Source organism: Sander lucioperca, chromosome 5 (genome assembly GCF_008315115.2).
Source record: "Sander lucioperca isolate FBNREF2018 chromosome 5, SLUC_FBN_1.2, whole genome shotgun sequence".
NCBI classification, from domain to species: Eukaryota; Metazoa; Chordata; class Actinopteri; order Perciformes; family Percidae; genus Sander; species Sander lucioperca.
In genome coordinates this window covers 27034459-27152887 of record NC_050177.1, presented here as the reverse complement: position 1 = coordinate 27152887, position 118429 = coordinate 27034459, and the positions used below count along the sequence as shown (strand labels likewise).

The following is a 118429-nucleotide window of genomic DNA, read 5'->3' as shown; positions in this document are numbered from 1 at the left end:
AAACACTCCCGGTCCTCCTCGGTGGTGAAGCCGACTTAATTACATGCTACAGCCCATACTGTCTTTGGTTTTTGTTTTACTTGTTAGAATACGGATATTAAGAGATTAAATCGTAAAGTATTTTACTTTAATACTTACGGTATATTTAGAATAGGCTACTTTTTACTTTTACTTGGGTAGAGTTGTCATTGTGGTGCTTTTATTTTTACTTTTACTACAGTAACTATGTCTCTAGTATTTGTAGGCTTACTTTTACCTAAGTACTGAGATTCGGTGCTTCCTCCGCACTGACTACCAATCATCTGTCCCATCCTGGCCCGCGTCGTAATCCTGGCTCCCAGCTAATGTGGGGATGCCCACCCCAAGTCGGCGTGTCCGAGAGAACCCGCTTCACGAAAGTAGAGCAAGGAAATGAAAGATAAGTCCCGTCGTTGTCCTTAGGCTGGGACTGGCGTTGAGAAGACATCAAACAGCGGTTTGTGGCAGAAGCAGCCCAATCAAGCTTGGAATCCCTCCTTTCAGCCAAACCATTCTAGATTAAATGATTCACTCCAATCTTCTGTGCGGCCTGCTGTGCCGTTGCCTAATTTAAAAAAAAAAAAATGTATGACTTAGCTTGGTCTTATTTCAGCACCTTTCAAGCTACTTATTTGTAGCTGCTCTGCCTGTTAGTATATCTTGTATAGGTGCTTTTATAGTCTGCTGCTTTGTGACTAAAATAATGCAGCCTTCTTCCATCAAAGTAACCTAGCCTACGGTCGCTGGTATCCACTTCTATCTGCGCTGATAAACGTCTCCCTTTCACATTGCCTTTAATTAAACGACTTATATCACAATTGAGGGAAGGGTGTTTTGGGCCTTACACAGATCAAATGTTGGAGTCATTCTCACAGCTTTCTTTGGTTTTCTAAGGGGTGGCAAACAACTTCTTTACTCACATGTTCCTTTGACCCAAAACACGATCTCACCGTTTCTGATGTTTCAATAAATGATCAACATTTCACCTTGTATCTCAAACCCTCCAAACCAGATAGACTAATGAATGCATAGTTGTTTGTATCTCGGAGTCTAGTATTGTCTTTTGTCCTCTATCTCCCATGATGAACTACTTGGGGAGCCGTCTTCGTGCTGGTCCGCAGGAGCGCTGTTTGTCACGCTGGCGGGGAAACCAATGTTCAGTGCTGGTTTGCATCTCGCCTACGCCTCTACAATTCTGCGGATTGCCTCCGGACCGCTATACAGCTCCCTGCATACAAGGGCCGCAACTACTGCACCGACATCCACTCCTGTTTCAACCCTAACAACTATGGGGCGATGGATTTCTGCTGTATATGAACGTTACTTTCGACCTGCGCTCTATTCTTGATGCTCAGAAGGCTATGTGCTCTGCTCCCAGATTGGTTCAATCCATTAATCAAATCAGCAAATTGTGCCTCTTCTGCTTAATTTTAATTGGGCCTTATCTGCTTAATTTTATTATGTGAATCACTCTAAATAATGACATGCATTGGCTCTAGATATCCTCTTGTTTTAGTTTTATCACAAGAGGATTGCCTGGTGTGGTCTGTTTGGGGGGAATAATTTAGCTCTCCCAGTCTTAAACCGTGTGAGCGTCCCCTAATGCTGCTGCTGCTGTCCCCCGACTCTCTGCTATTTCACGGTGCTCATGAAAGGTCAGGGGACTCCTCTGAACAGAGCCATACCGCCAAATTTAATTCGTAATTTATTCAATAAAATTTCCTAAAGCATTTTATTGTCTGTGTGTTCTTGACTTTAATGGACCTAACAGAAATTGAGCATCAGCATCAGTTCTGGCAGGCCAAGTAGTCAAGACGCCGCTAAACGCTATTGGCCAACAACACGGTCTCATCAGCTGATCTGCTTCAGCTGATCTGCATCAGCGCATCAGCAAGTCAACTCCCCTCGCTGCTAATAGGCTACGCTCAAACAGGGCGCCTTACTTAAAGCTGCTTTTAGTTTGCTCCTAACTGATTGCTATTTTAGTTGCTCCTAACCGCTTGCAGCATTAGTTTGCTTCTAATTGCTCGCTGTTTTAGTGCTCTAAATGCTTGCTGCTTTAGTTTGCTCTAACTGCTTGCGGCTTTAGATTGCCCTACCTGCTTGCTGCTTTAGTTTGCTCCATCTGCTTGCTGCTAGCATCGTGCTACCCTCCTCCTCCCCTGCTCCACCTTGTCGTTAGAGGTGTTGAAATTAATCAAATAATCAATGCATCGAATCGTGGACATGGCGATGTTGCATTGATTATCGACCGGGCCATAATCGATTATTTCTGTTTTCAATTTAGTGTAGGCTTAACAACATTTCTGTTTACATTTTCTGTTATGTTTTGCTCATTCAGGTGGTGCCATGTGCTCAGTGCTATTGTTTTATGCGTCCAATTTCTGTAGTATTAGAGCATTGCGGACTGTTTTGTTTTTGAAGCTTGTACAGCTATGCATTACGTATCCTATATGGCTTCAGTAGAAAAAATGTATTGTCGCATCGAGATATTGAATCAAATCGCTGACATGATAATCGTAATCGAATCGGAAGATCGGTGAAGATTTGCACCTCTACTTGTCGTGTATAACATGGCATTTACTTCTATGTCATCATTGCCACTCTGTTCATACGGGGGAATCATTTAGCTCTCCCAGTCTTAAAGTGCCCATATTATGAAAAAATCACTTTTTCTGGGATTTGGGATGTTCTGTTGTGTCTCTGGTGCTTCCACACACATACAAACTTTGAAAAAAATCCATCCATGCTGTTTAGAGTGAGATACAGTTTCTGAATGTGTCCTGCCTTCAGTCTCTGGGTGAGCTGGTCAAAATCGGCACGGCTTGTGACGTCACAAGCCGAAACAAGCAGGCTAACCGCAACCATTAGCTCGTAGCCTAACATGCTAACGCTAGCATGCTACCTCGTTCTCAGTAGCAAAGCACTGCTACAACACACACAAGTTCACCATAATCTACAAAAGAACTACTTCCATGTGCGCCCTCATTTAGAAGTCTCCCAGCTAATCCTGCCTTGTAACTGACCGAAGTTGTAGAAACAGCCTTTCTTTTACTGTCTATGGAGCTAGCTAGCTGACATGATCTACATCTGAGCTACTGGGCATGTGCAGTGCAATCAAAGATAGTACAGAAGAAGAAGAAGAAAAGAGGTCTCACTCTGTAGCTAAAACAGAGACCAGGTGAAAAGAGGATCTGCAGCAGTGAGAGAGAGCACTGCAGTACAACAAAAATATGGTGTTTTTAGAAAATTAAACCATGTAAACCTATTCTGGTACAACCTTAAAATACAATTATGAACCTGAAAATGAGCATAATATGGCTGCTTTAAACTGTGTGAGCGTCCCCTAATGCTGCTGCTGCTGTCCCCCGACTCTCTGCTATTTCATGGTGCTCATGAAAGGTCAGGGGACTCCTCTGAACAGAGCCATTTAATTCGTAATTTATTCAAAAAAGTAATTTAAAAAAATTTCCTAAAAATCCTAATAATTTCCTAAAGCATTTTATTGTCTGTGTGTTCTTGACTTTAATGGACCTGACAGAAGTTCTTTTATGCTGAATGAAAGGCTTCATCTGACCAAGTAGGCTTCATCTGACTAAGTAGGTCATCCAATCAAATTGAAGCATTGACTTCTTCTAGTCCGTAGAAATAGCAAATTCAGTAGCCTTTCCTCATTAGGGCCACCTCTGTTCAGGAGAAGACTGCAACTAGTGTTGCGACCACCACGTGCGAGTATAAACAGTTATGGCGATCCCATGATGTCACATTTGCGCACGCCAGGTTGGGAACGGCCACTGTACTGAACGTTTCAGAGACAGTGAGAATCCCAGGGGGGCAGTCCTTTATGCCTTCTGTAAGCCACGCCCAGATGGCAAGGTGCAGATGACCCTCCCAGCTCCACCTATCTGCCCACTCCCAGTACCTGCAAACAAAGGAGCAGAACATGACAGGCGTCACAATACACAGACAAATACATCAACAGATAACATAAAGCCACAGAGAAATAATCACATTTACAGCGACACTGAGTCAACAGACCGGGTTTGCACTACCAATCCGCAGGGAGAAATGCACCATTTTCAGCAGGGTACCATAGACTCAGACTTGGAGGTGCTGACCCTCACAGTCGGTCTCAAAATGTGGCATGCAGATCAGTCTGAAGAAGCCTGCAAAACCATTAAACTCAGAAGCAATCCTGAGGCAATAATACCAGACACTTCCTGATGAGAATGCTAACACAGCTCCTACTTTATGAAAGACCCAGCCATCGATTTGCACTGCACGTCACACGCGTAGAAAAGGTTTAACACATTTCAACTCTTGCAGCGGGCTGGCATGTGCGTGAGACCAGCACAGCCGCAACAGTTTCCCGGGTTTGCACCCACTTGTCGCTCTGCCTGTCAGATTGCCCACAATCCCTACCTGCCCGCTCGCCTCTCATTGAAATATGAATTACTAGTAGGTGCGTCAATCACCCCATCTGAAAATACCTTAAATAGGCTGGGAGTGTGTCTCAAACGGCGCACTAACAGGCAGTAAACTTTGTACACTACGTACTGACTTGCATAGTGTGTAAATTTCGATAGGGTAGTGTTGTCTCAAATCGCGCATAGCCATTGTACACTTACCGGAAATGACAATCACAACATTTCACCCCTTCTTCTTCTTTAGTAGAAATGTGAATTTCACCTGGGGAGAGCATTCCAGCCACCTATTGTTTTCCGCGAAAAATACATTCCTGCTTCGTTTTTGAAATTTTTTATGAAAATAAATGTGATTTTATTGATTGTTGCTTGCATTTTCTCCGTGTCACACGAGGATAAGACGATTGTGACAACGCCGTTGTGTCATCCACCTCTTATTAGCTGTAAAATGTAACAGTACCTTCTTTTTTGTTATTGCTCTCTATTCAATGTTTTCTATTAATTAATTATTTATTCTTTATTGAGCCCTCTTTTTTATGTACATTTTATGTATCTGCTTCAAAATGAGTAACGTTAATGTATTACTGTTCATTTGAGTAGTAATTGTAATGCTCAACTGTTTTATGAGAAAATCCTTGTGGCCCATAGATAAGACTGTTGTTGTGAAGCATTACCCTTACAACTTACCTAATAGACAAACCATCATTAAAACTTATAAGTTTATGTTTCTAGCTAGACTGAGCATTTTATAAAGGCTCACATCATATGTACATGTGTTAGAATACATTTACGCACCACTGTGTGATAGTAAGGTGGATATCATATTTATTGTATAGGCTATTATTTTAAGTCATAATTTTTCGTGTTCCAAATGGTCTTCATACAGTGACAATACAAGAGTGAAAACAGAGGCAACAGAATTAACATTTAAATAGACCCCATTCTTCTATTCTTTTATGCACTAACGTTATATGCTGCAGTCATGCAAAGTGCAATGCAAAAGATAACACAACATTAAATACATTTAAAAGAATTTTATTTAAAAGACAGTCCTGTGCTTATAGCTCTACAGGCTCCAAACCCTTAGGCTGTAACGTTACTGCCAGCTGAACGATACAGTCCCAGTGCTGGCACTGTACTTTAGTTTGATGGGGATCGTGACATGAGGGTGGACTTCAGACTCTCCAGGGGATCCTTCTACGGTCTAATGGCCATCATTGCCCCTAAATGAAGAACCTCTAGTCCTCGTTTGTCCCTAAAGAGATGGATTATGTACATCAGATCAAGGCAGAAACAGCTGATACAACGTTATAACATTAAGTTTCCGTTAACGTTACTGGCTGGCAATCATCAGCTGATTGCTGCGATGCCAGGCTAACGCTCACAGCTGAATATGTACAACTTGTTATATAAGGAATAAGGAGATAAGGAAACTTCCTTTTAGGGAGAAACCTGGGACAGACCCAGGCTCTTGGTAGGCGGTGTCTGACGGTGCCGGTTGGGGGTGTGATGAATAGTGGCAATAATAGTCACAATACAAATAATGGAACTATGACCGGAAATAGTAGTTGTAGTAGTTCATGGCGTAGCAGGGCACTGCAGGGCGTATCAAGGCACTGCAGGGCATAGCAGGGTGTAGCAGGGCATAGCAGGGCACTGCTGGGCGTAGCAGGACATAGCAGGGTGTGGCAGGGCACTGCAGGGCATAGCAGGGCGTGGAACAGGACCACGGCGACAGGGTTGGTAGATGAATCTGACGACTATGAAGAGAAGCAGAGAAGAAAAGGGTGCCAAGTCTGTAGCTATATACCTTCCTCCGCCGTTCTAGGCTAACGCTGCAACTCCTCACTCCCTAACTATAAGCTTTATCAAGGAGGAGAGTATGCTGTATCGCTTTTCTTCCCCACCCATACTTGAAATGTTCTATATGCATTTAGAAAGTTTACTTTTTTGCTGACATTGATCAAACATAATCTCTAACAATGTCAATTATCAAACGGCCGATACATCAGGGGGAAACTACTTTAAAGTTTCTTTTCCGATACTGATATCGGTACTGGAACAACTCTAATAGAAACCATATTTTGTCTTTATGTTTCTGTTGTTCTAAATGCCTTCTACAAAGTTTACTTTTTGTTGACAGTGACCAAACAGAATCTTTCAATGGGACCTTTTCATAATGAGGTCATTCTGCTGCTGTGGGTGTCCTCTGTATCGAAAAGGATAAAAGAAGTTGCGATGAAGTTTCAGCTCAGTTAGGGTGGATTCATTCTGACTACAGTGGGTGTAAGCTCAAATTTACACAATGTCACAAATGTTTTATTAATAATTCGTAACCTGAACATTATGTTGAACTAAATGGTACATTTGGGGGTGTTTGTTGAAACTGTTTCCATGATAATGAATCTGTTTAGATTTACTACTATGACTTATGTTCATGTGTGCTATGTGTTTATGTTGCACATTGTGCCAACCTAGTCCACATTTAAACTAGTTACAGGCAGTATAGTTTTACAAATGTAGAACAAAAGTTAACGTCATTATTTGTTGGTGTGCACAGTCTTATTGTTATAAACCAAGGTGAGGATCATGATAAACTCTACTCAGGTTTCATATTTCATACTTGCTGCCTACTTTGACACCGGGGGTTTTAAATACTTATTTTTCTTGCTTATTTTGTCTTTATATGTTTTCATAGTTTGCGCTAATGTTTTGCTGATTGTGGTTATCTGTATGAACAGAAGCTTACATGAACCTATGTACCTTTTTCTGTGCAGCCTGTTTGTAAATGAACTGTATGGTAGTACAGGGTTGTTTCCATTCCTTCTGGTTCAGATCCTCTCTGACATTCACACTGTTTCTGCTCCATTCTGTTTCCTGCAGATTTTTTGTGCACACTCTTATGGAGCTGTTGAATATTTAAACTTAGCCATCATGTCTTATGACAGATATCTTGCCATCTGTTATCCTCTACAATATCACACTCGTATGACATCTAAAAAGATAGCTGTGCTTATTGCCGTAACATGGTTATATCCTTGTTTTGCAATGGTTGTTTTGCTGTCTTTGCGTTCTCCTTTACAGCTCTGTGGGAACGTCATTAACAAAGTTTACTGTGATACACACTCTGTTGTGAAGCTGGCCTGCTCTGACACAAATGCAATTAACATTTATGGACTCATTGCCACTTTTAGCACAATCTCTGTTTCCTTACTGTTAATCCTTTACACTTACATGAGGATACTTAAAGTTTGTTATTCTGGTTCTAAACAGACCAGACAGAAAGCTCTCAGTACCTGCACACCTCACCTTGCTTCCCTCTTGAATTTTTCTTTTGGAGCTTGCTTTGAAGTATTACAGAGCAGGTTTAATATGAGCAGTTTACCCAATATGTTGCGCATTTTTCTGTCATTGTATTTTCTTACATGCCCGCCACTTTTCAACCCTGTACTGTACGGCCTGCAAATGTCTAAAATCCGTGTCATATGTAAAAGTCTTATATCAAAAGCAGTCTATTAATATAAAGTAGTCAAACAGGTTTTCTTATTTGAAAAATGTAATGGGACTGTTTATTTCATTGTAGAACTGTACACTGTATATAATGTGACAAATAAAGTTAACTAAACTTTTCAACCTGTCAATACAGGAACAAAACATCAACAATACTCTTAATCTTACGTTTATATAAATTGTAGTGTGCACCATGTCATGTCAGAATAAGCTTTTCTAAGGTATTTACTATCAGACATGAAATCAAATTTACAATTACACCTAACTGTTAATATTTTTTTATTTTATTATATATCTCTACTTACCTATCTTAGACAGTTAACAATTCAGTCAAGAAGGCCTTTGGATTTGCACGACTACTCATTTTTCAGCACATAAACGTACATTTGTACTAATGTTTGCACAAATCACAAGCATGTGACCTAAGCTATTATAATATATAGTGCTGCAAAGCTTTATCGATTAGTTGTCAACTATTAAATTAATCTCCAACTTTTTTGAGAATCTATTAATCAGTTTGAGCCATTTTTTGTGGAAAAAAGTACAAATTATCTGTCAGCTTGTTAAATGTTAATATTTTCTAGTTTCTTCTCTCCTCTGTGACAGTAAACTGAATATCTTTGAGTTATGGACAAAACAAGACATTTGAGGACGTCATCTTGGGCTTTGGGAAAATGAATAATAATCCACAGCAAATACTTGAATAGATGCAAATTCACTTTTTTTTAATGGAATATTTAATCCTCCCAAGTGTCGTAAACTGTAAAAGTCTTCCCAAAAGTCCTTCCCAAGTGTCCTAAATTATTTCTTAAGTATGCCCTTTTGTCCAATGGATACAGAGGAAGAATTTTGACATTTCCCGTGCACATGTATTAAAAGTTGGAAATAGTTGGCCCCAAAATGCAAAGTTCCCTCCCAACCGGAGGGGGTCACTCCTAATGGTGTTAGTGATTTTTTTATTTATGTTTTTGACCATTATTCACAATTGTCAGCATTTTCTGCCTTTTTGTCATTCGAGCATCAGCCAGGACAATCTGTTATAATTTTGACAAAAGGGGATACATGCACATGCGAAATGTCAAAAAAATCTTCCCATCTACGTATTCAATTTTATTTATAGTATCAAATCATAACAAGAGTTCTCTCAAGACACTTTACAGATAGAGTAGGTCTAGACCACACTCTATAATTTACAAAGACCCAACAATTCCAGTAATTCCCCCAAGAGCAAGCATTTAGTGTGACAGTGTCAAGGAAAAACTTCCTATTAGGCAGAAACCTTGAGTGGTGAGGAAACCTTCCTTTTAGGGAGAAACCTCGGACAGACCCAGGCTCTTGGTAGGGGGTGTCTGACGGTGCCAGTTGGGGGTGTGATAAACAGTGGCAATTATAGTCACAATAAAGATAATGGAACTATGACTAGAAAGAGTAGTTGTAATAGATCATGGCGTAGCAGGGCACTGTAGGGCGGTACAGGGTGTAGCAGGGTATAGCAGGACGTAGCAGGGCACTGTAGGGCATAGCAGGGCACGGAGCAGGATCATGGTGACAGCTGAAACCATGATTTAGGTGCCACCCTATAGTCCAAGGAAAACTGCGGGGCAAAAAAACATAAGGACTCTGGGGAATAAGCTCCCCAGAGACTAAGTTAGTATCAAGCATTTCTGGGACATGAATGCACACATATGGAACGAGAGGGGAGAGAGGAGCTCAGTGTGTCAAAGGAAGTCCCCCGGCAGTCTAAAACTATAACAGCATAATTAAGAGCTGGTGCAAGGCAAACCTGAAGAGAAGGGGTGCCGTGTCTGCAAAAATACACCCTCTTCCGCCGGTCTAGGCGAACGCTGCGAACTCCTTACTCCCTAACTATAAGCTTTATCAAAGAGGAGAGTTTTAAGTTTACTCTTAAATGTAGCGACGGTATCTGCCTCCCGGACCCAGACTGGGAGCTGGTTCCACAGGAGAGGAGCCTGATACCTGAAGGCTCTGGCTCCCATTCTACTTTTGGAGACTCTAGGAACCACAAGTAACTCTGCACTGGGAACGCAGTGCTCTAGTCGGACAATAAGGTACTAAGAGTTCTTCAAGATATGATGGTGCTTGACCATTTAGAGCTTTGTAGGTCAGGAGAAGGATTTTAAATTCAATCCTGGATTGAAGGTTTAGCAACTTTTGGAAGCTCCACCCCTTTCCGCTACGTAGCGAAGATGGCAACCGTTGAGGGTGGAAAGTGTCCATCGTTCCACACTTAACATTTTGACCATTATGAGTGCACCATCCGGGAATTCGTAGTGCACTGTATTTGATCACACTTCGACAATGTGATGCACTATGTACTCAAAATAGCTAGTATAAGTGCAGAAGTGCTTGTTTTGAGACACACCATGGGTCTGCGGCCTCCGACGGACCTTCATGGTGCATTCAGGTGCACTTTGTCAAACTAATGATGCTTTTGATTGCACTTCGTAACCCCCAGAGAAACTCAGTGTTGTTGTAAAATACCCTTCTGTCATCTAGTGGTTCTTATTGTGGCATTGCTTTCACTGTTGAAAAGAAAATGTTTGAATCAAAAATGTAATCGAACCATAACCTTAAAATCGAAAGTCAAATAGAATTTTGGATTTTTACTATCATGACACCCCTAATCCAGAGTGTACCCAGCTTCTCGGCCAATGTGTGCTGTGATAGGTGACCTGAACAGCACACATGAAAAAGCCCAAGGAAATATTGGGTATTGATGGAAATTATTATTTTTTTTTATCTTCAAGTTAATTCTTCTTGAAATTTCTTGAAAATTAGGGATGGGCCCCACGATACATTCACGAGATGATACTACAATAAAAGTATTGCGATATTCTGCGATAAATTGCAATTAATGACCTTTTTTATTTTATTTAAACGAGGACTGTGCTTTACTTATTTCTTTCAATGATGTCGCTATCATTTTTTTCCAACTTCCTTGTGAACGCTGACCTCACCGGTAAAAAAAAACTCGATTGCACCATCTAGCAGACTGAGAAAGCAATTGATTTTATTATTCTAGTACCCAAAAAGTTAAATTCTCATGTGCAATTTATATAATAAAAGATTGATACTTGCCCTTTGTGTATGGATACAGTATTACCATGGAAAATAATGCGATACTATGCTGTATCGTTTTTCTTCCCCACCCATACTTGAAATGTTCTATATGCGTTTAGAAAGTTTACTTTTTTGCTGACATTGAACAAACATAATCTCTAACAATATCAATTATCAAACGGCCGATACATCAGGGGGACACTACTTTAAAGTTTATTTTCCGATACTGATATCGGTATTGGAACAACTCTAATAGAAACCATATTTTGTCTTTATGTTTCTGTTGTTCTAAATGCCTTCTACAAAGTTTACTTTTTGTTGACAGTGACCAAACAGAATCTTTCAATGGGACCTTTTCATAATGAGGTCATTCTGCTGCTGTGGGTGTCCTCTGTATCGAAAAGGATAAAAGAAGTTGCGATGAAGTTTCAGCTCAGTTAGGACGGATTCATTCTGACTACAGTGGATGTAAGCTCAAATTTATACAATGTCACAGATGTTTTATTAATAATTCGTAACCTGAACATCATGTTGAACTAAATGGTACATTTGGGGGTGTTTATTAAAACTCTTTCCATGATAATGAATCTGTTTAGATTTACTACACTGACTTATGTTCATGTGTGCTATGTGTTTATGTTGCACATTGTGCCAACCTAGTCCAAATTTAAACTAGTTACATATAGTTTTACAAATGTAGAACAAAAGTTAACATAATTATTTGTTGGTGTGCATAGTCTATTGTAATAAACCAAGGTGAGGATCATGATCAACTCTACTCAGGTTTCATATTTCATACTTGCTGCCTATTTGGACACCGGGGGTTTTAAATACTTATTGTTCTTGCTTATTTTGTCTTTATATGTTTTCATAGTTTGTGCTAATGTTTTGCTGATTGTGGTTATCTGTAAGAACAGAAGCTTACATGAACCTATGTACCTTTTTCTGTGCAGCCTGTTTGTAAATGAACTGTATGGTAGTACAGGGTTGTTTCCATTCCTTCTGGTTCAGATCCTCTCTGACATTCACACTGTTTCTGCTCCCTTCTGTTTCATACAGATTTTCTGTTTGTACTCTTATGGAGCTAGTGAATTTTCGACCTTAACCGTCATGTCTTATGACAGATATCTTGCTATCTGTTATCCTCTACAATATCACACTCGTATGACATCTAAAAAGATAGCCATGCTTATTGCTCTAACATGGTTGTATTCCTTTCTTAGATATATTTTGATAGTGTCTGGTATGACAGCTCCTTTACAGCTGTGTGGAAACATTATTAACAAAGTCTACTGTGACAACTATTCTGTTGTCAAACTGGCCTGCTCTGACACCAGAGCCAATAACATTTTTGGACTTGTTCACATGTTTACAGTAATCTTTGCTCTTATAATCTTAATTATTTTCTCTTACATGAGAATTCTTAAAGTGTGTTTATCTGGTTCCAAACAGACCAGACAGAAAGCTCTCAGTACCTGCACACCTCACCTTTTTTCCCTGCTGAATTTTTCTTTTGGGGGTTTCTTTGAATTAGTACAGAGCAGGTTTAATATGAACTATTTACCCAATATGTTGCGCATTTTTCTGTCATTGTACTGGCTTACATTCCAACCACTCATTAACCCTTTACTGTACGGACTGAAAATGTCTAAAATACGCATTGTATGTAGACGTCTGCTCTTTGGGGGGGGGGAATGTAACTACAAATGTTATCTGACAACTAAGAGCTTTGCTCGTCGTAAATAACAAGCAATACATTTATTAAATGAGTTACCTTTGTCAGTACTTTTTTCATCTAACTAGATAATGTGACAACCTGTAACTGTGTGTTGTAATAAAACACAGATGACAAGGATGAGTTGAATCATTAAGCGAAAGGTTTTCTTTAAATCACCAACAGTAGATTCATGCAGTGTTCTTCTTTAGTTAAAGTTACCATGTGCCTCATGTCTTCTGTTTTAAAACCACCAGAACTTGAACCTGAACCTGACTCTAACCCCATACCTTATAGAAAATGCTTATGAATGCGAAATGTCGATGGTTTTAAGAAGCTGTTAAAAACTCATCTGTTTTGTATGCACGTTGTCTTTTAATGTGTGCTGTGCGTCTGATATAGTTACTACTGTTTGAGTGTTTAACCCCTGTTTGCCTTTAACTTTATTGTTTTTATTATTTTCATTGTTTTAGTTTGCTTCTTATATTGCTGTGTTGTATTTTATCTGTGTACTTATCTTATTTGATGCACTGAATAACACCTTGTAAGCATAGTTTTGAAAGGTGCTTTATAAATAAAGTTTACTTACTACAAATGTTATCTGACAACAATAGGCTTTGCTCATCATCAATAAAAAAAATACATTTATTGTGACAAACTGTAACTGCGTGTTTTCCATCCAGCCACAACATGGCCTCAGACTTTCCTTCCGCTGTTTCTGCTGACTTGATATCCTCGGGCAGATCGTTCCAGAGACTGAAAGCGCTCTGTACCGGTTAATTTTCAGCCATGCCTCTGGAACAGACAACAGACCTCTGCCTGAGGATTTTAAAGTACATACTAGCGTGTACAGTAGGCGGTCAGAGATATGCAAGGGTGCGAGGCCAATAAGGGGCCTCAAAAGTGATCAGTAAGATCTTAAAATGTATTCTAAAGGCCCAAACACACTGAAAGCGATGGTTGATGCGCCTCAGTTGATGCTGCAGGCATCAGATTTGAAGCCCCAACACCACAGAACCAGCAGTATTTTAGAAAAGGTCGCTATTTAGACAGAGGTTTTGTATGTTACAGATCCCCCTATCAGTGAGGACAGAAGACTTTCTCCTTTGATGGACAGGGTTGTATACCTCCGTAAGAACAGCTGATTTCTTGAGTGGTAAACCGCTTCAGTTGGCGGTTTTTGTGGGTACTATGAAATAGAATCCTACCGGCGCCATTGCACCTGAATATACTTTGATTAATATAAATTGTGATTCGAATCACATCATTATATAGCACATTACAGTAACTTTCTCCAAACATGTAGTGCGGCTGCAGAAAAAAAACAGCTTTGGTCACGCTGCATCCTCAATTTGACTCTCCATAATTGATGCGCGTCAGACGCTTTCAGTGCGTTTGGGCCTTAAAACATACTGGCAGTGATATGCCTTTATTTTTTTTTAAGATAATTTTTTCCCTTTTTTAGACAGTGACAGTGGATAGACAGGAAAGGTGGGAGAGAGATGGGGGATGACACGCAGCAAAGGGCCGCAGGTCGGACTCGAACCTGGGCCGCTGCAAAGGACTCAGTCTACATGGGCAAAGCTCTTACTGGGTGAGCTAGGGGTCACCCCAAATGAAGGTGTGGAAGCGAGTCTCACCCCGTTTCCAGTATAAATATTATGAGTGATGGTGGAATTGGTTGCAATACAAGGGGCAACAGCTGAAATCTTGCCTAGGGCATCAAATTGGTTAGGGTCGGGTACTGTGGTGGGAATTTGTCCGAAATAATGTGCTAAGGACAGAGAAATCTGACTCCAATTACCTAATTCCCACGCCTTCTTTCTATCGGACTTATGTTTACCAAAACACAAGGATCAATCTGAGATGAAGAGTTAAGTTAAGCAAAGTTTACTGAGTCCAGCATAAGAGTTACAACACAGCTGTGGGTTCACAAACAGAGACTAAGTTTCCCTAACTACAGACATGAAGTCAGGGCTCAGTCCACCAAGTTGTCTTCTGAAGTGACTCCCTGATTTATTCTCTCCCTTAAGCTTTTATCCTCCCTTCACAGGGGGGTGTCTTCTTGTTTCTAGGCAGACACGATTATCTTCACACACACGCCAGGGTTGGGGCCTCTGTGTGGTGCAACTTCCTCTTCTGTTCTCGTAACTTTTAACTGTCTTTCCTGTTTTTCTGCTTATCTGTCTGGTACACACTGCACTTTTATGCTATATGAGGCTTAACCTTCTGTGCATCCGAGTTCACCCGGAGTACAGCCACTTCCTCAATGACTGCACACAGCCCTTTTGCAATGAGTACAATCTTTAACTGTCAGCAACTTTTAACTGCCAATATTTCTACACTAACCATACACTTTCCTCATCGGCCCTCCAGATATTTAAATCAGCTCTTTTCCATTCACCCTAACCCTATAATTGACGTAAAAAAGTCCTTATTTTACCCCAAATCACAGTGTTTTTCCTAAACTTGACAACCTACTTTTGTTACCTAAAGTTAAGTTTTATTTGAATTCACAAAACGGCGACCCTAGTGAAGCATCATAGTTTTGCACGTAACGTCAAGGGGTCCTAAAAGTGTCCATGTGACGAGTAGTGAATGACAATGGGGCGTAAAATAACACGTGGAAAGCTTAAAATGTGTTAAATGACATACGAAACACCCCGAAAAAGACTGTAAAGAGAAGTACTGCCAAGCTGTACAATTTACAGCAGAAGTTCTCTAAGAATATCTTTTATATCCGAGATAACCTGGTATAGAGACAGAGCGCATCACATACTCAGAAAGCCATGCCCACCAGAGAGGAAAACAACTAACGTTATGTACGCTGTTCCGTTTGGAGCAAGCATTTTCTAAAGTCAAATATCCAAATGTTAGTTTTAGGCTAAATATATGTCTGTAAGTTAAGATAACACATGTAATGTCGGACATAACGTTAGTTTAGTGTCTCCTCATTCTCTCTGCTGATTCCTCGCATCTGTTTCCAATTTTGTCTTCATCAAAGCTCAGTCTTCTGGGTCGGCAGCTTATAAAAATTTAAATATGGGTTCTTTACATTTACAAGTCAATGCAGAGCGGAGAGTTATTTTCCCCTCCGGTGGGGGCGGGACTTAAATGTGCTCTGTCTCTATTGTAACTGAAATTTCCCTAACCTGATTGTTATCTAATTCAAAATGTATTCAAATGGGAATGTTGTGAATTGGAACCAAATTGGGAAATCACTTGTGATACTATAGTGGGAATGTGTCCAAATGAGGCCTTGAGGCCTGTCAAATCTGACTCCAATTTATTAATTCCCGAGCCTTCTTTTTTTTTTTTTTTTTTAAAAGATGATTTTTGGGCTTGTCCACCTTTATTTTGATAGGACAGCTAGGTGAGAAAGGGGAGAAAGAGGGGGAAGACACGCAGGAAATCGTCACAGGTCGGATTCGAACCCTGGACCTCTGCGTCGAGGTATAAACCTCTCAGTATATGTGTGCCTGCTCTACCCACCAAGCCAACCCGGCCACATTCCCACGCCTTCTTTGATTGGACTGAAGTTTACCCAGAACACAAGGATCAGTATGAGATGAAGAGTTCAGCATACAAGTTAATACACAATTGTGGGTTCACGAACAGAGTCTGGGTTTCTGTAACGACAGACAAAGTCAGAGCTGGTCCACCAAGATCTCCTCCGAAAATGAACGCTCCTCTATTCTCTCCCTCAAGCTTTTATACTATCCTCACAAGGGGGTGTCCTCTAGTTTCTAGACAGAAACTGTTGTTATCTTCACAAACCCACACGCCAAGGTCGGGGCCTTCTGTGTGGTGCAATTTCCTCTTCATTCTTGCAACCTTCAAACAATGCACCATTGTGCCATACTATCCTCACAAGGGGGTGTCCCCTAACCTGACTCCGCCAGATGGATTGCTTCGCATTTGCTCAGCATATCCATCTGGGAACTTTCCGTTGGAGAACTTTTGGGAAGGGGCGAAAATACTGGTTAGCTGATTGGATAAACCATCTGTCTATCACCAGCTATGTTGGTGATAGACAGGCCAAATCAACCAATCAGATGAACGAAGTGTATAACGTACCTTTCCCATTTTCTTCACGACTAGCGGAGCCAGTTGATATATTAAACTCTTGCCGAAACCAGTCGGGAGAAGAGCAAAAAACATCTTTTCCTCCGAGAAAAGCCTCCAGTGCCGTTTTTTGCTCTTCTTTCAATGAAGGAATACTTTCTAATTCGGATAAAACTTGTGCGATAGCTACGCTCATCTCATCCTTGGAAGCCGCCATGTTAATGGCCATTACACACTAACCAGTCGCTTCTCGTTGCGTCACACCTAAACCCGCCTCAAAACCAATGCTGATTGGTTGTTCGTTTGGCGAACGGCTCCAAATTTTCTCTATCTCAAGATGCCAGACTGATCTGCGAGTGGAAAACTGTTGGTATCTTCACAAACCCACACGCCAAGGTCGGGGCCTTCTGTGTGGTGCAATTTCCTCTTCGTTCTCGCAACCTTCAAACAATGCACCATTGTTTCATAAAAGCCTAAACTATTTTTATGAATGGAGTAACCACTTCCTCAATGACTAACACAGCTCTTTTGCAATGAGCACATACACACATTTTGTTAATAAAATATTTCTACTTTCTAAAACTCATCCCTACTCTATATAACACCTTTAAGATGGATACTATATACAATTGCCACAGTTTGCTTCTAGCTCGGGGTGTTCATTAATTTGGTGTTTTCACATCTTTTTTAAGAAATTTTCCTATCCATTTATATACATACATGTACGCAAAGGAAGTTTGCTATTTGACCTGACAATAGGAATCATCGACAACCAGTAGGTCTTTTGTTGAGGACGTCAGTCTGCTGCTGGGAGAATCAATTGACTTGGAAAGCTTTCAGCTCAGTTGGGAGGGACTCAGTTGAGTAGAGCAGAGCAGTAGATGAATGTGAGGATTAAGACAATGTCATGAACTGTGCCTCCTAAGGTTTAATCTTTGTATTATATAGATGTAGTTGAGAGTAATGCTAAGTTTGTTTTGTGGCTTATTTCCTTTCATAATAAAGAATGAATCTGTTTACTGTTGCTTCACATGAGTTTAAAGTGTAAACTACTGTACATATTTACATATCTGTAACTAAAAACACACAATAGTTATGTTTAGTTTATCCTCTGCATAATGTTTTGATTTCTTAATGACCCAAATGAGGGATCATGATAAACTCTACTCAGGTTTTATATTTTGCACTTGTTGCCTATTTTGACACCGGGGCTTTTGTAATTTACTGTGATAACTACTCTATTGTCAAACTGGCCTGCTCTGACACCAGAGTCAATAACCTTTATGGACTCATTTCCACTTGTCTTTTCGTCTTTGGTCCTCTCAGTTTAATCCTTTACACGTACATCAAGATCCTTAAAGTGTGTTTTTCTGGTTCTAAACAGACCAGACAGAAAGCTGTCAGTACCTGCACACCTCACCTCGCTTCTCTACTCAACTTTTCTTTTGGTTCTTTCTTTCAAATATTACAGAGCAGGTTTGATATGAGCAATGATGTTGCGCATTTTTTTGTCATTATACTTCCTGACCTGCCAACCGTTCTTCAACCCTTTAATTTATGGACTGCAAATTACTAAAATGTAAAAGTAAAAGTATGTAAAAGTCTTGTCTTTGGTAAAATGTAAACTAATGTTAAAGAGCGTTTGTTGGTTGGTGACCCCCATAAATCAATTTGTAGGAAAATGATGTAGAACTAAAACTAACAATCTTCTGCAAAACATTTAGTTGTGAGAACCAGTGGAGAACTGGGCAGGTGTTTTGGCGAGTGACCTCATACTTCTGGAACTCCCTACCCATACACATCTGTAACTGAACTGACCTGGACACATGCTAATCACGTATCAAAGCCTTTAGATAAGCCTTATCCCTGTATTAATATTAAATTTCACCTGCTGTTATTTGCTGGTTTTACTGTTTTACTTGCTTTTAATGTGCTTTATTGTAAAGTGTCTTTGAGTAACTTGGAAAGCGCTATATAAATAAAATGTATTATTATTATTATAATTATAAATATTATTATTAATGCTAGGGGTGGGGGGGCAGAGATCAATGCAGCATAGTATCCCGATATTTTTTGTGGCAATCCTATATTGATGCACTGAAGCCAAGTATCGTTTTGTTTTTTTTGTTTGTTTTTTTTATACTAATTGCACATATTATTTAAACTTTTGGGTATATATATATATATAGATTTTTATTGATCCCAAAATGGGAAATGACTGTGTTGCAGCAGCAAAATATCAGACACACAGCACACATACAGAATATACATTAAATAATAGGATACAATGTACATGAAATAATAATAGGATAGAATACAAGAACAAATATTTAAAATATATACAAGTTGGGAATAAAAACTGTTTAACTAGTATTGATAAAGCTGTAGATAAACTTATTGTGCAAGGTGCACTTAGTGCAGCTGTGATGTATATGAGTCTTATCTAACACTCAGTGATGAAGTGTTAAAATGTTTTATTGCCTGTGGGAGGAATGATTTCTTGTAGCGGTCCGTGCGACATCGAAGCTGTTGGAGCCTCTTAGAGAAGGTGCTCCTCTGTTGGACCAGTGTGGGGTGGAGAGGGTGGTCGGGGTTATCCATGATAGATAACAGTTTGTTCAGTGACCTCCTCTCCGCCACAGCTGGCTCCGATGCTGCTGCCCCAGCAGATGGCGGAGGAGAACACAGCGCTGGCCACAACAGACTGGTAGAACATCTCCAGCATCTTGCTGCACACATTGAAGCATCTCAGCTTCCTCAGGAAATAGAGTCTGCTCATCCCCTTCTTGTAAACAGCAGTGCTGTTGATTTTCCTGTTCAGCCTGTTGTCGATGTTGACACCCAGGTATCTGTACTCCTCAACCATGTCCACATCTCCACCCAGAATGCAAAGGGGCTGCGGAGCCGTTCCCTTCCTCCTGAAGTCAATCACCATCTCTCTGGTCTTATCCACATTCAGCAGCAGGTGATTCTTACCAGTCCACTCCACAAAGTTGTCCACCAGCTCTCTGGACTCTCCCTCCTGTCCATCCCTTATACACCCAACAACTGCAGAGTCATCAGACAACTTCTGTAGGTGACATGACTCTGAGTTGTACTGGAAGTCTGTGGTGTATAAGGTGAACAGAAAAGGAGACAGTACCGTCCCGTGAGGAGCCCCTGTACCACTCACCACCACATCAGACAGAACACGGTCCAGACGGACAAACTGTGGTCTGTCTGTCAGGTAGTCAGTGATCCAGGAGACTGTGGACGCACCGACACCCTTCATCTGCAGCTTCTCATCTAGTAGCAGTGGCTGGATGGTGTTGAATGCACTGGAGAAATCAAAAAATGTGATTCTTACAGTGCCGCCACCACCATCCAGGTGCAAATGAGCTTGCTGCAGAAGATAGATGACAGCATCGTCCACTCCCAGACAAGGCTGGTAGGCAAACTGTAGAGGGTCCAGAGAAGATAGGATACTATAATAATAAAACATGTGGGGGACATGGTGGCTGTCATATAATGTGCATGCCAACTACATTGTTCCGTCTAGCTCAGCAGATTTGTGTCAATTACTACAATTTCATGACATTTTTGATAAAATTTTGAGGGAAGCAGCAGCAACAATTTTGATAGGGTGGGCCGCTGCTGCAAAACTTAAATATGTGTCGTAATTACTGCTTGTACAAATTATCTATGGGTATGTTTTTCCAGAGGACAGTCTCAGTTTTAGGGTTCTATTTCCTCTGTCTTTTTATGTTAATATTTGTCATATTCAGGATTTTTCTTGGCTCAGAATGGGCCTGTGGGGGGGGGGATCACACATTAAGCAGGGGGTCTGGTGGTCCTACCCAAAGAAATTTGAAATAGCTTACACTTTCACTATGTGAACTAGGAGAAGTTGAGAACAAATCACATTTTCTTCTGTATTGTCCGTATTATGATGAGTTAAGAACACCAATCTTACGTGAAATGTCTGTCCAAAATCCTGAAATGTTCTTGTGCACGGATGAGGACCAATTGGAGTGGTTGTTTAAATTTAATATTTAACTTTTGTTTCTAAAGCTTGGCAAAAAAGACTAGAAGGTTTTACTCTATATAGAGAGTATGTGGTTACTTTGGCATCTGGTCCTTCGTCCTCAGTAATGGTGAGTAAGCCTGTGTGGGCTGGGCATATTTTGTTGTATGCATGACACAATAAGAAAAACAAAATCAGTCATTCATATTCATTCATTCATTCATTCATTCATATAACAATGATTACCTGGCCTATGATGGCATTTTAACCCTCTCTTAGCTCAACTGCATGTGTTTACAGCAGCGTGGCTAACATCAACAACGGAAGCTACAGTTACCCACAATCCATCAGGTTTATCTCAACTACAGATCAGATTGTAGCCCAAAAATATTCTTATTCTTTATTTTATAAAGGACAACACACATTAATTAACATTTCTGTAAATGTGCCAGTGTTAACCAGCCGGCTAATTTTCAACTTTAATCCTTTGGTCAGATGATTTTAGACCAGAACAACAGGAAATAGCAAGACATTAGTACAGGTTAAAATATACTGACAGAAGTCAACAAGACACTATACAGACAGCTAGAGCAACAAATAAGCTTTCTCAGTAAGCCATGCAGAGCTACAGGTAGCAGCAAGACATTAGCACAGTTACACATCAACAGTATCCCCATTCAGTATAAGAAGCCATGCAAGCATCAAAACACAGCCAAGCAACACAGACCCGAGCCATCTTCTTGCATCGTTCAACTGTTCAAAATACACAACATACCTTGATATTGGGCTCTTTAAATACTTATTTCTCATGTCTTATGACCGATACCTTGCTATCTGTTATCCTCTGCAATATAACACGTATGACATCTAACAAGGTTGCCATGTGTAGTGCTCTGACATGGTTATACCCATATATTGCTATATACATTTTGATATCTTTGAGTCTTCCTTTACAGCTGTGTGGCAATGTCATTAACAAAGTGTACTGTGACAATTACTCCATCGTTAAACTGGCATGCTCCAACACCATAGTAAATAACAAATTATTCTTATACTTTTAATATTTACACTTACATACTACCTGTGTAGAGTTTATCATGATCCTTCTTTTGTTTTCCAACACAATTTAAATTAAAACAGATGAAACAGTTGTAATAATTATATTTTGATTCAACTCCTTGAAGCCCACTGTCATGGTTGTGTATCTTCTGTTTCCTGTTTTATTTTGAAGTCTGTCTTTTCTCCCTGGTCATATCTGGTTTTAGTTCCTGCCTTTTTCGATTGTTCTGCCCAGCCCTGATGTGTTTCACCTGTTCCCCAGCCCTGTTCCTTGTTACCTCATTACCCTGTGTATTTAGTCTCTGTGTTCCCCTTGTCTGTTGTCAGATCACTGTATTCTATTCTGTACTGTTTTGTGTTCATGTGTGGAGTCTACCCCGTTGTCTCTGTGTTCCAGTTTTTGGTATTCCTGTCTTTTGTTGTCCTCCATATTCTGGAGGGATTTTGCCTGCTGCCTTGTGGACTCCTTTTGTTGGTATGGACTTTTGTATATCTTTGATTTATTTATTAAATCCTCAAGCAACACTACTCTTGCCTGCTGTCTCTGCATTTGGGTCCGCAATTCTCTGTACCGCATGATACCCACAGATGCACCTGTTGTAAAGACAAAATTAACATTTGTTTTGCTGACAAATGTTGATCAGAGAAGACCCGTCCTACTCTGCCTCTGATTGGTTAGTATCCGTTGCCTTCTTCACAGAATGCGGCGCAAAGAGAAAAAAATAACACTGCCTGAGCCTGAGGTTTGGTAGATGATGGCAGGCTTAATGCTGATTAACAAGAACATTAAAATTCCACTTCATAAAAAGGTTGCCAACCCCACCCTATTTTCAAAATAAACATCCTGCCGAAGGGCCCGAAGGGCTGCAGCCTCTGCCGTGAAAGAGGCAAAGCAGCGGGTGTGGGAGAAGTTCGGAGAAGACATGGAGAAGGACTTTCGGTCGGCACCAAGGTGCTTCTGGAAAACCGTTCGCCACCTCAGGAGGGGAAGCGGGGAACCATCCAAGCTGTGTACAGTAAGGATGGGACGCTGCTGACCTCAACTGAGGAGGTAATAGGGCGGTGGAAGGAGCACTTTGAGGAACTCCTAAATCCGACTAATACGCCCTCTATGGTAGAGGCAGAGCTGGAGGATGATGGGGGATTGTCGTCAATTTCCCTGGTGGAAGTTGCTGAGGTAGTTAAACAACTCCACAGTGGCCAAGCCCCAGGGATTGATGAGATCCGTCCAGAAATGCTTAAAGCTCTGGGTGTGGAGGGGTTGTCTTGGTTGACACGCCTCTTCAACATTGCGTGGAAGTCGGGGACGGTGCCTAAGGAGTGGCAGACCGGGGTGGTGGTTCCCCTTTTCAAAAAGGGGGACCAGAGGGTGTGTGCCAATTACAGGGGTATCACACTTCTCAGCCTCCCTGGTAAAGTCTACTCCAAGGTGCTGGAAAGGAGGGTTCGGTCGATAGTCGAACCTCAGGTTGAAGAGGAACAATGCGGATTCCGTCCTGGTCGTGGAACAATGGACCAGATCTTTACTCTCGCAAGGATCCTGGAGGGAGCCTGGGAGTATGCCCAACCGGTCTACATGTGCTTTGTGGATCTGGAGAAGGCGTATGACCGGGTCCCCCGGGAGACACTGTGGGAGGTGCTGCGGGAGTACGGGGTGAGGGGGTCCCTTCTCAGGGCCATCCAATCTCTGTACGACCAAAGCGAGAGCTGTGTCCGGGTTCTCGGCAGTATGTCGGACTCGTTTCAGGTGAGAGTTGGCCTCCGCCAGGGCTGCGCTTTGTCACCAATCCTGTTTGTAGTATTTATGGACAGGATATCGAGGCGTAGTCGGGGTGGAGAGGGATTGCAGTTTGGTGAGCTGGGGATCTCATCGCTGCTTTTTGCAGATGATGTGGTCCTGATGGCATCGTCGGCCTGTGACCTTCAGCACTCACTGGATCGGTTCGCAGCCGAGTGTGAAGCGGCTGGGATGAGGATCAGCACCTCTAAATCTGAGGCCATGGTTCTCAGCAGGAAAACGATGGAGTGCCTTCTCCAGGTAGGGAATGAGTCTTTACCCCAAGTGAAGGAGTTCAAGTACCTTGGAGTCTTGTTCGCGAGTGAGGGAACAATGGAGCGGGAGATTGGTCGGAGAATCGGCGCAGCGGGTGCGGTATTACACTCAATTTATCGCACCGTTGTGACGAAAAGAGAGCTGAGCCAGAAGGCAAAGCTCTCAATCTACCGGTCAGTTTTCGTTCCTACCCTCACCTATGGTCATGAAGGCTGGGTCATGACCGAAAGAACGAGATCCAGGGTACAAGCGGCCGAAATGGGTTTCCTCAGGAGGGTGGCTGGCGTCTCCCTTAGAGATAGGGTGAGAAGCTCAGTCATCCGTGAGGAGCTCGGAGTAGAGCCGCTGCTCCTTCGCGTCGAAAGGAGCCAGTTGAGGTGGTTCGGGCATCTGGTAAGGATGCCCCCTGGGCGCCTCCCTAGGGAGGTTTTCCAGGCACGTCCAGCTGGGAGGAGGCCTCGGGGAAGACCCAGGACTAGGTGGAGGGATTATATCTCCAACCTGGCCTGGGAACGCCTCGGGATCCCCCAGTCGGAGCTGGTTAATGTGGCTCGGGAAAGGGAAGTTTGGGGTCCCCTGCTGGAGCTGCTACCCCCGCGACCCGTTACCGGATAAGCGGAAGAAGATGGATGGATGGAACATCCTGTGAAGACTCCTGATCGTATATATTACATCACTACACTATTTTGACAACTAAAACACAGCTGTTCTGTCCTCTGGCTGGAATCATGTGAAATCATGCCACCTATTGGACTTTCCTATGCAGGTGTGTTGTACACGTGAAGCAGGAAACAGGCAGTAGGAAATAGGTCATTTTTAAAAGCCTCCCATCCTCATGCTTCTCTGTTTGCAAGCAATATGCCAGCACCAGAAGCAATCACTTTCAATCCTTGGTTGTAATGCTTAGTAAATCACTGGCTGCTTTTTTCCAATGTGTAGCAGCCTGAATTGAAGGGTATTTGTGGCAGGTGATGCTTAACACCATTGTATTTGTTAATGTTTTGTTGAGCACATGTAGTTGAGCATGTGAGTGTTGCTGTGTAGATAACATACAGTGAATATGATTTGAAGTAACACTAGATGAGACTAAGCATGTTGTTTGTATATCATGTATTTTATGTTTCAATGTATCAGATAATTTGTTTATTGCTCTGCATTTATTTGTTCGTAGCATCTATTGTAACGCTAGCAGTTTAGCTCTTTACATGATTCTGTAAAATGCAGTCATTTGTGTAAGATAGATATTTATCGTTCCATGAAGGAGAATTTTCAGTCTGCTTCATGCACATGGTGATATACACAAACAAATACATCAACAGATAACATAAAGACAGAGAAACAACAGCATTTATAGAGACACCGAGTCACCGGGCCGGGTTTGCACTAGAAATACACCATTTTCAGCAGGGTACCATAGACTCAGACTTGGAGGTGCTGACCCTCACAGTCGGTCTCAAAGTGTTGGCATGGAGATCACCGTCTGAAGAAGCCTGTAAAACCATTAAACTCAGAGAAGCAATCCTGAGGCAATGCTAAAACAGCTGTTACTTTATGAAAGACCCAGCCATCGATTTGCACTGCGTGTCACTCGCGTAGAAAAGGTTGAACACATTTCAACTCTTGCAGCGGGCTGGCATGTGCGTGAGACCAGCACAGCTGCGACAGTTTCACGGGTTTGCACCCACTTTTCGCTCCGCCTGTCAGATTGCCCACAATCCCTACCTGCCCGCTCGCCTCTCATTGAAATATGGATTACTAGTAGGTGCGTCTGAAAAGACCTTAAATAGGCTGTCAGTGTGTCTCAAACTGCACACTTCCATTAGTGCACTAACAGGCAGTAAACTTTGTACACTTGCATAGTGCGTAAATTTCAACAGGGGAGTGTTTTCTCAAATCGCGCACAGCCAGTGTTCACTTACCGGAACAGACGATCACAACATTTCACTCCTTCTTCTTCTTCAGTAAAATTGTGAATTTCACCCGGGGAGAGCATTCCAGCCACCTATTGTTTTCCGTGAAAAATACATTCCTGCTTTGTTTTTGTGCATTTTATAAAGGCTCTAATGTGTTAGAATGTATTTATGCACCACTACGTGATAGTAAATTCCTGTAATGGTTATTGCAGTAAGGTGGATATCATATTGATTATACAGTATAGGCTATTATTTTAAGTCAGAATTTTCTTGTTCTAAATGGTCTTCATACAGTGACAATACAAGAGTGAAAGCAGAGGCAACAGAATTAACATTTAAATAGTTCCCATTCTTCTATTCTTTTATGCACTAACGTTATATGCTGCAGTTATGCAAAGTGCAATGCAAAAGATAACATTAAATACATTTAATAGAATTTTATTTAAAAGACGGTCCTGTGCTTATAGTTCTACAGGCTCCAAACCCTTAGGCTGTAACGTTACTGCCAGCTAATCGATACAGTCCCAGTGCTGGCACTATATTTTAGTTTGATGGGGAAAGTGACATGAGGGTGGACTTCAGACTCTCCAGTATGGCTACAACACATTTAACTTATTTGTCAGTGGTTAAACTGTGCCGCTGTTAGCTAACTTGCTAGAACGTTACAATACGATACAAACATGTTATACGTTACCAAAATCTTTACTGACTGCAAAATTAACCAAATAAACATATGTGCTCATGTTATACAAGTATAGCAAAAAGACTCATGTTTAACTTACATTTCAATTCAATTTTATTTATAGTATCAAATCATAACAAGTTATCTCAAGACACTTTACAGATAGAGTAGGTCTAGACCACACTCTATAACTTACAAAGACCCAACAATTCCAGTAATTCCCCCAAGAGCAAGCTTTCAGTGCGACAGTGGCGATGGAAAAACTCCCTTTTATGGAGAAACCTCAGGTGGTGAGGAAAACTTCCTTTTAGGGAGAAACCTCGGACAGACCCAGGCTCTTGATAGGGGGTGTCGACGTTGCTGGTTGGGGATGTGATGAACAGTGGCAATAATAGTCAAAATAAAGATAATGGAACTATGACTAGAAATAGTAGTTGTAGTAGTTCATGGCGTAGCAGGGCACTGCAGGGCGTTACAGGGCGTAGCAGGGAAATACAGGGCGTTTCAAGGCACTGCAGGGCGTAGCAGGGTATAGCAGGACATAGCAGGGTGCGGAGCAGGACAACAGCGATGGGGTTGGTAGATGAATCTGACGACTATGAAGAGAAGCAGAGAAGAAAAGGGTGTCGTGTCTGTAGCAATATATACCCTCCCCCTCGGTCTAGGTGAACACTGCAACTCCTCACTCCGTAACTATAAGTTTCATCAAGGAGGAGATTATGCTGTATCGTTTTTCTTCCCCACCCATACTTGAAATGTTCTATATGCATTTAGAAAGTTTACTTTTTTGCTGACATTGATCAAACATAATCTCTAAAAATATCAATTATCACGGCCGATATATCAGGGGGAAACTATTTTTTCTTCTTTTTTCTGTTTCTTTTCCGATACTGATATCGGTATTGGAACAACTCTAATAGAAACAATTGTAAAACAAAATGTAAATGCCTTCTACAAAGTTTACTTTTTGCTGACATTGACCAAACAGAATCTTTCAATGGGACCTTTTCATAATGAGGTCATTCTGCTGCTGTGGGTGTCCTCTGTATCGAAAAGGATAAAAGAAGTCGCAACAAAGTTTCAGCTCAGGACAGATTTAGTCTGACTACAGTGGGTGTAAGCTCAAACTTACACAATGTCACAGATGTTTTATTAATAATTTGTAACCTGAACATTATGTTGAACTAAATTGTACATTTGGGGGTGTTTGTTAAAACTGTTTCCATGATAATGAATCTGTTTAGAATTACTACACTGACTTATGTTCACATTGTGCCAACCTAGTCCAAATTTAAACTAGTTACATATAGTTTTACAAATGTAGAACAAAAGTTAAAAGGAACACGCCGACTTATTGGGACTTTGGCTTATTCACCGTAACCCCCAGAGTTAGACAAGTCGATACATACCCTTCTCATCTCCGTGCGTGTTCTAACGCTGTCTGACGCCCCCAGCATTAGCTTAGCCTAGCACAGATCATGCAGGTAACTGGTTCCAACTAGCCGACTGCTCCAAATAAGTGACAAAATAACGCATACATGTTCCTATTTACATGTTGTGATTTGTATAGTCACAGGGTGTACAAATAATGCCATGATCACCAGTCAGGTTCGCTACTAACTAGCTATTCACATTGGTTTTACTGACGGAAGTAACTGTGCTTTTCGGTGTTGTGCTAATCACTCTGCCCAAGTAGCAATGCTTCCACTGTCTGAGAATATAGTTCCCACTTAGTGTACGGTTAGAATATGGCTGTGTCTCATGTGACCTTATTATTTGTTATCTACTTGCCTATCTCAGACAGTTAACAATTCAGTCAAGAAGGCCTTTGGATTCGCATGACTACTCATTTTTCAGAACATTTACATTTGTACTAATGTTTGCACAAATCACAAGCATGTGACCTAAGCTATTATTGTCACGGAATGAACAGGAGTCAGACTGGTGGTAAGTGAAACGAGCTTTATTCACAAAATCCAACTGGAGGAACAGTGAGCTGGCCAAACACAAACAGAACTTAGCTGTGGTAGTTGGAGTCTTAGGGTGGCAGCAGACGGCAGGAGGATGATAGCAGGTAGGATCTTCAGTTAGGCAACGGGTAAGTAGCAGGAGAGAGTCTAGGTGTCTTGTATCGATGAGACCAGACAAAGAATGAATGAGCATGTGCCGAATATAAAGATGGTGGACTAATGAGGTGCAGGTGGCGAACTGATGGAGTGGCCTGATGAAGTGCAGGTGTGAGTGATCAGTATTGAGGAGATAGTGAACGAATGGGAGGAGTGAGTGATGGGGAATGTGAACGAGTGGGAGGAGTGAGTGCTGGTGACGGTGGGACCCTGACAATTATAATGTATAGCGCTGCAAAGCTTTATCGATTAGTTGTCAACTATTAAATTAATCTCCAACTTTTTTGATCATCTATTAATCGGTTTGAGCCATTTTTTGTGGAAAAAAAATCAAACTTATCTGATGTCAGCTTGTTAAATGTGAATATTTTCTAGTTTCTTCTGTCTTCTGTGACAGTAAACTGAATATATTTGAGTTATGGACAAAACAAGACATTTCAGGACGTCATATTGGGCTTAGGGAAACACTAAATAATAATCCACAAATTAATCAACTATGAAAATAATTGTTAGTTGCAGCCCTACTTCACAGAGATATTTAGCTGTAACTTTTTAGAAGCATATTTCCAGCTTTACTGTTATAAGAACCGTAATGGACCCCCGGGCCTCTATTTTCTTTAATCAATGTCTGGGGCGCAAATATGAAGTCAAGTGTGCCATGCCAAAGTATTACTTGGCTTCAGATCAGGCTGGCTGCTGATCAATCCTTTCTCAGTTTATCCATTGTTACCGATATGAGACCAAGATGTTCTCAAACTATTGATTGCTAATTATCTGCCAGTGGTTCGGTTGGTCATGTTGGTAGTTGATATTATTGATAATGGGCACTTGAATCCACAAATGTGAAGAACATCTGCACAAGAATTTGCTCAGCATGTACACAAGTGCTGCGGGGTAGACCAGTCAGTTTTAATGCTGTGTTCACACCAAACGCTGAATAAAATATTTGTTTGATGCAACCATTGTGTGAACACAGCGTTAGACATGATCAGTCTACCCCGCAGCATTTGTGTGCATGTGTCTAATAATCTATGATACTCATTGCTCTAACAATTAAACAATGATCTAACACTAACAAAACTAGTCTTTCAATTTTAATTAGAAATCAGTAGAAAATCGAGGTGTGATTTGATTATGAGGTCAGACTGCTCTCTGCTGTGTGCGTCCCCCTGACTTGAAAAGGATAAAAGAAGGAGAATCAGTGTCTCTGCTCAGTTGGGAGGGGTCACAGTGCGACTATAGCAGGTGAGCAGATCAACGTTAGATTTATCCAATGTCTCAACCTGTGTTACACTGTGGTGTGTATATACTATTGATGAGATCATGATAAACTCTACACAGGTTTCATATTTCAAACTTGCTGCCTACTTTGACACTGGGGTTTTCAAATATTTATTTTTCCTGATTATTATGTGTTTTTATGCTGTAATTATTTGTGCCAATGTTTTGCTGATTGTGGTTATCTGTGTGAACAGAAGCTTACATGAACCTATGTACCTTTTTCTGTGCAGCCTGTTTGTAAATGAACTGTTTGGTAGTACAGGGTTGTTTCCATTCCTTCTGGTTCAGATCCTCTCTGACATTCACACTGTTTCTGCTCCATTCTGTTTCCTGCAGATTTTCTGTTTGTACTCTTATGGAGGTGTAGAACTTTGGACCTTAGCCATCATGTCTTATGACAGATATCTTGCTATCTGTTATCCTCTACAATATCACACTCATATGACATCTAAAAAGATGTCTAGTGCTTATTGCTCTAACATGGTTGTACTCTTTTCTTGTCCATATTTTGATAGTGTCTGGTCTGACTGCTCCTTTACAGCTGTGTGGAAACATTATTAACAAAGTGTACTGTGACAACTATTATGTTGTCAAACTGGCCTGCTCTGACACAACAGCCAATAACATTTTTGGACTTGTTCACATGTTTACAGTAATCTTTGCTCTTATAATCTTAATTCTTTTCTCTTACATGGGCATTCTTAAAGTGTGTTTTTCTGGTTCCAAACAGACCAGACAGAAAGCTCTCAGTACCTGCACACCTCACCTTTTTTCCCTGCTGAATTTTTCTTTTGGGGCTTTCTTTGAAATAGTACAGAGCAGGTTTAATATGAACTATTTACCCAATATGTTGCGCATTGTTCTGTCATTGTACTGGCTTACATGCCAACCACTCATCAACCCTTTACTGTACGGACTGAAAATGTCCAAAATACGCAGTATATGTAGACGTCTGCTCTTTGGGGGGGAAATGTAACTACAAATGTTATCTGACAACTAAGAGCTTTGCTCGTCATAAATAAAAAGAAATACATTCATTAAATGAGTTGCCTTTGACAGTACTTTTGTCAACTGTATCTATATAATGTGACAAACTGTAACTGCGTGTTTTAATAAAACACAGATGACAAGGTTGTTTTGAATCATTAAGCGAAAGGTTTTCTTTAAATCACCAAAAGGAGATTCATGTAGTGTTCTTCGTTTGGATTTTTGTAATTATTTTTTAGCAATTGTATTGTTATCAGACTCCTGTTGCCACTTTCCTCCTCTGTTCTTCAGATATTTAAATCAGCTCTTTTCCATTCACTCTTTGCCAGTTTGTCAAAGTTACCATGTGCCTCATGTCTTTGTTTTAAAGCCACCAGAACCTGAACCTGACTCTGACTCAGACCCTATACCCTATATAAAATGTGTGTGAATGTGAAAAGTTGATGGTTTTAAGAAGCTGTTAAAAACTCATCTGTTTTGTATGGACTTTGTCTTTTAATGTGTGCTGTGCCTCTGGTGTAATTCTGTCAGGTCCATTAAATTCAAGAACAACACAGACAATAAAAATCCCTTAGGAATTTTTCATTAAATAAATTACGAATTAAATTTGGTGGTATGGCTATGTTCAGAGCAGCAGCATTAGGGGACACTCACACAGTTTAGGACTAGGATAGCTAAACAATTCCCCCCAAATAGACCATACCTGGCAATCCTCTTGTGAGAAATTAAAACAAGAGAATGGAATTAAGTAGCCTTTAAGCACATTTAGATAATGAACGTCCTTATTTAGATTATTTCGCATAATAAAATTTAAGCAGATGAGGCACAAATTTGCCGATTTGTTTATTGGTCTAAATCAATCAGGAGCAGAGCACATAGCTTTCTGAGAATCAAGAATAGCGCGAACGTCAGGTCAAAGGTAATGTCCATCGCCCCATGGCTTTTAGGATTGAAACAGGAGCAGATGCCGCTGCAGTAGTTGCTGAGCTGTATAACAGTCCAGAGGCAGTCTGCAGAATTGGCGGAAGAGGCGCAGGTGAGATGCAAACCAGGCTCTGGACATTGGTTTCCCTTTCTGAGTGACGAACAGCGGCTCCTGCGGACCAGCACAAGGACGGCTCCTCCAGTAGGTCAGCATGGAAGATAGAGGACAAAAGACAGTATTAGACTCTGAGATATAGACAACTATACCTTTACTATTTATATCTGTTTTGGAGTGTTTGAGAAACAAGGTGAAATGGTGATCATTAATTGAAACATCAGAAATGGTTAGATCGTAATTTGGGTCAAAGGAACACGTACGTGAAGAAATTTTGCCACCCCTTAAAAAACCAAAGAAAGTTGTGAGTATGACTGTCTCTAACATTTGATCTGTGTACGGTCCCTATGGGATTTATCCTAAAAATTGGAAAAGGAGACCTATCGAACGGTCCTATCCTAAAACCTTTTCTAACCTCCTTCTCCAACAAAGCATCCACCATTTCTGGCTCCTTTGACACGGACTATACGTTTTTACAACTGATTGACACAGCAGGCAAATGCAACAGACCAGCAAAGAAACCTTGAACAAGACCAGTCAATAAATAATCCACGAAACAGCGGTTTGGATGTTTTCTCAACGCCCATCCCAGCCTAGGGACATTGACGGCAGTTGACGGTTTTATTTCTTCCGCTGTTCTTTCATGAAGCGGGTTCTCCTCGGACACACCGACTTTTTTATTTTATTTAACCTTTATTTAACCAGGTAGGCTGTTGAGAACAGGTTCTCATTTGCAACAGCGACCTGGCCAAGAAAAGCATAAGCGTGCAAGACAACATACAGTTTCACATTCAATACAGTACAGGAATACAGAATACAATAGGCTACATAAAGTACAGATTAAGTAGGCTTTACAAAGCCGGCGCAAAAAGGGGTTGTAAGTAAGTTGATGGATATGCAAAAGTGATAAGGTAATAGCTCAATAAACATGATAAACATGAATAGACAAACTGTATAAATCCCAAAATGTAGTAAAGAGTCAGTATACCGTTAGTGCAGATTGTGGTCTAGATAGTGATGTAGATCAGTAGATGTACAAAAAATTGAAAAAAAGGTGGGGGGGGGGGAACAGTTGAGCATGCCAGGGCAGATGAATAGTGCAAAAGCACAAAAACAGTTAGCACGTACAGTGATCGGACAGGAGCTCAGACAGACGTACTTTAAAGGCAGTTAGTGGGATAAGGGTTTTGAGTTTCAGGGTTTTTTGTAGTTCATTCCAGTCATTTGCAGCTGAGAACTGGAAGCAGTGGCAGCCAAAGGAAGTGTGGGCTTTTGGGGTGACCAAAGAGATGTAACTGCTTGAGTGCAGGCTGCGGGTGGGTAAAGCTATTTTGACCAGTGAGCTTAGGTACAGTGGGGCTTTACCTAGCAAGCACTTGTAAATTAATTGGTAACAGTGAGTTAAGCGACGAGTGTGTAACGAGGGCCAGCCAACTAATGCATAGAAGTTGCAGTGGTGGGTGTTATAAGGGGGCTGTGGTCAGAAAACGTATGGCACTATGGTAGACAACATCCAGTTTTTTCAGGAGAGAGTTTGAGGCAGTTCTGTAAATGACATCACTGAAATCGAGAATTGGTAAAATTGTCATATTCACCAAGGCAAGTTTGGCAGCGTGAGTGAAGGAGGCCCTGTTGCGGAATAGGAAACCGATCCTAGACTTAAAGGAGAACTCCGGGCAATTTTTATGTTCATCTTGATCGCTATACGCATGTAAGTACAGTCAATAGCAAAAAAAACGAGCCGAATCAGTGCTAGCAACATGGAGCTGCTGCAGCTAATGCCGAGAGCTCCCACTTAGCTAAAACGGCGGTTTTGGGGGCATATCATAAAGAGTGCCTTTGTGCTTCTTAACAGACACAAAATGCAATTAAAATGTCTGTGCAATGTGAACAGGGCCCTTACATGACAAAAAGGTGCATTTTCAACTCAGACATTGTTTAAATTCACCTACCCTGTTAGCTGCTGAGTGTGTTCAGTCGGGCTTCGGTAATAATCATCAAGCAGCAGTTCCGTGTGTATTTGTAGCATATATATCCATTTTGTGTGCGATCCATCTGGCGTTGGTGAATAGGAGTCTCTGCAGTGGCAAACTTTGTGGTAGTTTCCTTAGCCGGGCTAGCAGGCCCGACCGGCATCCTTCTACTTCCTCCCCGCCTCCCTCGCCTGCCGCGGCCCACAACAATCCAGTGAGCCCCCGCTGGTCTGGTGGATGTCCTCCGGAGGACAGTTCATGCTTTTGAAGTTTATTCCCCCCTCAAAAATAGGTAATTGAGCATTGTAGTGGTTATGATCATATTAGTGACAATGTAACTACATGGAAACGGCCAAATGATGCCTGTTTCTTGTAAAGTAACTAGCGTTACAGAAGGCTAGCTGTAGTCTCACGCTGAAGTCCCGTGGGAATTCAGTTGTAGCAGGAAAAGGTAAACAGCAGTGTGCAGATCAGAGCGTAGTGTGTGAAGAGTGAAGAGTGGAGGTGTTCACAAGGGAAGAAGCTTGGAGTAACGTAACTATGGAGCTAGAGCTAGCCTTCAGTAACGCTATTACTGTACAAGAAACAGACATCATTTGGCCCATTTCCATGTAGTTACTTAGTCACTGATATGGTCATAACCACTACAGTGCTCAATTACCTATTTTTGAGGGGGGAATAAACTTCAAAATTTTGCAGCAAAAGCATGAACTGTCCTCTGGAGGACATCCACCAGACCAGCGGGGGCTCATTGGATTGTTGTCAGCCGCGGCAGGTGAGAGAGGCGGGGAGGAAGTAGAAGGATGCCGGTCGGGCCTGCTAGCCCGGCTAAGTAAACTAACACACAGTTCGCCACTGCAGAGACTCCTAACGCCAGATGGATCGCACACAAAATGGATATATATGCTACAAATACACACAGAACTGCTGCTTGATGATTATTACCGAAGCTCGGCTGAACACTCACTCATCCCAGACGGCAGCTAGCAGCTAACAGGGTAGGTGAATTTAAACAATGTCTGAGTTGAAAACGCATCTTGTTGTCATGTAAGGGCCCTGTTCATGTTGCACAGAGATGCACATGCAAAGAGATCAGGCAGGTAGGCAGGAGAAGATTGAGTAGGGTTTATTGTACAGAAAACAAAAACCACAGCAACAAAAGGAGTCCTGATGCAGCAGGCAAAAAGCGTCCAAGGTGGGGAAAAAACCTACCCCCTAAAAAGGGGCAGGAGTCGGCCTGGCCGCCGACAGAACATGAGGGGCAGGAGTCGGTCGGCACCGGAGACCGGCAAAGTCTCAGGGGTGGTCTCAAGGGCGGTCCCAGGGGCGCCGGAGACTGGCAAAGTCTCAGGGGCGGTCTCAAGGGCGCCGGGGACCGGCAAAGTCTCAAGGGCGGTCTCCCGGGCGGTCTCAAGGGCGCCGGGGACCGGCAAAGTCTCAAGGGCGGTCTGCCAGCCGGGGATCTGGGAAGCTGCTAGCCTGCCGGGGATCAGGAGAGCTGCTAGCCAGCCTGGGATCAGGAGGGCTGCTAGCCAGCCGGGGATCAGGGACACAGGACAACCTGGGAACGCTAGGAAACTCGGGGACGCTAGGAAGCTTGGGGACGCTGGGAAGCTCGGGAACGTTAGGAAGCTCGGGGACACTAGGAAGCTCGGGGACACTAGGAAGCTCAGGGACACTAGAGAGGCTGCTAGCTAGCCGGGACTCAGAGAGGCTGCTAGCTAGCCTGGATTCAGGGGGGCTGCTAGCTAGCGGGGAATCTGGGAGGCTGCTAGCCAGCCGGGGCTCAGGTGGGCTGCTAGCTAGCCGGGAATCAGGGGGGCTGCTAGCTAGCCGGGACTCAGGGGGGCGGCTAGCTAGCTGGGACTCAGGGGGGCGGCTAGCTAGCCGGGACTCAGGGGGGTTGCTAGTCAGCGGGGACTTTTCTCCTTGAAAAGTCGCCTCTCTGCTGGGTCCATGGTGGTTAGATCATTCTGTGACGTATTCAGGAAATAGTGGACCCAAATGCAGAGAGATCAGGCAGGCAGGCAGGAGAAGATTGAGTAGGGTTTATTGTACAGAAAACAAAAACCACAGCAACAAAAGGAGTCCTGATGCAGCAGGCAAAAAACGTCCAAGGTAGGGAAAAAACCAGAACAGGGAATCCAGGGGGGCATGAACTGAAGACAGGCACGAGGAAAAACAAACTGAGCGGGTAAGGGAACAATTGATGCAGACTAGCAGGGACAGGACACAAACGGATACAAAATGATCTAACAAGAGACAAAGGGAACACAGGTTAAATACATGAGGTAATGAACAAATGAGGGAGAGGTGATACACAGGTGAAACACATCAGGGTGGGGCAGGACAATCAACAAAGGTGGGAAAACACAGAAAGTAAAACTAGACATGACAAGACAGAAAACAGACTATCAAAATAAAACAGGAAGCAGAACATAAACAGGGAAATGCACAACAGAAAAATAAACAGAATATACACAGACCACAATACACAAAACAGGATACATCAACACAACAGGGAACAGAAATATACAGAATAAATATACAAACACAGGAAACATACAGAAATCAATAATACAGGCAACAGAAATGAACAAACAGGTAACAGAAATGGAACAAAATGCAAAGCAAAACACCGAAACCATAACATTGTGTCCGTTAAGAGGCACAAAGGCACTCTTTATCTTATGCCCCCATAACTGCCGTTTTAGCTAAGTGGGAGCTCTCGGCATTAGCTGCAGCAGCTCCATGTTGCTAGCACTGATTCGGCTCATTTTTTTTTGCTATTGACTGTACTCACATGCGTATAGCAGTCAAGATGAACGTAAAAATTGCCCGGAGTTCTCCTTTAACTTTAGATTGAAGGTGGTTTATGTGTTGCTGGAAGGAGAGGGAACTGTCTAACCAGACACCTAAGTATTTGTACACCGCAACATTTTCTAATTTCAACCCGTCGAACGTGGTAATGCTAATCGAATGGGCAGAGGTGGGCAGCGATCGATTGAAAAGCATGAACTTGGCTTTGCCAGAGTTTAGTAGTAATTGGAGGTTTCTGAAGGAGTGCTGAATAGCATTGAAGCTCTCCTGGAGGTTTGATAGAACAGTGTCCAATGAGGGGCCGGATGTGTACAGGATGGTGTCGTCTGCATAGAGGTGGATTTGAGAATTCCCAACAGCAAGAGCCACATCATTGATGTATAGGGAGAAAAGAATCGGCCCGAGAATCAAACCTTGTGGCACCCCCATAGAGACGCCCATAGGTCCAGACAACAGGCCCTCGGATCTCACTTGACCCTTTCAGAAAAATAGTTATTGAACCACGCGAGGCAGTTACGAGAGAATCCGAGGTTGTTGAGTCTGTCGATAAGAATACGATGGTTAACAGAGTCAAAGGCCTTGGACAGATCCATGTAGATGGCTGCACAGTAGTGCTTTTTGTCAATGGCGGCTGTGTTCTTGTTCTCCATCGTTTTTACAGTGTCCCAGAACCTTTTTTTAATTGGTACTGCAAGAAGCAAATTTCAGTTTGAAGTAGCGAGCCTTAGCTACTCGGACTGCCTGAGTGTACCGATTTCTGGCTTCTTTAAAGACTTGCATGTTATGGGGGTTGCTTGAGGCTAATGCAGTTCGCCACAGGATGATTTTATGTTGGTTGAGGGTGGTCAGCTCTAGAGTGAACCAGGGGCTTATCTGCTTTTGGTTCTAAACTTTTTAAATGGGGCATGTTTATTTAGGACAGAGAGGAAATCAGTTTTGAATTATATCCAGGCATCCTCCACTGTTGGAATGAGGTTAATGCTCTCCCAAGCTACAAGGTTCAGGTCAGTCAGAAAGGCTTGTTCGCAGTGTTTTAGACAACGTCTGACAGAGATAAGTTGTGGACATTTGACCACGGACCCATTACGGATTGCAATCAGGCAATGATCACTGAGATCCTGGTTAAAGACAGCTGGGGTGTATTTAGAGGGCAGGTTGGTCAGGACAATATCTATGAGGATACCCTTGTTTACTGATTTGTGGTTGTATCTCGTAGGTTCATTTATAATTTGTGTGAGGTTGAGGGCATCAAGCTTAGCAAGTAGAGTGGCTGGGGTGTTGAGCATATCCAGGTTTAAATCTCCTAACAATAAAAATTCTGCAGTTAGATGGGGGGCGATTAGTTCGCAGATGGTGTCCAGGGCACTGCTTGGGGCTGAGGGGGGTCTGTAAAAAGCAGCAGCAGTTATAGCCTTATTTCTAGAGAGTTGGATTTTTAAAAGTAGAAGCTCAAATTGTTTGGGTACAGACCTGGATAGGATGACGGAGCTCTGTAAGCTCTCTCTACAGTATATTGCAACACCTCCCCCTTTAGCGATTCTATCTTGACGGAAAATTTTATAATTGGGGATTGTTATTTCCGAGTTATTGGCGGATTTCCTAAGCCAGGATTCAGAGATGGCTAGAATAGCTGGGTTGGCTGAATGAGCAAGGGAGGTGAATAAATCGAATTTAGGAAGTAGACTTCTGATGTTAAGGTGCATAAAGCCAAGACATTTGCGATTGCAGAAATCAGTGAATGAAAGCACCTGGGAAGTAGGGAAGGTATTAGGGCCTGGATTTGGCTCTATGTCTCCTGAGGAGCAGAGGAGAAGAAGGATAAGTATGTGGCCCATAGCTTTAAAAACTGGTCGTTTAGTCTGATTAGTGGAGTGAAATAAATACGGCTTACGGGCGTAGTAAAGAAAATGAAGGGCCGCATGGGAAGTCAGGGGAATGACTGGATGAGTGGTTAATGGGTTAAGCCAAGGTATTTAGTAACAAAGAAGGAGGTTGCATCACTGGATAGATTTGGTAAACAACAGGAAGTTTCAGGAGTTACATACAGTGGAACAGTGGAGTTAACAGTGTTATAATGCAAGGAGTTAAGGAATCTACATGGGAGTAAAACGATGGAGGTGAGCAAAAACAGCAGTACAGAAGTCATGCTAAATATAGGGATAACAAACAGTCACTGGTAGTAGCTAGTAATGGACAGAGACAGTGCTTAGGAGCTTAGCTTAGGCCTGGCTAAATAAATGAACAAGATACCATAGGATAATTGGTGTCTTGTGGCAGAAGGGCTGTGGTGTTCCGGTGTTGTAGAAGATTGTAGTCCGGAGAATAAAACCAGTGAAACAGCGAACGCTGTCCGGATGTTGGAGCTGGCTGGTAACAACAGCTATTTAGCTGGCTAGCTAGCTAGGAGCAGAGAGAAAGTGACAGAAATAGTCCAGAGAATAACTCCCATAATACAGCAAGCGTTGTCCAGGGATGAATGTAATCCGACCAGTTTGGGCCTGAAAACGATAAGCAGCAGATAGTAAGCTAGCTGGCTTGCCAGATGGTTGTCAGTGGAGCCAGGTCATCCAATTCCTCAACGTGCCACGGACAATTACAGTAAGTCATGCACAGAGAGAGAGAGATAAAAACAAGTAAGTCCAGTGATGCGGAAAGCGAAAGTCCGGGGACAATGGAAGCAGTTTCTAGCAGAAGCTAATTTGCCAGCTGGAGCTCGAAGTTGCGGGGGGAAAAGTTACAAAAGTCACAAAAATGGTAATCCATTCCTCACAGTACAACGGACGTTGCAGTAAGGTGTGTGCAGCAATATATCGGATGGAAGTTTTTTTTTTTTTTTTTACGTTTATTTTTTGAGCATTTTCAGCCTTTATTTTGACAGGACAGCAGAAGGCATGAAAGGGAAGAGAGAGGGGAATGACATGCAGCAAAAGGCTGCAGGTCAGAGTCGAACCCGGGCCCGCTGCGTCAAGGAGTAAACCTCTATATATGGGCGCCAGCTCTACCAACTGGGCTATCTGGGCGCCCCAGATAGAAGTTTGCACAAAACTGGATACCAGGATAGACGAAAAGACAGTATTTACAAATATCTACACAGGACAAATACAAGAAACGTCTGCATGTTATGCCATCTTGGAAACCAAGATGGGGGTGCGCATCCCCACAGTAGCTACAGATATGAAGCTAATCCTATAAATATTCTCGTTAAAATTGTAGCAAAGAGCAAACTAAATTTAGTCACCTGGGAGCTAGGATTATGGCTCGGGCCAGGACGGGACAGACGAGTGGTAGTTTTAGAGTACAGGGAAATAGAGTGCGCGAGAGAGCCACAGATGGGGCAGGACAGGACTTGGTGCCCTGTGAAGTGCCTACTTATCAGCGCAAGGTCGACCACGGACTAGTCCAGTCTTTAGTTGAAGCGTTGAATGAACATTGTGGCCTTTGCAGAAAACGACTTTTGATACTCATAAAATAAAGTTCCACCGTAAGAGAGAGCTAGGTCGGAAATTATGTAAGGGTTAATGCCCGATGAGGTGTCCATTGTCAGGTCTTAATGGACGACGCCGAGGCATGAACCGGCCGACGTGCAGATTTTACTTCATAATTGCAACCGCATGTGTTGTATTCATTGTTCTTGTTCTGTATATAGTTTGTTTGTTATCGTGATCAAAACCATTGATCTGAAGCTCAATGCTGATGCTGTCATGTAAATAGTTTTCTAATCAGCAATAAATTTAACAATTTCTGATCAACCCATATCAATTGTATGCTTAAAATAACATACCGGTTAAAGCCCTACCCATTTCAAGACAACCCGACCCACTTCCGGGTTAAATCCCGCCCACTTCCAGGTTAGGCCCCGCCCAGTCCGAGTACAGATACAGATACAGATAATTCATATGGTTAACAGATACAGATACAGATACAGATAATGCTGTACTCGCTCATCCCTAATATTTATATAGTCCGCTCAGCTTGTAGAAGTCCCTTCCTTCAGCTCAGCCACGAGCCAGAAAGCTAACGCTATGCTAGCAAGATTCAAAGTCAATCACATTGTGTACAGTTGGCAATCAGTCAAAATAATTTGACAGTTTATTTAACAACAAGACAAGCTAGCTATCCAGCACTGTCATTGTCCCCAAAACAACATAAAGATTTTCACGAACAATGTTAGGCTACGGTCGAAGCCTTAGCTAAATAGCAAGCTAAACTGCAAACTGGAGGAGACATGATCGCTGATACAAAATAAGTAAACCCTTGTGTTAGATTTGCCATAAAGCTGATGCTAATGCCAGCAACATTAAGCCTAACCTAAACAGTTATTGCTCATACCATTGTTCATTCAGTACGCTGAATGTGAATGTAGGCTATGTAGGTTATCATATTTTTTTCATGTAAGCTAGGCTAGCCATGGCGTTATACACTTACGTTTTATAACCTATAATTAAAACCCACAGGTAGGCATAGTTATTTGTTTTTTTTAATACACAGAAAACAATTAATCAAACAACAAACAAAAAAAAAATAATTCTGCTCCAGCGATTTGTGCTTATAGATATGGGGAAATAAATTAATCAGGTCGAACAGAGGGGCATTTGCCTACATCCTAGCTTGTTTTATTTACAGTTAAATACAACGTTTCCATTTATAGTGCAATTTGACATAGTCAGCAAGTCTGACATAGGGGCCTTTGAAGAAGGATGCATGATAGCTGGGTACTGGCCATGATATGCACTTGATGCAGACAGTACGTTGCTCCAGTCTTATCTCTCCCTGACTGACGGAGCCCAGTAAGCCCGCAGACTGCTCTCGCATCGATGGCCTGTCACCGACATTATTTGACGGTTAGTGTAGACCTTCGAAAGACCCACCTGAAAGGTAAATTGATGATGATAATAATTATATTAGCGGATTTATTTATTTATTTTGAACGGTAAACAGTCAGTTTCACCAGAACTCCTTTATTAGGTGTCCTACATCACTTTTTTGTGGACACCCTGCAGCCAATCAGAATCGAGTATTCACCCAGACCATGGTATAAGGCAAGATAATATCAAGTTGCGAGCCGGATAGACTTCACAAATTACATCCCTATATACTCCAAAGGCTACGCAGAACTCGGTAAAGGTCAGAGTCTTAAACAGTCTAGGGTCCCCATCTTTAATGCGACGGATAGGTCGCCACAGTCTACAACACGCCGCTCGCACAGCTCAGAGCCCAGCAGAATTTTAACAAGATTGGTGTCATTACCTGTTAAAATCTGGCTCCTCAGCTGATGAGAGATGGCAGTAGATGGTGAGAAGGGTTAGGGTTAGGTTAGGTAAGGATGAGCCTGTGGATAGGGGTACAGCGGTTGCCAGGGTCCTTCTGGGAGTGAACTCTGGGGTGACGTCATCACGCTGAGGCTGGTGCTGGTGCTGGTGGTGTCGCTGTTCGGAGATGGTGGAGACTTCTGGAGCGGATATGGATGCCGATGGAGCAGAGATGAGGTTCGACGAACGCCTGATGATTGAGTCGTTTTCCAGTTTTGAAATTCTGGCAGTCATATAGAGGAGGAAAGATTGAAGCGCCATAAGCACTGGATCCATGGCTGGAGGTGCACTTGGGCCCGGACGAACATGGCCACTAGCCCGTTTGTGTGCAGTACCGGCCAGCTCGAGATTTTTTTCGTTTCTGAGTGTGCTTTTTTTCCGGATGTGTGGGGAGGAGGCACTGGCAGGATATCAGCTGGTGGAATATCCAGAGAGTCGCAGAGGAGGATAAATAAATCCTTGTGAGAGGCGCTGATCGGAGACTGGATGTTGTTATTGAACTAGGTTTCCAGTAAAGTGGGCACAGGCGCCAATGCTGGGAGGATTCAGGGTTTTACTCGCTGGGAGGATTCAGGGTTTTACTCGCTAAGCTTCGACGGACAGCAGCGGTGTTGTCATCCGGAGAGGCATCCTCCCCCCCTAGTTGAAGCTGCAATGGCTGGGTGTCATCGATGGAGTCGATTTGCCATGAATCATCATCGACAGCGGTCGGTGATGATTCACTTTAGGAACAACCTAAAGCGGCTTTAAGTAGGGTGCCCTGTTTGAGAGTAGCCATTTAGAAGCGAGGGGAGTTGACCAGCTGATGCACTGATGCAGATCAGCTGATGCGGCAGTGATGTTGGCCAATAGCGGTTAGCAGCGTCTTGACTACTTGGCCTGCCAGAACTGAACTCGCAACCTTCAAACAATGCACATTTTTATGACTTCTGTGCATCAGAGGTCACCTGGAGTAACCACTTCCTCAAAGACTAACACAGCTCTTTTGCAATGAGCACATACACACATTTTGTTAATAAAATATTTCTACTTTCTAAAACCCATCCCTACTGTATATAACACCTTTAAGATGGATACTATATACAATTGCCACAGTTTGCTTCTAGCTCGGGGTGTTCATTAATTTGGTATTTTGACATCTTTTTTAAGCAAATTTCCTATCAATTTATCAATTTATATATATATATATATATATATATATATATATATATATATATATATATATATATGTAGGAAGTTTGCTATTTGACCTGACAATAGGAATCATCGACAACCAGTAGGTCTTTTGATGAGGATGTTAGTCTGCTGCTGGGAGAATCAATTGACTTGGAAAGTTTAAAAGAAACAGACGCAGAGTTTCAGCTCAGTTGGGAGGGACTCAGTTGAGTAGAGCAGAGCAGTAGATGAATGTGAGGATTAAGACAATGTCATGAACTGTGCCTCCTAAGGTTTAATCTTTGTGGTATATAGATTCAGGTCAGGGTAATGGTAAGTTTGGGTTTTGTGGCTTATTTCCTTTCATAATGAAGAATGAATCTGTTTACTGTTGCGTCACATGAGTTTAAAGTGTAAACCACATCTTTACATATCTGGAACTAAATGTCACACAATAGTTAAGTTTAGTTTATCCTCCTATATTTTGATTGCTTAATGAACCAAATGAGGGATCATGATAAACTCTACTCAGGTTTTATATTTTGCACTTGTTGCCTACTTTGACACCGGGGCTTTCAAATATTTGTATTTCATGATTGTTATGGCTTTATATATGTTAATAGTTTGTACCAATCTTTTGCTGATTGTGGTTATCTGTGTGAACAGAAGCTTACATGAACCGATGTACCTTTTTCTGTGCAGCCTGTTTGTAAATGAACTGTATGGTAGTACAGGGTTGTTTCCATTCCTTCTGGTTCAGATCCTCTCTGACATTCACACTGTTTCTGCTTCTCTCTGTTTCCTGCAGATTTATTGTGTGCATTTCTATGGAAGTGTAGAATTGTTTACCTTAGGAGTCATGTCTTATGACAGATATCTTGCTATCTGTTATCCTCTGCAATATCACACTCGTATGACATCTAACAAGGTTGCCGTGCTTATTGCGTCCGTATGGTTATACAGTGTACTTGCAACAGTTGTCATGATGTCTCTGAGTGTCCCTTTACAGCTGTGTGGGAACACGATTCAAAAAGTGTACTGTGACAACTACTCCATTGTTAAACTGGCATGCTCCGACACAACCGTCAATAACATATATGGACTTGTGTATATGTTTACTATAATAGTTGCTCTTATAATTCTCATTCTTTACTCCTACATGAGGATTCTTAAAGTTTGTTTTTCTGGTTCTAAACAGACCAGACAGAAAGCTGTCAGTACCTGCACACCTCACCTTTTTTCCCTGCTCAACTTTTCTTTTGGGGCTTTCTTTGAAATAGTGCAAGGCAGATTTAATATGAACAGTTTACCCATCATGTTACGCATTGTTCTGTCATTGTACTGGCTTACGTGCCAGCCGCTCTTCAATCCTGTAATGTACGGACTAAAAATGTCCAAAATCCGTAACATATGTAGAAGTCTTGCTTTTGGTAAAAGAATGTAGAACAGGCCTATAGAGCTGGAAAATGTTACCTAAAGTCACGATTAAGTGAACATTTGACCCTGATGATGATTATCTTAACTTTGTGATGTTAAAATACTTAGAGGAAACACACAAATGAACATGTTTTGGGTTTTTTATTGAATATTTCCAACATTTGAAATCACAGCACACGTTATTTGAAAAGTCTTCTATAGGGCTGGACAATATTAGCTAAAATCTTAATCATGATTAATTGAACAAATTGACCTCAGTCCCATATTTTTTTTTTTTGTTTACTGAGAAGGTATGTACAGAAAACATGCTCAACTTTTAAAGGTTGGATATTTTTGTTCTAATGAAAGAGAGCATATCTTATCTTTGTGATTTTTTAAAATACTTGAAGGAAACACAGAGATGAACTATTTATGATTATTTATTAGGGATGCACCGAATCCAGGATTCGGGTTCGTCCGAATATTGGGCTTTTTGACGGGGTTCGATTTCTGCCGAACCTTAGAATTTTTTTCCACCGAACCCTACTCGGCTGCTGCTTGTTAGCTAACGTTAGCTTTCTAATTTCACCCACCCAACATGCCTTCTGTAGTGGAATGGCTTCGAATGATGACCAAAAACACTTCTCCTTTACTGTGAACATTTACTGTTCAATATGTTCCATTTTACACACAAGAAAGTGAGCAACTTAAGCTTGACGGACATGTTTTGCATCTAGGGTCTCACGTTCATCTCAGTAAGCTAGCAAGAGTACACAACAGACAACTTCCGTGTAGGCTACTTCAAAATAAAAGCACCTCCTGTGAAGGTTCGCAGTAAAACTAAATTACTGTTAAATAAGAGTGTGTACCTTTTCACGTATTAGCGTAAATCAAGTACTGGGTTGGTAAATAATGTAAATAGTGAGTTTTAATCACACTATAATTGACCATTTCCTTTAGAGTGTTTTAAACTAAACAACATTAATTTCTTATTTAAGTGCTTTAAACAAACATTTCACAACACCATCATACACTGGTTAGCGAACATTTGCCAAACAAAATTGTCACTCATCTGGCGATAGCGATGTGCTGTCCTACGATGTGAAAAGAGCGTGTGAATTCAACATTAAGTTGTTACATTTAACTATTTTAGAGGCTGTGGACGTAGTTTACTTCATTAATGTGTTTACTGTGTTAATGGACTGAGGATGGGCGGAGGATTCGGTATTTGGTTTCGGATTCGGATTCGGCAGAATCTTAATCAGTGGATTCAGTATTCGGCCGAACCCCAAAAATCTGGATTTGGTGCATCCCTATTATTTATTGAATATTAACAGTTGAAATGAAAGCACAGATTGCTTGAAAAGAAAACGTCACATTTTTGAAAAAAAAAGTAAAAAAGCAATTTTCCTGAACAAGTAAAAAATAAATAACATAAATACATTTTTCTGTAAACAAAATAAATTACGCATGACGGTGATGTTTTGTCGGCTTAACTCAACTATAATGGCCGTCACCTCGCGGTGATCCGTGACCAGCTCACACCTTTTGTCGGCTAAATTTACTCGTTCGGTGTTGTCTTTACTGAAGCCAAAATGTGTCGAAACAACGGACACTGAGTCACGTTACTACACACGCGGTTGTCTGTTTTTTAATGGAAAGTACATGAACCCAAACAGTAGGGAAAGTATTTACAGGATTTTAAAAAAAGGAAATAGAAAAGTTATGTCGGTTAGAGGTTCTGAATTTCAGTTTAATTTACTTTTCGAGTAATTGTCCTTCCCTAATTTAGAATACTTACTGTGTCATCTAACAAAGTTGGAATAAAAAGAAAAACTTCAATGAAATGACCGGATGATAGTAGTGTTAAACATGCTGTAGGTAAGACTTATAAAACTAACTTTCTGTCATATTTGCTGAAACTGACCCTATGTTCCAGTAGAACTACATGAAGCAGGTAAAGGTAAAAATCCGGCTCCTCTGGCTCCACCTACAGCCTGTAGTGAGATTTGCAAAAATCCACCGCTCCCTGTTCAGATGCACCAATCAGGGCCAGGGGGCCGTGTCAATCACTGCTCAGGGACACGCATTCATTCTCCCTTGTGGGGGGGGGGGCTTAGGAGACCGTTTGGGCCGTTCAAATTCTTTGGCTAAATCCTGGATCTTCACAATCCTACCTCCAGCACCTTTAGCAGTGATGATAATGTTTCAATGTGATAATGCGTAAATAAAGTTGGTTGGTTTGAATCTTTCAACGACTGGTTTTTAGTCACTAAAACATACATCACCTGAAGGCGAATGTTTCTATATTTAAAGGATGTATAGTTGGTGAAGTCAGTCTATTGTCTGGACTAGTCTGGACTGTAGCTTGGTCATAAATTGTATTTTAAATCTTGATATGTGAAAAGGGCTAATGAGCTTAGATTACTTGAGCCTACACATTTTGTGGTGGACTGACTTGTACGCTAGTTTCAGCTAATCATATCGAATCATTTTTGCTGACCTAATTAATTAAGATTAAGATTAAAATTCTCAAAAGGATTTTTTGAATTTTAGAAGTGATTGATGGATCAGGACTTTATCCCTGCACTACCTGCACACACATCTATCGTTTTTATCTCAGACACAAACATTAACACACTTCTCCAGCAAAGGGGCGCTATAATGAAAATCTGTTTTTAGAACTCCCCATGGGGTCTTTGCCCAATCTGCTTGATACTTGGCATATAGCATCTTTAGATGGCCCTGACCAAATGTTACCAAAATAATTTAGATCGGTTCAAAATGCGCAAATAAATATATATATATATATATTTGTAGCTAGCAACCAAAACAAGAACTTTTGCCTATCTCGTCCACATTTAAATGCTGTCAATGCAAAACTTAAGATTCTTGTTTGCCATTCTACTCTAAGGCTCTGGACCAAATTTGGGCCTATAGAGGGCCATGGGAATAAGAAAAATGTATATCTTACGAAGGGCTCATGTGATTTTTATGAAACTTGCAGGGTACGATCTAGGGCCACTCCTGAGACACAATGGAACACAAAGGTGTACTGATTGCTTGAAATGGGCATGGCCTATTACAACCCCTTGCAATATTTCTGGACTTAGCCTCCCCGTCGTTGTACTTTGCATTTGACTTTCGTCGACCGGGGGCAACTTGCACCATTTGGACTGGGACTCTGCCTTAACTGCTTGCAGTTCTAGTTGTTGTTGTTTTAATATTTGTCTGTTTGGCCATTTCCTGACATTTACGGTCATAATATGCAGCACTAACGTTATACCAGAGTAACGTTAGAAGAAAAAAATCAATCAATAAATAGGCTTATATAAACCTGGACCGGAAGAAATCTGTTAGCAACAGTAGTTTATTACAGTGATTTAATATCGTGCCTATCCACGTATACATCACCAGTCACGTTTAATGAGCGCATTGTTTGGTTCAATCCAGTTGGTAATAGTTAACCTAAGAACTTATTGTGTGTGCAGAGTTGTTACTGTTAGCACTATATTATATAATTAAATGAATATTTAATGTGGTTTCCACCGCAATGTTCCCCCTTTCTACCAGCAGGTGGCAGTATTTAAATGACTGACTGTATGGGGTCTTTGGTAACTGTTTTAAATCAAGATTACTGATACAGATGTATTTATTGTTGTTCATTTCATTTGGTTTTTGATTTTGATTTTGATTTTATTTAAAATCAAATTAATGTTAATCAGTGGAGCAGTGCTGAGGATGAACTAGAGTTTAAGAGTCTGATAGCTTGGTGGAAAAGCTGCTCTGCAGTCTGGTGGTGGGCAGCAGAAACTTCTATATCTCTTCCCAGAAGGCAGCAGGGTGAACAGGCTGTGGCTGGGTGGGTACTGTCCTTTAGTATCCTTTGGGCTCTGCGTAGTCACCTCACCTCACCTCACCGACATCACTGATGCTCGGGAGATGGGTACCAATGATCTTCTGAGCAGTTTTAATCTCCCGCTGCAGAGCCCTCCGGTCCTGGGCCGTGCACATCCCATACCAGTTTGTGATGTTTCCAGTCAGGTGATCACCACATCATCAACACATTTGCTGATGTAAGATGTCACACTGATGATGTATAATCCTCAAGGCTCTCCGGGGTGGTGACCTCATCTGTCCACACTTTGTCCTTACTTATGATCAGACTTGCAGCACTGTCTTTATATTTCGTGAAAGCTTAAATGGTAACATAAAATGTTTTAGAATGGCATAAAATTAAGAAATGAGAATGTGTCTGTACACCTATGTGTTTTAAGCAGCATAAGCAATCAACATTTGTTTGCTTTCACTCCTCTGACTGCAGCTCAGTATATCATTTGGACTGTGCAATGACAGATATCGTAGCAATAGATGATGGAGAAGTGAACTGTGCATCGCTGCATGAACTTTATCTGAAAAATGTGTGTATGTAAAAGTAAAAATACAATTCCATAAATGATATTCCATATATATTATCCAAACTTTAGGAGGTGTTCTCTGTAGTGTGGTCCTGTAGCAATACATAATGATGGCAGTTGTTAAGTGTAAACAATTTTTGTATATTTACAGTAAATTACAGGTAGCACGGTTGCCAGTAAGTTACTGTAAATCGATTTTACAGCAAACTACTGCAGCTGTACTGTAATGCAATTTACAGTATATATAACAATACTGTAAAAGCACAAACAGTATTTTACTATATTTTTATGGTATTTTGTAATTTGATGCTATTGTACTGTAATATGTAGTTTTATTAATATTGATACATTACTGTTAATTATTACTATATTATTGATCATTACTATTATAAATAATATTATATAATAATCTCCAGCTACTAATATTGTACTACTAATAAGGTATACTTCAGAATAACAAATACAAATCAAAAGGCAATCCAAACATTGTTCTTAATTTAAAAAATAATTTTATTTAAACATTTTTAAAATTTTCAACATTTTCCTGTCTTCGACGACATTCACATTTTTCCTGCAAGTTCAGCCCAGAGAGCTGCAGCAACTTTCAGTCAAATGTGATAGTGTTGATATCCTTCAACATGTTTCCACAAAGAGCAGCAGCAGGCAGCTGCAAATGTTTCACTGCTGTCCAGCTCTCATGATGAAAATTCCCTCAATAGATCCACCTGAAAATAATAAAAAAAACCTGTTACCTACAGTATTTTATTCTGAAATCATACACATATATTATTACTATTGTGTTGCACAAATGGAAGGAACTGACTGGATTCCATTATAAAGGGATTGCATTTTACTTACCATCATAATGAGGGTGGGGGTGTCTGTCTGGTCATCTGATGTGCCTCAATGTCTGCTTGGGTTGCAGTGACCTGCATCATGATAAAACAACATTAAGCAAAGAGTTGTTACAGTGTCCCAGGAAACATGAGTAGACTATAGTGATGAATGTGGGTTCACTTTGGATGTCATTATTGGTTATGAGACAATAGGTACTGATGTTTGTTACCTGACAAAAAATACCTTGTCTTAATAAGTTAGTTATTCTGCTACCGTTAAATTCGGCGTCATGTTTGACTCTGTAGAACTCCGATTTAATGAATCAGTAATAATAAAAATGTGTAAACTGCGACGTTAAGCAGACGACCATTAACGTTACCTGGGAAACATCATTAATCTCTTTACATGGAGTTAAAGTTAAAACCAAATTATGTTAAATCATGATCGCCGAAATAGTTAGTGAATGTTTATGAGTCGTAAGAAAACATAAATGATCTTTAAGAAGGAGTAGATGTTTACTGGTAAAGCTCGGCTCTGTTTAATTTAATGATATATTAATGGACGTTTGCCTCAGACAGTGAACGAGTTGAAGATTTTATTTGCCTCATTGTCAGTCATTTCTGTAAATAAAATTATCAAACAGACTTTTCGTAATTCACTAAGTTATTCTGATCAAATCGGCATTATGTTTCACGAAGCAGAACTCTAATTTAATGAAATAATAAGTTATGAAAGCTCCGTGGACATGCTAACTGGCGTTGTTTCGGGATGTCAAACAGTAACGTTAGCTAGCTAGGTTTTTTTCATCTCACTTTAGTTTAAAGGTAGTTTACAGAATAGCTGTTTAAGTTAAATACAAGCTGAAATGAAAAGCCTTTCTTTAGGAGTCATACAAAGTCATACGTTATAAAATAGGAGTATTAGCTAGCTATATGTATGTGTCAAGGGGAACCCAGATCTTTTAAATTGAGCAATATATTAACGGAGTCTGGAAAGTAATGGGCAGAACACGTACTTACTAGCTAGACTAATGTTAACGTAAAGTTAACTGTAACAAGTAAGTTAGTATGAACAAATGTAAGGGTATTTTGTTCAGAGAAAAAAAAACAAGATATGCAATTAACTGTAGGCTACAATATGTTCAGAGGATAGCCACTTGCTATCCACACTAAAGTCACAAGGTTAGCTAGAAAATTACTCTTGTGTGAGGATATCGCAACTTTAGGATGCCCAGTGCACCCCACACTATAAAAAAAGAACGATGTTGTGGTAACGTTACACTTGAGCGTATAATCATGAAACATTATGATAAAAGTTAGCATGAAATACATAAAATAAACCAAACTTACCAAAACTTCCAAACATCCCCCGCTAGCAAGGCTTCTCCTTCAGTATCTGGGGGCCAGTTTGGTGTTCTGTCTGAGTAACTGACATCAGGAGTCGTTTTTTACAGCAATGCTGTGTTATTGCCATGGCATATTACAGCCAGGTTACAGCAAGCCTAAAATATACTGTAAAATATTCCCGCTTCATCAAAATTACCCACAATGCAACATAAAATGAAGTATTTTACTGTAATGAAGAAATGTGGTATTGCACTGTAGATTTTTACAGTAGCCTACTGTGCTGCTAAATATACAGCGATTTCTAATTCTGCTTAATATTACCAATATGCCTAGTAATTGTTGACAACAACTAGCATTTATAATCAATCTGGAATGTAAACAAAACATTGTCAAGGTACACATTTCAAAGAAGACTACTTGAATGAATATGAGGTGCTAGAAAAACAAAATGCATCAGGCGGTATCCAATGATAGCCCCACCATGGGCCCAACACTTTTCTGTAGCTTTTCCATTATATTAATTTAATTATATGATATAACAGTAACAACTCTGCACACACAATAAGTTCTTAGGTTAACTATTACCAACTGTATTGAACCAAACAATGCGCTCATTAAATGTGACTGGTGATGTATACGTGGATAGGCACGATATTAAATCACTGTAATAAACTACTGTTGCTAACAGATTTCTTTCGGTCCAGGTTTATATAAGCCTATTTATTTAATGATTGATTTTTTTTCTTCTAACGTTACTCTGGTATAACGTTAGTGCTGCATATTATGACCGTTCTAAAAGCTTGGCTTTTATTTTTATAGGCTATATTTACTATTACTTCCGGGTCACTTGGCCAACTTGTCTTTCTTTTAATGTAGATATTCAAACGGAGAAATGAAAAAAGGAATTTCAAAAAAAAAACAAGATCGGACCATTATTTGAATTTGGTTTATTCGTTTTTCGTTTTTGGATTCAGAAACCAAAAACAGGAGAACGGCTCTTTTTTTACCGTTTCTTTGTTTTTGGTTTGAAACTACAAACGAAAAACAGGTGGTTTCTCCTTATTTTGTTTTGTGGTTCAAACAAAAAAACAAACTATCAAAACGTACACGGACCTCTGACCATGGTTGGAAAGCTGTTGCAGGAAAAGTTAACCCTCTCCTCGAACTCATGTTGTTCAAGTAGAAGGAGAACCTGGGAACGAGTAGAAGGAATGTGACGCTACCAAGCCATGGCCAAGCAAGCCAATCACAGTTGTTGTGGTCTGCTTTGCCTCTATGTGAATTTACATTTTTGGGGACATTTACTTGCGTACTTACGGTTTAGATTTAACCATATAGCAAGCTTAAAAAACAATTTGGATGGCCAGGAAACCCTACCAATAATGCAGATGGTCAAAAGGTGCTCAGTGTGATACCACACATCTCTCAACCTCCACAGGCCTCTTTAAAAGATAAAACCATTAACCCTTGGTGGAGGAAAATGTTCAACACTTGAACAGAGAGAATAGATACAACTCAGCCATTCGATCTGCCCTGCTCAGTGCCAGGTGTACCAAACCAGATAACTGACCCTGGTACCTGGGATAAACGGGTATAGATAGATTGATGAAAGGAACGCAATTGACTGAAACACCTTCTTTTAGGTAAATTAAATTGAACTATTCCTAAACTGTCTGGTGTTAGGGTTAGAGATTACAAACACCAGACTATGAAGATTCATTTTTGCTGACAATAATTTACAAAAAAGTTTTTAATCATTGGGACCTTTGGTACTGAGGTCACACTGCTGCTGCGGGTGTCCTCCCTCTTCAGATGTTTTAAAAGACTTTGAAGCAGAGTTTTCGCTCAGTTAGATGGGACTCACAGGATGATCTCAGTGGGGCAGCAGGTGAATTCACACAATGTCACTGACTTGTTTTGTATATCTTAACCAAAGCATTATTGTGACTTTGAACAGAAAATGGTCCACCTAGGGATGTTTTATACAATTATTTCCATGACAGTTAATCTGTTTGGCCTTACTACACTGACTTCTGTTAATGTGTGCTTTATGTTTAGTTTGCAAATTGTGCCAGACAAGTCCAAGTTGAAGCTACTTAATTTTTTTTACAAATCTTTAACAAAAGGTATCAGAATTATTGCTTGATGTGCACAGTAGAATCGTTGTGAACCTAAAGAATAATCATGATGAACTCTACGCAGGTTTCATATTTCACACTTGCTGCCTACTTAGACACAGGGCCTTTTAAGTACTTATATTTTATGATTGTCATGTCTTTATATATTTTCATTGTCAGTGTAAATGTCATGCTGATTGTGGTTATCTGTGTGAACAGAAGCTTACATGAACCTATGTACATTTTCCTGTGCAGTCTTTTTGTAAATAATCTGTATGGTAGTACAGGGTTGTTTCCATTCCTTCTGGTTCAGATCCTCTCTGACATTCACACTGTTTCTGCTCCCTTCTGTTTCCTGCAGATATATTGTGTGTATACTTATGGAGCTGTTGAATATTTAAACTTAGCCATCATGTCTTATGACAGATATCTTGCTATCTGTTATCCTCTGCAATATAACACTCATATGACATCTAAAAAGATTGCCACTCTTATTGCTCTAACATGGTTATACCCTTTGATTGCATGTATTGTTTATACTATATATTTGCACTCCCATTCCCAGCTCTGTGGGAACGTCATTAACAAAGTGTATTGTGACGGCCACTCTATTGTGAAGCTGGCCTGCTCCGATTCACATATAGTTAATGCACTGGGGCTTATTTTAACTTTTGGTGTAATCTTTGGGGCTTTAATTGTTATCATTTACACTTACATGAATATTTTTAAAGTGTGTTTTTCTGGTTCTAAACAGACCAGACAGAAAGCTGTCAGTACCTGCACACCTCACCTCGCTTCCCTCTTTAACTTTTCTGTCGGGGCCAGCTTTGAATTATTACAGAGCAGGTTTAATTTCACCAATGTACCCATTATGATGCGAATATTTTTATCAGTATATTTTCTTACATTCCCGCCACTCTTCAACCCTGTAATGTATGGCCTCAAAATGTCCAAAATCCGTGTCATAGGCAAAAGTCTGCTGGCAAATGTAGGCTATTAATATGAAGTCGTTCAACAGATTTACTTATTAATCTTTCATTTAATCATTAGACATTAGAAGTTCTCTAATGTAGAATTGTGCATTTTATTTTGTGAAAAATAAAGTTAACTAACTCAACTTTTCAACCTCTGATGCTGTTTATACAAGTACCTCCAAATTGTACTTCAGTACAACAATCAAGTAAATGTACTTAGTTACTTTCCATCACTCCAAAAGTCACAAGGACAGACACAGGGAAACCAAGGTTTCTAGCATAGAAAATGTCCTGCTCAGCCTATAGACCTACAATGTAAGTACAAGGCCAGCACATTCTCACTCCCAACTCGTCAAACACTGATGCTTGGTCAGGACCCCTTGGCTTTACTTTTTAACACTCTGGTACTAGAGCTGCATAGATTAATTGATTAATCAATCAGTTTTCAACTATGAACTTACTACAACTATTTTGATAATCAATGAATCAGTCATTTTTTTTTTTTTTAAAGTTGCAAAGAAACTCCTGCACACTGTCTAACTTGCAAAGATAAATGTAATAGCTGGCAACATTTTGGTACTAAGCCTTGATCAGGCACAATCTTCATCATTTTGTTTAACAGAGGTACGGAAACGTTGCCAGCCATTACATTTTTTCTTTGCATGTTAGACAGTGGGCAGGAGTTTCTTCGCCAACTTTCGACCTGCTGGTCCCTCTCTAACGCATCTGTCTAGAGTGTGAAGTATTTTCCTATTATGAAATAAAGTCAAAGTTCTCTGATTGCAGCTTGTTAAATATATGAATGTTTTTTAGTTTCTTCTCTCCTCTACAGTCTTGTATAAAGTACTTGAAAGCAATACTTAAGTAAAAGTACAAGTATCTTAGTAGAAAAGAACTTTGGAAGAAGTTAGTCACTTTTTAGAATATTACTTGAGTAAAAGTCTCAAAGTATCTGATATTTACTGTACTTAAGTATCAAAAGTATTTTTCTGATATGAAATGTACTTAGGTATTAGAAATAAAAGTTAAAAAACTTTTATTATGAATTTTATGGCCAAATGGTTGTAACGTTATCTTCATCACCACTGTTGTCGGGGTGATCATCGTCTGTTACCATGGCGGCAGAGCCTGCACCAGGTGTTTCCATGACGCTATCAGTCATTATGCTTCCTCCTTTTCTTCTTTAGTTTTGGCCTTGGTATTTTATTTTATTTTCGCTTAGCAACAAAGGCATTAGGTCGCCAACTGGAACAGAGCGTGCATTAACTTGCGATATTGGAGCAATGATTCGCCAAACCTGCTTTTTTCCAGTGTAACAAATTTCTTCTGATTTTATTTTGTAGTAACGAGTAACTAAGACGCTCTGGGGAAATGTAGTAGAGTCAAAGTTTCTGGAAATATGAATAACGAAGTCAAGTACAGATACGTTCATATTCTACTTAAAGATGCAGTAGGTAAGACTTATAAAACTAACTTTCTGTCATGTTTGGTAATACTGACCTTATGTTCAAGTGGAACTACATGAAGCAGGTCATTTAAAAAAAAAAAACATCCAGCTCCTCTGGCTCCACCTACAGCCTGTAGTGAGAATTGCAAAAATAAACAGCTCCCTGTTCAGATGTACCAATCAGCGCCAAGGGGGGTGTCTAACTGCGTGTCAATCACTGCTCATTCACACGCATTCATTCTCCCTTGTGGGGGGAGGGGCTTATGAGAACATTTAGGCTTTAGCAGAAAGGGGGGAGGGACTGAGAAGTTGTCAATGTTCAAATTCTTTGGCTGAATCCTGGATCTTCACAATCCTACCTACAGCACATTTAACAGTGATGATAATGGGTCCCTAATTATGTAAAATGAAACATCTAAATAAAGTTGGTTTGAATCTTTCAAAGACTGTTTTTTTGTCACTAAAACATAAATCACCTGAAGGCGAATGTTTCTATATTTAAAGGATGTATAGTTGGTGAAGTCAGTCTATTGTCTGGACTAGTATGGACTGTGTAGCTTGGTCGTGAATTGTATTTTAAATCTTGATATGTGAGAAGGGCTAATGAGCTTAGATTACTTGAGCCTACACCTTTTGTGGTGGACTGACTTGTACGCTAGTTTCAGCAAATCTTATCGAATCACTTTTGCTGACCTAATTAATTAAGATTAAGATTAAAATTGTTAAAAGGATTTTTGAGTTGTGGAAGTGATTGATGGATCAGGACTTTACCCCTGCACTACCTGCACACACATCTATCTTTTTCTTTCCATTGTGAATGTTCAAGGGACATACGTAGATAGATAGATAGATAGATAGATAGATAGATAGATAGATAGATAGATAGATAGATAGATCCGCACATTCTCACTCCCATCGCGTAAAATAAGGACGTTTGGTCAGATACCTTTGACATTACTATTGACGGTCTTTCTTAGCATCATATCTAAACATGTGCTTCGTTGGGACTATTTGCGTCCCTTTTGAGGCAGTTAGGTTAAGGAAAAGGTCATGGGTGGGCTTACGTTTGGGACAGTTTGGATCAGGAAAGGAACGGGATGGTTGGGTTTATGAAAACAACAACGGGACGGTTTAGTAAAAGAAGAAAGCAACAGTTGGGCTTAGAAAACGGCGGGACATGATCCCCGGTCTCCTGGGTGAAAGTCCTGTGTTGTTTGACCCGTCCAACACTTTTTTCTAACCATGGTCTCCGTTTTTATCTCAGGCACAAACATTAACACACTGCTCCAGCAAAGGGGCGTTGTAATAAAATCTGTTTTTAGAACTCCCCATGGGGTCTTTGCCCGATCTGCCTGAAACTTGGCATATAGCATCTTTAACAACAAACATTACCAAAATAATTTAGATCGGTTTAAAAATGCGCAAATAAAAAAACCAACAAATATCTGTAGCTAGCGACCAAAACAAGAACTTTTGCCTATCTCGTCCACATTTAAATGCTGTCAACGCAAAACATAAGATTCTTGTTTGCCATGCTACTCTAAGGCTCTGGACCAAATTTGCCAAATATTGGCCTTTAGGGGGCCCTAGGAATAAGACAAATGTATATCTTATGAAGGGCTCATGTGATTTTTATGAACCTTGCAGGGTACGATCTAGGGCCACTCCTGAGACACAATGGAACACAAAGATGTACTTATTGCTTGAAATGGGAGTGGCCTATTACATCCCCAAAAAATGTATTGATGCTTTTAGAATGGATGTATTAAATAAATGTAATTGGGAAGCTTGCATTTTCAATTTACTACAGACCTTGCAGCTCACGCCTTAGCCTCCCTGTCGTTGCACTTTGCGTTTGACTTTCGTTGACCGGGGGCAACTTGCACCATTTGGGCTGGGACCCTGCCTTAACTGCTTGCAGTTCTAGTTGTTGTTGTTTTAATATTTGTCTGTTTGGCCATTTCCTTTTTTGTTGCATAACTTTATCTTAACTACTTAATAATTACTTAATTTTCACTTCAAGAACTTAACCCGTAACCTGGAGCTTCCCATGAGCAGAATCTAAAGAAACCATGAAGGCTGATTTATAGAAGTATGTAGACTCTATGCAGAACTTACACCGTAGCCTATGTCTCCTCTGTGCTTTCTGACCATGGTTGGAAAGCTGTTGCAGGAAAAGTTAACCCTCTCCTCGAACTCATGTTGTTCAAGTAGAAGGAGAACCTGGGAACGAGTAGAAGGAATGTGACGCTACCAAGCCATGGCCAAGCAAGCCAATCACAGTTGTTGTGGTCTGCTTTGCCTCTATGTGAATTTCCATTTTTGGGGATATGTACTTGCATACTTACGGTGTAGATTTAACCATATATCAAGCTTAAGAAACAATTTGGATGGACCGGAAACCCTACCAATAATTGGTAGACAGATGGTCAAAAGGTGCTCAGTGTGATACCACACATCTCTCAACCTCCACAGGCCTCTTTAAAAGATAAAACCATTAACCCTTGGTGGAGGAAAATGTTCAACACTTGAACAGAGAGAATAGATACAACTCAGCCATTCGATCTGCCCTGCTCAGTGCCAGGTGTACCAAACCAGATAACTGACCCTGGTACCTGGGATAAACAGGTATAGATAGATTGATGAAAGGAACGCAATTGACTGAAACACCTTCTTTTAGGTAAATTAAATTGGACTATTCCTAAACTGTCTGGTGTTAGGGTTAGAGATTACAAACACCAGACTATGAAGATTCATTTTTGCTGACAATAATTTACAAAAAAGTTTTTAATCATTGGGACCTTTGGTACTGAGGTCACACTGCTGCTGCGGGTGTCCTCCCTCTTCAGATGTTTTAAAAGACTTTGAAGCAGAGTTTTCGCTCAGTTAGATGGGACTCACAGGATGATCTCAGTGGGGCAGCAGGTGAATTCACACAATGTCACTGACTTGTTTTGTATATTTTAACCAAAGCATTATTGTGACTTTGAACAGAAAATGGTCCACCCAGGGATGTTTTATACAATTATTTACATGATAGTTAATCTGTTTGGCCTTACTACACTGACTTCTGTTAATGTGTGCTTTATGTTTAGTTTGCAAATTGTGCCAGACAAGTCCAAGTTGAAGCTACTTAATTTTTTTTTACAAATCTTTAACAAAAGGTATCAGAATTATTGCTTGATGTGCACAGTAGAATCGTTGTGAACCTAAAGAATAATCATGATGAACTCTACGCAGGTTTCATATTTCACACTTGCTGCCTACTTAGACACAGGGCCTTTTAAGTACTTATATTTTATGATTGTCATGTCTTTATATATTTTCATTATCAGTGTAAATGTCATGCTGATTGTGGTTATCTGTGTGAACAGAAGCTTACATGAACCTATGTACATTTTCCTGTGCAGTCTTTTTGTAAATAATCTGTATGGTAGTACAGGGTTGTTTCCATTACTTCTGGTTCAGATCCTCTCTGACATTCACAATGTTTCTGCTCCCTTCTGTTTCCTGCAGATTTATTGTGTGCACACTTATGGAGCTGTTGAATATTTAAACTTAGCCATCATGTCTTATGACAGATATCTTGCCATCTGTTATCCTCTGCAATATAACTCTCATATGACATCTAAAAAGATTGCCACTCTTATTGCTCTAACATGGTTATACCCTTTGATTGCATGTATTGTTTATACTATATATTTGCACTCCCATTCCCAGCTCTGTGGGAACGTCATTAACAAAGTGTATTGTGACGGCCACTCTATTGTGAAGCTGGCCTGCTCCGATTCACATATAGTTAATGCACTGGGGCTTATTTTATCTTTTGGTGTAATCTTTGGGGCTTTAATTGTTATCATTTACACTTACATCAATATTTTTAAAGTGTGTTTTTCTGGTTCTAAACAGACCAGACAGAAAGCTGTCAGTACCTGCACACCTCACCTCGCTTCCCTCTTTAACTTTTCTGTCGGGGCCAGCTTTGAATTATTACAGAGCAGGTTTAATTTGACCAATGTACCCATTATGATGCGAATATTTTTATCAGTATATTTTCTTACATTCCCGCCACTCTTCAACCCTGTAATGTATGGCCTCAAAATGTCCAAAATCCGTGTCATAGGCAAAAGTCTGATGGCAAATATAGGCTATTAATATGACGTTGTTCAACAGATTTACTTATTAATCTTTCATTTAATCATTAGACATTAGAAGTTCTCTAATGTAGAATTGTGCATTTTATTTTGTGAAAAATAAAGTTAACTAACTCAACTTTTCAACCTCTGATGCTGTTTATACAAGTACCTCCAAATGGTACTTCAGTACAACAATCATGTAAATGTACTTAGTTACTTTCCATCACTCCAAAAGTCACAAGGACAGACACAGGGAAACCAAGGTTTCTAGCATAGAAAATGTCCTGCTCAGCCTATAGACCTACAATGTAAGTACAAGGCCAGCACATTCTCACTCCCAACTTGTCAAACACTGATGCTTGGTCAGGACCCCTTGGCTTTACTTTTTAACACTCTGGGTACTAGAGCTGCAAAGATTAATTGATTAATCAATCAGTTTACTTTTACAGTTACTACAACTATTTTGATAATCAATGAATCAGTCATTTTTTTTTTTTTTAAAAAGTAGCAAAGAAACTCCTGCACACTGTCTAACTTGCAAAGATAAATGTAATAGCTGGCAACATTTCGGTACTAAGCCTTCATCAGGCACAATCTTCATCATTTTGTCTAACAGAGGTACTGAAACGTTGCCAGCCATTACATTTTTTCTTTGCATGTTAGACAGTGGGCAGGAGTTTCTTCGCCAACTTTCGACCTGCTGGTCCCTCTCTAACGCATCTGTCTAGAGTGTGAAGTATTTTCCTATTATGAAATAAAATCAAAGTTCTCTGATTGCAGCTTGTTAAATATATGAATGTTTTTTAGTTCCTTCTCTCCTCTGCAGTCTTGTATAAAGTACTTGAAAGCAATACTTAAGTAAAAGTACAAGTATCTTAGTAGAAAAGAACTTTGGAAGAAGTTAGTCACTTTTTAGAATATTATTTGAGTAAAAGTCTCAAAGTATCTGATATTTACTGTACTTAAGTATCAAAAGTAATTTTCTGATATGAAATGTACTTAAGTATTATAAATAAAAGTTAAAAAAACTTTGATTATGAACTTTATGGCCAAATGGGTGTAACGTTATCTTCATCACCACTGTTGTCGGGGTAATCATCATTTGTTACCATGGCGGCAGAGCCTGCACCAGGGGGTTTCCATGACGCTATCAGTCATTATGCTTCTTTCTTTTCTTCTTTTCGCTTAGCAACAAAGGCATTAGGTCGCCAACTGGAACGGAGCGTGAATTAACTTGCAATCTTGGAGCAATGATTCGCCAAAACTGTTTTTTTCCAGTGTAACACATTTCTTCTGATTTTATTTTGTAGTAACGAGTAACTAAGACGCTCTGGGGAAATGTAGTAGAGTAGAAGTTTCTGGAAATATGGATAACGAAGTAAAGTACAGATACGTTCATATTCTACTTAAAGATGCAGTAGGTAAGACTTATAAAACTAACTTTCTGTCATATTTGCTGAAACTGACCCTATGTTCCAGTAGAACTACATGAAGCAGGTAATTTAAAAAAAATCTGGCTCTTCTGGCTCCACCTACAGCCTGTAGTGATCCATCCATCTTCGTCCGCTTATCCGTTATCGGTTCGCGGGGGTAGCAGCTCCACCAGGGGACCCCAAACTTCCCTTTCCCGAGCCACATTAACCAGCTCCGACTGGGGGATCCCGAGGCGTTCCCATCCCAGGTTGGAGATATAATCCGTCCACCTAGTCCTGGGTGTTCCCCGAGGCCTCCTCCCAGGTGGACGTGCCTGGAACACCTCGCTAGTGAGGCGCCCAGGGGGCATCCTTACCAGATGCCCGAACCACCTCAACTGGCTCCTTTCGACGCGAAGGAGCAGCGGCTCTACTCCGAGCTCCTCACGGATGACTGAGCTTCTCACCCTATCTCTAAGGGAGACACCAGCCACCCTCCTGAGGAAACCCATTTCGGCCGCTTGTACCCTGGATCTTGTTCTTTCGGTCATGACCCAGGTGAGGGTAGGAATGAAAACTGACTGGTAGATTGAGAACTTTGCCTTCTGGCTCAGCTCTCTTTTCGTCACAACGGTGCAATAAATTGAATGTAATACCGCACCTGCTGTGCCGATTCTCCGACCAATCTCCCGCTCCATTGTCCCCTCACTCGTGAACAAGACCCCAAGGTACTTGAACTCCTTCACTTGGGGTAAGGACTCATTCCCTACCCGGAGAAGGCACTCCATTGGTTTCCTGCTGAGAACCATGGCCTCCGATTTAGAGGTGCTGATCTTCATCCCAGCCGCTTCACACTCAGCTGCGAACCGATCCAGTGAGTGCTTAAGGTCAAAGGCCGATGATGCCATCAGGACCACATCATCCGCAAAAAGCAGCGATGAGATCCCCAGCTCACCAAACTGCAACCCCTCTCCACCCCGACTATGCCTCGATATCCTGTCCATAAATACTACAAACAGGATTGGTGACAAAGCGCAGCCCTGGCGGAAGCCAACCCTCACCTGAAACTAGTCCGACTTACTGCCGAGAACCCGGACACAGCTCTCGCTTTGGTCGTACAGAGATTGGATGGCCCTGAGAAGGGACCCCCTCACCCCATACTCCCGCAGCACCTCCCAAAGTATCTCCCGGGGGACCCGGTCATACGCCTTCTCCAGATCCACAAAGCACATGTAGACTGGTTGGGCATACTCCCAGGCTCCCTCCAGGATCCTTGCGAGAGTAAAGATCTGGTCCGTTGTTCCATGACCAGGACGGAATCCGCATTGTTCCTCTTCAACCTGAGGTTCGACTATCAACCGAACCCTCCTTTCCAGCACCTTGGAGTAGACTTTACTGGGGAAGCTGAGAAGTGTGATACCCCTGTAATTGGCACACACCCTCTGCTCCCCCTTTTTGAAAAGGGGAACCACCACCCCGGTCTGCCACTCCTTAGGCACCGTCCCCGACTTCCACGCAATGTTGAAGAGGCGTGTCAACCAAGACAACCCCTCCACACCCAGAGCTTTAAGCATTTCTGGACAGATCTCATCAATCCCTGGGGCTTTGCCACTGTGGAGTTGTTTAACTACCTCAGCAACTTCCGGCAGGGAAATTGACGACAATCCCCCATCATCCTCCAGCTCTGCCTCTACCATAGAGGGCGTATTAGTCGGATTTAGGAGTTCCTCAAAGTGCTCCTTCCACCGCCCTATTACCTCCTCAGTTGAGGTCAACAGCGTCCCATCCTTACTGTACACAGCTTGGATGGTTCCCCGCGTCCCCCTCCTGAGGTGGCAAATGGTTTTCCAGAAGCACCTTGGTGCCAACCGAAAGTCCTTCTCCATGTCTTCTCCGAACTTCTCCCACATCCGCTGCTTTGCCTCTTGCACGGCAGAGGCTGCAGCCCTTCGGGCCCTTCGGTACCTTGCAACTGCCTCCGGAGTCCTCTGGGATAACATATCCCGGAAAGACTCCTTCAGTCGGACGGCTTCCCTGACCACCGGTGTCCACCACGGTGTTCGTGGGTTACCGCCCCTTGAGGCACCTAAGACCCTAAGACCACAGCTCCCCGCCGCAGCTTCAGCAATGGAAACTTTGAACATTGTCCACTCGGGTTCAATGCCCCCAGCCTCCACAAGGATGCACGAAAAGCTCCGCCGGAGGTGTGAGTTGAAAGTCTGTCGGACAGGGGCCTCCTCCAGACGTTCCCAATTTACCCGCACTACCCGTTTGGGCTTACCAGGTCTGTACAGAGTCTTCCCCCACCCTCTGACCCAACTCACCACCAGATGGTGATCAGTTGACAGCTCTGCCCCTCTCTTCACCCGAGTGTCCAAAACATACGGCCTCAGATCAGATGAAACGATTATAAAATCGATCATTGACCTTTGGCCTAGGGTGCTCTGGTACCAAATACACTTATGAGCATCCCTATGTTCGAACATGGTGTTCGTTATAGACAATCCATGACTAGCACAGAAGTCCAACAACAAACAACCACTCTGGTTTAGATCAGGGAGGCCAATCCTCCCAATCACGCCTCTCCATGTGTCTCCATCATTGCCCACGTGCACGTTGAAGTCCCCCAGCAGAACTATGGAGTCCCCCACTGGAGCCCCATACAGGACTCCATTCAAGGTCTCCAAGAAGGCCGAATACTCCGAGCTCTTGTTTGGTGCATACGCACAAACAACAGTCAGAGTTTTCCCCCCCCACAACCCGCAGGCGTAGGGAGGCGACCCTCTCGGTAGCGGCGCTCAGCCGGGGGCTTGTGAGTATCCCCACATCCGCCCAGCGCCTCATACCCTGGGAAACTCCGGAGAAGAAAAGAGTCCAACCCCTATCCAGGAGTATGGTTCCAGAACCGAGACTGTGCGTAGAGGTAAGCCCCACCAGATCCAACTGGTAGTGCTCCACCTCCCGCACAAGTTCCGGCTCCTTCCCCCACAGAGAGGTGACGTTCCACGTCCCCAGAGCCAGCGTCTGCTGCCCGGGTCTGGTCCGTCGAGGCCCCTGACCTTCACTGCAACCCATGTGGCAGCGCACCCGACCCCAGCGGTTCCTCCCACAGGTGGTGGGTTGGAGAGAGAGGTGCCATGTAGCTTTTTCGGGCTGTGCCCGGCCGGGCTCCGTGGCAAACCCGGCCACCAGGCGCTCGCTGACGGGCCCTCCATCTGGGCCCGGCTCCAGACGGGGGCCCCAGGCTTCCTCCGGGCAGGGTCACTCCATCTCTACCTCGTTTTTTCATAGGGTTTTTGAACCATTCTTTGTCTGGCCCCTCACCCTGGCCTGTAGTGAGATTTGCAAAAATCCACCGCTCCCTGTTCAGATGCTCCTATCAGGGCTAGGGGGGGTGTCAGTCACTGCTCAGGCACACACATTCATTCTCCCTTGTGGGGGGAGGGGCTTAGGAGACCGTTTGGGCTTTAGCAGAAATGGGGGGAGGGACTGAGAAGTTGTCGATGTCCAAATTCTTTGGCTGAATCCTGGATCTTCACAATCCTACCTACAGCACATTTAACAGTGATGATAATGTGTCCCTAATGATGTAAAATTAAACATGTAAATAAAGTTGGTTTGAATCTTTCAACGACTGGTTTTTAGTCACTAAAACATACATCACCTGAAGGCGAATGTTTCTATATTTAAAGGATGTATAGTTGGTGAAGTCAGGCTATTGTCTGGACTAGTATGGACTGTGTAGCTTGGTCGTAAGTTGTATTTTAAATCTTGATATGTGAGAAGGGCTAATGATCTTAGATTACTTGAGCCTACACCTTTTGTGGTGGACTGACTTGTACGCTAGTTTCAAGAAAGTCTTATCAAATCGTTTTTGCTGACCTAATTAATTAAGATTAAGATTAAAATTCTCAAAAGGATTTTTTGAATTTTAGAAGTGATTAATGGATCAGGACTTTACCCCTGCACGCTTGAACACGCATATATCGTTTTTATCTCAGACACAAACATTAACACACTTCTCCAGCAAAGGGGCGCTATAATAAAAATCTGTTTTTAGAACTCCCCATGGGGTCTTTGCCCAATCTGCCTGATACTTGGCATATAGCATCTTTAGATGGACCCTGACGAAACGTTACCAAAATAATTTAGATCGGTTTAAAAATGCGCAAATAAAAACGGCGGGACATGATCCCCGGTCTCCTGGGTGAAAGTCCTGTGTTGTTTGACCCGTCCAACACTTTTTTCTAACCAGGGTCTCCGTTTTTATCTCAGGCACAAACATTAACACACTGCTCCAGCAAAGGGGCGTTGTAATAAAATCTGTTTTTAGAACTCCCCATGGGGTCTTTGCCCGATCTGCCTGAAACTTGGCATATAGCATCTTTAACAACAAACATTACCAAAATAATTTAGATCGGTTTAAAAATGCGCAAATAAAAAAATATATATATCTGTAGCTAGCGACCAAAACAAGAACTTTTGCATATCTCTTCTACATTTAAATGCTGTCAACGCAAAACTTAAGATTCTTTTTTGCCATGCTACTCTAAGGCTCTGGACCAAATTTGGCAAATATTGGCCTTTAGGGGGCCACAGGAATAAGAAAAATGTATATCTTATGAAGGGCTCATGTGATTTTTATGAAACTTGCAGGGTACGATCTAGGGCCACTCCTGAGACACAATGGAACACAAAGGTGTACTGATTGCTTGAAATGGGCGTGGCCTATTACAACCCCAAAAAATGTATTGATGCTTTTAGAATGGATGTATAAAATAAATGTAATTGGGAAGCTTGCATTTTCAATTTACTACAGACCTTGCAGCTCACGCCTTAGCCTACCCGTCGTTGCACCTTGCGTTTGACTTTCGTTGACCCGGGGCAACTTGCATCATCGGGGCTGGGACCCTGCCTTAACTGCTTGCAGTTCTAGTTGTTGTTTTAATATTTGTCTGTTTGGCCATTTCCTGAATTTTTTGTTGTATAACTTTATCTTAACTACTTAATAATTACTTAATTTTCACTTAAAGAACTTAACCCGTAACCTGGAGCTTCCCATGAGCAGAATCTAAAGGAACCATGAAGGCTGATTTATAGAAGTATGTAGACTCTATGCAGAACTTACACCGTAGCATATGTCTCCTCTGTGCTTTCTGACCATGGTTGGAAAGCTGTTGCAGGAAAAGTTAACCCTCTCCTCGAACTCATGTTGTTCAAGTAGAAGGAGAACCTGGGAACGAGTAGAAGGAATGTGACGCTACCAAGCCATGGCCAAGCAAGCCAATCACAGTTGTTGTGGTCTGCTTTGCCTCTATGTGAATTTCAATTTTTGGGGATATGTACTTGCATACTTACGGTGTAGATTTAACCATATATCAAGCTTAAGAAACAATTTGGATGGACAGGAAACCCTACCAATAATGCAGATGGTCAAAAGGTGCTCAGTGTGATACCACACATCTCTCAACCTCCACAGGCCTCTTTAAAAGATAAAACCATTAACCCTTGGTGGAAGAAAATGTTCAACACTGAACAGATGGAATAGATACAACTCAGCCATTCGATCTGCCCTGCTCAGTGCCAGGTGTACCAAACCAGATAACTGACCCTGGTACCTGGGATAAACGGGTATAGATAGATTGATGAAAGGCACGCAATTGACTGAAACACCTTCTTTTAGGTGAATTAAATTGGACTATTCCTAAACTGTCTGGTGTTAGGGTTAGAGATTACAAACAGCAGACTTTTTAAGAGTTCTTTTTGCTGACAATAATTTCAAAAAAAGTTTTTAATCATTGGGACCTTTGGTACTGAGGTCACACTGCTGCTGCGGGTGTCCTCCCTCTTCAGATGTTTTAAAAGACTTTGAAGCAGAGTTTTCGCTCAGTTAGATGGGACTCACAGGATGATCTCAGTGGGGCAGCAGGTGAATTCACACAATGTCACTGACTTGTTTTGTATATTTTAACCAAAGCATTATTGTGACTTTGAACAGAAAATGGTCCACCTAGGGATGTTTTATACAATTATTTCCATGACAGTTAATCTGTTTGGCCTTACTACACTGACTTCTGTTAATGTGTGCTTTATGTTTAGTTTGCAAATTGTGCCAGACAAGTCCAAGTTGAAGCTACTTAATTTTTTTTTACAAATCTTTAACAAAAGGTATCAGAATTATTGCTTGATGTGCACAGTAGAATCGTTGTGAACCTAAAGAATAATCATGATGAACTCTACGCAGGTTTCATATTTCACACTTGCTGCCTACTTAGACACAGGGCCTTTTAAGTACTTATATTTTATGATTGTCATGTCTTTATATATTTTCATTGTCAGTGTAAATGTCATGCTGATTGTGGTTATCTGTGTGAACAGAAGCTTACATGAACCTATGTACATTTTCCTGTGCAGTCTTTTTGTAAATAATCTGTATGGTAGTACAGGGTTGTTTCCATTCCTTCTGGTTCAGATCCTCTCTGACATCCACACTGTTTCTGCTCCCTTCTGTTTCCTGCAGATATATTGTGTATATACTTATGGAGCTGTTGAATATTTAAACTTAGCCATCATGTCTTATGACAGATATCTTGCTATCTGTTATCCTCTGCAATATAACACTCATATGACATCTAAAAAGATTGCCACTCTTATTGCTCTAACATGGTTATACCCTTTGATTGCATGTATTGTTTATACTATATATTTGCACTCCCATTCCCAGCTCTGTGGGAACGTCATTAACAAAGTGTATTGTGACGGCCACTCTATTGTGAAGCTGGCCTGCTCCGATTCACATCTAGTTAATGCACTGGGGCTTATTTTATGTTTTGGTGTAATCTTTGGGGCTTTAATTGTTATCATTTACACTTACATGAATATTTTTAAAGTATGTTTTTCTGGTTCTAAACAGACCAGACAGAAAGCTGTCAGTACCTGCACACCTCACCTCGCTTCCCTCTTTAGCTTTTCTGTCGGGGCCAGCTTTGAATTATTACAGAGCAGGTTTAATTTGAGCAATGTACCCATTATGATGCGAATATTTTTATCAGTATATTTTCTTACATTCCCGCCACTCTTCAACCCTGTAATGTATGGCCTCAAAATGTCCAAAATCCGTGTCATAGGCAAAAGTCTGATGGCAAATGTAGGCTATTAATATGAAGTTGTTCAACAGATTTACTTATTAATCTTTCACTTAATCATTAGACATTAGAAGTTCTCTAATGTAGAACTGTGCATTTTCTTTTGTGAAAAATAAAGTTAACTAACTCAACTTTTCAACCTCTGATGCTGTTTATACAAGTACCTCCAAATGGTACTTCAGTACAACAATCAAGTAAATGTACTTAGTTACTTTCCATCACTCCAAAAGTCACAAGGACAGACACAGGGAAACCAAGGTTTCTAGCATAGAAAATGTCCTGCTCAGCCTATAGACCTACAATGTAAGTACAAGGTCAGCACATTCTCACTCCCAACTTGTCAAACACTGATGCTTGGTCAGGACCCCTTGGCTTTACTTTTTAACACTCTGGGTACTAGAGCTGCAAAGATTAATTGATTAATCAATCAGTTTACTTTTACAGTTACTACAACTATTTTGATAATCAATGAATCAGTCATTTTTTTTGAAAATTACAAAGAAACTCCTGCACACTGTCTAACTTGCAAAGATAAATGTAATAGCTGGCAACATTTCGGTACTAAGCCTTCTTCAGGCACAATCTTCATCATTTTGTCTAACAGAGGTACGGAAACATTGCCAGCCATTACATTTTTTCTTTGCATGTTAGACAGTGGGCAGGAGTTTCTTCGCCAACTTTCGACCTGCTGGTCCCTCTCTAACGCATCTGTCTAGAGTGTGAAGTATTTTCCTATTATGAAATAAAGTAAAAGTTCTCTGATTGCAGCTTGTTAAATAAGCAGTAAAAGTACAAGTATCTTAGTAGAAAAGCACTTTGGAAGAAGTTAGTCACTTTTTAGAATATTACTACATAAGTATCTGATGTTTCTTGTACTTAAGTATCAAAAGTAATTTTCTGATATTAAATGTACTTAAGTATTAGAAGTAAAAGTAAAAGTTAAAAAAACTTTGATTATTAACTTTATGGCCAAATGGGTGTAACGTTATCTTCATCACAACTGTTGTCGGGGTCATCATCATCTGTTACCATGGCAGCAGAGCCTGCACCAGGTGTTTCCATGACGCTATCAATCATTATGCTTCCTCCTTTTCTTCTTTAGTTTTGGCCTTTGTATTTTTTTTTGTTTTCGCTTAGCAACAAAGGCATTAGGTCGCCAACTGGAACGGAGCGTGCATTAACTTGCGATATTGGAGCAATGATTCGCCAAACCTGCTTTTTTCCAGTGTAACAAATTTCTTCTGATTTTATTTTGTTGTAACGAGTAACTAAGACGCTCTGGGGAAATGTAGTGGAGTAAAAGTAAAAGTTTCCGGAAATATGAATAATGAAGTAAAGTACAGACACGTTAAAATTCTACTTAAAGATGTAGTAGGTAAGACTTATAAAACTAACTTTCTGTCATATTTGCTGAAACTGACCCTATGTTACAGTAGAACTACATGAAGCAGGTCATTTAAAAATAATCCGGCTCCTCTGGCTCCACCTACAGCCTGTAGTGAGATTTGCAAAAATCCACCGCTCCCTGTTCAGATGTACCAATCAGGGCCGGGGTGGGGGTGTCTAACTGTGTGTCAATCACTGCTCAGGCACACGCATTCATTCTTCCTTGTGGGGGGAGGGGCTTAGGAGACCGTTTGGGCTTTAGCAGAAAGGGTGGGAGGGACTGAAAAGTTGTCGTTCAAATTCTTTGGCTAAATCCTGGATCTTCACAATCCTACCTACAGCACCTTTAAGTACAGTAACAAAGTATCTGTACTTCTTTACTGTACAGCACTGCTCCTCTGTGACAGTAAACTGTTATGTGGGCAGCTGTTCTTTCCCCGTTCTGTGTCCCTTTCCTCCCTTGTTTTGTCCCCACTGTGTCGGTGGTGTCTGTATGTGTGTTTGTCCCCACTGTGTGTGTGTTGTTTTGTTTTGTTTATTTTCTCCTGCTCTTGCTTATGTGCTGTATTTTTGTCCCCGCTCAGACCCACACCATTCAACCTGCTGCCGTGGCGTTCCGTGTCTCCAGTTTTTCACCTCCAGTCTTCCACCACCTTGTTTGGACTAAAGAAGCGTCTGGACATTCCACTACCTGCCCACCTCAGCCCCTCTCCAGTCAGGAGCAGACCCTTTCAGTATTTTCATTTCTTTGCTACTTTGTGAACTGAACTTTCATTAAAATTCTACACGCTCTTCCACACTCTGAGTCCGTGGTTGTTTTCTCTGTGTGCTGGGTTTTGACCATAGCCTAACAGAACGATCTGGCCATGGACCCAACAGAGAAACAACACGAGGCACACGAGGAAAGCTTTCAGCGAGCTATCCAGGCTCAACGAACTTTGCTGGGACAACATGACCAATTGATTCGCCTAACATATGTTAGCCTAACTGAATATCTTTGAGTTGTGGACAAAACAAGACATTTGATTGACCTGCGGGACAAGAACAGGACATGAAGCCCAGTCTGCTGAGTTAAAGTCCTCTGCCCATATGTTGTGCCAAACTAAAAAGAATGAAAGACTGAAAAGATTTAACAGTTATTTTATTTTTACTTGTTTGCAGTTATAATAAAATGTATCCTGAGTTATTTGTATATATAATAATTTAATAATAATAATTTATACTGTTTATTGATCCCCAGTGGGGAAATTATAATTTACACTCTGTTTGTTAGAAATCACTACACACAGGCCTGAAATACACACACACACATGCTCAGGACCTATTCATGCACAAATGGAGAGATGTCAGAGTGAGTGGGCTGCCAGTGCTGGACCAGCACCCTGAGCAGTTGGGGGGGTACAATGCCTTGCTCAAGAGCACCTGGCAGTGCCCAGGAGGTGAACTGGCATCTCTCCAGCTACCAATCCACACTCTGTACTTTGGTCCGTACTGGGACTTGAATCAGTGATCCCAACCCAACTCCCTACGGACTGAGCTACTGCCACCTGAGGGAGGACAAATTTCTAGAAATTTTTGGTCTAACAACTATAAGCACTACAAAATTAGTCATCTCCAGTTGTCAGCCTACACTAAATTCATCATCATTTGGAAGACTGGACTCGAGTAATAGAGCTGTGGCTGAGAGTGCCCAAAGTTAAGGAGTTCAAGTGTCTCAGGGTCCAGCTCACGAGGGAGGGTAAAATGGAGCGTGAGATCAAAAGGTGGAGTGGTGCAATGTCAGCAGTAATGCAGGTGTTGTACTGGAAAAGCTTTTAATTTACCAGTAGATCTTCATTCCGACCTCCACCTATCGTCATAAGCTTTGGGTAGTGACTGAAAGATTGAGATTGTGGGACAAAAGTGTCTGAAAGGATTTTCTTCTGTAGGGTGGCTTAGCCTAAGAGAGAGGGTTAGGAGACTTCCCGGAGAGAGTTCAAAGTAGAGCCACTGATCCTTAGGGAGCTTTCAAATCAGGGACCCGGAACGGATCAGAGTACACTTGACCCCAAATTTTAGATCATGTGTACTCCGGTATAGTTCACATCAAGTGTGAAAATTGAACTGTTCCAAAACTGGGAAGTGGAGTACTATTCAAAACAACTACAAGGTGTTTTTAATCGGTTATGAGACGGTCTCAATTTAATACTGATGCCACTATATCAGACGGCAGCGGAGGACCGCCGTGGAGTTTCACCTCACTGTTCTGCCGGTCTCTGGGCCAGGAAGGTCCATCTGCAGCATGCTTTTCTATCATTACATAAACAAATGATTGATTCAGTTCAGTTCAGACACTTTATTAAATTCCAATGGGCAATTCATTTGCAGCTTCCCAGTCTATACAGGCCAACGAACACTCACAAACAATAGTTTAAAAGATAATACAAGTGCACTCAAGTACGGAACAACATTGCTAATGTGAAATCGTACTCAACGTACGTAATGCAAAAATGCCCTTAGTGTTAAAAGGGAAGTTTAGGTTATTCGAGCATCTGATCAGGATCCTTCCTAGGCACCTTCCTTCGAAGGTTTTCATGCTCGTCCAACTGGTAGCAGACCCTGGGGCAGAACCCAGAACTTGGAGGGTTTATATATCTCATCTGGCTCATCTGAGGAGCTAGAAAATGTTGCTGAGGAGAGGGATGTCTGAACTACCTTTTTTAGCTGGCTGCCATGGCGATAGACCCCAGATAAGCGGCAGTAAAATGGATGGATGGAAGGATGATCACCCATGTTACGGACATAACAGCATCAGCATATTGAAAATAAAATTCTCAACATTTGGCTGAGGGCAGCATTCAGTCAAGTCAATTTTAATCATATTGGCCAAAATTACAAACAAATTTTCCTCAGAGGGCTTTACAATCTGTAGACACCACCTATTACCACCTGTTAGAGCCTGGATTCCAAAAACAAACATAACCTGACTAGAATTCCACAGTCTGGTATAGGCTTTTAGAAGCCGTTCATAGGTTGTTTGCATATGTTTTTGATGAGCCAAAGACAATAATATGCATGTACCTCGATTTATAAAGCTGCACGTACGCCTGGTTCTGTTTTATAAATCTGAATTTTTGTGGAGCTAGGTGCACACACACAGGCCTCATTTCCACTCCCCACTTAGAAATGCCCTCAAACATCGCTAGCATAACCACTCATTAGACATGTCAGTTAGAAATATGCCTACTATATAGTAAGAAAATGCAGTTTCCCAACATGCCAGAGCAGCTGTCATTAGCCGTGACCACTTGCATGGCTGTGGCTATTTATAGCGTCTGTATCACTAATTCATCACGTTTCTGCAAACCATCATCACAGTAAAATCTCAATTGTCATTATTATTATTAAAGGTACACAGACAGAAGGATGATCAATAAGTTATTATATTTATAGTGAGTTTATACTGATTGAATATATTTTGAAACTGACTTTACAAAGTACTTCACAATTCAGGATCAAATTAAACAATCATGAACAGGGAGATGATGCTAAAAATGATTAAAATTATCATAAATAATTTAAAATGAAGTTTATAACTTTGCCTTTGATTGATATTTGACAGAATGATGTGCAGCCTGAAAAAATACTAACACAATAATCAATGAATGTGACAGTGATTTTAATCAAAGTCATCCTGATGTGCGACAAATCTGAGACTGAGTGACCTTCTTAGATGAGTTTGTACAAATATTGGTAATTTGTAAATATAATTTAAAAAGAAATTGTGAAATAAACAGCTCCCCCCACTGACATTTATACTATGTATTAAAAATGACTGATGGGAAAAAACATCAAACACAAGTCATATCTCAGTGTTTACTTGTTTAAGATGATAACACAATGCACAGAACAATACAAAGGTCCACATCTGTTAGGTGGCTGCTAAATACTAAAAGCCTACATTTTTTACAAGACTTTTACATGCAACACGGATGTTAGACAGTTTCAGGCCGTACATTACAGGGTTAAAGAGTGGCGGGCATGTAAGAAAGTATAACGATAAAAAAATGCGCACCATAATGGGTAAACTGCTCATATTAAACCTGCTCTGTAATATTTCAAAGCAAGCTCCAACGGAAAAGTTGATCAGAGAAGCGAGGTGAGGTGTGCAGGTACTGACAGCTTTCTGTCTGGTCTGTTTAGAACCAGAATAACACACTTTAAAGATTTTCATGTAAGTGTAAAGGATCAAAATTAGAGGAACAAAGACTGACAAGGCACTAACAATGAGTCCATAAATGTTATTGACTGTCGTGTCAGAGCAGGCCAGTTTTACAACAGAGTGGTTGTCACAGTACACTTTGTTGATGATGTTCCCACACAACTGTAGAGGAACAATCAAAGGCAGTGTACAAAAATTCACAAAAAATACAAGTAACCATGTTATGGCAATAAGGCTGGCAACTTTCTTATATGTCATACGTGTGTTATATTGCAGAGGATAACAGATAGAAAGATATCGGTCATAAGACATGACGGCTAAGTTTAAAAATTCTATACTTCCATACGAGTACACAAAGAAAATCTGCAGGAAACAAAAAGGAGCAGAAATAGTGTGAATGTCAGAGAAGATCTGAACCAGAAGGAATGGAAACAACCCTGTACTACCATACAGTTGATTTACAAACAGGCTGCACAGAAAAAGGTACATAGGTTCATGTAAGCTTCTGTTCATACAGATAACCGCAATCAGCAAAAGATTGGCACAAATAATAAAAACATATAGAGACATAACAATCATGAAACATAGGTATTTAAACAGCCCGGTGTCAAAGTAGGCACCAAGTATGAAATATGAAACCTGAGTGGAGTTTATCATGAGCCTTGTTCTGGTTCACAGCAAATCTACTGCTGTGCACACAAAGCAAAACTTTCGTTACATTTTTAGTTGTGGTGTGGGTTATAATGTGCCTGCTATAAACATCTGCTTGTTTGACACAATTTGCAGCCAAAACATCAAGCGCAAATTAACAGTAATAATAATAGTGCTAAATAGAGTCACCATAGTTTACCATTTTCTGTGTGAATATAATGCTTAGGTTAGAAGTAGATAGTAGAGAAGTAGTTTGTGACACTGTGTAAATGTGAGCTTTCACCTGCTGTAGACTGTGAGGCCCTCTTAATTAAGCTGAAACTCAACTTTGTCTTGGAGTTTAAAAGAAGTCAGAGGACGCCCACAGCAGCGGAGTGACCTCATTACGAAAGGACCCACTGGCTGATACTCATGTTTAATTAATGCCAGCAAAAAAGTAAACTTTGTGGAGTGCCTTCGTTTGGTTAGTTGGTAGGTTATGGTCTTACTTCAATACCAACTAATGTTTTCATTGTGTCACTTTTATCCACCCGTACTCTTTTCCCATTTTTGGTTGTCAGTGGTTAGGGCTTGGTGCACATTATTGGTATCAAGGCATTATGATATACAACGTTTTTTCAAAATCTCAAAGGATGATTTCAATACTATCAAATAAACAGACTGATATGGAAATGCTGTATCGAGGCAGGGTTACCAATTTTAAGTCACCTACATGTCTTTGGTTTGTTAAAGGAAACCGTGGAACCGAAGGAAAAACATGCAAACTCCACTCAAAAAAAAAAAAAACAGCCAGCTCATAGAATCAAACTCAGGGCCTTCTGTGTTTTCAAAGATACTTTTTTGGGCTTTTATGGCTTTTAATTGATAGCACAGCTTGAAGCAAACATATTTGAACCTGGGCTGCTGCCAAGGAATCAGCCTATATGGCGCGCACACTCTACGCTCAATGGTGTTTTAAGCCCCCAACGTCGACTTCAAGGCACCTAACCCTAACCATAACCTTTGCCTAATCCTACTGCCTACCAGGCAGCGCTGCCTGGAAGGCAACATTGGGGGCTTAAAACACCAAACACACACTCTACTGGATGAGCTAGAGGTCGCCTCAAACCCAGGGCCTTCTTGCTGTGGTCCCATAATTCTAACAGCGGTACTACTTAAAACAACCTAAATAAGTCTCACAAAAGCACTGAACACACGTTCTGTAAGGTCAGATGGCTTTGATGAGCCCATCAGCTTGTTGATATTCACATCTGGAGACCCGATGTCTACTAGAACAAACTAGGGGTCAACCATGTGAGTATGGTGACAGGGTGTCAATCTAAAAAATATGTATATTCTATTTAACACCAGGTACCCAAGTTCTTCTCAGGGATCAATAAAGTATTTCTGATTCTGATTTCATTGGATTTGAAAGGTTCTAGGGGTGTCAAGATTCTCCAAATCCACCATTCTAATTGACTTTTGATTTTAATGTCATGATTCAATTCCTTTTTTGATTTAAACATTTTCTTTTTAGCTGTGACAGCAATGCCAAAATAAGAGCCAATAAATGTCAGAAGGGTACTTTATATCAACAGTTTGAGTTTCTCAGTGTTTACGAAGTGCACTTGAGGGCACCCTGGAGTCAAGTCGGAGCTCACATGCTTTAACTTCATTGTCTGTTTCCATAACTCACTCACAGGGAAGGCAAAATGTTGCCACACAGTGACTTTAGGGAAGCAAAAGGATTTTCTAGTTCTGTTGTTTTGTCTCTGACTCCGGCAGCAGCAGTTTGATGATTATTTGTGTACTTATTGTAATAATTGCTGGTTGAACACAGGTCAGTGCTCGGATTCACCCTTCCCTTTTTGTTCCTTTAGAGAATACCAGATAGACTAACCAAGTTAAGGTCTGTATTTTAAAGTGAACACCACTAATCAGACTATTTCACAGTTCAATATTGGCCCCTGAAGTTAAAGGGTGGTGCCCCATTTTGATTGTTTGTTGATTTGATGAAGTTATTAATAACCATATTCATAACTTTATTAATATTGATAAACATCTTATATAATATGCCAATAATTGAATCTGTACACCTACGAGTACCCAACACTGACCAGCGTCTGATCTCCGACAGAAGCCCGACCCAGGTAGTGCGCAGTGCAGAGCAGCAGCAATTAGCTAGAACGGTCTGCTCTACATAGCAACGGTCTGTTATAAAGAAAAAACAGATCATGGAATGCCATTATTGACCAATCAAGAATTAAGTATTCAACAAAATTGTGTAATAACAGCTTATCAGCATGGCTGATTTAAAAAAAAAAATAATTCTCTAACAGTGAACTTCTTGCGACAGCTATGACTTATTCTCTGCTCTTTTCAACAGTAAAGGCCATTACACACCGGGGGCGTGATAATGTGAAAAAATGGCTGGTGTATATTTCACAATCATCATATGTAAACATCACAACATGATTGGTTGATGCCTTCATTCATGGAACGAAAGCTCAGAGAAATCAATCTCATTTCGAAAAAAAAAACATAATTGTTTTATCACCACGTAATATTCATATTCTGGTTTAACGTACTAATGACAAAAACAACAGTTCAACAGATAGTGTTGTAATTCACAGACCCAAGGCTGGATTATCAATCAGGCAAAGTTGGCAGCTGTCCTGGTGACCCCAGACCTTTAGAGGCCCTGAAGATTGGATGTTTGAGTATAGGTGAACTTCTTTCAAACACAAAGGTTAGTTATGTGATGGATTATTTATTGGCAAGATGAAATGAAATAGTGGCTCTTTTGGAAGTAAATCAATGTAAAAAATTGATGATTTGGATAATAATCCGCGAAGATGAGAAGTAAACAGGATTTGTACTTTGGATAAAACATGAAAAATAAACACTTTAGTGGCCCTTATCCTCTTCACTTTTTTAATCTTTCTAATCTCCAAATAATACATTGTGTTGTGGCTGCCACCAAACCCCTGCCGGAGAAACGATAAAACAAAATATAATATATCCTGTGGTCACTACACAGGAGCACAAACACCCAAAGCAAAGCACCTGAAGCTGCTCTGTTTCCATCAGTAACCATCGCAACTACCCTCCCATGATGCAGAGTGTGCTAATTGGCCTGTTAGTGAAGCTGGTTCAAGTCTCCAGAGTGTCCAAGTGTCCACAGATGCCTCTGGGGTCTGGCCTTGTGTTGTGGTACAGATGGAAATAACTGCTGCTGTTGTTGATGGCGCTGACACAGAAAGAAAATCTGCCGAGGCTCATTACTGTCAAACGATAGAGTAAACATGATGAAATCACACATCAGAGTCCCCACTGCCAGATCTCTTTTCACCATACATATCACTGTAGCACAAACAATGTAATACATGTTTCAGATCTTGGGCCTGTAGAGGAAATAAAGTTGTCACTGACCTTTACCTGGTTGACGTAATGTGTTTGTGTGTTCTGGCAGGAGTTCAGATATTTCCAGAAAGTTTGTTTCTTGATGTGGAGACACAGAAGACACATCGGCCTCATCCTGAATGAATTCTGCACTAATGTTCTCCTAAAGATACAGGAAAATAACAAGCGTGTTTACATCAAGCACAATAGACCGAATCACTGTGACGATGCGCTAACACAACAATTACTTCCTGTAGATAAATGGCTGATTTGAATTGCAGAGATGTGTGAATTCAGCAAACGTGTTTATTTCTGTTATGTTTAGCGGTAACTGTAACATTTAAAGATGTATGGTCCGACCTTTCTGTGGTCTCTGCTGTGCTTATTTTCGGTACTGTGTTGCTTTGCTATTGTCTTTGATAAACCAAATCTAACGTTACGAACAGCATGTTCTCACAGCCGGTTGGACTGATTGCTAGTTTGGGTGGTGTCATTTGCTTTAGTATGTGGCCCAACAGGTAAATTAGCTCTCCAAGCTAACATTAGTCAAAGTGGTGACATATGAAAGCATTAAAAATGCATTTTAGTTGAAGGCAGGGGCAGTTCTTCATTGAATTACACCCAGGGCGAGACCCCCTTCGAACACACAAAATTGCTATATTATAGTGTATATTTATTTTAAGTTCTGATTACTTGTACTGCCATATTTTGTGTAGAATTGTGTTCATTGTCTTTTGAAAATGTTGAGGTGGAGATTGTGCAACTTAAAAAGTGTGTTTCCTGTTGTAATTGCAATACTTATATAACTGGATTCTCTTAAATGTGTTTTTCAAATGTTCTAACGAAAGATTTGTGCAATTGAGAAATATAATTTTCTCTTTCACTTATGTTGTTATAATAATAATATATATATAAAAATGTGCCAAAAATATATATACAATCAGATATATAAAAAATGAGCAGAGAGCAACAATAATAGAAAATATTAAGAATAATATACAAATAAAATATAGAATAAATAACTAAACTAAAACCTGACCTTTCTGGCCTTCCTTGATGCAAAATCATCAATGATGTTATCGTATGAAATCTGCTCCCCTATTGAATGATTGATACTGATGGAAAGGCCAGTGAGCTGTTCCTGGGACATGGTTGGGACTTTAGTTTTGAAAAGCTCCTCTCTGCTGGAGCCACTGGTGACTGGCAGAGAAGTGCAATCCTGAGAGCAGTCCAAAAATTGGGGTAGATCTCCGATAGATCCTTATCATCCCCCGTTCCCCCCCTTGTCCGGACCGTTCCATTTGGGAGACCAAGCAACATAGGTGCCGATTTATGTTTTCCTCCGTGGGTGCTCAGGGGGGCACGCCCTTTTAAAAAAAAAGTACTCAAAAAATGTTTGCATTTCAGACGGCCGACACGAACTCACACGCCTATCAACTCGATGATAAAGCCGTAAAGTAGGCTATCTTTCAACTCAGGATAGGATTGGAGATGAAAAGTTTAACTGACACATAACCGCGATCAGCTTCGTGGGTGCTCAGTATTAGTGGAGCACCAACGGTATCGGCACCTATGCCCTGCAAACCGTTCGATCCAGAGGTCAACTTTCCCCCGCTCCCCCCTCCCTTTTCCCCTTCTCACAGCTTCTCTGGGCACGGTACCTTCTCAGCAAGCAGGGACACCAATTTGCCAATTCCCCACACGGTGAAATGATAGATAATACAGTAGAAAACCGCTTGAGGATTTTTTTGTGTGCTTGTGCCACCCCCCATGTGTCATGAAAAAATGCCGCCCCGGGCGCCCGTGCCAAAAACCGCCACTGGTTGAAGGAGATGAAAGTAAATCCAGTTTTTCCTCGTCCCTGTTTGCTCAGCGGGGTTAAATTGAATGTAGGAGACACAGGAGTTTTATTGTAAACAAACATTGTGATTCTATAGCTTCCAGATAGGCTCAGAGAGAAACAACGTGGCTTACATATACTCTATAACAGAGATCTTCAAGGGACTCCTCAGAATTACTGCAGGGGGGGGCCGCCAAATTATTGTTAATGTTTTGAAAGTTTCCATGAAAATTTAAATATCTTAATATGAATCCAACATATTATTTGCAATATAATTAGCAAATATAAATCCGCTTCACAATTTGTGAAAAAACCCACTGATGATAGGCTTACTGGCCCATAGGTATGGTAGTCACTAAGATCCACGGATACAGTGAATCCTAAGGCAGGTTACACACTGGATGCGTCGCGTGAGCGTGTCAGCCGCGTGGCATGTCCGTTTATATTTCGGCTCCCATGTTAACAGGTTAGAGCTTACACACGGCCTGCGTGAGGCATGCCTGCTAGAAACAGAACCGACGCGTATTTTTCACGCGAAACGCGAGCGTGTTGGAAGCGTTTCCAGGCAAAATAGAATAGGAAAATATGTTTATATGTCATTTAGACATGAATGCATATTAATAAATGACATCTTGATGTTTGAAAGTCTCGAGGTTTTGACATCAATGCAGATATAAATGTAATAAAAAATTTCAGAGAAAAGATTTTAAAATATTGCACCTGTCATACAGAACGAAATATTCTGTAACATATTTTGCAGTCAATACTGTCAACGTTGTCTTGCTTTAATCAAATCAGTAGGCTATATATTTATGTTTAACAACTCTCTCCCCATCGTCGAACAAGGGTGATCCAAATCACGTGACTTTTTGTTATGTTGAAACCAGCCACTTACCCATTTTTCAGAGTTTGAATGTGTGGGCGCTATGTCCCGAGCGCTATGTCCCGAGCGCTATGTCCCGCGTCAAACACACTTCTGGTGTGTAGGACACAGAAAATCCACGCAGCCGCCACACTTCTGAGACGCAACAGAAACGCCACGCTCGCGCGATGCATCCAGTGTGTAACCGGCCTAAGGATTCACTGTGCCACATGTATGTTTTACATTTAAACATGATTTATAAAATCATGCCAACAATTATTACTTTAACAGCTTAGTATTCTATGCACCAAATAGGTATGTATAAAGGCTTTAGGCCGCCCACACGTTATTGTAGGCCCAGTTTAATATGCAACTTCATTTTATACAATGTATGTAGTAGGGTGTCCCTGATCCATCTCTCTTTTACTTAAGGGGTCCTTGGCTTAAAAAACGTTGAAGACCCCTGCTCTATAACGTAAATATACCAGTGTAGTATAAGTATAAAAATAGCTGAGTGAAACCTTGTTGTGTATAAATCAACAGCTGTGACATATTCACTGCTCTTTTCAACAGTTGTAAGGAGAGGGATCAGCTGCGTGACTTCCTTTCAGCTTTCATTGGCGTCATGCTACTGGCTACTACTGGCATGCTTTAGGTGTGTGTGTGATAGCCGCGACACAACAACAATGGCGGACGTGATACGATTAGGATTAAAAAGAACAATATGCTGTGTCAGGCCGCTGCTCTCTGTGATTTTCAGTCCGTCACACCAACAGCATGACGAAGTGTTGGACTTTGTCTCTGCAGCCAATGACAGACCCTTACACAGTAGGCATTAAAGTGCTGAGTCAGCGTTCAGGTAGATGAAGGATGGATAAGGAAAGTCAGCAGCTGACATCATCAACCCGAGACCCGTTTACTGACGAACTCCCAAACAACAAGAACAAATAAAACCCCTTTCGTTTCTATAGAGCTGAACTGTCAGCAGCTCTTCGTGTTGAACTCTTTGTGTTTGAGTCCTGAAATCTGACAATTTTTTCAGATAGCAAAACAGTCAGACAATTCTTTCAGACATTTCTGTGAGTGATTGTGATATATCTGGATTCAAGTCATCTGCCTTTTTATGCTATTTTAGATACCATGACTTAGAGATTCTTGACCAAATACCCCAAAGAAAGATGATCCAGCGCTGCTTTTTGCTAAGGTTTGTATGCTAAAATGTTTCATGGGACTAATGTGTTGTTTTTTCTCTGACAAATATTTACTTGAGTCATTTCAAAGTTTCCCTTCAGCCAGCAGACAGACACCTGCCATTGCTATATTACTTGATTTCTTAGCCTCTTCTTGAGTCACTACAGTATCTGTTGTCATCCTTCTAACACAATTTTGGGAGGTTCTTAACTTATATCATTCAAACCTCAGAAATGCAGCTACTAAATCCAGTAAAGATCACATTCATGCCAATAAAACCCTTGCAAAAATGTTGGAATAAGATGATGTATAGGAGACAGGTATGTCCTGTAGTCAAGAGGTGAAAATATTTAGAATTTCAGGTTACAGTCAAATTTGAAAACTGCCTACAGGCTTTATCCGTCTCTGAAGTAGTGTGTTTGTTCTGTGGCTTACTGAAGAAAAGTAGATTCTCATGTAATTCATTTTACAGACCTTGCTTTTTCTGCTACTAAGTTTAGTTATTGTGCTTAAAACAACATAGATTAAACAAAATGTAGGGATTCAGGAGAGTATTTTTAAAGGTACAATCACCGGTCAAAATGTATACACAAGGGTAGCCTCACCAACAAAATTCAAAACACAAAAATCACAATTTCAACCATTTCAACCAAACATTCTGAAATCTGTGAAAGTATTTCAACATTTTCCGAGAACTTATAATGGAAATATGTGTCTGTATCTTGCAACAAAAGAGACCATTCAAAAATGACTATGCCTATTAGAGCTGCAAAGATGAATCAACTACACCAGATTTACTGGGGTTATGCGGTGTATGATTGTTTGTGATTGTGTAGTTGCAGCTTTGGTGTAAACAGTTGATCATAAATGAAAATTGTGTCATGTTTACCCTGCTTTGTTTACTAAAATCACTGATTTAAACAGACATACTGTATATCAGCATAAAAAAACAATGATAATTTAATGATTTAGTTGTTGTCCAGTGTTGGTCCTTGCGGTTCAAAGTATCAGAAGTAAAAGTACCTCGTCCATTCTTCTCAGTGTCATTATATATATTTTATTTGGATTATCATTACAAATATATGAGCAGCATTTTATTGTTGAGCTGGTTAAGAGACAGACATACATTTTGATGTGTATTATTCATCTGTGGTGCCAAACCCAAATGCCACAGACATAAATACTCTTTTTAGTGTTATCAGTATAACAGTAGTCACTGAGGCCTGTTAGGAGAGATGAGAGTTTCGATGGGACTCCAGAACATTTTCCCGTCGGTGTTGATCAACTAAAAGTCACATTTATGAACGTTGGATTGATCCAATTTAACACTTCAGCTAAGACATCTACAAGCCAGAAAGCTGACAATATGCTTGCAAGATTTAAAGTCAATAACATTGTGTACGGTTGACAATCAGTAAATATAATTTAGAATGTTTAACAACAAGACACATTAGTTATCCAGCCATGCCATTGTCCCCAAATCAATACAAAGATTTCCATGAACAAATGATACTCCATGTTTACTGTCGGCCACAGCCTGAAGTAGCGAGCTGAACAGCAAACGGGATGAGAGATAATTGCTTTGAAACAAAAGTCCGTTCAGAGGGGCAGTGTAACTTACTTCCTGCATCTTGTGTTGTTGGTGTTCAGATGATGAGCCATTTAAGGACTACACTCAATGTTGGAAATAACATACTCACATTAGAGGATGGATACCCGAACCGAGCGCGTCGGGACCCAACGGTACCCGACAGGCCGGGCCGGGTTCAGACAGATATTTAGAAATGATATTCGGATTCGGGTCGGGCTCGGTCACATCACTGCAAATTTAAAACAGCTTATTATGTAGGTGCGCGCCTGTGTTATTGTGTGTTTGTTGCCCCGTGTGCGTTGAAGCCTCATCTGTTGACATTTCCAAATGCCTTCCTACAGTTGCTTAATAAAAGCTTTCCACACAAACAAACGTACATGTGTCATAAGTATGACAAAAAAATGAGATTTTAACTGTGTCGGGCTCGGGTCGGGCTCGGACATAAATATCTTAATGCCTGTCGGGCTCAGGTCGGGTTTGGTTACTGCTCTGTCGGACGCGGGCCAGGCTTGGACAGAAAAATGCGTCCCGAACCGCACTGTAACTCACATATTCGTTTTAGAACTACTTAGTAGGTGTCCTATAACACTTTTTAATGGACACCCTGCAGGCAATCAGAATTGAGTATTCACCCAGACCATCGTATAAATTTGGATTACAGATTGTGAAAGAAGTGCTTGAACTTTTCAAAATGTTTCTCTGTTTTTAGGTAATCCAACTAAAACCCTGCAAGGTGGTTTTAAGAAGAAAGAAGGATGGAGAACGTCTCTTCACACAAACACTTCGTCCTCGACGGCTTCAACGAACTCGGAGCGCTGAGGCCCGTCCTCTTCATCCCTTATTTCATAATGTTCGTTGTGTCGCTGTCGGCCAACTCCTTGCTGCTGTACGTCGTCATTTCACAGAGAAGCCTCCACTCACCGATGTACCTCCTTATCGCCGGCATGGCATGTGTGGACCTGAGTCTCCCGCTGTTCTTTGTCCCCCACATGCTGCTGAGCTTCCTGTTTGACTGGAGGGGAATTTCTCTGATTGGCTGCCTGGTTCAGATGTTTTTCATTCACTTTGTAGGAACTTTTCAGTCGACGTTGCTGGTATGGATGGCGCTGGACCGCTACTTTGCCATCTGCATGCCACTCTACTACCATGAACGCATGGCGTTAATGAGATTCCTCAAGTTTATCATCCCACTAGTGCTCAGAAATGTGTTCATGGTCTCGCTGTTAGTGAGCCTGGCAGGAAAGTTGTCATTCTGCTTCAGAAACATGATGAACCACTGTTTCTGTGAGCACATGGCCTTAGTGGAGCTGGCCTGTGGAAGCATCGCCATCAACAACCTGGTTGGGTTATTGACTGTGTTCCTCATCCCTGTAGCTGACTTCATCATTATCACTGCCTCCTACATCGTCATATTCAGCTCTGTGCCCAAGTCCGGTGGGTCCGGGGTCAAAGCACTCCAAACATGTGTCACCCACATCGTGGTCATCATCGTCAGCCTGACCATCGCACTTGTTGCTTTCCTGTCGTATCGGATCAGAAACGGTCTCCCTGCTTCAAGTCGAGTGTTCTTCAGCACCATGTACCTGCTGTTCCCGAGCTGTTTCAACCCGATCATCTACGGCATCAGAACCGCCAAGATCCGACAGCACATTGTGAACACACTGAAGCGCTGTCGTCTTGTCTGAACTGGGACTCATTCTTAAGAAACATTTTAAAATGTAAATTGACTAAAAAAGATCAGATGTTAATGGCAAAAATGAAATGAGTCAAATATAATATAACATAATATTTATATTCAACAAAACTGCATGAAGATAATGGCGCTACAGAGAGTAATGAATTATATATGTTAAAGAGTAGAAATAACAGCATGTGCCCATTTACAAGACATGAACATTTATGAATCTATGAATTTATGAAGCGTTTCACTAAGTTTATAAGGTGGCGTCCTAACTCTACAGATTACATATACATATAATCTTAAAAACCAAATTCTCACAATGTGACTGCTGCTACGACCGACATTTACAAACTAAGCAATGTGAATACAGCATGAAATGACAGTGCAGTACTACAGTTGCTGCATTATTGTGGAATATCTATTCATCTGTGGTTTTAACATGGTGCAGTAATGAAGTAGTGGCAATGTATAGATAGCCATGTTATTACATCAGATATGCAGCAGGGGACGCTGTGGGTAAACAAGTCACTGAAGTACAAGGCAGTAAAGTAGCGGACAGTTGTTGCTAACCAGAAGTGCAAAATGAGGATAAACAATGAGGACAGAAGTGACAGCAAGTAACTGTCAGTTTATTACACACAGATGTTGAGTATTTTCTATTTTTGCACTTTCATTACGGCGTGTTTATAAGTGGTGAGTAGGCTAGGATTTTAATTTCTGTTTGTATGTTTATTGCCTATTTTCTGTTTACACTTACCATCTGAGGAAAATGTGTTAATAATCTGTGTCCTTATGACAGCTCATTCCGCTGTGTCAGCCACTATTGATGTTTTTCAATAAAAGAAATCTGGGGACATTCATGTTTATTGCCGAGATTATATTCGACTTTTCATCGACTTTTGGGGAGTAGTCTAAAGTTTTAACTAACACTATTCGTGGCCTATAATGCCCTAGTGAGCAGCCATAACTTGTCATCGCTCTTTGATTTTTACACTCAGTCAATTGGCTGCAAGATGATGAGTTGTTGAACTTTGTCTGTGCAGCCAATGGCAGTGTCAGACAGAGGGTATTAAAGTGCTGAGTTGTAGGAAGACGAAGGGATGGATGAAGGAGAGTCAGCACGTGACACATTTACTGACGAACACAGAGAACAAGTAAAAATCAGCTGATTTCTTTTTTACAGAGCTGAACTGTCAGTAGCTCTTCGTGTTTGAGGCCTGAAATCTGATTTTCTTCAAACCAGCAAAACAGTCAGACAGTGATGGGAGGTTATTTCACCTTCTTTTGTTTGACATTTTCTAAAATAATGTTATTGTCATATATATTCATCAATGTTTGTATGTTGCACTCTTCTAGATAGAGACATCCTTGGAAAACTTCCAAAACAAGGGAACCTGAAGTTCCATTCATGCTGAATTCTAACAAGTTTACAATTTTTGTTCTACCTTATATATATTTTAATAATTGTGTTTCTTTCTCTATTTTGTAATATTTATTATTATTATTATTATTATTATTATTATTATTATTATTATTATTATTATTATTGTTATTGTTATTATTATCATTTATTATTACACATTGAATTACTTGCCTTAAGGTTTTAACATGATAATACACGTCATTGGTTTTATGCAGGACTAACAGTGTGGTTTTATTCTATGATATATTTTAAATTATCGATTGTTATTGACTAATATTTATGGTTATTTATTGTGTGTTTAAGCACTTTTAAACCTCAGAACTTATTAATCATTTTTAATGGTATTTGTACTTTTTAACCTCAAGGGCAAGTAATTCAGACAGTATTTTAGACTTTTTAAATGTTTTTATGCCTTTTTAATGTTAAATAATATTCCTTTAACATTGGGATAGATGTTTTTATATTGCTACACCGGGGCTTTTGTTTTTGTAATTTAATACTTTTTTTTAATTTTTTGTTATTATTTATTTTGTAATCTCCTCAGGAGAGAGACCAGGGCAGGTGTGGAGATGACCTTTTCTTTAAAGTTTTATTCTCCCGCTGTCCGTCCTGTCCAGTGGTTCTTTTAACCAGCTTTTAATATCTTGCTTTCTTTTGAATAGCTTTTATATAACCAAACTTGTGTTTTTAAGGAGGTTTTTAAGTGTTTTATTCACACCAGTGGTCCCCTTGTGCCCGTGCCCCTCACAGTGCCCATCCTGGGCGTTGCGTTTTAACCCAAACCTAACCCTAACCTTTCTCTTTTATACGATATTTCTCTTTTATATGATATGACTTTTCTTATTGCTTTAATCCATATTAATGTTTAATAATAACTGTGTATTTGTTTTTATATTTACATATTTATATCTTTTATAGCATGCTTTTTAGATTTTATTATTCTTTCCTTTTCGGGGGTTAATTGCCACTTGCAGAGGGGGTCCCACCTAATATGTTTTTACGTTTGTTTTTTATAAATATTTTAAAGATGCCTTGGTTGTCCTTTATAATTTTTGTTCTACCTTATATATATTTTAATAATTGTGTTTCTTTCTCTATTTTGTAATATTTTGTATTATTATTATTATTATTATTATTATTATTATTATTATTATTATTATTATTATTATTTATTATTACACATTGAATTACTTGCCTCAAGGTTTTAACATGATAATACACATGTCATTGGTTTTATGCATGACTAACAGTGTGGTTTTATTCTATGATGTATTTTAAATTATCTATTGTTATTGATTAATATTCATCGTCATTTATTGTGTGTTTAAGCACTTTTAAACCTCAGAACTTATTAATAATTTTTAATGGTATTTGTACTTTTTATCCTCAAGGGCAAGTAATTCAGACAGTATTTTAGACTTTTTAAATGTTTTTAGGCCTTTTTAATGTTAAATAATATTCCTTTAACATTGGGATAGATGTTTTTATATTGCTACACCGGGGCTTTTGTTTTTATAATTTAATACTTTTTTTTAATTTTTTGTTATTATTTATTTTGTAATCTCCTCAGGAGAGAGACCAGGGCAGGTGTGGAGATGACCTTTTCTTTAAAGTTTTATTCTCCCGCTGTCCGTCCTGTCCATTGGTTCTTTTAACCAGCTTTTAATATCTTGCTTTCTTTTGAACGGCTTTTATATAACCTTGTGTTTTTAAGGAGGTTTTTAGTGCACATCCCGGGCGTTGCGTTTTAACCCAAACCTTAACCCTAACCCTAAACTTAATGATAAATTCACTGCGTACCACAACTGAAAACAGGTCTCCCAATCTACAGTCTAGTTCATAAATAACTTAGGTTTAGTTGTAGTTCAGGTCCTTGTTTTAAAATACCTTTTGAGAGTGACAGCAGGCTCCATTATTGCGGTTTCAATTTTGATGAATGAATGAATGAATGGTGAATTTTGGCATTGTAATGAACAAAGCATGACAATTTGTGTGAATGTGCAATTGACAAAAACATTATTATACATGTTTACACCAATCCATTCCACACAATATAACAAAGACAATCACCAACCCAAAACAGGATTGGCTGAAGCCCAAGGTTGATTTTTTCCTATCCTATAAAGATAACTGTAGTGTTCGTCCCCATAGAAAGCACCTCATTTTTAGGGGGCTTTCACACCTGCCTCATTTAGTTATGTTAATTGGCCTAGCTACCACACCAAGACCACCTTTAAACTTTCAAACCAACTCTGGAGTGGTTTGTGGTGAGAACTTGATCTGACCTCGAACTGCCTTAACTATGTGTACTCCACAAGTCTGAGCTAATGTCTCCTGTAGTCAGGTGTGTTCAGCAGTCTGAGCTAATGTCTCCTGTAGTCAGTTGTGCTTTGCAATCTGCGATGCGACAGAGCAGCAAACTGTAGCAGCTTAAATGTTTCTCTCACAGAAGTAGACTGCGGTTAAGCTTGCCGTCACTCACATCTCCGTGGTCAAACAAGCCGCTTAAGTTAGAGACAGACACCGGCAGAGCAGAGCGAAGTCTCGCTGAGCAGAGCAGACTTAAAAACAATGTCTGAAAAATTATGTAAATGAAATAAGCTGGTTTGGCCATGGAGACATCCAGAACACAGGACCTTCTTCCTGTTTTTACTTTGTTGTTCTCGCCCCCCCAGACACATCTGACCAATAAGAGGACTGAATGTCCTTGCGTGGTTTGTAATGATGCATTTTGGTTGGCTTGGATTTTTCTCCGTGTGAAACGAAATTGAACCAAGGGGGGAAAACGATCCAAGTTTAAGAACTGATTCAGACCAGAGCAAACCAACTATAGGTGTGAAAACACCCTTAGAGTGGTTTTGTGCCACACACACAGGAACACACTTGTGGAGAAGTGAATTAACTATCTAAATGTTTGTCTCTGTTTTCAGGCTGATCAAAGTCAAAACCTGAAGGTGCCTAATAAGAGGAAATAAGGATGGAGAACATCTCTTCACACAAACACTTCATCCTCGACGGCTTCAGCGAACTCGGAGTGCTGAGGCCCATACTCTTCATCCCTTATTTCATAATGTTCGTCGTGTCACTGTCGGCCAACTCCTTGCTGCTGTACGTCGTCATTTCACAGAGAAGCCTCCACTCACCGATGTACATCCTCATCGCCGGCATGGCGTGTGTGGACCTGAGTCTCCCGCTGTTCTTCGTCCCCCACATGCTGCTGAGCTTCCTGTTTGACTGGAGGGGAATCTCTCTGATTGGCTGCCTGATTCAGATGCACTTCATTCATTTGCTAGGAGCTTTTCAGTCGACGTTGCTGCTGTGGATGGCGCTGGACCGCTACTTTGCCATCTGCATGCCACTCTACTATCATGAACGCATGGCGTTAACAAGATTCCTCAAGTTTATCATCCCACTAGTGCTCAGAAATGTGTTCATGGTCTCGCTGTTAGTGAGCCTGGCAGGAAAGTTGTCATTCTGCTTCAGAAACGTGATGAACCACTGTTTCTGTGAGCACATGGCCTTAGTGGAGCTGGCCTGTGGAAGCATCGCCATCAACAACCTGGTTGGGTTGCTGACAGTGTTCCTCATCCCTGTAGCTGACTTTATTGTAATCACTGCCTCTTACATCGCCATATTTAGCTCTGTGCTGAGTTCTGGCAAGTCAGGTATCAAAGCGCTTCATACCTGCGTCACCCACATTGTAGTCATGAGTGTCAGTTTGACCATCATACTGACAGCTTTCCTGTCGTATCGCATCAGAAACGGTCTCCCTGAAGCCATTCGGGTTTTCTTCAGCACCATGTACTTGTTCTTTCCGAGCTGTTTCAACCCGATCATCTACGGCATCAGAACCGCCGAAATAAGACAGCAGATCATGAATACACTGAAGTGCTTTCGCTTTGTCCGAACTGTGACTCATTCTTAAGAATCTATTTCTATTTAAATTATTTCTGGGATGTAAAATGTCTTGACTTTTCCAGACAAAAGTATGCTGAACATGAAATGCTGATATGCCAGTGATCAAAACTATTGTATAACATTGAGTATGTTAATGTAACTAATATTCCACTATTATCCCAAATATGACAATTGTCAAAATGTGATCCAGGTCATGCAAACAGAATATTCAGTTTGGATATTCATAATAAGGCCTTTTTCTGAATATAGCATTTTCAGATTAAGACATGTGGGATATGCCGGTATTATTCAGGTTTTAGAAGCATTCTTTGGACATGCATTTAGAATCTGCATCTCAATCAGTTTTTTTTTTTTTTTTTGCTGTAGCTTGTGACATTTTACGGCCTCTTGCGTGTTCACGGCTTACGGTCAGCTCTGTGTTTTGATATCGTTGTTGCTTTCCTGTCGTATCAGATCAGAAACGGTCTCCCTGCTGCAAGTCGAGTGTTCTTCAGCACCATGTACCTGCTGTTCCCGAGCTGTTTCAACCCGATCATCTACGGCATCAGAACCGCCAAGATCCGACAGCACATTGTGAACACACTGACGTCTTGTCTGAACTGGGACTCATTCTTAAGAAACATTTAAAAATGTAAAGTGACTCTACCATTTGGAAGCCTATTTTCATGACGAAAAAAAGATCAGACGTTAATGGCAAAAATGAAATGAGTCAAATATAATATAACATAATATTTATATTCAACAAAACTGCATGACAATAATGGCGCTACAGAGGGTAATTAATGATATATGTTAAAGAGTAGAAATAACAGCATGTGCCCATTTACAAGACATGAACATTTATGAATCTATGAATTTATGAATTTATGAAGCGTTTCACTAAGTTTATAAGGTGGCGTCCTAACTCTACAACTTGCAAAACTACATAACTCCCACTTTTGGAAGAATGTTTCTGACATGCCGGGGGTGTCTAGGGACGTAGAATCAGTGGGCAATTTTTAAAGCCTCTATTGTGGAGGTGACTGCTTAAAATTAAGGTCACACAGTCATTAGTGCCTGCTGTAGTGGTAACCTAAGTCTCCAAGGGGTTCTCCAGACTTCTCCTGAAGCAGCAGAATGACACAGGGAGGTTTGAGGGGTTAAGGTTTCGGGTTTGCCCTACTAGAAGTAGACCCCGGGCTGAACCATTTCTAAAATATCATTTCACAAATGTAATGAAAAAATGATGAAATGAGGAAAAATTCTATGTGAAAGCCGATAGTTGCAATTGTCATGTCAGACTGCTTTGTTAGCTGTTGACACCAAAGCTGCCTTTCCACCAAGCAGTCACTTGACCAAGATTTTAAAAGAAGGCAGCCCGCAAAACTATGGTGTATTTTACGTACACTACACCATAAATTGATGAAAACAGACGTTCCTCTGTTTGGTTGCCAATGAAAGGATTCAGCAAGTGTCGTGTTGATGATGATGTCACAGCAGTATCACAAGCCATCATTATGGCGATCAGCTGGGAATCCCTACTCTAAGGGGAGTACCATATTTAGCGGCAAACGAAAAGAGAAAAGTGTTGCCCAAAAACGTGCAATTGAGCAGAGCCGAACAACGTTGTGGAAACACAGCAAAAGACCATCTTTTTCAAATAAAGGCCTCCCTACACTGGTAGATTTTGGTCCATTTCAGACTTAAGTTGGCAGTCGTGACAAAACAGTGATCCTGGATTGAATTGAGACAAAGATCCACTGCTTTACTGCTTTGGACCAAAGTCAGCCTGTGTCAAAATTCTAACAGTGTCAAAAATGTTAGGACCTTGGGCACCTGGGTAGCCCACCTGGTAGAGCGGGCGCCCATGTGTAGAGGTTTGCTCCTCGATGCAGCGGCCACGGTTTCGACTCCGACCTGTTGTCCTTTGCTGCATGTCATTCCCCCTCTCTCTCCCCTTTCAGGTCTAGGATGTCCTGTAGAAATGGGGGCCTAGAATGCCCAAAATATAATCTTAAAAACTAAAAAATTTAAGGACCAAATTCTCACAATGTGACTGCTGCTACGACCGACATCTACAAACCAAGCAATGTGAATACAGCATGAAATGACAGTACAGTACTACAGTTGCTGATGAGACATTGTAAGCATTAGGGGTTTTCCAAAATAGTTGACTGTTTGAATATTTGACCATTAAAACTGCTCATTGTAGCAGCACATTATTGTGGAATATCTGTTCAACTGTGGTTTTAACATGGTGCAGAAATAAAGTAGTGGCAATGTATCATTTAGCCATGTTATTACATCAGATATGCAGCAGGGGGCGCTGTGGGTAAACAAGTCATTGAAGTACAAGGCAGTAAAGTAGCGGGACAGTTGTTGCTAACCAGAAGTGCAAAATGAGGATAAACAATGAGGACAGAAGTGACAGCAAGTAACTGTCAGTTTATTACACACAGATGTTGAGTATTTTCTATTTTTGCACTTTCATTACGGCGTGTTTATAAGTGGTGAGTAGGCTAGGATTTGAATTTCTGTTTGCATGTTTATTGCCTATTTTCTGTTTACACTTACCATCTGAGGAAAATGTGTTAATAATCTGTGTCCTTATGACAGCTCATTCCGCTGTGTCAGCCACTATTGATGTTTTTCAATAAAAGAAATCTGGGGACATTCATGTTTATTGCCGAGATTATATTCAACTTTTCATCGACTTTTGGGGAGTAGTCTAAAGTTTAACTAACACTATTCGTGGCCTATAATGCCCTAGTGAGCAGCCATAACTTGTCATCGCTCTTTGATTTTTACACTCAGTCAATTGGCTGCAAGATGATGAGTTGTTGAACTTTGTCTGTGCAGCCAATGGCAGTGTCAGACAGAGGGTATTAAAGTGCTGAGTTGTAGGAAGACGAAGGGATGGATGAAGGAGAGTCAGCACGTGACACATTTACTGACGAACACAGAGAACAAGTAAAAATCAGCTTATTTCTTTTTTACAGAGCTGAACTGTCAGTAGCTCTTCGTGTTTGAGGCCTGAAATCTGATTTTCTTCAAACCAGCAAAACAGTCAGACAGTGATGGGAGGTTATTTCACCTTGTGTTGTTTGACGTGTTCTAAAATAATGTTATTGTCATATATATTCATCAATGTTTGTATGTTGCACTCTTCTAGATAGAGACATCCTTGGAAAACTTCCAAAACAAGAGAACCTGAACTGAGAACAAGTTGAATTCATGCTGAATTCTAACAAGTGACTGTAGGCCTGTTACAGGAACCTCTTTTCTTTCTCTGATGAAGCGGTGTGTTTGTTCTGGGACTCACTGAAGAATCAAACTTCCTCTACACATTGTAATAATTAATAATGCATTTGCTTTTTATGTCACAGAGTTCCAACCCAGTGAAGTCAAGTCAATTGTGTTTGTACAGCTTTAAAATCACACTTTGTTTTAGGTCTTAGCAAACTCTACAGTATACTTTGATCAAAGATTTATTTTACTGTGTGATTACTCAAACATATCTAATCTTTAATCATCTTTTACGGTTCAGCGTTCAACATCCTCAGGTAACTTAAGTTATAAATAGAGATGCTCCAATTCCATTTTTTCCTTCCTAATACCTGAACTTGCGTATCGGCTGATACGGAGTAACAATCCGATAACATTGCGTTACAAAAATAGCTGTAAACTACCAACCCTATATGTTTATGATAAAATTGCTATCGTTGTTGTATGGCCTGGCTCAGCTTAAACTCTTTGTAATATATGAACAATACGTACAAAGGATGTATGCCATAGAACTTTCTTTTATTAACTAGTTTGACAGTCAGTCAAAAGAACATAAACAAACTACTAGTAGATTCTTGTTGTGGCTAAGTTATGTGGTATCGGATCAGTGCATAGACTCGAATACTCACCGATACCAATACCAGCATTTTAGGCTTAGTGTCGGGGCCCTGCCTCAGGCTGTCAGGGTTCTAATTCATAATAATGACCGCCTCACTCTACATTATCCCTTACTTAACGTTTGATTGATGCCAAAAACAAGTGAGTCCTCACAAAGCTGTTTATATTCATACATATTCTGTGTGTCTGTTGCACCAAAACTGTGATATTGCATTTTTTAGAGCCTAAGTCTCAATTTGAATTATATTTTATAATTATTTACTTATTATTTACTTAACCCTAACCCTAAGGCTTTCTTTTTATATAACCCAACCTGAATTTGACTGTGTATCTGATTATGATATGACTTTTCTTATTGCTTTAATCCATATTAATGTTTAATAATAACTGTGTATTTGTTATATATTTACATATTTATATCTTTTATAGCATGCGTTTTAGATTTTATTATTCTTTCCTTTTCGGGGGTTAATTGCCACTTGCAGAGGGGGTCCCACCTAATATGTTTTTACGGGTTTTTTTTAATAAATATTTTAAAGATGCCTTGGTTGTCCATTATAATTTTTGTTCTACTATATATATATTTTAATAATTTTATTGTTTAATTCTCTATTTTTTTAATATTTATTATAATAATAATAATAATAATAATAATAATAATAATAAATATAAAAAATAGAGAATGAAACAATAAAATTATTAAAATATATATATGGTAGAACAAAAATTATAATGGACAACCAAGGCATCTTTAAAATATTTTTTAAAAAAAAACGTAAAAACATATTAGGTGGGACCCCCTCTGCAGGTGGCAATTAAAAGGAAAGAATAATAATTTTTATTAATTATTATTATTATTATTATTGTTATTGTTATTATTATCATTTATTATTACACATTGAATTACTTGCCTCAAGGTTTTAACATGATAATACACATGTCATTGGTTTTATGCAGGACTAACAGTGTGGTTTTATTCTATGATATATTTTAAATTATCGATTGTTATTGACTAATATTTATGGTTATTTATTGTGTGTTTAAGCACTGTTAAACCTCAGCACTTATTAATCATTTTTAATGGTATTTGTACTTTTTAACCTCAAGGGCAAGTAATTCAGACAGTATTCTCGACTTTTTAAATGTTTTTAGGCCTTTTTAATGTTAAATAATATTCCTTTGACATTGGGATAAATGTTTTTATATTGCTACGCCGGGGCTTTTGTTTTCATAATTTAATATATTTTTGTAATTATTTATTTCTTAATCTCCTCAGGAGAGAGACCAGGGCAGGTGTGGAGATGACCTTTTCTTTAAAGTTTTATTCTCCCGCTGTCCGTCCTGTCCAGTGGTTCTTTTAACCAGCTTTTAATATCTTGCTTTCTTTTGAATAGCTTTTATATAACCAAACTTGTTTTTTTAAGGAGGTTTTTAAGTGTTTTATTCACACCAGTGGTCCTGTTGTGCCTGTGCCCCTCACAGTGCCCATCCTGGGCGTTGTGTTTTAACCCAAATCTTAACCCTAACCCTAAACTTAATGATAAATTCACTGCGTACCACAACCGAAAACAGGTCTCCCAATCTACAGTCTAGTTCATAAATAACTTAGGTTTAGTTGTAGTTCAGGTCCTTGTTTTAAAATACCTTTTGAGAGTGACAGCAGGCTCCATTATTTTGGTGAATGAATGAGTGAATAGTGTATTTCGGTTTGCATTGTAACGAACAAAGCATGACAATTTGTGTGAATGTGCAATTGACAAAAACATTATTATACATGTTTACACCACTCCCTTCCACACAATATAACAAAGACAATCACCAACCCAAAACAGGATTGGCTGAAGCCCAAGGTTGACTTTTTCCTATCCTATAAAGATAACTGTAGTGTTCGTCCCCATAGAAAGCACCTCATTTTTAGGGGGCTTTCACACCTGCCTCACTTAGTTGTGTTTACTAGCCTAGAGTTGGTTTTCCCCCTCGATGCAGTTTGTTTGGGCATGTGTGAATGCAGCAATCACACTCGAATGCGCGCCAAAAGCTGACCAAAGAAGCATACCAAGACCACCTTGATGCTTTCAAATCAACTCTGGAGTGGTTTGTTTGTGGTGAGAACTTGATCCGACCTTGAAGTGGTGTAGTTTACGTGATACGCAGGTATACGCAGAAATCTCTAGGATTTCCATATACCCACTTAAAAATGTGCAATGATACACAACAACATAGTTTTGTGACAGAACTTTCACTTATACAAATATTTGTATTCACAAATACGGGGTTGAGTAATGTGACAGCAAACTAAACTAACACTGTAGAACATGCAGAGAGACTTCTCATCTTTCATCGACCCGCTCCTCGCTGAGCACAGTCCGTAGTGTGTGCGTAGTGTGTGCGTAGCGACTGGGCCCAAATGCTCCACCTACACTAACGTCAGTATCCTCCCTTCACCGCACATTTAAGACAAATATAAGTAGCCTATTTTATTTTGTCCTCGTTGCTTTGGGGTCAACTTTTGTGATCCAGGCTCAGGTCCCTGATGTGAAAGCCCCCTTACTGCTTTATATTCCATTATATTTTTTATATATTTGAATGTCATCTGTTTTCCTTCTCATCGGATAAATAAAGGTATTCACACCAAAGATTGGTGAATAAAAGGGTATCAGAAGGCAGGAAATAAAGTCTTTGAAGTTCAAAATAACCCTGGGGGAGGACACCCAGACCTCATACTTTGATTTGCCCCCCCCCTCCCCCCCCAAAAGGCCCATTATGAGCCAGGAAAATAAAAGTGGTACAGTATACCCACTACAATACATTAGACTACATCACTGGCCCTAACTATGTGTACTCCACAAGTCTGAGCTAATGTCTCCTGTAGTCAGTTGTGCTTTGCAATCTTCGATGCGACAGAGCAGCAAACTGTAGCAGCTTCACTGTTTCTCTCACAGAAGTAGACTGCGGTTAAGCTCGCCGTCACTCACATCTCCGTGGTCAAACAAGCCGCTTAAGTTAGAGACAGACACCGGCAGAGCAGAGCGAAGTCTCGCTGAGCAGAGCAGACTTAAAAACAATGTCTGAAAAATTATGTAAATGAAATAAGCTGGTTTGGCCATGGAGACGTCCAGAACACAGGACCTTCTTCCTGTTTTTACTTTGTTGTTCTCGCTGATTCAGACCAGAGCAAACCAACTATAGGTGTGAAAACACCCTTAGAGTGGTTTTGTGCCACACACACAGGAACACACTTATGGAGACGTGAATTAACTATCTAAATGTTTGTCTCTGTTTTCAGGCTGATCAAAGTCAACCCTGAAGGTGGCTATTAAGAGGAAGTAAGGATGGAGAACGTCTCTTCACACAAACACTTCATCCTCGACGGCTTCAGCGAACTCGGAGTGCTGAGGCCCGTCCTCTTCATCCCTTATTTCATAATGTTCGTTGTGTCGCTGTCGGCCAACTCCTTGCTGCTGTACGTCGTCATTTCACAGAGAAGCCTCCACTCACCGATGTACATCCTCATCGCCGGCATGGCGTGTGTGGACCTGAGTCTCCCGCTGTTCTTCGTCCCCCATATGCTGCTGAGCTTCCTGTTTGACTGGAGGGGAATCTCTCTGATTGGCTGCCTGATTCAGATGCACTTCATTCATTTGCTAGGAGCTTTTCAGTCGACGTTGCTGCTGTGGATGGCGCTGGACCGCTACTTTGCCATCTGCATGCCACTCTACTATCATGAACGCATGGCGTTAACAAGATTCCTCAAGTTTATCATCCCACTAGTGCTCAGAAATGTGTTCATGGTCTCGCTTGTAGTGAGCCTGGCAGGAAAGTTGTCATTCTGCTTCAGAAACGTGATGAACCACTGTTTCTGTGAGCACATGGCCTTAGTGGAGCTGGCCTGTGGAAGCATCGCCATCAACAACCTGGTTGGGTTGCTGGCAGTGGTCGTCATCCCTGTAGCTGACTTTATTGTAATCACTGCCTCTTACATCGTCATATTTAGCTCTGTGCTGAGTTCTGGCAAGTCAGGTATCAAAGCGCTTCATACCTGCGTCACCCACATTGTAGTCATGAGTGTCAGTTTGACCATCATACTGACAGCTTTCCTGTCGTATCGCATCAGAAACGGTCTCCCTGAACCCATTCGGATTTTCTTCAGCACCATGTACTTGTTCTTTCCGAGCTGTTTCAACCCGATCATCTACGGCATCAGAACCGCCGAAATAAGACAGCAGATCATGAATACACTGAAGTGCTTTCGCTTTGTCCGAACTGTGACTCATTCTTAAGAATCTATTTCTATTTAAATTATTTCTGGGATGTAAAATGTCTTGACTTTTCCAGACAAAAGTATGCTGAACATGAAATGCTGATATGCCAGTGATCAAAACTATTGTAGAACATTGAGTATGTTAATGTAACTAATATTCCACTATTATTCCAAATATGACAATTGTCAAAATTTGATCCAGGTCATGCAAACAGAATATTCAGTTTGGATTTTCATAATAATGCCTTTTCTGAATATAGCATTGTCAGATAAAGATATGTGGGATATACCAGTATTATTCAGATTTTAGAAGCATTCTTTGGACATGTATACAGTGGATTTAGAATCTGCATCTCAATCAGTTTTTTTTTTTTTTTGCTGTAGTTTGTGACATTTTACGGCCTCTTGCGTGTTTATGGCTTATGGTCAGCTCTGTGTTTTGATATGGTTGTTGTGCACAAACCAACCAGCTGACAGTTTTCAGGGCTGCGGTAGAGATATGGCCAAAAGAAAAGGAGAAACACAGCTACTTTTAACCATTATCAAAGACTTGGATATCAACAGTTTTTTAGATATGCACAACCATTGCTACGGCAACCTTTTAAAGAAGGTGGTTGAAGGAATGAAAGAAGAAGGCTGTGTTCACATGCTCCAACAAGCCTCTGGAAAACTTTTTAAAAAATCCTATTTTGCACGGCTGAATATATACAGGAATATTTTTGGAACATTAACTTTCCTTAGGCACGTAAACAGCTTAGTCAGAATATTGTCTTTTTAAGAATAAGAGCAAAAATATGTGCTTGTAAACATAGTCAGTGTATGTCATAGAAATCTACAAAGTTGGCTGGTGGATTCAGACCCATGACCTTTGTGTTATGAGGCGACTTCAGGCCTCTAACAATTGTGGTTGGATGTTTTGCACGTTGGCGCTCCCGTGTGGCGGTAGCAGAATATGTTCAAGTTATCGAAAGTTTGAAGGAAATTATGTAAAGTGAAATCAGTGAATTAAAGTTGTCTTTCAAGCCTGTGTGTAGAGTACTATTGAATGAACAAATTTCAAAACAAGAAATAGAGAACTTTGTAAACATTATTCATTAAGTGTTTTCAGATATTTAAAGTAAAGTGTGAAGGTTCGCTCTTGATCTTAAAAGAAAACTATGTTTTCAACACAGCAGAGTTTGATTTTGTGTTGAGAATTTTGTTTTTGTCAACCTATACTTTTGGTTGTTAACTTTAAAGGGCGTTAAAGTATGACTAAAACAAATTACAAATCAAATTGTGTAAGTATAGTGAGTCCTCTTTACATCCAGACAATGGACAACATTACATTCCTAAGTACAGGTCATCTGTTGTGGCATCACACCCAGAGGGAAATGCTCGATACATGAATAAGAACTGTGGACATACTAAAATAAAGGAGGAAGACTAAAGCCTAATGCAATTAATAAATTAATATCAGTAGTACGTGCTGTAGGAACAACCTAAATAAACACTTTATTATTATTAAATCACTTGAACCCTTACTTTATGATACCAATCAAACAGATGAGTCTTTTTTTCAGTTTTCACAGAATCAAATGTAACAGATTCAGAACAGTTACCTTGTTGGTTAGTATTTTCCCAAAAGGAACATATGTTAAACTTTAAACTTTAACTTATGTTAAAACACTTACCGGAAATGACTAGCGGTCGGCTCGGCTCGCCGCCTCTCAAAATCTGACGAAAATCTTTTAAACTGACCTTTGTTGATCAAAAAACAGACAGATTCAGCAACTGCACGGCCTATTTCTCTCTTAAAATGTTTTCAGAAACACATTTCGGTGAACTATTTTCATAAAATACGAGATCATATTCTGAACGAGCCGCCATTATGCTCAGTTGTGAAATCTGGGAGAAGCCAGACCCACGTGATGCGTTCGTCCAATCAGCTGCCGGTCGACATACCTGGTCCCTCCCCTTTCCGCTTTGTAGTCAAGCTGGCGTTTAGTGCGTGTAGGGTCCATCGTTCCACACAGAACTTTTTGACCGTTTTTAGGGGGTCATCCGGGTACTTTCAGTGCACTGACTTTTTGCGTTATCTACACTATATACTTAAAACTAAGTGTTTGAAGTGTGACAGTAGGAGGTTTGAGACACAGTCATAGAGTTTATAATTATTATTCTAACAGCTGCTCCATTTAGTAGCAAACACATCACTAAATATTTGGAAAAGAGCTCTCAGATACAGGAAGGAATGGCAGAAATGTTACACGCTTCCTCCCTACTTCCTGCTCTGTGTGTGAGTGTGTGTCAGCCACTTTTTACTTTCACTTCCTCCCGCGTTGTGACACAGATGTCTCCTCCAGGTTAAACTTTTGGTAAGTGACACTATTCAGCTGAGTTTCATCAAACTGTAAAAATGTGTTTCAGTGTTGAAGAGTTTAGCTCTGTGCTTACAGTTAGCACACTGTGTTCAGGATCACCGGCTGCACAAACAACAGGAGCTAACACTGCTAACCGTTATAGAGCTGATTTAGTACACAACTCAAATATAGCTCTGCTGACAAGTACTTGAGTATTATGAGCTAAATGTACTTAAAGTATTAAAGTAAAAGTACACAGGTATTATCAGTTCTCCTTTGCTGGTTTCTGAAATGACCCATTCTGCTTAATAATTCATAATATTATAATATCTCTTTCCTGTTTGTACTTTACTGTTGTTGGGGTTGTGTTAAGTTACTGCGGATGATAACCGAATATTCCTGATTATGCAGCTTTACAATACAAGCTTTTGAATAACAAAATAACAAGGGACCTTTATTGTGAAGGATTTATGAAAAATGAAAAGTGTACAGTATATCATGGGAACTTTGTCAGTGGCTAGTGTTCGATAAAAACGAGTCTGGAGCTGAGGGTTGTGGGGGTTCTCCCCCAGGAAATTGTGAATGTCAAACACTTCAGTTCCTGCCTCTGATAGATTTTGATGCACCAATTACAACCCGTTCTCATTCCGAACTCGTAAAATAAGGACGTTTGGACAGTGGCTGTCAGCGTCTGATGTGACGAAAAAGGCGTCTTTCAGCGTATTTGTGTAACGCACTGGGGAGAGCAGCAGTTAGATAGGATTTAGCGAGTAGTATGTAAGGCCAAATTTCCACGCAAGGAGGTTGGTTGGGGTGGTGGATGGGTCAAACAAACACAGGACTTTCACCCAGGAGAGCGGGGTTCGCATCCCGCTTGTCACGCTTGCTATAGTCGCTTTTTATTTTCCTCCCGCGTGTCACAGAACTGTACGCCCACCCACGACCTTTTCCTTAACATAACTGCGTCAAAAGGGACGGCAATAGTCCCGACCAAGCGCGTTTACTTATAGCACTAAAGGGACGGCAATAGTCCCAACCAAGCGCGTTTACTTATAGCACTAAAGGGACGGCAATAGTCCCGACCAAGCGTGGTTACTTATAGCGCTAAAGGAGACTTTTAGCGTCAATAAGAACGACAAAGGCACCTGACCAAGCGTCCGTATTTTACGAGATGAGTGTGAGAACCTGTTGCCAATTATTAGAGTTGAGCCGGATACTCGGCTGAAACGAGTATCCGGTACAGATAAAGCACTTTTGCCGATTACGAGTATTATACGAGTAATACGAGTCAGTATCTGTGCTCGGATTGAATAAAAATCCTCATTGGGAGCTGACTGTGTCTGCGTTCTGTGATAGGCTAGTCGTCACAGTGCCCCTCCCCTACACACATACAGATTGTGTTGCTGTGTCCCGCTCTGCTCACTCACACAGAACAACTCTCTCTGTCTCTGTCTCTCCCTCAGTCACTCAGGTTCGCAGGTCTTTTCCGTTAACGTTTAGGGTTTTTTCAGCTTCAGGTTTGTTTTTTACTTCGGTTTGTAGTACTTACTTATTAACCAGTAGAGTTCTGGTAAACGTGGGGTTTGTCCAGATGTGGTGCTTGGTAGAATGCGACTCGCGTTCTACCAAAAAAAAACAAAAATCACACTGATCATAAAAAAATTAAAAGTTAAAAAAATAAAGTTATGTTGAGTATGAAAACTCTTGTTCATTACATTTTACTTCATAATTGCAACCTCATGTGTTTTATTCATTGTTCTTGTTCTGTATATAGTTTGTTTGTTATCGTGATCAAAACCATTGATCTGAAGCTCAATGCTGATGCTGTCATGTAAATAGTTTTCTAATCAGCAATAAATATAACAATTTCTGATCAACCCATATCAATTGCATGCTTAAAATAACATACCGGTTAAAGCCCCGCCCATTTCAAGACAAACCGACCAACTTCCGGGTTAAATCCTGCCCACTTCCGGGTCAGGCCCCGCCCAGTCCGAGTACAGATACAGATACAGATAATTCATATGGTTAACAGATACAGATACAGCTGTACTCACTCATCCCTACCAATTATGTCTGAAATGTATTTATTGCTATAAAGAAAAACATAGGTGACAGTTGAAAAATTAAAAACATAATGGAATATACTGCATTCAAGCATTCTGTATTGCTTTCAGATATTTATTCTCCTAAAGATCAACTTTTGGGGGACACTTTATTTGAAGGGGTGTGCATAAGACTGACATGACACCTGTCATGTCACGAAGGACTCTTTATAAATGTTGACTGTTGCCATTTAGATAGAGATGTTTGTGTTATGACATCTTGACATTAACCTAGACAACATGACCTCATAAATATGTCATGGCATGCCTAATTATCAAACTTTAAAAAAAAAACATTAGCTTTATGTTTTAACATTAAAGTGTCACAAGCAGTTGGTTTTTAGATTGGCTGTCATGATACAATTACAATTGCATCACAACTACTTTTCCTTGACCTCAAGTAAAGTGGAACCATTTTGACTTTTGTCATTGAGATCAGTGTCTCCCTTCAGGCTTTTTTAGTCTCTCGTCCTTTTCCCTCTTACTCTCTCTCCCTTTGTCTGCTCCCTCCCCGTTTCTGAACCTGACCCATCTCCCCCCATATGAACTGCCCAAGAGTCTCTCACATGTTAGTTCTGCACAGTCGCTACACCTCCCTCTCCCTTCCGAGGCGAGTTGACCTCACTCAGGCTGTAAGCCGTCTACAATCAGTCCTGTAATTGACTGACATTTTCAGGACTAGTAATGACGTCGGGTGCATCTGGGAGTCCTCCATAAGCCAGCTCCAGCACTCTTGTCAGTTCCCTGCCGAACATCAATGCAGGAGTACAGCTGGAGGATTTTTGGATTGCACTGTGGCACACCATCAGAATGAAGGTTATCTGTAGGTCTCAATCACTCTGGTCCAGGCAGTGGTGAGGGCTAGCTGGGCACTCAAGGTCTGCATGAACCGTTCAACTAATCCATTGCTTTGTGGGTGAACCAGGGTGGTCCTGGATTCTGGATGCCTAGCAGGTTACACATCAGCGACTGAAAATGCCTTGCACAATGAGCTCAGTCACGGGCGTTGCCTCATGAAGGGGGTACGCTTTGGGTCACTTCATAAAGTAGTTAATTGCGACCAGCACATTCTGGTTCCCTGTACTGGTACTGGCCCCAGCACATCAACTGCCACTCTGTCCATGCGTGACCCTACACAGTGCTGTAGTAAAGGTGCACGCAGTCTGGATTAGGGATCGACCGATATGGATTTTTTAGTGCCAATGCCGATACCGATTGAGCCGATATTTGGAGCCGATACTACTTTTGCTCCCTCAATTTACATCATAAAAATGTAAACCTTGCCGCAATGGATTTGTTTTCGGAATCTGCTCTGCCATTTCTTTAACAAGAATAAACAAAAACACAGATCAGTGTCAATTCTGCAATCATCTTACATTCATATCACACAAATGATGTGTGCAATGTGCATCATATGGATGGGTGCACTGCATATGGTTAACTGTGCAAGGATAAAAGGCTTTAATCAACATCTACAACAAAGCCTTGATGATGCATTGCTTGCTGACATATTATAAGACAGATATAATCAGGTCATGACAAAATGTCCTTTGTCAACACATTTAAATAATTTAAGAAAACAATAAACCTCAAAAGTAGCCATTGAAATAAAGTGCTTGATTTGTAATTTAAGACTGCCATGGTTTCAATTTTTCTACATAAAATAAAATGAGCATGTCTAATATGCTGCCTAATATTCAAAGACAACACACTAGTAGGTCTAAACGAAAATGTAAAAGAAGCTGCCAGATTTGTCAACCACAGAACACAAATCAGCAGAGGAAAATAACGTGATGTCAGATGCACATTAAGCAACAAATTGTTCAAGTTTCTGTTCTAAACTGCATCAACTTTAAAAGTTACAATGATTCAACCATGTATAAAACATATCTCTCAAAGTTTTAAAAGCTCTTCTTCAGGTGGCGCAGTACTCTCATATATCGCTGTGATGCGTGTGAACAACTTAGCTATTTGCAGCTCCCTAAATACAATGGCAAGCAGTTTTATAGACGAGGCATTCACATTTTCCATTTGGACCCACAAACATGCTTAGCTATAGTTGCAAGCACATATAGAGCAACGTGTTTCCACTTTCAAAGTGTATGGTAATATTTCAGCTAAGTCAAACAGTTAAAAGATGCTTTGAAAGTTTAAAACTTACTTACCACTCTGCTAGTGGGGGAGGGGTAGTGCATGGTCTGCACGTGAACTGCAGCCTCTCTACCATAGAGGTGTTGAAATTAATCAAATAATCGATGCATCGGGATGCGAACATGGACGATGTTGCATCGATGCAGTGGCCCACCATAATCGATTATAACGCAATGACGTCGCGCGTTAATTTTCCGGCCGCGGCATAAACATTCAAATGAAAAATAACATTCTCAGTAGCCTAACCCGTTTCACACACACACACACACACATACAGACAGCGACAGGCAGACATGCACACAGACAGACAGACAGTTTTAGTTTTTTTCTCTCGGTGTGTGGGTGGGTGGGTGGGTGTGTGGTAACACAGTGGTTTTAATAGGGTTTGAGTAGGTTTTACATTGAAACTGCTGTAAGGAGGAATCATTTTGTGTAGCTGGAGTGTTTTAAGTGGAAACTGATAGAGAAATGGGTAAAGGGGTAGTTGTGTGTAATATCATTTGAAGAAATATTGCAGTTAGCATATTTGAAGGGTGTGATTTGTGTTATGTTTTTTTTGTTATTCAATCTAACGGCTAAATATTATTTGTACATTTAAGTTATTGTTCAGTAAACAATACCTTTTTTGTTAAAGAGTTGTCTGGGGTCAGTTATTCCAATACAGCACAATAGATTTGCTGGTTAAAAGTAGGGTGGTATATGACTAATCCAAAATCGGTAAACCTTCGTGGTAGCTACCTTAAAGAAATCATCATTCCAGTCTAAAGTTACTTATTGCAGCTTGGGCATTGCACTTGACAATGCAAGTTTGTCAAGTCAAATATCCTATATGGCATTAATAGAAAAATGTTTTTGACGCATCGTGATGCATTGTGATGCATCGAGATATTGAATCGACTCGCTGACCTGATAATCGTAATCGAATCGGGAGATCAGTGAAGATTCACACCTCTACTAGCAACACAGAGCTGCTTGTGTGGACGCCTGTCTGTAAATAATGCCAGGAAAAATCTGCGAATGCAGCAGACGCAAAACGCAACCGTTTCCGGTATATCAGCCGGCCAATAAATCGGTCGAACACTAGTCTGGATCGACAAAAATACATAGTCAAGAGTCTTGAGAGGAGACCTTCACTGTTTTGTCATTCAGGGATCTGAAATGGACATGCAGCTGCAATTCCCATCCTTTCTAGGAGCTATAACGACTGATGACAACCATGGACTTGATGGCTTGATTATGCCACTAGCCATCATCACTTGTAGCATCTGGTTTACAGCAGCTTGGCGGGCATAGGTAAGTTGCCTAGGCTGCTGGCGGATTGGCTGTGCATGCCCAGTATTGATGAGTGCTGAACCAAATGCATAAGACTCACATCATTGGGGTCGGTGGAAAAACTGTGTCAATTCTCATGCAGGAGGTTTCACTTGCACGTCAAGTCGTGATATTGCGATATCGATTATGAATATTGCGATATCGATATTACTTTCAATATTTTTAAACATATGTAAAATTACAAAAGTTACAGGAAAACACATCAAAATAGATTCATAACAAATTAAACAAGTTTTCTTACAAAACAAGGTTTATTTCAACTGACTGTCATATTGGACTAGTACAACATGAATAAATAAATAAATAAATAACGACCATGTCAGAACAGAACAGGACATGTTTTACTGGTTGTACAGTATAAAATATATAAATGATGACCATGTCTACAGACCAGGACATGTTCTACTGGTTGGACAATATATAATATATAAATAAAGACCATGTCTACAGAACAGGACATGTTTTACTGGTTGTGCAGTATAAAATATATAAATAAGGACCATGTCTACAGAACAGGACATGTTTTACTGGTTGTACCGTATAAAATATATAAATAACGACCATATCTACAGAACAGGACATGTTTTACTGGTTGGACAGTATAAAATAATCAAAGAGAACAGGACACAACTTTTATTTCTCTTCCCTGATTCATTCCATTTTGTTGTCTATCTATTTCTTCACTTACACTGTCACTCTGTCGAAATATGCACACATATGGAACGATCCATAGGGTTTGTCACGAAGTGGACCCGTGCACTAACGTGCTAACATGTGCAAGTGGCACGGTAACTGGCCAATGAAACATGATCATTATAGCGTTTCAAATGGGCTCTAAATCGAACACAACTAAGCCACACAGCCAATGGACGGGACACAGCGCGCCACAAGATAAACAAAATATTGCATACTTATTGCAACACTTTCGATATATTGTGATAACGATATTGAGTCAATATATCTTGCACCCCTACCCTGAGTCGAGCAGGGCATTGACCATTAACCAAATGGTGGGCTGATAGGCTTGTGTCTTAGAGAGTGTTGACACCTATCTGGGATGTTGGTTGTAACTTTCTACAAGGATGTCTTTCACTACCAGGGCTTTCTCTAGAACCCCCCCCGTAGTGCAACTTAATAAGAGAGCTTATCTGGACTCTTGGGTAATTTATGCATGCTCTTGAATTATTAATCTGTGTGCACAGATTTCCACATCAATGTTTTTTCTACTTCTACTATGTAGACATGTCATAACTCAATCTACAAAACTGGTCTGTTTTGATAATTCTATAAGGTGACTATGTTCTTTTGATATATTTTGGATCTTTGCAGGGACAAAAGATGGCAACGCCTCAAGAGGTCGTCTTAAGAACTTTAGAAGACTTGGGAGCTGAGGATTTTCAAACATTTCAGTGGTACCTACAGCTGAATGGGGGCCTTGAAGGCTTCCCAGCAATCGCAAAGAGCAAACTGGAGAATGTAAACAGGGTGAAGACAGTGGACCTGATGTTCTCAACCTACAGTATGAACACCATTAAAGTGACCAAAATAGTTTTAGTGAAGATCAATCGAAATGATCTAGTGGAGAATTTATCAAACACCATCTCAGAACCTGCAGGTGAGTCATAATCAATATGAATTTAAAATAATGGATGTAACAAACTTGTATATCACAAAGTCTTCAACAAATATTAGCTTTGTAGCCAATGTCTCCACAAAGATAGACACATACAGTATGTTGTGCTGACAACAGTATAACAGTATAAGCTACCAAAGAAAACATCCACCAGAGAGAAAGGTGTCTCTGAGAACAAAAGTTGATAAAACAAAGTCAGACAATCCTGTGTTGTTGCCTCTGCTGGTTAAAATGCAAAGTTTTAAAAGTGCAGTGCACACACTAATTACATATAATAATTACATCTGTAGTTAAGTCATAGACCTGGTTTCTTTACACACCACAGAGTTCATGGGTGCATGACTTAGATGCACAACATATCAGTTGTTGTAGAGGAATATTAAGTAATTTTACAATAGTTAATCTATTCAGGACATGGTCGTCAAATGAGTAGACTAGATTTCATGAATACAGAAATGTGCACATTCACATTCACCAGAACAACGCCTCATTGATTTCATTGTTTTATTCATTTAGATATTCTTGCTGCATGCCAGCGAAACGTCAAATCCAAGTCACAAAAGAAGTTCCAGTGTGTGCTTGAGGGGATTGCTAAAGCTGGAAACAAAACCCTTCTGAATAAGATCTTCACAAAGATCCACATAACAAAGGGGGGGACCGCAGAAGTCAATGATGAACATGAGGTCAGACAGATTGAAACAGCTTCCTGGAGACCAGACAGACCGGAAACAACAATCGGATGTGAAGACATCTTAAAAACCCCACCTGGAAGAGATGAACCAATCAGAACAGTGATGACTATGGGAGTGGCTGGCATTGGGAAAACCGTCTTAACGCAGAAGTTCACTTTGGACTGGGCTGAAGGCAAAGCCAACCAGGACATCCAGTTCACATTTACATTCACTTTCAGGGAGCTGAATGGGCTGATAAAGAAAAAGTTCAGCTTGGTGGAACTTGTTCATCGCTTCTTTAGTGAAACCAAAGAAGCAGGAATCTGCAGGTTTGAAGAGTTCCAGGTTGTGTTCATCTTTGATGGACTGGATGAGTGCCGACTTCCTCTGAATTTCCACAACACTGAGATCCTGACTGATGTTACAGAGTCCACCTCAGTGGATGTGCTGCTGACAAACCTCATCAGGGGTGAACTGCTTCCCTCTGCTCGCCTCTGGATAACCACACGGCCTGCAGCAGCCAGTCAGATCCCTCCTGAGTGTGTTGACATGGTGACAGAGGTCAGAGGGTTCACTGACCCACAGAAGGAGGAGTACTTCAGGAAGAGATTCACAGATAAGGATCAGGCCAGCAGAGTAATCTCCCACATCACATCTCCTGCATCACGAAGCCTCCACATCATGTGCCACATCCCAGTCTTCTGCTGGATCACTGCTACAGTTCTGGAGAAGGTGTTGGAACCCAGAGAGGGAGGAGAGCTGCCCAAGACCCTGACTGAGATGTACATCCACTTCCTAGTGGTTCAGTCCAAACGGAAGAATGTAAAGTATGATGGAGGAACCGAGACAGATCCACACTGGAGTCGAGAGAGCAGGAAGATGATTGAGTGTCTGGGAAAACTGGCTTTTGAGCAGCTGCAGAAAGGCCACCTGATCTTCTATGAATCAGACCTGACAGAGTGTGGCATTGATATCACAGAAGCCTCAGTGTACTCAGGAGTGTTCACACAGATCTTTAAAGAGGAGAGAGGACTGTACCAGGACAAGGTGTTCTGCTTCATCCATCTGAGTGTTCAGGAGTTTCTGGCTGCTCTTCATGTCCATCTGACATTCACCAACTCTGGAGTCAACCTGCTTGCAGAAGCAGAATCATCCATTTGGTTTCAACAAGATTTCTACCCAAATGCTGTGGACAAGGCCTTACGGAGTCCAAATGGACACCTAGACTTGTTCCTCCGCTTCCTCCTGGGTCTTTCACTGGAGACTAATCAAACTCTACTGCGAGGTATGATGACACAGACACGAAGTAGCTCCTGGACCAATTGGAAAACAGTTGAGTACATCAAGAAGAAGATTAATGAGGATCTGTCTGCAGAGAGAAGCATCAATCTGTTCCACTGTCTGAATGAACTGAATGATCGTTCTCTAGTGGAGGAGATCCAACAGTCCCTGATTTCAGGAAGTCTCTCCACAGGTAAACTATCTCCTGCTCAGTGGTCAGCTCTGGTCTTCATCTTACTGTCATCACAAAACGACCTGGACGTGTTTGACCTGAAGAAATACTTTGCTTCAGAGGAGGCTCTTCTTAGGCTGCTGCCAGTGGTCAAAGCCTCCAACAAAGCTCTGTATGTGCACACACAACTATCCAGATTAAATGCACTTTTTCTATATTCAGAAAAAAAACTCGCAATGGTGATCTTGTGTTGTGTTGATTGCTCTTCAGACTGAGTGGCTGTAACCTGTCAGAGAGAAGCTGTGAAGCTCTGTCCTCAGTTCTCAGCTCCCAGTCCTCTAGTCTGAGAGAGCTGGACCTGAGTAACAACAACCTGAAGGATTTAGGAGGGAAGCTGGTGTCTGCTGGACTGAAAAGTCCACGCTGCAGACTGGAAACTCTAAGGTTAGTGTTTAAGTGTGATAAAAGATGACCATCTGAGTTATTATTTTCTTCATATGTTAACTATTGAACTTTTTATTTCAGACTGAGTGGCTGTAACCTGTCAAAGAGAAGCTGTGAAGCTCTGTCCTTAGTTCTCAGCTCCCAGTCCTCTAGTCTGAGAGAGCTGGTCCTGAGTAACAACGACCTGAAGGATTCAGGAGTGAAGATGGTGTCTTGTGGCCTGAAGAGTCCACATTGCAGACTGCAAACTCTCAGGTTGGGGTTTAGCCATTTGAAAGTTATGGCCCTGTGAAGCCGCTATTTTCATCATATGTAAATTATTGGATGGACTTTTTATTTCAGACTGAGTGACTGTAACCTGTCAGAGAGAAGCTGTGAAGTTCTGTCCTCAGTTTTAAGATCCAGGTCCTCTAGTCTGAGAGAGCTGGTCCTGAGTAACAACGACCTGAAGGATTCAGGAGTGAAGATGGTGTCTTGTGGTCTGAAGAGTCCACACTGCAGACTGGAAACTCTCAGGTTGGTGTTCATCTGTTTTATGAGCTGTCATTTTCTTCATTTATTAAATATTGAATGGACATTTTATTGAATCCTTTTAGGTTCAGTAACAGTAACCTCTCACCCCTATTTTCCACCGGGCGCATCTGAGCTGAGTTCCAAAGGTGTTGTGACCCCCACGAGCAAAAGCTGCCATTCAAGTCAATGCTTAATGTACCAGCCACGCTACGGGGCATCCCAGAAGCGTGCGTGAAGTGGCTCCGCTAAAGATACGCGCCAGGTCTATTTTCAAGTTAGCCGCGGACCATTCAGACAGCCAGGCAGGAAGTGAAACAGCAATGCATCCAGTCAATTTACTAAACACCTCCCCCCAATATCGTTTGTCTCCTACAACACCACGGATGAGGAGAGATTCATCTTGGAGGTTGAAAAACATAATACGACATCACACAACATTAACTTTCGAACCAGTTTTAATAGTCTTTTCACCGGGTAAATGCTCTGAAAAGTAGTCCTGTATGACAATTAGCCAACCACCAGCACGTGTATTCTCGATCTAAAAATGTGTATATGTAATTGTCAAGTACTTCTATATGCCATCTAGTGCCAATACATTTAAAACTCAGAACTCCCAGTAACACAAATTTAACTCCATAATCAGTTCTCATACCAGACAAGCACTTGGTGAGTCTCCTTTTTGACTATTTCTTTTAATGAGGGTTTACCCCTTGAACATGTGACTTATTTCAAATACTTTGAGTTGATCCACTGCTTTCCTTTAAAAAAATATATTGAGAGCACCGTCAACAAATTAAGAAGTAATCTGGGTATACTGAATAATGAGATCCTTGATGTGCATGTAAGTTGTATGTGATTGTGTCTGTTTTATTGTTTGTTTGATGTTGGAGTCCCTTGAATGAGATGGTTTATCTCAAGGGGCTATGCTTTAATACAATTTCAAACTTTTAAACTGGGTTTAACCCTTGCGTTGACTTCGAGTCACATTGACCCGTTTTTAATTTTTGTTTTATATAAGGAAATATGGGACGTAGAAATAAGCGCTAAAAATATGTAGAAGAAAAATGTAACAATTTCTAACATTGGAAAGCTGAAAAGCAAAAACAAAACGTCGAAAAAAGCTGTCCCTGAGCCTAGTGCTCATGACCGTCTGCGGGACGGCAGCAAGCAGAGCAGTTTGGGGTAACCTGTGGATTTGTGTCTCTGATTATCCCGTTGGCCTTCTTCTTGCATTGCTGGTTGTATAGGTCCCCCATTTTTAAGCAGTGGATGAAAATGAACGTCTAATATGACAGTGCGTGTGCGTGTTCAGTCTGTCAGGCTGTCTGGTCAAAGAGGAAAGCTGTACTTCTCTGGTCTCAGCTCTAAGCTCCAACCCCTCCCATCTGAGGGAGCTGGACCTGAGCTACAATCATCCAGGAGACTCAGGAGTAAAGCTGTTGTCTGCTAGACTGGAGGATCCAAACTGGAGACTGGACACTCTCAGGTATGGACAGACAGTTACTGAGAAACTGTGGTTAAATTTCAATGGAGTATCTGAGTGAAGGTGTGTGAAGTTAATTGTGACTTTGTTTCTTCCTGCAGGGTGGACCCTAGTGGACCACAGTGGTTGAAACCAGGTCTGAGGAAGTGTGAGTGTGTTCAAACTTTAATTCCTATGAACTCAGCTGCATGTTATATTAGATTTCTACATTTCGTTGACTGATGTACATACATACATGTTTTAGAAAGCAGATGGTTCAGAGCTACTTTGTGCTGCAGTGGAAGCTGATTATCAGCAGATGATAACCATGCAGCTGTATTGTTTCTTGTTCTCTCCATCAGATGTCTGTGAACTGGAACTGGATACAAACACAGTGAACAGATACCTCAAACTGTCTGACAACAACAGGAAAGTGACACGTGTGAGAGAGGATCAGTCATATCCTGATCATCCAGACAGATTTGACTGGTGGTCTCAGCTGCTGTGTAGAGATGGTCTGACTGGTCGCTGTTACTGGGAGGTCGAATGCAGAGGACTGTTTTTTGTATCAGTGAGTTACAGAGGAATCAGAAAGAGAGGAGACAGTAAAGACTGTTTGTTTGGAGGGAATGATCAGTCCTGGTGTTTGGACCGCTCAGATAGTGGATACTTTGTCTGGCACCATAACAAAGAAAAATACATCCCCTCCTCCTCCTCCTCTGTCTCTGGTAGAGTAGCAGTGTATGTGGACTGTCCTGCTGGCATTCTGTCCTTCTACATAGTCTCCTCTGACACACTGATCCACATCTACACCTTCAACACCACATTCACTGAACCTCTTTATCCTGGGTTTGGTGTCTGGAAACCTGGTTCCTCTGTGACTCTGTGTCCTCTGCAGGAATGAGAGTCTCTCCTGTGGACAGAGACACTGACTGAGCATCAACTGCTGAAATCAAAGTTCAGTCTGTTTACCATCACACACACTCTGCACTGAGAAGCACATCTCAGACTCAAACACAAAACATTCATTTGTCTGAGCAACATTTTTAAACTATATTTTGTGATGTTTAATCAAATCTTTACTTTCCATCTTGAGGTCAATCTTTTTTTTTATTTGATCACTTGTATGATTTCTGTAATCAGTTGACTCTCTTTACTGAGTTTCAACACATTTCAGTCAGGAGAGACTTCGTTACAGATATGCAAAGATTAATTGTACATAATATGAAATGTACAGTCTTTGGAGATTAGACTCCATCGTTTTAAAATAATTTTTGAAAGGGGTAGAGAAGCCAAGACATATTCCCCCTGATGGAGTCTAGACACTGGTGGCGGCAGCGAAGGAGCCCGAAGACCAGACCAAAGGAGTCGACGGAGCGTTCTGCTGGAGGAAGACCCAGGGAGCCGCGTGTGATTGTGACTGGAGGTGGAAGGGGAGGAGGAAGGTTGCACGCTTTGCCTGAAATGACAGCTGACAGCAGCAGAGAGAGAAACAGATTTAAAGCAGGGATGTCATGCTGTGATTGGATCATGAATTTCGTGGCCAATTCTGGTTGGTTTACTGAAAAGTGAACGCCTTCTAAACAGCTGAATAGGTTTAGTAAGAAAGAGCGGTGATTGAAGTTATTAGAAGTCTTCCTGAAAGAATTTGCGCTGAGCTTCATTAGACATCATCAGGATTCAGCCTGAAGTGTTTCTCCTCCCTCCATTGTCGCAGTGTCCTCAGGTTTAGAGGACAAGCAGCTCCTGTGATGCTGGTAGGGAGGATGTGTGTTGAAAGATCCATCCATCCATCTTCTTCCGCTTATCCGGTAACGGATAAGCGGAAGAAGATGGATGGATGGATGGATGTGTTGAAAGAGCTTTGCTAAATGTTAATTCCAGCATGTTATAGGCTGCATTATTGTGACCTTCACACTGAAACAGGAAGATGTTTCTGTTTAAATCTGCAGATATTTTGATGCTAAGCTTGCAAGTTTTTTTTTTTACCATGTAGGAACATTAGTATCAGTATTGTTGTGGAAATATTAGTATCAGTATTGTTGTGGAAATATTAGTATCAGTATTGCTTGACATTTAAGTTGGTGTGCTTATTGCATTAATTGTGTGCAGTCATAGAGGAAGTGGTTACAAGTTCCAGGTGGGGCACACTTGCATCCCCTGTACAAGGATTAGACTCTGATGCACAGAGTTAGCTTAAGCTTTCACTTATAGTTTATACCACATATAGTGTTGTTCACCACACAGAGTAGCAGAAAAGCAGGAACTGGATGTTATTGTGTTCGTCAGACCGGAAGAGGAAGTCATACCACACTGATCCCCACCCTCGTGTTTGTGTATGTGACAACAGAAGGATCTGCCCGGAGACAGGACGAGGACACCCCATCAAGGAAGAGGATAAAGGTTGAGGGACATTGCAGGGCAGGGCTCACAATTTTGACAGAGACTTTGCTGAACTGAGCTCCGGACACTCGTGTCTGAAGCTAGGGAAACTTTTTTTTTTGTGAACCCACATATGTGTTGTGAGACTTAACTGCTGGACCTAGTAAACTTTGCCTGACTTGAATCTATCGTCTCAGATTTGCTCTTTGAGTTCTTGTGTCATAAATCCCAATCAACAGACACGCTGGAATTAGTGTGGTTAGAGTAATTGGAGTCAGATACTTAGGCCTTCGGGCCTTGTTGTCTTTCATGGTCTATATTTCCTTCAACCACTGACTGCTGATTTTTTTCTTTTCTAATTCAACTGTTGCTCAGAGGGATGTTTGTCTCTTTCTGCACTTTCAGTAGCCTGGAAATCCAGACCCAAATCCAAAAGATTAAGGGTCTGGCATTGGGTAATGAACATGTCCCAACTCGAGGGGCAGCACCAAGCATGCATTTGAAATCTCACTGCACGCAATTAGATAACACTACGACCAATCATAACAATACACGGGGTGACGTATCCAGGGCCCCATACGTTTAGCTACCAGCGGAGCTAACTGGCAGATTAAATCACGTCATCACAAAGTCAGTCAAAGTCGACATCTGTTAAGCTTGCCTCTGGCCCGCCTATATCAGATACACCGATGTGATTGGTGAAGCTCGGCTACAAGGGCATAGTTAATGAGCATCATTACTCAATGCCAGAGTGACTCGCTGAGCAAATTCAAATTGTGCTCTCGCGAGAACTCTGGATTGCCAGGGTACCCTTTCAGTTGGCAGTCTGTTTAAACCATTGTACAGCGTTTTGTACAAAACGAACACATCCATTTGTAAAGAGGACTTTTCATCAAAGAGCATTCAGACATTTAGGCCCAATCCCAAAGTGAGCCGTGAGGACTAAGGATTAAAGACTCACAGACTTCATTGATCTCAGGTGCTAAGTGAGTGAGTGTGTGAGGCCACATGTGCTCAGATAGGTATAAACGGGATTGGGACAGCACTTCACGAGATCACATGTTACCTTGGTGATGTTTAATAACAAAGATGTTGCTGACACTTGCCGGTTTGGGAATTTTCATTTTAAGTTTGTTGCTTTCCACACGGCCAAGGCACAGAAGACGGCTGCATGATTCCAAATTTTTTCAAACTCTTGGCTGGACAACAGGTTGGTCTGTGTTCTGTGGTTGTGTGTCGTGCTGTTGTTTACCTTTGTAATTTTCGGATTTCCCTATGGTATCCGCGGTAAACGTCACAACGCTTTGAACTGTGGGTAATTCCCTATGGTGAAGTCTGCATCGATGCAGACTCAAGGAAAGGGCTCGGTAAGTGTGTACTCAAACCCTCTCGCCCTTTGAAATTTGACATTGGGACAACCCTAAGCCCTTACGAATTTCATAAGAATGCGCACCAAAGTCGGTGAGTCTGTGAGTCCGGACTTTGGGATTGGGCCTTAGAGTCGTCCTGAAGACATCTGACTGGACACAATCAAGCTCTGTGGCACCAATTCAACATTTGTGTATTTTAAATAACAATGCAACAACTTAATATTTAGAGCCCAATTGCACCGTTTTGCTTCAATATTGATCAAGGGTCAAATGCGCTTTTCTGGACTGGAAAACTAATTTAACATCCAAGTTCCAACATTATTCTCCCATCATGCAACACTAAAGGTTTAAAACATTTCATTTCTTTACTGTTAAGGACTAAACTATTTTGAATATTGAGTATTGCGACACATTTTTGTTGAGTGTAGAAATATGTCTATAATCTAGATGTATTATTCTCAGTATTAGAGTTGTTTTCCCTGTATAATGTATAGACTCGGGACACACAGATACATGTAGTTAGCTTAAGCTTTGATTACCTTACAGTTCAGGAATGTGAGTGTGTGTTTTTCTGTACCAGACAGAGAAGTGGAACAGGACGGGGTAGCTCTGGGTCAGTGAGTGTGTGTGTGTGTGTGTGTGTGTGTGTGTGTGTGTGTGTGTGTGTGTGTGTGTGTGTGTGTGTGTGTGTGTGTGTGTGTGTGTGTGTGTGTATGTGTGTGTGTGTGTGTGTGTGTGTGTGAGTGTGTGAGTGTGAGAGAGAGCTGGAGAATCTGCCCGGAGACAGTAGAGAGACAGGAGGGAGACGCCATCAAGCAAGATATAAAAGATTAGGAAAATGGTTAGACAGTCATACTGTAATCTGACATAGACTTTGCTTACTTGAACTCCTTATATATGTGCCTGCGCTTAGGGAAACTTAGTGTCATTTTGTGAAACCACAATTGTGTTCTGTAAACTTAAATGCTGGACTTCAGTAAACTTGCTTAACTGAACTCTCCGTCTCAGATTGATCCTTGTGTTCTGGTAAACTTAAGTCCAATGAAAGAAGGCGTGGGAATTAATAAATTGGAGTTGGATTTGACAGGCCTTAGGACCTTATTTTAGACCAAATTCCTTACATGTGTCAATGCTTTTTTTACGCTTTTCCCAATTTTTGAAGTTTTTTTTTTTTTCTTTTTACCAAGAATGCTTTTTAGAATTATTTTTTTTAAATTGATGCCTTTTTGGATGATTTTTTTAGGCTTTTTTGGATTTCTTTTATGCTTTCAACGTTTTTAGTTTTAATGCTTTTGTACCACTTTCGACACTTCTTTGACGCTGTTTTGCAAAAAGAATTACATTTTTTTGGATACTTTTTTGCTGCTTACAATGCTTTTTCAATTTAAAATACAAGTCAAAACAGATGAGAGTCTTTGTTCAGTTTTTACAGAATGAAGTGTAACATTCACAACAGCAACATTGTTAAGAAAAGTGCTACAGAAATAAAGTTGATTATTATTATTATTATTATTATTATTATTATTATTATTATTATTATAACAGCTGCACCGTTTAACAGCAGACGCATGTAACTAGTTTGTATCACATTTTGAAAAGAGCTCCCAGATACAGACAAAAATGGCACAAATGTTCTCTGTTCTGTGCTCTGTGTGTATGTGGTGTGTGTGTGTGTGTGTGTGTGTGTGTGTGTGTGTGTGTGTGTGTGTGTGTGTGTGTGTGTGTGTGTGTGTGTGTGTCAGCAGCTGTTTACTTTAACTTCCTTCCGTGCTGTGATGCAGATGTTTCCTCCAGATTACACTTTTGGTAAGTGACACTTTTCAGCTGATTTCTGATCTGTTAG

At 40.7% G+C, this 118429-nt stretch overlaps 12 protein-coding genes and 1 long non-coding RNA gene across 13 annotated transcripts; 11 read left to right on the top strand and 2 right to left on the bottom strand.

Moving 5' to 3' along the window:
• The first annotated feature begins 6990 nt into the window (after window positions 1-6990).
• LOC116057869 (olfactory receptor 11A1-like) lies at window positions 6991-7961 on the top strand. The gene has a single exon (XM_031310456.2). The coding sequence runs from the start codon at window positions 7032-7034 to the stop codon at window positions 7959-7961; it is 930 nt and encodes a 309-aa protein (XP_031166316.1). The 5' UTR covers window positions 6991-7031.
• Window positions 7962-11798: 3837 nt separating this feature from the next.
• On the top strand, window positions 11799-12779 carry LOC118495020 (olfactory receptor 142-like). The gene has a single exon (XM_036001107.1). It carries the CDS (start codon window positions 11799-11801, stop codon window positions 12777-12779), a length of 981 nt encoding a protein of 326 aa, XP_035857000.1.
• A 17154-nt stretch (window positions 12780-29933) lies between these two features.
• LOC116057868 (olfactory receptor 4D1-like) lies at window positions 29934-30905 on the top strand. Its single transcript, XM_036001106.1, is given in 2 exon segments — window positions 29934-30391; window positions 30393-30905. Coding segments are annotated over 2 exon segments (933 nt in total). The 5' UTR covers window positions 29934-29971.
• Window positions 30906-43726: 12821 nt separating this feature from the next.
• On the top strand, window positions 43727-44708 carry LOC116057897 (olfactory receptor 6N1-like). Its single transcript, XM_031310482.1, has one exon. The coding sequence runs from the start codon at window positions 43727-43729 to the stop codon at window positions 44654-44656; it is 930 nt and encodes a 309-aa protein (XP_031166342.1). The 3' UTR covers window positions 44657-44708.
• Window positions 44709-49531: 4823 nt separating this feature from the next.
• LOC116057909 lies at window positions 49532-51525 on the bottom strand. The gene is made up of 3 exons (XR_004106898.2): window positions 51233-51525; window positions 49905-49975; window positions 49532-49771 (listed from the first exon to the last, which is right to left on the bottom strand). It is a non-coding gene; the product is annotated as an uncharacterized LOC116057909 (long non-coding RNA).
• A 1891-nt stretch (window positions 51526-53416) lies between these two features.
• Window positions 53417-54346, top strand: LOC116057867 (olfactory receptor 5F1-like). The gene has a single exon (XM_031310455.2). The coding sequence runs from the start codon at window positions 53417-53419 to the stop codon at window positions 54344-54346; it is 930 nt and encodes a 309-aa protein (XP_031166315.2).
• A 4646-nt stretch (window positions 54347-58992) lies between these two features.
• Window positions 58993-59922, top strand: LOC116057866 (olfactory receptor 5F1-like). Its single transcript, XM_031310454.1, has one exon. It carries the CDS (start codon window positions 58993-58995, stop codon window positions 59920-59922), a length of 930 nt encoding a protein of 309 aa, XP_031166314.1.
• Window positions 59923-67544: 7622 nt separating this feature from the next.
• LOC116057865 (olfactory receptor 5F1-like) lies at window positions 67545-70809 on the top strand. Its single transcript, XM_031310453.1, has 3 exons — window positions 67545-68462; window positions 70431-70580; window positions 70693-70809. The coding sequence occupies exons 1-3, from the start codon at window positions 67545-67547 to the stop codon at window positions 70807-70809; spliced, it is 1185 nt and encodes a 394-aa protein (XP_031166313.1).
• Window positions 70810-73774: 2965 nt separating this feature from the next.
• LOC116057864 (olfactory receptor 11A1-like) lies at window positions 73775-74704 on the bottom strand. Its single transcript, XM_031310451.1, has one exon. The coding sequence runs from the start codon at window positions 74702-74704 to the stop codon at window positions 73775-73777; it is 930 nt and encodes a 309-aa protein (XP_031166311.1).
• A 9614-nt stretch (window positions 74705-84318) lies between these two features.
• Window positions 84319-85248, top strand: LOC116057863 (olfactory receptor 52E8-like). Its single transcript, XM_031310450.1, has one exon. It carries the CDS (start codon window positions 84319-84321, stop codon window positions 85246-85248), a length of 930 nt encoding a protein of 309 aa, XP_031166310.1.
• A 4396-nt stretch (window positions 85249-89644) lies between these two features.
• LOC116057862 (olfactory receptor 52E8-like) lies at window positions 89645-90638 on the top strand. The gene has a single exon (XM_031310449.2). The coding sequence runs from the start codon at window positions 89645-89647 to the stop codon at window positions 90590-90592; it is 948 nt and encodes a 315-aa protein (XP_031166309.1). The 3' UTR covers window positions 90593-90638.
• Window positions 90639-97799: 7161 nt separating this feature from the next.
• Window positions 97800-98747, top strand: LOC116057861 (olfactory receptor 52E8-like). Its single transcript, XM_031310448.1, has one exon. It carries the CDS (start codon window positions 97800-97802, stop codon window positions 98745-98747), a length of 948 nt encoding a protein of 315 aa, XP_031166308.1.
• A 2243-nt stretch (window positions 98748-100990) lies between these two features.
• LOC116057907 (NACHT, LRR and PYD domains-containing protein 3-like) lies at window positions 100991-114603 on the top strand. The gene is made up of 9 exons (XM_036001667.1): window positions 100991-101085; window positions 107988-108273; window positions 108808-110587; window positions 110686-110859; window positions 110941-111114; window positions 111202-111375; window positions 112685-112858; window positions 112957-113003; window positions 113197-114603. Exons 2-9 carry the CDS (start codon window positions 107997-107999, stop codon window positions 113736-113738), a joined length of 3342 nt encoding a protein of 1113 aa, XP_035857560.1. The 5' UTR covers window positions 100991-101085; window positions 107988-107996; the 3' UTR covers window positions 113739-114603.
• Window positions 114604-118429: the final 3826 nt, after the last annotated feature.

Bases quoted from the DNA above. Each gene is read 5' to 3' on its own strand.
- LOC116057869 (XM_031310456.2), top strand. From the start codon at position 7,032: ATGATAAACTCTACTCAGGTTTCATATTTCATACTTGCTGCCTACTTT.
- LOC118495020 (XM_036001107.1), top strand. From the start codon at position 11,799: ATGATCAACTCTACTCAGGTTTCATATTTCATACTTGCTGCCTATTTG.
- LOC116057897 (XM_031310482.1), top strand. From the start codon at position 43,727: ATGATAAACTCTACTCAGGTTTTATATTTTGCACTTGTTGCCTACTTT.
- LOC116057867 (XM_031310455.2), top strand. From the start codon at position 53,417: ATGAACTCTACGCAGGTTTCATATTTCACACTTGCTGCCTACTTAGAC.
- LOC116057866 (XM_031310454.1), top strand. From the start codon at position 58,993: ATGAACTCTACGCAGGTTTCATATTTCACACTTGCTGCCTACTTAGAC.
- LOC116057865 (XM_031310453.1), top strand. From the start codon at position 67,545: ATGAACTCTACGCAGGTTTCATATTTCACACTTGCTGCCTACTTAGAC. The intron at 68,463-70,430 runs GTAGGCTATTAA...GTCCCCGCTCAG, and splicing joins GCAAAAGTCTGATGGCAAAT to ACCCACACCATTCAACCTGC. The intron at 70,581-70,692 runs GTATTTTCATTT...TTTTGACCATAG, and splicing joins GTCAGGAGCAGACCCTTTCA to CCTAACAGAACGATCTGGCC.
- LOC116057864 (XM_031310451.1), bottom strand. From the start codon at position 74,704: ATGATAAACTCCACTCAGGTTTCATATTTCATACTTGGTGCCTACTTT.
- LOC116057863 (XM_031310450.1), top strand. From the start codon at position 84,319: ATGGAGAACGTCTCTTCACACAAACACTTCGTCCTCGACGGCTTCAAC.
- LOC116057862 (XM_031310449.2), top strand. From the start codon at position 89,645: ATGGAGAACATCTCTTCACACAAACACTTCATCCTCGACGGCTTCAGC.
- LOC116057861 (XM_031310448.1), top strand. From the start codon at position 97,800: ATGGAGAACGTCTCTTCACACAAACACTTCATCCTCGACGGCTTCAGC.
- LOC116057907 (XM_036001667.1), top strand. From the start codon at position 107,997: ATGGCAACGCCTCAAGAGGTCGTCTTAAGAACTTTAGAAGACTTGGGA. The intron at 111,115-111,201 runs GTTGGGGTTTAG...TTTTTATTTCAG, and splicing joins TGCAGACTGCAAACTCTCAG to ACTGAGTGACTGTAACCTGT. The intron at 112,859-112,956 runs GTATGGACAGAC...TTCTTCCTGCAG, and splicing joins TGGAGACTGGACACTCTCAG to GGTGGACCCTAGTGGACCAC.